The sequence below is a fragment of the Pseudomyrmex gracilis genome, unplaced genomic scaffold, assembly GCF_002006095.1.
Source record: "Pseudomyrmex gracilis isolate BER0280 unplaced genomic scaffold, ASM200609v1 scaffold_21, whole genome shotgun sequence".
Lineage (NCBI taxonomy): Eukaryota > Metazoa > Arthropoda > Insecta > Hymenoptera > Formicidae > Pseudomyrmex > Pseudomyrmex gracilis.
This window is the reverse complement of record NW_018020605.1, coordinates 837,830-982,008: the sequence shown is the minus strand read 5'-3', so window position 1 is coordinate 982,008 and position 144,179 is coordinate 837,830. Positions and strand designations below refer to the sequence as shown.

The 144,179-nt window shown below is 36.6% G+C and overlaps 8 protein-coding genes and 1 long non-coding RNA gene across 20 annotated transcripts in view; 7 read left to right on the top strand and 2 right to left on the bottom strand.

Annotated features, from left to right (window-relative positions):
- The window catches only part of LOC109851841 (alpha-mannosidase 2), a 115,717-nt gene extending 107,113 nt beyond the window's left edge, over window positions 1–8,604 (top strand). For all 4 annotated transcript variants that reach the window (XM_020422320.1, XM_020422321.1, XM_020422325.1 and 1 more), the window contains 2 exons: window positions 4,791–5,259; window positions 5,569–8,604. In XM_020422320.1, coding sequence (XP_020277909.1) covers window positions 4,791–5,259; window positions 5,569–7,717 — 2,618 coding nt within the window. In that variant the 3' untranslated portion in view covers window positions 7,718–8,604. The remainder of the gene's footprint in view (window positions 1–4,790; window positions 5,260–5,568) is intronic.
- A 13,095-nt stretch (window positions 8,605–21,699) lies between these two features.
- LOC109851836 (sterol regulatory element-binding protein cleavage-activating protein) lies at window positions 21,700–28,322 on the top strand. The gene is made up of 13 exons (XM_020422313.1): window positions 21,700–22,651; window positions 22,863–23,092; window positions 23,187–23,420; window positions 23,493–23,673; window positions 23,871–24,016; window positions 24,090–25,185; window positions 25,280–25,550; window positions 25,628–26,703; window positions 26,786–26,945; window positions 27,036–27,219; window positions 27,289–27,428; window positions 27,524–27,735; window positions 27,848–28,322. Exons 2-13 carry the CDS (start codon window positions 22,977–22,979, stop codon window positions 28,025–28,027), a joined length of 3,996 nt encoding a protein of 1,331 aa, XP_020277902.1. The 5' UTR covers window positions 21,700–22,651; window positions 22,863–22,976; the 3' UTR covers window positions 28,028–28,322.
- A 4,552-nt stretch (window positions 28,323–32,874) lies between these two features.
- LOC109851825 (aminopeptidase N-like) lies at window positions 32,875–37,960 on the top strand. Its single transcript, XM_020422299.1, has 12 exons — window positions 32,875–32,937; window positions 33,638–34,105; window positions 34,394–34,574; window positions 34,777–34,930; window positions 35,141–35,219; window positions 35,367–35,761; window positions 35,889–36,166; window positions 36,318–36,502; window positions 36,873–37,187; window positions 37,309–37,378; window positions 37,620–37,712; window positions 37,820–37,960. The coding sequence occupies exons 2-12, from the start codon at window positions 33,804–33,806 to the stop codon at window positions 37,958–37,960; spliced, it is 2,193 nt and encodes a 730-aa protein (XP_020277888.1). The 5' UTR covers window positions 32,875–32,937; window positions 33,638–33,803.
- A 3,040-nt stretch (window positions 37,961–41,000) lies between these two features.
- Window positions 41,001–50,778, top strand: LOC109851811 (facilitated trehalose transporter Tret1-like). 3 transcript variants are annotated; one of them, XM_020422270.1, is made up of 6 exons: window positions 41,001–41,029; window positions 41,966–42,072; window positions 48,235–48,440; window positions 48,624–48,998; window positions 49,125–49,702; window positions 49,944–50,778. In XM_020422270.1, exons 2-6 carry the CDS (start codon window positions 42,038–42,040, stop codon window positions 50,268–50,270), a joined length of 1,521 nt encoding a protein of 506 aa, XP_020277859.1. In that variant the 5' UTR covers window positions 41,001–41,029; window positions 41,966–42,037; the 3' UTR covers window positions 50,271–50,778. The 3 variants fall into 3 exon arrangements, with proteins under 3 accessions (XP_020277859.1, XP_020277857.1, XP_020277858.1); XM_020422268.1 differs by having other exon boundaries at window positions 48,585–48,998; XM_020422269.1 differs by lacking the exon at window positions 41,001–41,029 and adding an exon at window positions 41,045–41,176 and having other exon boundaries at window positions 48,585–48,998.
- A 1,241-nt stretch (window positions 50,779–52,019) lies between these two features.
- LOC109851810 (ras-related protein Rab-3) lies at window positions 52,020–61,842 on the top strand. Of its 5 annotated transcripts, none has more exons than XM_020422263.1 (5): window positions 56,487–56,921; window positions 57,084–57,341; window positions 58,631–58,843; window positions 59,109–59,399; window positions 59,660–61,842. In XM_020422263.1, the coding sequence occupies exons 2-5, from the start codon at window positions 57,222–57,224 to the stop codon at window positions 59,813–59,815; spliced, it is 780 nt and encodes a 259-aa protein (XP_020277852.1). In that variant the 5' UTR covers window positions 56,487–56,921; window positions 57,084–57,221; the 3' UTR covers window positions 59,816–61,842. The 5 variants fall into 5 exon arrangements, with proteins under 5 accessions (XP_020277856.1, XP_020277854.1, XP_020277852.1 ...); XM_020422264.1 differs by lacking the exon at window positions 56,487–56,921 and adding an exon at window positions 56,935–57,000; XM_020422267.1 differs by lacking the exons at window positions 56,487–56,921; window positions 57,084–57,341 and adding an exon at window positions 52,020–52,475.
- A 7,832-nt stretch (window positions 61,843–69,674) lies between these two features.
- Window positions 69,675–85,304, top strand: LOC109851828. The gene is made up of 3 exons (XR_002249937.1): window positions 69,675–70,107; window positions 84,715–84,816; window positions 85,069–85,304. It is a non-coding gene; the product is annotated as an uncharacterized LOC109851828 (long non-coding RNA).
- Window positions 85,305–85,307: 3 nt separating this feature from the next.
- LOC109851827 lies at window positions 85,308–115,438 on the top strand. Of its 2 annotated transcripts, XM_020422301.1 has the most exons (13): window positions 85,308–85,908; window positions 98,014–98,270; window positions 98,758–99,156; window positions 100,371–100,624; window positions 101,230–101,341; window positions 103,698–103,852; window positions 105,745–106,019; window positions 107,228–107,386; window positions 112,974–113,150; window positions 113,503–113,532; window positions 113,823–114,075; window positions 114,358–114,541; window positions 115,274–115,438. In XM_020422301.1, exons 1-13 carry the CDS (start codon window positions 85,419–85,421, stop codon window positions 115,418–115,420), a joined length of 2,892 nt encoding a protein of 963 aa, XP_020277890.1. In that variant the 5' UTR covers window positions 85,308–85,418; the 3' UTR covers window positions 115,421–115,438. The 2 variants fall into 2 exon arrangements, with proteins under 2 accessions (XP_020277890.1, XP_020277891.1); XM_020422302.1 differs by lacking the exon at window positions 113,503–113,532.
- Window positions 115,439–118,439: 3,001 nt separating this feature from the next.
- Window positions 118,440–121,952, bottom strand: LOC109851835 (chitinase-like protein Idgf4). 2 transcript variants are annotated; one of them, XM_020422311.1, is made up of 7 exons: window positions 121,850–121,952; window positions 121,324–121,461; window positions 120,858–121,108; window positions 120,412–120,715; window positions 120,171–120,333; window positions 120,015–120,056; window positions 118,440–119,730 (listed from the first exon to the last, which is right to left on the bottom strand). In XM_020422311.1, exons 2-7 carry the CDS (start codon window positions 121,442–121,444, stop codon window positions 119,268–119,270), a joined length of 1,344 nt encoding a protein of 447 aa, XP_020277900.1. In that variant the 5' UTR covers window positions 121,445–121,461; window positions 121,850–121,952; the 3' UTR covers window positions 118,440–119,267. The 2 variants fall into 2 exon arrangements, with proteins under 2 accessions (XP_020277900.1, XP_020277901.1); XM_020422312.1 differs by lacking the exon at window positions 120,015–120,056.
- A 2,781-nt stretch (window positions 121,953–124,733) lies between these two features.
- Window positions 124,734–133,812, bottom strand: LOC109851837 (Golgi integral membrane protein 4-like). Its single transcript, XM_020422315.1, has 7 exons — window positions 133,794–133,812; window positions 131,481–131,663; window positions 130,673–131,157; window positions 130,430–130,540; window positions 126,121–126,590; window positions 125,894–126,009; window positions 124,734–125,827 (listed from the first exon to the last, which is right to left on the bottom strand). Exons 2-7 carry the CDS (start codon window positions 131,659–131,661, stop codon window positions 125,775–125,777), a joined length of 1,416 nt encoding a protein of 471 aa, XP_020277904.1. The 5' UTR covers window positions 131,662–131,663; window positions 133,794–133,812; the 3' UTR covers window positions 124,734–125,774.
- Window positions 133,813–144,179: the final 10,367 nt, after the last annotated feature.

Below are 144,179 nucleotides of genomic sequence, written 5' to 3'. Positions count from 1 at the left end.
TTTCATAATACGAATTTTACAGACGACAAATTTTTGAAATAGATAATTGGCAAAGTAATTAAAAAAAGATTTTGTCTATAAAAAAACAAGCACTACAATGCAACAGATTTAAAAAGATTTTGGATCTGCCTGTTATACATTCATCGATAGAACGAGTAATTAATATTTGAAACTTCGTGTCATACTTATTGCTCGGATGGAAAAACGACTCTACGGAATAAAAATAAATAATAAAAGATATCTCGAGATTAGATACGACGTATTTAAAAATTCGCGTACACGCTTTACAATTCATAATAGTGTTCTTTGTTATTGCTATACGCGTATCAAATTACCTATTACGTCATTAGGATTTCATGCGCGAGCAAAAATCGATCTGATTAGATTCTGCGCAGCGCTAAATTTAGATTCGGTTTTATCGGTCTGTAACTTGCACCCACCCTTCCCAGTTATTATGAACAAATCTCCGCGCGTAGAATTACCTATGCATTCGGCCACAACTGCATCCCGCAACAAATCGCAGATGTCACGCATGGCAAACAGATCGGCATAATTTACGAGCCCGAATGTGAACGCCGCATCTCATTCCGATCGCACCTGTTCGATCAGAATGGCCGACTAATATACGGCCTCGTCCGACCTGATTCGACGTAAGGACAATAGAACGATCGTATCATAATGGCGAGGTGTTTGCGATGGAAATCCGTCTCGCATGAATCATAAACACGACAAATTAATTATCCGCTTGTCTGTCTCATTTCGAAATGCGAATATTGTACCGTCGTTGTTGTGCCTTCTCGTGCTTCCCGATTTTAATTTATACGTATGCGCTTCATTTAAATATACACATATCGAAAAACATTATCTAAAATAACAGTGTCGATACTTTGAAATTAAAAATTTACATGCAGAATTGTTTTATTAAAGAATTACAACAAATATATCATTTTTTTAATGTTTGAAATGCTGTGTGCGTATCCGCTCGACAAAAACTGTCGCTGCGGCGATTTATCTGCTTTGAATATTTAATCTTTCCACACAAAACCATTAGAGAAAATTCATATTAAAGAATTCCTATGTGCGTCAAGCGAACGAAGAAAATTTTGAACGCTTTCTCAACTAAACGTCTTTTTTTCAATCACCTATACTCCGTAAAATCTATTCGCGATGTCTGTTTGTCGAACGTGCAGCGTAGCAAAAAATGTTTTGCCGCATTCGGAATTTGCATATTCGACAACAACAGAAACAATAGCCTCAGAGCTATGTTGCGACGTCGTCGGTTCGGAGAATCGCCAGAGATCGAGATAAACGCTATTCCCTCTCGGACTCACCTGTAACATGCCGGAGGAATGATAATAACCGGAAGCGCATCGAGACGAGTCCATTACCGAGCTGTCGCGGAATATCTCGTTTTCGTTCGACGATGTCGTACCCGGCGTTGGAAATTAGCTGCAATTAGCGCCGTGCATGACACCAATGCACACGGGATGGCTCCGTAAATACCACTTGACGGGAGAATCTGTTAGTTTCCTCGTGTTGCGGCAAAACTCGGGAAAGCGGATATAAACGTTAAATTTATCTTGTGTGACATAAATTCCTGTTTTATCTGCAGTATCAAAAACTATCATTCAAATTCTTTCTTTATCCAAGAAATTATTTACGTATGTGAAGAATTGTATAAACCAAGCGACAACACTTCGGTGATTCGGATTCGAAATGAAAGCAACAAGTAGCACATGATGTCTTTTATTATCTTCTATATTTATAAATAGACTTTTCTGTCTGATGAGTGTCTGTTGTAATTGTTGCTAAAAGTATAGTAATTAATTAATTAAATATAATTACAGATCCTCCACTCGAACACGTGTTCATATATGCAGTGCAATCTGTGATAATTCTATTAATGCATACATGTCGCGCAGCTCTAACGAGTTATAATCAGTCAAGTACTGAGTGTAATTTAATGGTTTGTTCCCCTTACCTCTTCCATGGACATCCTTCTAGTTTCTCTTTCTCACCTTGTCTTCTATCCATGCGTTTTCTCTTTTCTCTAACGTGTGTCTCTTTTTGTCTGTCTACATTCTGTCTGCATGTGTCTCTCTCTTTCTCTTCTTCCCCCATTTTCCTTTTCTCTCTCTTCCTCTTTCTCTCTCTCAAATTCTATCTCCAGGTTTCCACAATAATACGAGCTTCATCGGCGAGCTAGTACGACGAACGCGCAATTTGCGGCCGAGCTCCGGCTTTCTCAAATAATTGATGCAATTTCCGGGTTGCGAGCGAGCTGCGAATGACCCCGAGAATTTGGATTCTAGGTGGATTCACGAGATGTTCACGTCACAAGGTGAACATTAATTTCCGTACGCTCTCGGTATTATATAAATCGCGAATTTTTAAAATATAAATTCATATTTTCGCACAATTGTTGAATAGCCACGCCTAACTTTGCGAAAATTTTTTCCACATTTGTTTTACGAAGTTCCGCCGTACATCCACGAGAAATACACATCTAATACTCAATAAAGTTTTATAATAATAAATACGATAAATAAAATTTAAACATTTACTTAACATTATTTATATTTTTTGCGTATAAAAGTGTATAAAAACCTTGTAAGCAACAAATATAATGAGCTTACTTTTCAGACTAAATTCTTTGCGTGTCTGACAAATATTAATTCCGTCATAGTGACTCGAACACGCGTAACGATCATTCATGAGATTATGCTAAAAACCACGACGCGGACGATAGCATAACGTTGATAGCGTGCACGATATCCGATGTGCTCTGTTGTCGCAACTACACATAAAACGATACACCTAAACTACTGTTGACTTCAAACTAATTCTATTAGTTGCTTACGTTGAGCGCTTAACCCGCATTCTCTCTCTCTCTTCTCTCTCTCTCTCCCTCTCTCCCTCTCTTCTCGTATTCTTATGGAATTAATTTCGCGGTTTTGTTCGCTGCAAGTTTCTCCCCGTCGGCGTCGTCTGATCCTTTTCCCGGGCATGATCGACGACAACAACGACTCTCTTCCTAACCGCGGCGGCGGCGGCGACGGCAGCGTCATTAACTTTTTCGACGAGCCAGATATTTCCTACTCCGCTAATGACGTATCTCTTTAATCGCATTTACCGTAACTTTATACGCGCTGACTTTTGGTTATATTAACTACTTTGTTTTAACTTGAGAACACTCGTGTTGTACTATTTCATTATTTTTATAATAATAAAACGTGTTTTCATACGTATCATAATAATTTAAAGCGTTTCTATATATATATATATATATATATATCATAGTAAGGAAAAGCATATCTGTTAATTGCATAATATAAATTTTATATAAAAACACATTTTATAAAAAGACTATTTTATATATTATAAACTAGTAATAAATATTGTGATAAATAAAGTAAACAAATATATTAAGTTAAAAGATCTTTTAAACATAAGTTTTTTTGAAAATGGCTCAATTTTTACAAAATAAAGTATAAAAAAAGTAAAGAATAAATTGTTAATTTTAAAAATTTTACTTTTCTTTACGAGTATACAATCGGCAAGTAAATCGCGTTCTTTCAAGAGTTTAGAAGCACTGGAAGAAAATACCGAGAATAGAGATATTGCTTTTTATCCTGTCTACAAGATCTTATACGTTCTCGCACAAAAGAAAACAAGAAAACTGGTGATATGGGCTGGTGATACAGGCAGACTAAAGATATTACTGCCATCTTCTGTCAGGCCAAGTTTATCGAATAAATAATATAAATGTTATATTGAATATTTCACTTGTTACAACATGTTGATTGTTTAAAATAATTGTGTTAAAAGCACTCAAAATAATATTCCATTTCTAAATGACATACACAAAGTGTTAAATTATGAAGTTGACATAAATGTAACACCTGAAAATTTACAGAAATAATAGCGTATCAGTTATGTGATAATTTTACATTGAAGTAATAAAACACAAGAAAATTGTAACATATATGAGCACACGATGTTTTACTGTGTATATATATATATATAAATCATGCGGATTTTGAACACACGATTTTTATGTGTTCACACAATAAAAATTTTCTCGTGTTACTACATTTTTATTATTATTTCTATGTAAAATTAACGCACGAGTTTTTCTCTTGTATACACAGTAAAAACAATTTTTGCAAAAACTGAATTTTTGCATGAAACTGTGTATATATATATATATGTATATACACAATAAAAAAATCGTATTGACAAAACTAGAGTTTAGCAAAATTTTAATTTCAAAAAGCGCGCGTTATTTTACGAATGTTTCATTTTTTTAATTAAAATTATATCGGACAATATTTTTTTATTTGTTATTGATTTTATTACAAAAGAATCGGAATATTCAGAGCATGAAAACAGCTGATTAATTCGCATTATAAATATTTGATCGCGCAGCGCAGAACGCTGGCTGAATGAACTTTAAAAGGCTTCGGCGGATGCAAATTAATGCGCGCCATAAAAAAAAAGCCGGCAAGCGTACCGGCAGACGGCTTTTGCGATACGCGATCCATAATTAAGTTGTAGATTAGTTTTAGTAGATTAAACGAGAAAATAAACTGTGAACTAAACTCCCGCGAGAGTTATACGCCGTATCTTTCTCTGTAGCGTCACGATGTAGTAAATCAAATGATAAAATTAAAGTCAAAAATGACATTTATAAATGTCTTGCTGTCAAACGACGTTTCTGTAAAAAAAAAAAAACCGCCACGTGTTTGAAAGCTATTTAGTTATAAGAAGAACTTTTTTGGGAACTTCAGGTCACCAGTGGCTGAAGACGAATCTCGACGTGATCCCCGAGTCGGGCTGGTCCGTCGATCCGTTCGGCCACGGCGGCACCATACCGTATTTCCTCAAGGCGTCGGGCGCGTCCGGCACAGTGATCCAGCGAATACACTATGCCTGGAAACAATGGTTCGCCAAGAAACAGTACGGTGACTTTGTCTGGCGGCAGCCATGGGATCGCGCGGGCACCGCCGACATGCTCACCCACAATCAGCCGTTCGACATTTACAACATCAAACATTCGTGCGGTCCGCATCCGCATGTATGCCTGAACTTCGATTTTCGCAAGATACGCGGCGAATACACCGAGTACTCGGTGCGCGCCGTCGAGATCACACCCAACAACGTCAAGCAGATGGCCGAGCTGCTGCTGGAGCAATACGCGAGAACCGGCTCCTTGTTCACTCACAACGTCGTATTGATGCCTCTTGGCGACGATTTCAGGTTTGCATAATTTTATCTCATAAAAAGAAAGGACTTTATATCTTCAATCCTATTTGCGTTTACATTTTTCCGTTTGTTGCACAAGTTTGTTGCGTTGAAAGTTCAATTATGTATATTTTCGGATGCATTATATGGCTTCAGTTTTTATATTACACACACATTACACTTTTTCATATTATAAAGATAATTACTTTTGTGTAATAAAAATAACAAATGATACTTTTTTATTGTATATTGCATTTATACAACATCGGTATATGCATTTAACGGAACGAAATTGCGTTCCCCCTTCCTATTGTTTTATTTCAGATACGATCACGCGATCGAGTGGGACCAACAGTACACCAACTACAAGATCCTGATGGACTACATAAATAGTCGCAGGGACGAGTACAACGCCGAGGTGGTGTTCGGCACGCCGAAGGATTATTTCCGTGAGATACAAAAACGAGTGGACAAGTTCCCGTCGCTAACGGGTGATTTCTTTGTGTACTCGGACATCTTCAGCGAAGGCAGACCGGCTTACTGGAGCGGCTATTTCACCACCAGGCCGTACATGAAAATTTTGGACCGCGAGCTCGAGGCGAATCTCAGATCCGCTGAAATTCTCTACACGATCGCGCTGAATCTTGCCAAGCAATCTGGCAAAGATATCAAAATTTACGAGACGTACTTCGAGAAGCTCGTGAAGGCTCGTCGTAATCTCGGTCTGTTTCAGCATCATGACGCGATCACTGGCACATCCAAATCCTTCGTCATGAAGGATTATGCGCTGAAGCTGTTTGAGTCGATCTCCGATACCACAGGTTTACAAAGCTTTGCCATTCAATCGCTGGCAGCTGTCACTAACAACGGCAAATCGAATTCCGTTTATGTGTTAGCCGAGTCGGACAGAGACAGTTACGAGAAATTACCGAAAAAGATACCGATCAGCGCGAACGGCCGCGAAACCAAGAAGATCGTTCTCTTCAATCCGCTTGCGCAAGCCAGACAGGAGGTGATCACTCTCAAGATCACTTCGCACAAGATCAAAGTCTTAGATCCTCAGAGAAATCCCATAGCTTATCAAATTGCGCCGGTGATGAACGCCACGAGTATCACGCACGATGTGTACGTGCTGCTCTTTGTGGCAGAGCTAAAACCTCTATCGATCGCCACGTATCATCTACAGCAAGTCGATAAGGTACCCGTCGAGGCTATCTCAACAGTATACTGCAGCCGTTGCGGCAAGGATAACGTTTTTCCTATCAAGCCCATGCAAGTGGGCGACGTGCAGCTAGAGAATCAGCGAATGAAGCTGCTGTTCGACGGACAGACGGGCTTCTTGAAACGCGTGACGAAGAAATCCACCGGCAAGATCATGCAGTGCGCGATACAGTTTGCCGCGTACCCCTCGGCTCAATTTCACAGCGGTGCCTATCTCTTCATGCCGGATCCGAATCTCCGGGACACCGACAAGGATGTCTTGGAAGCATACACGCCGCATCAGAAGATCTACATCGTGAGCGGCAGCCTAAGCTCCCGGCTCACCGTCGAGTACGGCAAACTGTTGACGCATCACGTGGCCATCTACCATCACGAGGGTGGTCTCAGCGAGGCCATCTATTTGCGCAATATTGTGGACTTCGAGACACCGCCCAAGAACCGCGAGACGGAGATGTTTATGCGTCTACAGACCGACATCTCCAATGGCGACACGCCCGAATTCTACACCGATTTGAATGGACATCAAATAATCAAGCGTACGAAGATCGAGCGTATCGGAATCGAAGGCAACTACTTCCCCATCACGACCATGGCCTATATTGAGGACACGAGTCACAGGCTGACCTTACTGGTGAACCATGGCCAGGGCGCGGCCAGCTACCAGCCAGGTTGGTTGGAGGTAATGTTGGACCGCAGGACTCTATACGACGACTCGCGCGGTATGGGCGAGGGTTTACTTGACAACCGACGAACAGTAATCAAGCACTGGTTGCTGCTGGAGGACATTAACGGCGAGAAGGATAAATACTCGAGACCGTCGCTGTTTGCCAATCATTTGAGCAACGCTCTCAACTATCCGGTAAACATCTTCGTGGTGGATGGCAGTGAACAAGAAGTCACAATGACGCCGGAAGTGCGATTATTGAGTCAGAGCTTTCCGTGCGACCTCCATCTGCTCAATCTGCGCACCAATCATGATCAAAAGCTGCCGCACTTTCCAGTGAATAGCGCACTTATGGTGCTACACCGACAAGGCTACAGCTGTTCCGTAGGCATCGACGTGAAGCAAAAACACTGTCCACTTATCGAGAGAATTGCACAAGGTACCGCGTTCTATAAGCTTGATAACGTCAACATCACGAAGACGTCGCTGACCGGCACGAGACCGGGCGGTCGTCTCAAGAACGGTCTTCAGGATATTGGTCTGCAACCGATGCAAGTCGAGACGTACAACGTGAACTTCGTGCAATGATCCTAAGCCAAGTTAATTGTAGATTCTCTCGCGTTTGTGTTGATCGGACGATGAAATTCCATAAGTGCGCGATTACGCCTTCTGAATAGCACTGCCGATATAATCGTACTAAATACTACCTCTTTGACTCTTCGTATAACGCGTGACTTTATCCGCGCAACAAAGGATAAAAGCAAAAGCGTAGATAAATAATTTGCAGGAATTAATAAAATATCGTGCAATGGAATGCGACAGAAAAAAAACTAAATATTTTCCACATCGAGGATAATTTATAGGCAAATCTCGATCCAAATATTTCGCGTCGATTGTATTGTCTTTTATTGGGAAAATTTTATGGAATGAAAGGTAGAATGAATGTGTATTTGTAAATGTTTGAACTAATATACATATATATATATATGACATAATTAATCATTAAGTATAAATGATAAACGTATAACACGTGTGTGCGTGCATTATAATTGTACATATTGCTCCCCTAAGTGTATAATATACATTTTATTATTAAATAAAACTGGGAGGAGAGGAAAAGGGAAGGGAAGAGGAAGATATAAAAATATATATATATAACATATACATAGACACATTAATAATTTACTCCACATACTCTTGGAGTGTGAGAAAACTAATTAATATAGATGTGTATATTCACTTGAAAGAATTGTGAATACATTTCACAAGTGTAAGTTTTTTTTTTTCACGGAAGAAAGAAAGAAAATCCGCACGCATGGTGATAAAGATACGAAAAAGGGGCCAGAGAAAGGTTTAGGCCTATATATAATATATTATATATATATATATACATATACACACAAAAAAGATTAAAATTTTATTATAGTAGTATAAACGAACAGAGACTGAGATCCAGTTGCGATTTTCTTTTATATATATCTGTACACAAATATATGTAGATACAATGTACATTATATAATATAATATATATTATATGTATGCAATGTAATATATATTATATGCATATGTGTATATTCTTCTATATATATATATATATATTATATATTGTACATAATATATACGTATATAAAAACATGCATACGTTGTGTATATATATATTATATTGTACATATCAAATTATAATGTGCTCTAATTATTGCAGGATAGTAGATAATCTTTGTGATAGCAAAATGATGTAAAGAAAATCTCTTATGCGTCTATTTTCGTATGTCGAATATTTTGCTATCGACCCTCCTTCTCCTCTTTTCTCCTCTTGCGAATGTTGGCAATTAGTGTCTTCTTACAGACGGAGTGAGACAGGGATAATTCAAAAGTGTTCTCCGTGTATATCGTACGTGTGAGTTGAAGATAATAATGGTTGACTGCGCGTAATGAACATTGCGTATCAGATGACGAAGTTAACTACGAGGATAATCTAAAAGAAAAAATTCTTAAAAAGGTGTGCAAAGAGATAATTTTTATTAAATTGTATATATATACATATAAATGCATATAAGAGTATTTAGACGATCATCTCTCATATTATTTATAATTGACGCGAAATTGTTGATCACTGATAAATTGCCGGAATTGCGAAATTTATTTTTTTTTTTTTTTTTTTTATCCTCTAAAGTACTTGTACTACGTACTTGTACGAGAAAGCCTCAGATTATTAGCAAAGTACCATATTTCCGAAGTGTTCCGTGTATAACGTTTTACGATTATGAGAGACAACGGCAGATACATGTCGAATCTTGTGCACGAGGAATATTGCGAGGATATACGTATGTTCATAATATCGTAGCGCGATGTTTCCAGTGATCTTCCGCTTCCATTGAGAATCTCGAAATGTCCCTTTTTGTGGGACATGTACGTTTCTCTGTATGTACATATTAGATTAATTAATAAAAACGTTGTGCAGCTTACGTGCGACTAAATCGTCACGTTCCTTTTTTTTTATTACAGTAAAAAAGAGGAACAAGATGGAAAAAATTAGTTTTCTTGAGAAATAAGTATTATAAAATGTGTGATTGCTACTTTTGTGTAAAAACGAAAATTAAATTCTTACGTGCGGACGATGTAATTATTATGTCAACGGTTTAAGTGGCATAAAAGATTGATATATTACGCAAAATTTTTTCTGTGCAAAATTTTCTTTCAGAATACGCATATAGGATAAGTTCAGCAAATATAGACGGCGACATTTATTTTTGCAAACGAAAAATCTTATATTTTTTCATTATATATTTAGTTAAATATTTAATATAGATTTATCGCTCTACTAAGTATTTGTCTAATCTTTTTTGCCTATATTTGCTCAACGTTTTACTTATCCTATATATGTACGTCGAACATTTATAATACATATGATATATATTGTATATATTCCTGTGATTTTACATTTTAATGATATTGACAAAAAATTAACACGGAAAATGTATAAGATTATCGCAGTTTTATTTTTAACGGTGTTTCAATTATTTTGTAAATAACAACAAGTGTAACTTGAGAGATGTAACAGGTTTCGTTGCTCTTTGGCGCTATATAAATGTTGATACACATCAATTTATTGATACACAGTTAAACATATATTTATTGAAAATTCATTGAAGGGATAATTGTTTTCTCAATCATTATCAAATTTTGTTGTTTTGTATAAAGAATTTTAATCTCATTAAATCCTCTATTTCATGAAGGATATCGACAATTCTTAATGCTCATCTCGATGTAATATACGTCACAATTTCGTGAGTTGCAAAATTGAAAAATTACAAGCGACAGAGATATCTGTCGCTCTCGTCATACATAATTATCGAGTAATTTAAGCACTTTATTGGTCGTTAAAATTTTTTCAATCAAACTTATGTGCAACGATAAAAAAAGTTCCGCGAATAAGCATTTTACATAAGCTTGACGATGTCGTGCACATAGAGGATCGTCGAGATGAAATCGTCAAAACTGATAGATTGTAAAGAATAATAAATAAAAAAAAAATAACAGACAAAACGAATGATGTAAGCAAGTAAAGTGTAATCGGTTGTCTCTTTCGTAACAAAATAAGCTGTTATTGCCTTTAATTGTTGTCGCGTTTAACCTTCGAGTTGAAGAAGTAGAATTGTCAAAATATAAGTTTCCATATATATGTTTATTAGATTGCATAACCAGTTTTGTTTGCGCAATCGAATGCGTAATCTAAATTTATCGTTTTGTGAATTCTGTTTTTTTGAGTCGAGCCTCGAGCACATTTAATTAGATGTCTTATTGAGTATACAATCTTATCGTATGTGTTATGACACACGTTATCGTAAAATATACTTACACACCATTCTGCTGTTCGATACATTCAGCGGTATCGCTCGCTTGAGTGAATCAAAAGAAAGAGTTTTGAGAAATAAGAAGCGATAACTCGCCGTGAGTGTTTTCAAGAATATATATATATATATATATACATATGAATCCCAAGTTACACGAATAATATTTTTCACGGATCATGAAAGTATGTTCGAGCAAGTGGTGTATGTACCTATAGAATGCTTGCGTATCGACATTGTTGCGAACGTCGATACGAAATGCCCGAAACTGAGTTGAGCGACGAGCTGTCGCCGCTCGAAAAATCACAATGACTGTCTCTGTAACGATATATTGTAATATATTATATGTTTTTGCTGTCGTTAGAGAAAGAAAAAAGTTCTATATCAAAGAATTTAAAGTTATACATATTCTATGTTTGTGCGCCATCGCTCGTGCGATTCGTGCAGAGAGATTACGTTCGGAATCGCTCGGGCGCCGTTTGCGTGTGAACACGACGATGATTACGATACAATACGATATTCCTTATGTTACGATGTAATATTATATTTATTGAATAAAACTAGTAACTTTGACGTACAATTTTGATCAATCGTGTTGTGTTTCTCACAATCTGAAATACGCACACACACACAGATTTTTTACATATCTTTGGGATTAGAAATAGACAGAAATAATTAGAAGAAGTTGATTAAACACTTTACCCTTCACAAAATTCTTATCTTTTTCAGATGTGACAGCACAAAAAATGAGTTTCAATCCGGAAAACTTTGTATATATTACAAACATTTATTTTCTATCTAAATGTTTATTTTTGTTTCATTTTTGTTCTTTGTTGCATGTGTGTAGTATTTCAGAAATTTTTAACAAAAATATTTATACTAAACAGAATACGAGATATAATCAAATCGAAATCGAAGGGGAGAACATTCAAACTTCCTCTCTCTAAACGTTAATGGATATAATTAGTTATCTATGTCACTAATGACAACAGCGCGCGCGCCGTATTCCTCCTGATTATATAAGTATCTACTTATACCAATATCGCTTACTGACCGTGTAATTGAATCTGTAATATAAGATAAGGACTGCAAACGTAGAATCAGGAAAATTGCGAAGAAGGCCTTTATTGCGAACTAATTTACATATTCCACCCTCGACGGTACTTAAGTCCGTTCTCAAGTCTAACGTCTTTTGTATATATATATATATTGCCACCGTGAAAAAATCTTGAATCTTCTTATCAAAATTGTATTATCGTCAAACATTGTGCGATACAAAAGATTTATACGTAATTTACAAATTTGCTCAAGTCGCAATGTACACGGTATAATATTTAGGATTGTTTTTACAAGTTTTACGTGTGTAGATATATGTCAAATAACAACTTAGTCCCAAAACTCAGCTTAGAATTTTGGGACTGTCGCTTCACGCATAATTTGCATTATTTGTACTTGATTCAGATTACATTTCAATTCCGAAAAAAGATTTAAATGATTTTACGGAGAAAACGAAGTGAACGATAACTGAAGAGTATATATATATATATATATGTATTTGTACAGATCAGGATTTCGAGTAAAATCGCGAGTAAAATTAAAAGCTGTGCTAATTTACAAAACACACGTTTGTCTTTTCACATGATCGGTTCGACGTACATAGGCGGCCGGTGTAGGCGGAAAAATGGGATTTCCGGCCGTGTTCCGACAACTGAAATGAACTCCGTGCCTTCGTTATACAAGTTTTAATTACAATCGATCCAATTTCCTTTTTCAGTGACGACGACGGAGTTTCCATTCGCCCGCCCGCCGGGACACTTCGTCAGCTTGTTCGTGAACCTGACACTCGTAATGGTGCTCCGTTTACTACCTCCATAAGATCGCGGCCTTTTCACTGTTCCTCTTCCCCTTCCTCCTTGCTCTCTCCTCCAATTGGAAGCACGCGATTAAAAAGTCTGTTTCCTTTTTCCTTCTCTCTTAGAAATATTCGTCTCTGCCGCGAGATACATATAAGTCTTGATAATTTCTTGTTTTTTTTTTTTTTGTATATTAATCTAAAAGACTTTACTCATTCTCGCAATTTCACAAGTAACTGTAGAAACCTGCTAACTTTTACGTCAAATTGTGTTGTTTTTTAAAGATCCACAGAAGAATCAGAGAACATTATATTATTATGTTAAAATATAATAATTGTTATTTTCATAATTGTAAAATTTTTCTTGGAAAAATTATAGTTTTCGAATTAATGTTTCCAGACGAAGACAGTGCTTTTAAGCACTTTCTTTTGAAAAAGTTTTATTTCGTCAAAAGTTAGAGAGAGAGAGAGAGAGACAGAGATTCTCTGAAACTTAATGAATAATTTGCATTTTCTTCTCACAAAATTACACGCTTACCGCAGCTGGTATTGCATTCTATCGCGTGAATCGGAAAAGATCGCAGAATTTATTCAAAGATATTCAAAAGAAAACGCCAGCGATTTTCCTTGCCGAGATTGACGGTGGCAAGAAGAGCTCGACGAAACGCGAGCGTCCGTCGCTTCTATATATATATGTACGTATATATATAATTGTTGGGGGTGATGAATATTTATATAAATCTTAAAATCTGCCGTTACACAAATCAAGCGCGAGTCGATCGGAACTTTTCGCAAAGATATAATTTTGCGATAAAAAGAGAAAAAGTGTTTCACACAAATAAGTGTAATTAATTACCTAAATTCGTTATCCTATTGTTTGAATGTTTTTGACAATATAACATTAACTATAGTAATAGAACAATGCACATTTATTTATAACGTACACGAATAACAACATAGATATACATTGTCTCTTTTCACACGCCGCCGATGCATTTACAGCAAGTAATTAGCGCGAGGACAATTGCTCGCGAAACGCACGGCAGTTAATCGAGGATCTCGTTAGAAATTACGAAGAAAGAGAGAAGCGATGGCGCTTTAACGCATCCATAAACGACATTTATAAACGTCGCGTCGTCTGAAAGAATAAACGAAAAAAAAAAAAATGCATAGTCCTTTCCATATCGCAAGAAGGATGCTGATATCGCGAGCACAAAGTCGCGCGCGCAAGCGTCGTAAAAGACGGGGATTTCGTTAGTCGCCGTTTGTATGGCATTTCATTAATTTATATGGAAATATAAGCAGTCACGTGGATTATAAGACGTGACTGCTTCTTATTGCACGGCGTCTTGCAGCAAATTATTCCGAGCGTCGCCCGTCGAGACAACCGGGGGTGAGATTATTCGCTGACGTCGCGCGCGCGCGTCTCCGCTGTAATATCATTAATAATTAGCGGTATTACGGACGATTTAAGCGATCAGCAAACATCGTTTCGCGCTCTCTATGTTACCTGTGTACAAAGATAATTTGACACAAAAGACCGTAAGTATCACATATAATTGTTTAAGTGTACACATATATGTATGCGTGATTCTAGAAAGCGCCGTATGTTGCATGTGTAGATAATGTTGCGCTTCTCTGTCGTGTAAAAAAAAATTTTCAAATTCACAAAACTTAAATTAAAAAAAAAAAAACACGAAAACGTAAAAAAATATAAATATAAAGCGTTTGAAGAGAAAATTTTTTTCTCTCAAATTTCTTTCTTCCGAGTGCATTTGCAAATATTTACTTTTTGATTTTTTTTTGTTTATTTACCAATGTGTTTTTTTATGCGAAAGGTACGGTTGGAGTTCTTTGAACATATCGCGCGAGAATGCGGAAGTTAATTAACGTATGCCCCGGTGTGCACACACACACACACATATATATATGAGACGCTTGTATGCACGCGCTGCAAAAATGAGTCTTTGATTCGACGTCAAAGCCAAGATGTTATTAATATCAGCCGGTTGTTGTGTGTACACGACAATGCGAGAGTGGGAAGAGCGAAAAAAGGATATAGTTTTAATAAACGTGCATCTCGAAAGAAACTTTTCTCGTACAAGTGCACCGTCTTCCGTGAGCGCGCGCGGAAGGATATCGCTTTTCTTCCTATCCGACTCGCGCGCGCGACACTAGATGAGAAAATCCGTCTCTCTTCGCTGTTGTGCGCGACTCGGATTTCATCAATTAGGAAAACGTCGACAAGAGAGAGAGAGAGAGAGAGAGAGGTAGACTGGGCGCGCTCGCTTTTGTGCGCGTCCGTGAAAACTCGAGGTATAGTCGAGATATATCGCGGTGCGACGGAGAACAATTTGTTCGGGAGGAGAGGATACGAAGTTTGTAAATCACAAATTTTTTTTCTTCCGCAGCATAGGCGCGAACTTAAAACGATGAGTCGGCCGATTTGCTAACTACGAAGCGACGAAGTCTCTCTTCCTAAACACGAGCGAGAAAGTTATATTGAAAAAGTTCGCCGTTGGCGCTCGTTCAAGTATTCCGCTCAAGAAGCGAGCATTATTTCGCGCCTGAGGCACGTTAATGAAATCGATAGCGTTCAATAGAAATTCCTTTTTCATTCATTACTCTGTGTTTGGTTTATATGTGTGTATATGTTATACACATATATATATATATATAATAATATATATAATAATAATAATATATATATATACACATATAAGGATGTATACATGTATAAGGATATAAAATTTCGGAAACTTGTTTATACGTACATACATAGGTTTGACGATATGGAAAATTTATGTTTGATATTTTTCTCGAACATTTCTCCGTAAAATTTTGTTTGAAATTTAATTCTAATTAGTTTCGCGCAGCGCGTTGCACGCTTAATCGCGCACGCGTCGGAATTATATCTCTAATTTACATTAATCCACAGTTTGCAGGATCGATCGTTTTGAAATTAATTAATAGTTAATTAAGTTGTTCATATATACGAGCACACACATCGGCGCGAAGATAAACTACGCGTAGTGCGCGCATTTATTAATAGCTTAGAACATGCGGGAATTTTAGTAATATCCGCTCTAATCAGCCATCTCTCTCGACGTGCGCTTTAATCCCGAAATTCCCGAATACACTCATCCGGGGAATGAGAGTCCAGGAGCGTTTTGTAGGTGGGTGAAGGTAAAGACGAAAAGGGAGAAAAGTGAAGCTTGTTTGCCAATAATAAAGTTCAAGCGCGCGGAAAGGAAGATGAAACGCCTTTTCTCGCAAGCTGGAGACGCGAGAACTCCGCAAACGCCGGCGCCATCCGTATACAAGACATATTACTGTGATCGCGGTATTAGACGTTGGATAAATAAATAAAGTGGAATATGAAAGCAGAGGTTACTTTTGAAATTCACTTTGTCGTCGAATTTTCTTCGCAACGTCACGTCGCGCAGACTCTGTTTTTGCAACATTGTTGATCTCGACGTCTTTACGACAGTCATTTTTTTCCATTAAATTAAAAAAATTATATACGTAAACTACGCATCTTCATACATGATACACGTTAAATGATTCGATATTTAGAGTTTCTTTTATAAAAGCAGAAGTAAGTTAAATAAAAGTAATCGATGCGAACGACGCAGGCAAATCCCGCGCGTAATTTGTCTCGTTTCTGACGTCAAAGATCTGAGAAATACGAAGTCTTTAAGATATCGTAAGAAATTGAGAATGTACTTTAGACATCATAATCCGAGGAGAGAAGCTCGCGGGGCCTTTAATATACGGGAAATTGAAAATGTACTCTGGTGCGACGTCGTTTACATGGAGACGGCAGATTCTTTCTCCGTTTCTGCCGCGAGTCCTCCCGTAGAATCCCGAAGAAGATCTTTCGCGAGGAGCAGCGTCATTTATATCCGAAGGACTGGTACCTTCGGTCCGTCTTGTCGGTAAGATAAATTGCCATTCTGGCCGCACGATAAACGAACCACCACCATCCACACATACACACGCACTCACACATAAATTTTCTCTCTCTCTCTCTCTCTCTTTTCTTTCTTTACTTATTCTCGGTTTCGTTTCTGTCTCGAGAAGCGAATAGAGACATACGCGCTGTTTCGTTTGGCGGATCGTTTCCCCGTGCAAAACGCCGAAGACGTATAAGTCCACTCCATCAAGCGTCGGGAGCTCCGGGAGCTTATCAAACTTCTCTGAAGGCGGTTTCGTAATATCGCGGCCCTCTTCCTCTCCTCCTCGCGTACATCGCGTACCGCGCATCGATCTTCGGCGAGTCGATTCACGTGCCGGAAATTAAGCTCGCCACGAGGCATTTTTTTCGACAAAGTTCGCGCGCCGCGTTTATCAGCACACGTATTTTTAGCGTCAAGCAACCTTTCCGTAAATATTGGCTACAGTTTAAGCTCGAGGGTTAAATTGGTTTTCCGACGAGTTTTTTTCTTCGGAGAATCTATTAGAGAGTTTAAAACTGGTGGTGTGGTGTTATAAAACTAAATGTCGAAAATATTGCAACCTGTGTTAAAGCGTCTCTTTTATCTTTTCACAGCTCGGAAAACAAAGATATATACGAATTAAAAACAACTCTGGAGTAAAAGTTTCAACTGGTCTAACTTTTCTCCCACTCTCTGGGCTTCGTCGAAGCCAGAAAAATAATTTGCAAGAACGTCCGGCTTCTCGAATCTCCGCTCTTCGTCGACACCGCCATCCATCATCTCGCGGAGACGCCGTTGCATCAATTTCGATTAGAAGGACGTGCGAGCGAGGGACGCGAGTCGAATATACACACCAAGGGTAGGGAAAAGGTTTTGGGGCGAAAGTCGTCGGAGAAAATCACGGGGAAGACAGATGTGTCCGCGTCACCGGAGAAGGCGAGTTTCTACGGAGAAATGCACGGACCGTACTTTGAAATTAATATAAGATTAATGCCACTCACTCTCTCTCTCCCTCTCTCGTATTCCCTCAGTTGGGATATTCTAGCGGAACATCCTGCGCCCCAGAAGCTCCGATTTAATACCCGAGTATTTAAGATTTAATATAGGTGTGTACATAGCGTATTTGCACTCGTGATAAGTATGCTTTTCCGAGAAAAACATAAGAGCTATTAGCACATGTATCTTGGATGACGCTATTTTTATTCTCACATGTGTTTTCCAGTACGTACGTACGTATTAAAAAGTCAAATATCCAATATTCTTGGCAGACTGTCAAAAGCGATTGGTTGCGATCATCGAATCGATTAAAATAGAAACGGTAACGCAACGGAATATATATACAAGAAGACGCGAATAACTTTCTTTTATGTTTTGCTGTAGAGATTTATTATTGTAATTTAGCTAGCAATTATGACTTGATGAGAAATCGATTATGTGAAAAAAAGAAGAAGACTATAAACGTCCGGCAAACTTCGCAGACGAAGATTAAATTCGCGTTTATAGTTTAACCCGAACCCCTCTGTCTCTCGATTTCATCAACGGAGTTAGACAAGCGAATAACTATATAGTGGCGCTTAACTAACAGCAGCCGGCGCAACACGATATCATTAATATTTATCGGAGCAATTTTATTATAAGCTTCATTTGCTTCATATATAGCTCTCATATTATATGTGTATATATACGTATATAAAAGCGCACTTGTGCCTGCGCGAATATCGTCTCCGTTATCTGAGGACGGGACCGGGCGCTGAGAAAGCAGTATAAAATTTTACTGGTTTACCGTTATAATGAAAGCCGCCAACGAGATCCCTCGAAGACTTTAACGATAAATGTAACGTTATGACGTTACGACTTTACGTAACGATCACTTAACATAATTGCACAATATGGTCTTAATGTACGAGTGTAATTAATTACCGCAGGCTTCGACGTAATTTAAGTGCAATGGCTAAAATCCTTTTGCAGAAAAAGTCTCTATTAAAGAAAAAAGAACGGTATATAAAGCGCACAGATTTTTCCAAAGACATTTGAGCGTTTGAACGGTGACAACACGAGTTTTCACAAATTTTCTAATAAAAAACGCGTGTTAATGCTCCTGGATATTTTCGCAGCTACGTTCGAGTTATGATGTCAGAAGCGAGAAATAAATATGATAATATGTATGAGAAATGAATTGGAGCAAAATCTTATCTTCGCCTAAGATAGCAACAAATTTTTATCACTGAGGGCATTAGTACAAAAAAATAAGAATCGGTCATCGGTCATGTTTGTAAAAATTTCAGTATCGATATGTGAACTGCGCTTAACTGTGGTGACAACAGAAATCTGGGAACGTATATGTACATATGTATAGTTCTCATATCTTTACTACTATGTGTGAATATTCAATGGTCAAGGTCGTTCTGTGAAAGAAGCGTCGTTAGTTTCTCAATGTACAACACTGACGTACATACAAATGTGCATGACTCCGTTTGTCTTATCAACCATCTCCTTGGCATGTATATATAATTATCCTATTACAGATTATCTATAGTTTTGGAAAGTTTATGTAAAATATGCAAATAAAGATTTTAAAAACGCGCGTGTTTTTCGCCTTACGTTTTACTCGACGTGTTAAAAATCAGTAGAATTTACGAATTGTGCGAAAATCGTGCGAGTACAAAAACAGATATCCAACAACTCTTTTTTTTTTTTTTTTATTTCGACAGATTAGATAAAATAATTTTAAAAAATATATATTTAAAAAATATGTAATTATTTGATTATTGAATAGATCATATAAGATGTTTGTACACATCAATGTTCAACTTAGATATTTTTTAAATTCTTATTATTAGCAATTTTCTTTCTTTCTCTCTCTTTTTCTATTTCTCTCTCTCTCTCTTTCATAAGAGAAACATGTTTCACGTGTGCAGACGCACGCTCAAAAATCGTGTGCACGTTTGCAGACGATTGACCTCTGAGCGATACTGGCCATTTACAGCAGCCTAATTTCTATTTATTACGCAATTGATGCAATTAGACACGTCAATCGCGAGATCTTGCGCGCGAGATTGACGATTGACCGTAACTAGTGACTAGAAGTAAAGGAAGGGACATACCTAGATAGGGGTCAAAAAACTATCTCTCGAAGTCTACATTCGCGAATTTTTTGCGAAAAAACGACAAAGGAATATTGAAGTTGTTTGTTTCATTTCGAAGATCGTAGTTTCTTTTATTTGAAAATAAAATTTTATTAAATTACGAAATGACAGTCAAAGACTTTGCCACGTCAAACGTACCAGTTTTCCGTTTGACTGAAATCAAGCGACGACATGGACGACTACAGACAGGTGTATATACTGTTTTTTTTTAATTAATTCACCAGTCGAAACCTGATCCAACTAAACTTGTAGAGGTTCACTTCTATATCCGATTTGTTTCACTTCAAAAAACAAAGAATGGCGTATGATATTAATGGCTCGCCAGCCGTTATAAAACCAAAAAGAAACGTGGAGCTCTCTCGAGGATGTCGTAAAGTGGCGGGAAAAAAGCGCCTCTTCTACGTGTCATGAAAGAGATTTTGCCGGAGAATTCCTCGCTGCGAATTAAACATCAGAAATTTATATTACGAAATGGTGGAGTTACATATAATGTTTAATTATGTTTTTGAAAACGACATTTTGCGGTGACCACCGCTACTCCTACAATGACGCGTCGAAAATAAAATGAGACAAGCTTTAAATAAAAACTTGAAATATAAATCTAATCCTTGAATATCTTTTTTTTTTCAAATTATTGCGTTTAAATAATGTTTATAACAGTTTTTGTTTGTTTTTTTTTTTCATAATAAATCATGCTCATTTTTTGCCGCTAGCAAAACACAACGTGTGAAATAAAAACTTAATGTCAAGAACAGGTTTTTGACGTCTTGAAAAAGTATTCAAATTTGCAACTTGTAACTTCGCAAAAACACATTCTTTAAATATCATTTCATAAAAAAAAGAAACTAACAAACAATATTGTATATTAAATAAGATAAGTAGCCGGATAAAAGTAACATACTCTTTTACATATTTAAGATTTTTTTCTAGATAGGTATTGTGTGTGCGTGTGTGCACGTGGAATATATTACTGAAAATTGATGTTCTTTCTTGGAATGAAATCATTTACGTAATGTCTCTTGTCAAAATTAATTTCTTTCGTTTGTATTATATCGTAATGTAACTTTATTCACGCTTTTCAGCATTCTTAAACTTTTCAAGCGTATTATATAATATTATAATAGATAAATAATACAGCAGATAAGATTTAGCAATTCTAAAGAGAAAAAATGTGTAAATGTGCAGCAGTGTCTGACTTGTTTTTACATACATTCAAATGATACAAAACAGAGTGCAGCAAACAGTTTGTGCAGAGCTTGAGAATAAATTTTTTATTTAATTTTTTTTTTTTTAATACAAGCAATAAATTCTAAAGTCTATATCAGAACATATATCAGTGTCATCATTCTTTTACCGCACGTCATGAAAATTGCAATTTTACTTTATTCGACGTTTTCATTTCTCATTAGAAATTCATTGTTCATATATTTTATCAAAATGGAGAAAAGTTGTTTTACAAATGGTTGTTTTACTAGGACCAACATTTTCGCGCGACATGGATTTTTCGACGTACTTTCAAATCCGGCGTCTTATTTTGCAAGTATAAAACGTCAGACTCTCAATCTTTAAAATATAGTTTGTGAGGTCTCTTTTATTATGTAAAAAAGTAAACTTTTTCCCGACATTCGTACGCTCTCGATTATGCATGCGACCGAATCGCGGATTAGCTAACTGCACACACACACACATATCGGCGTGCAGTCACGGTTGGTCGCGGGAAATAAAACTTCTTTTGAAGAGCGATATTTTTTTTTCTTCGCGTGCGTCACGTAATATGTTTATTACGGTGTGTGTCTTACATCTGTGCGGTTTCCGGTTTTTTCGGCCACGTGCATTTCGTCGATTCGGCAACGTGCTCTATTACCCAATTTGCAAATTTATGCACCTGTGATTGGTCGCCTGGCGAGGGCTCGACGACGACGGCTCTCTCCTGCCGTTTAAAAATAAATTAATGATTCGTCTCTCTGTGTGCACGGAGAGAGACGGAGCGCGCTGAGTTAAATTGAATCGGCCAGTGCACTCTCTAGAATAGGAGCCGGACCGAAGTGTCGGCGACTGTGTGAAGTGTGTCTGACGATTTATCGCGTGTCACGTTTTAGAATATTATGGAATGCATATATAACGCGCGCGAACTGAAATAGCGAGATAAAGTCCAAAGTGTTTCCTCATCGTTATTTAAAACAAGTATATCTTCGCCGCGTATTCGCTCGTACGTTTGTTCGTTCGAGCCGCGAGATTGATGACGAACCGGTCTGACAACACATCACATGGGAGCGCGATTCGTCCAAGTGCGTCGTGAAATCGATCACTATTCTACGCGTGTAACCTCAACAACAAACTCCGACAAGTTTTAAGTGCGAGTCAAGAGAAGAACGAACGACGAACATAACCTCCGACAACCTTCAAGGCTTAATGTGTGTGCCTCGCGTTATTACGTATACCTATGTATGTACGTAACGAGCTTTTTTTTTTACTCCGATCTGTTTGGACTCTACGCTTCGTGCCGCGATCACACGTTCTCGCAAAATCGAAGGGGACCAATAAAGATGCGTATCGTCGGCGGGTGAGATCATTTGCGATCTAGGAAATTTTAATGCGCCATAGAACGCACGTCAGATCGATATTTGGTCAGAGACAGATCGTCATCGTCAACCTTCGGTTCTTTTTTTCGGATCAGCACATCGAGAAGAATATTGATGATGTAGTTGTCGGTGTATATTGCGAGTGAAATACAGGTACGCCTATATAAAATGATGAAGTATTTTTTATTGTTTTGCTGCGTTAGTAAAACCGGCTTGTCGTCAATGTTTTGATGGTCGCACAACAACTAGTTAAATCTGCATGATATACGCCAGTTGCGTAATGACAGTGATAAACTTGAAAAAAACAAAAAAAAAAAGTGTCGCCTTTTTGTCTTGTTTTTCCTAACCTATCTCGTTTTTACAGTGTCGTACGTCACGTATTATTGACGATATGAGCGCTATTGGATGTTGCTAGGTCATTTGCGAATATGGTTATCCATAATCAAAGGATGTCGCGCAGAAGGCAAAGGTAAACGAAATGTCTCGCAGCTTGCCGGACAGAGTGGCTGGGCTCTATTATGCCCACGGCCTATTCTGTTCCTCACATCCAGTTATTGTAACCTCCCTAGCAATTGCAGTTTTGCTAGTATGTTGGTGAGTCATGTATCTCACTTGGAACAGTACAAATATATTTAATAAATCTTTTTCAAATATCTAGTGAAAAATTAAATATTTTCTATGTTTGCAGCTGTCCGCTTGTTAACTTACCTATGCCTGGAAATACTCCAAAAACTACAATAAACAACACTATTCTACCTGTAAATGGCACAGAAACTTCAGTATTGTATGTACAACAAGTGGTACTAAGAAGTGGAGTAATGCCATGGATGGAGGATCTGTCATTGATGGATGCCTTCAGGGGGCCTTTATATGAAGTGTTCAATCTCTTGGAAATTATACAGAACTATCAACATCCAGAAACGTAAGTATATACATATACTGGTTGTACAATGCACAAAATAGCCAAGAAAAACTATATATTTCTGATTTTTAGATCAAAAACACTTGGTCAAGTATGTTTGCATATAGAAGCAGTGAAAAAAAGAAATGGCAAGAAACCAGAGATTTTGCCGGAATATAATTGTCTGGTTCTATCACCGGCAAATCTGTGGCAACAAAGCATGGAATTGTTTGCTCAAGATACAAATCTGATAAATACAATATTTTCGTATCAGGTAAATATGGATGATTTCAAAAAGATAATTCTGTGTATAAACAGGAATTTTTTATAAACTATTTTAAATAACTAACTTAATTATTGCATATATGTAATGCGATAATAAAAAATTTTATATAGTTTATTTATTTTATACGTTGTTTTATGATACCAATTTTATAAAAGTTGTTAATTTGTTCTTCTTTGCTACTACAGAACCTACAAAGGAGTAAAATAAGTCTTGCGGAAGTGATGTTTGGTATGAGTTTAAAGGAAACTGGAGTAAAGAGATATCCCATTCGTGTTCGTCAAAGAGTTCTGCAATATGCCGTAACCATTTTCTTGAAGGAATATGATCGGAAGTAAATATTTATGCTCTATGTGATATTGTATCTCAAATTAATATCAATATGAATACTCTTTTCTTTTTTCTAGATTTATAAAAGGACTTCAACATCGATTAAGGACCTATTATCATCTGCATCAAAATATTGACAATACTACAGACCTAGAAGAACAAGACGAAATGCTAAATGTGTTTTATCCCGGTGAATTCAATTACAGTGAATTCTTTCCCCTTATGATGACGTTTTTGGCCTTATTTTTTTATGAATACTTTCAAGTGCGAAAAATAGAGTTAGTCAAATCTAAACTCGGCATTGCATTTAGTGCTACTGTGACGGTGATGGGTTCGCTATCTATGACCGTTGGTATATGTTTTTTCTTCGGTTTAACTCTTAGTATGAATGCCAAAGAAGTGTTTCCGTATTTAGTGATTGTTTTCGGCCTCGAGAACGTTCAAGTTTTGACCAAGAGTGTTGTCAGCACACCCGCGCAATTAGATGTGAAAATACGCGTCGCACAAGCCTTATCGAAAGAGGGATGGTCCATAACAAAAAATCTGCTTATGCAAGTAACGATTTTAACCATAGGTTTATTCACTTTTGTCCCCGCCATTCAAGAATTTTGTATATTCGCCATTGTTGGCTTGCTGAGTGACTTCTTTCTGCAAATGGTATTTTTCTCGACAATTCTGGCGATCGACATCAGACGAACGGAACTGTCCAGCGAAAATTCGAAGTTCCACTTGTCGCACATTCCCACATCACGCAGACAACAATTCACCACTACCATTACCAACAGAAAACCGCAAATATTCCGTTCTAAGTCCCATCCGCGATTGAACGGTTTGTCAGCCGGTCCGACGAACGTTATCGCTCCGAATACGCAAAATACTCATACGCTGGAAAAAATCCCCAAACGTTTGAGATTGGTATATTTATGGGCGCAAACACGGATCTTTCAACGTGCATTTATGATATTTATGCTCTTATGGATCAGCATGACCATCAACAATTCCGGCATTATCGAGCATGTTATACATCTCAGCGAAACACTAAAATCGGAAGCTGATATTGATGGATACACAATAGAGAAACCTCAATCGATGAGCAACTATGTCGAATTGAATACGGTCACACCTATATCCGTGACACCCGCAACTCTGGCTCCAGACAATTCGAATGACCAAGTAAATTGTTTATTTCTTCTTCTCTAGATAAAGAAAAAAACTGTTTCTTTTAATTGTTCTTTTAATGTATTTGAAACAACCAATGTCTTTTCAGGATCTATCTAATAATACTACGGATGAATTGAATAAATTAAGATCCGTGAATTTTCCACCTTGGAATAGCTTGTCGCTGTATCATTGGTCTTCGATTCTCTCGATGTACAACGTGTCGATTGCTGGTGGACGGGTGACTATACTTCCGACAATAAAACTATCATATGCTGTGAGTCCGCAGTTAGCAAAACGAATCAGCAATCCGAATGATGTTCAACATTTCCAGTGGCATAGTCTCGCTACCGCTGCGCTCGATCCCTTAGATTTCTCAGGTTTGTAAAAAAAGTCACATAAAATCAGTTAATATTTGACGTTAGTTATCGATTTTTATGCTTGTCGGTATTTTTAGATATGGAAGTGCCGTCTAGATCAGAAGGACGCGTGTTTAATACAAACGCGCCTTTTGTACCGTCTAGTCCAATGGAGATATTTTTGGCTACTGTGCTGTGTCTTATTAGTGTGATAGTAGTTGCTTACACAATGGTTGTGCTCTACCGTTGTATCTGCTCTAGGAATTACGCGGAGTGGCGAGCCAGCTGGTATCAAAAAGAGAAAACGCACGATTCTGTTACTCAGTTAATGCTCGAAGCAGTGCCTTTAGTTTTGGAAGGTCACACGCAAGACGTAGAATGTATCGCGACGGATGGTAACACCATTGCCAGCACGTGTCTAGCGGGACACATCAGAATCTGGGACTCGACGTCCGGTGAACAGTTGGCGCATATCGACAGGCGGCAATTTTTCAGCGGTCCGCAGAAACATTTGAGCCAAACGTCACCGGATGCGGACGAGCTGATGTCGGACTACGAGAGCGGCTCGCCACCTTCCAGAGGAGAAATGGAAGCGGCACAATCGTTGGGATTTTACTCGCCAACCTCGGTGGCATATCAGGGAAAATCGTCGTCCTCTGTCTACAATGTGCAGAGAATCAATACTAACAACAACAACAATAACCATAAAAAACGTATTTCTATAGGAAATACTTTGGATTATGATTATCAAATCCATGAATTCGGCGGCGACAATAAGCAAAAGTTATTACGTCGAAGTTTAGGCAATGCTTATGATCTTCCCGACCTGAAACCGGCGATTAACATTAAATTCTCGTCTTTGAAGTATACGCCTTCGCAAACGAATTACGATCAAGGTTTCGATTTTGGGGAACGTTACAGAACTTTATTAAGAGAACATAATAAATCGATCGAGGAAATGCAGAAGTGCGAAATCAGAGAACATTTAAGTGTTCCTCCTGGAAAACTAAACAAATTAGGCGGTAGTGTGTCCTCTATAAATACGGATCGTACGGTACAAACGTCGCATGGTATATCGGCGATTTGGTGTATGGATTACCAGGAAAATCTTGTGGTAGTAGGATGCGCTAACGGTAGTCTAGAATTCTGGGAGGGTACTACGAGTAGATTTAAGGTGAGACACGAATAATTCGAGAAGATGAATTATAAAGGAAAATTATGTGAATAAATTATTTAATATTTTGTTTTTAATTCAGTGTCTGTTTGATGATGGATCGGGACTTGGAATTTCTGCTATCAGACTCATTGGTAGTAGAGTAGTTGCAGCTAAATTAAACGGAACTATAGACTTTTTGCAACTAGAAAGTTACAGCGAAGGTCAGCAGATTGATTGGGGCTTTACTTCCTATAGAAGAAGTAAGTACTTACGTGAGTGATTACAGATGAGATAATCGTGTGCGTGTTAGTAATATTTATTTAAATATTAAATTGTGTGTTTTATGTCAGCACATGTACGAACGGGAAGTGCTGGTTCGCCTATGGACCTAAATAACAGTACGCAGTCGGAAGAAGATTTGCGCTGCATGAAAATCGGTTCTCACAGAGCACATCAGCAAGCGATTACCGTTTTAGATAGCGAAGGTGGTCGTGTGTTAACCGGCAGCCAAGATCATACTTTGAAAGTATATAGGTATGCGCATCGCAATGCAAACTTTGCGTTTTCTTGATAGCACAGAATTATTTGTATACTTTTATTCAGGTTAGAGGATCAGTTGCCTTTATATACACTTCATGGACATTGCGGTCCAATATCGTGCCTGTTCATTGATAGAATAAGTCCGATGACATCCGGAAGTGGGTCTCAAGACGGACTACTGTGTGTGTGGGATCTTTTGACGGGTAAGAATTTTATTAATTTTACAATAAAAATACAATTCGTAATTTATCGCAGTTATTACAAAAAATACAACTCTTCGAAAAATGGTTTTTTGCAGGAACATGTATGTATAGTATTCAGGCCCATGATGGTGCTGTGGCTGCTATCACTTGTTCGGTGTCTTATGTGATAAGTATTGGCACAGATGAAAGATTGTGCGTCTGGGAACGTTTTCAGGGACACATATTACACACTTTGCCAGCGCATAAAATAGCTTACAGTTTACAACTAGTGATGCTGACTCATCACCTTCTCATAACTAGCAATCAGGTATTATGATCGATAGTCTTTTATATGCTTGGCTCAATTTCAAAAGTATATCTGAAAATAACGCTGTACATCTGTAAAATCTACATAAATATTTCTTTTATCAATGTTTCAGGGATCATTAGTAGTTTGGGACGTAAGAACAGGTGAAGCTGTGCGAGAAGTAAGATTGGGACATAAAGACAGTTGCATTTTTATAAAACAGATGTTGGCGTTAAGAGACAGTGTCGTTTGCGACTACGGTCGGCAGTTGAGAATCATTAGATTCCCATTGGTCTCCGATAAACTGGATTAAGTTTTATATGTATTCGCGTATATGTATATAGTCATTTTTCTTTATTTCATCGTTCAAACCAACGTGGCTTAGTTGTCTGTAGTCTTTTTAGAAGCTATAAATTTTTATACATATATATCGCGTGCACGCATCTAAAAAATGATAGATATTTTCGAGCGAGATATTCTTTCACCACACTGATTATTTCACATTTTCGTACAGTTGTAACATAGTTCTTTACAGGAATATATTTTTTATCTGACGAAAATATATATTAAATTACAAACATATTCTTCGAGATTTGTGTTTTATTACGTCTCGCGATGATATTAATTATTTTCAGCAACGTAAAGCAGAGATTCAATAAAAAATATGAGTATAAGAAATAATAGTTAATAATATATATTTGATTCTATCTTGATTGTAAGATGTAGCGTTTCGCTTGCTGTACGCACTAAGAAAACTCATGGCCTCGCATCACGACAATCGTTATGGTAGTGAAAATTACGCGAGAATTACGGCGTGATGACGTCCTATAAACGCGATTTTTGTTTTCTACTCTTATTTTGTAGTCTTTTAATAAATGCGTTACAAGCATGTGAGTTGCGAATCTTCGTTGAATTAAGAATCTTTGCGCAAAAAAAAAATAGTTGCACAATGATAACAAAATTGTCGCTATAAGTTACAGAATACGGAGGATTATGTCTTTTCTCTTAGATGATTCTAGAGAAGTGTGAGCAGCGAGACGCTCGATAATGTAACAGAATTATGTAATCCAGCCACAAACTTTGCAGGAATTGACTTGCAAGAAGAAAGGACTGCTTTTCTTTGAAGAGAAGAACACAAAATTATCAATAATAAAAAAATTCTAATATAATTTCTTTGTTTCTTATATATTTTATTAGTTATATAATGATTTTATACATATTGATTCTTGATTTATTTAAATTTCTAATATTTAATGTAAAAATTCTTAGTTACACAATATAAAAGCACATATCGCGCTTTAAAATCAATCTTTATGTTTTTTATTTAACGTTTTTGTAAGTAAATATTGTGATAAAATATATCGTTGAATTGATATGTACGTGCATTTGTTGGTCTCTTTAGAGATGTTAGGCTTCTTGACATCTCGCGGTGTTATTTTTGATTTTATAACGTTAGAAACGAAAAAAATTAAGAAAAATAGTTAAAAGTTTCGTGCACTTTTTTAAAATATAAATAAACAAGTATTTTCGTACAAACATACATAGAATCGATAAAGTAAAATATATCGTATAGTTTTAATTCAAAACTCTGTCAGCAAATTCGAATCAAAGAATATAAAGCTTTTGCAGCGTTTTTACACGTTGATGTGGTTTCTTATTAAATAAAAAAAGTGCTGTTAAATAAAAAGAGTACGCTCAATTGATTTCATGTGCATTTATGCAAACATATTTTTTTTATTTTCACAAAGAACACAAAACTTTGACGATTTTCTTTGTTTCTGATTTTATAAAATCTAAGATGGCCAAGATATCGAGAAGTTTTAAATGTTCAATTTATGCCAAATTTACAACAATACAATATTTTATTACAATAATAATGTAATAAATATTTTATCTATGACATAAGTAATTGTGTAAGTTTCTGTGTGTATAACATTTATTCAAAAACTATTTATACCTAAATACTTATATCTGTATGTATGTGTGTATATGTGAGATTATTTGAAAATTTAGCAAAGAACAGATTTTTAAAAATTACATTTTATAAAAAGTATCTGATTTTTTATATGTGATGAAAGTGAGTCTTATTGTTTGGTTTTTAGTTATTTCGTAACTTTATTTTCAACTTTCATACAAAATAAGTGATAAACTTAATTTTTCGAATTATTTAACTATTTTTTTGGGCAGCTTTAATATAATTACTGGCATATATATATATATGTATAATATTACAAATTTATAGAATATATTTGTTTCCAAAGGTGTTATTATTTATAAATATATGAATATATATTATCGTACAGAGATGGAATGACATATGAAAAATTTACGTAGTGCAAGTGCCTTTATTCCATCTGTCATTTCATCTTTATAGTAACAAAAAGAGCAAATTAACAGACTATGAAAAGGTATGATTGAAAAAAATAAATCTCTGTTCCTTATATATTATTATTGTTTTCGCGTACGTACGTGTTAAGAAACAATAAAATGTTAAGTTAAAATATCTATTTATAAATAGAATTTTATACTATATAAGTATATATATTACACTTATTTATTTCGAATGATGTATAACGGTGAACCATAACATAATTATTTTCAAATATATGAATATTTGTCGCCGATATTATTTATGCTTGAACAAAATATAAGGTTTTCTTTTACTGTAGGTATATAAATTGTTTTAAATATTTAAGGGAAAAATCTTTTAAATACTATATCGGTCGATATGCGTATAATATGTATTTTATATATGTAAAAAAAAGCTATGCTTTTTTCTTGCTTTTTTTAACGTGGCTGCTTCACTGAAATAAAAAAGAGCATGTAATATTATACATCAAAATACATTAATTTTTGTATAATACACTTTTATGTGCATTTGTTTTATTTGTATTATATCTTATTTTCTTGCGAATTTATTGGCAGTTTAGAAGAATACAATTATAAATGTTTGTGGTTTAGCATATATGTATATATATATAAACGAACAAATAACTTCGAATTCAGAAATATGGGTATGTGTTGTGATCTTCCTTCTTGTGCAAACAATCGAACATCGTATAATGTATGTAATGAAAATTAGCTTGATCGAATATTTTTTTTATATTAGATACCAATATCAACAATTATATATTGTAAAAGCATTTATACACACAACAGAAAAAAGTAAAACAGAGAGAAAGAATTTTTTAATATTATTTTTGTCAAAAATGTTTGTAAAAAATAAACTATTTTCTTCTGTATAATAAGAGACAAACTATCTATATAGATGTAGAAGATTCATTGTATTTTTACTGAACATAGTCTGTGTATGTGTATATGTGTATATGTATATATACGTAGCAATTGTGATCAAAATATTTTTTATTTTTTACGACTTTATATTAGAATTAAATAAATATTCGAGAGTATTGATTATGTCGCATCATCGACAAAACAAAAAGAAAGACACGTCTATTTTTTCAACTCTACACGCGTATGTCATAAGGAATACTGTGTAATCTAAAAATTTCATTGAATGGATGAAAAAGACTATGAAAAGAGACAAGGAAAATGTATCACAAAATAGGGACACATATATTATTAATGAAATAATCATACTGATAACTACAGTTTAGCAATCTGTGTAAGAAATGTTATGTATTTATTTAATAAATTTAATACAGATGTACACAATTGCAATCATACAACATGTACGCAGTTTATAGCAGAATTTATATTCTTGCGGGAAAAAGGTTCCTTCATACGTGGACAAATTCTATATCCAGTTTTACATATAATTATATATATATATATAAAATCATATACGCAATTTAGACGATCTCAATTTCTTATAAGTTTTGCGTGATATTTCATTTTTTTAATTGAGGAATTTAAAGTAACTTAATAACGTATTGTGTTGTAATATATTACCATTTTCGTGAGAGATATCATAAAAATAAAACTAACATCTTTGTGGATAAACAATCGTGTACAAATTATACAAGGAAAAATATTTAAGAAACTATGTAAACTTTAGAAAAGAGAGAGTATGTATTCTACTTCGCTACATATGACATTTGATTAGTTTGTAGCGTGATTTGTCAGATATTCTTAGAGGACAGTCGCGTACACAAATTTCAAGGTATTGTTGTGTACTTTATCGATTGTATCCTCAGTTTTCGCCGATCTTTCGGAGAGATAATTTCAGTATACTTACACGTACAAAGACCATTTCAGGCGACAAAGTCTATCAATGTTTAAAGTAAGTACACTCAAAATATATTTATTTATTAGCTTTTTCTCATATAGAAAAGACAGAAAAAAATCTAAATCGTCACTATATTGTTATAAATTTTGTATGTCGAAGTTAAATATATTCTGATTTATGTTTCTAGTAAATTCAATTTCCAATCTTTCTTTTTTTATGAAATATGACTTCAGCGTAAATATTTTACTTTTTGTATCTTGTCTTATTTGCTCTTAAAAAATAGGTACTGTTTGAAGAATCAGGATGACGATTGATATGGTTTTCCTAAAACTGTTATTATACATTGGCATACTATATATCACGGTTCAAGAAACTGCTAAAGCTTCATATATATTAAAGACAAGAAATAATAACAAGAAATATATATTGTCTACATCGAATAATATATTGTCTACATCGAATAATATATTGTCTACATCGAATAATATATTGTCTACATCGAATAATATATTGTCTNCTACATCGAATAATATATTGTCTACATCGAATAATATATTGTCTACATCGAATAATATATTGTCTACATCGAATAATATATTGTCTACATCGAATCATATATTGTCTACATCGAATGATACATATAGTTCGCAAGATATAAAACCGCATCATTTTACCATTAAATTTGCACCGGCTACAGAATATGATGTTTTTGTCGGAGAATGCGATGTTTTCATCGAGATTCTCAAACCGACACGAAATATAACATTAAACTCGGAAAATCTAATTTTAAAGAATGCTACATTAATTAAAAAACAACCGCAAGTAACTGAAAAAAATCTACAAAAATCTGAAGATATTGTTTATGAAACAGAATCGCATGAATACAATATTACAACGGGAATTCTTATTTTATATTTCAACAGTGATTTATTACGTGGAAATTATATCTTGAAATTACAGTTTTTCGGAAACATAAATGATAAGAGCAAAGGTCTTTTTAGAATTCCTTTCACGGACTATGAGGGAAATGAATTGTAAGTAACAAAAATAATAGGTATCGTGAAAAAATAAATTTTAAATGTCACAAAACTAAACTTACGGCATGTTCACGCAATTGCATAATGATGTCATTTAACTAGTTTTTTTTTACGCATAACGTCTATCACATTACGTTATTTACTCAGCTAACAATGTGCAATAAATTGATTACAAGTTCGAGCAGAATATGTTTCGTAATAGATCGAGGGTCACCCGTAAGATAATTTTGTGTTTTGTCAACAAATTTGATGATAAACATTATCAACGACAGCAAATATGGCATCAAATCCCGAGCAAATCACACTTCGTTAAGCTGCAAGATGTCATTAAGTTTTACATACTCGGTTTCTACCGCCAATCTGCCGTCAAATCTGCGTTCAATAAAAAATTATGATTTTCGTATCACGAATATTTGACAAAATTTGATTTTAGATAGATTTAACTCTAGCAGAGCTATATTTACAATATACTATTGATATAAATGCAAAGATATATACAAGTAACATAAAAAAAATTCCGTAAATAAATTTAATAAAAAATGAATTTTTATTATAATGATTGCTTTCTCAGCAACCATTTGAAGTCTTCCTCAAAACTGACGCTTTATTTTTATTACAGATTAATTTTTTGTTAATAATATTATCGTGTTAAACAATTATGCTAACACTTTATTGTTCTTGTTTATTATTTAAATAGATGGATTCTTGCAACAGACACTCTGATAACTGGAGCTCGTGGATTGTTTCCATATTGGGACGATCTGGCATTAAAGATCACTTTTAACATCTCCATAAGACATCGCAAAACTCAGATAGCTCTCTCGAATGTGCCGAAACGAAATTCCGAAAAAGATGACATTGGCATGGTGTGGACGCACTTCGACATTACTCCTCCCATATCTATTCACGACATAGCTGTCGTTGTAATTCCCAAAGTCTTCAAACCTTACCCCGAACATGATCAGAGTGATAATTTCGTAACATGGTACAGCACTTTGTCGACAAAAGAATATGCAGAGCAAGCACATCGTGTTGCTCTACGTGTCATGTCGTTTTTGAGATCAGAAAACGTATTGGGTGAATTGAAAGTTCCGCGAGTTAATTACATTGCAGTCCCTGGTTTCCAATACGAAACTATTGCGATATCAGGCATTATTCTTCACAGGTATTGCATATAATAAAGATATAATAGAGATTATTACTTTTTTATTCCGAATTAAACAACAATAAGATAAAATACTTTAAGAAGTTTTGTTTCTGGCAAAGTAAACGGTATAAAAGAAAATTTCGTTCAGTGAAAAACCAAAATTGTTTTTTCACTACGCGAATGGGTACGTGTTTGTCTTTGCCAGGCAACGCAGAAGCGTTGAAACACATCGTGCTTTATGTTTGAAGATAATATTTGTTATATGTGAAAAAAATACTTGTCATCGGTGCATCTCCAATTTTTTAGACAAGAAGATATTGTGTACGACAAAACATTATCTTTTGTTGCACGAAAAATAAATATAGATCGCTTTGTAGCACGACAAATGGCATTGCAATGGTTTATTGGATCAATGAAACCATCGTTGTGGTCTCATCAGTGGTTAAATGGAGTAGCTGAATTTTTTGGCATTTACGCACTTGATAAGGTCGGTTGTATTGTAATTATTAGTTTGTTATGAGACATATTATACAGAAACTTCATGCGATAATAGTCTGTAAACATTCAGAACAATATGTTTCTATGTACTAAAAATGTGTAGAAATACAGAAAATGACAGTCCCTTTAAAATTCCGAGACTGATAATGCACATTTACATACGATAATACTATCAAAAGCTTTTTTTTTAGGTATACGAAACCTCCAAGATAATGAATTGGTTTGTGGTTCACACAGTACACAATTCTCTTCACTTGGACGTTGATAATCTTATGGAACCAATTACAGAACAAAGAAATACTTTGTTAAATGCTACGCATTTTCGTGTACCGCCCTTCATTAAAGGTATAACTATTAAAAATATTATAACAATTGTATATGTAACATTTTCAATATGAAGATAAAAAAAGGTAAAAAAAAGCTTGCTTCTCAGAAAATGTGTTAACTAACAAACAATAAAATTTGCATTTTATTGATAAAATACAAATTAATAAAAAACATTAATAAAAAATTAATAAATAAAATGTTAATGACTTTTATAATAAAATATTGCAGTACCCGTTGTATTGCGCTTGCTGGAAAATATATTGGGACACGTATTTTGGTGTGACACAAGGGAATATTTAAGAAAAAAGTAAGTAATAATATATTTCTTTTTTTAATGATAAGTGAATAAATACTTTTATATATACTCATAATATATAAATATATATCTGTAGATAATGGTTTAGAATGTGATTATTGTTTAGATGTAAAATTATACTTGAGATTTTTTTCTTAGGTCTATAAACGACTTAAATTTCTGGGCCTGTTTGCCAGTTCTTGCACCAAGTGTTTCATTATATGAGAGTACCTTTAGAGATCGCATCTGTAAAATACCATCAACAGAAAATTACCCTTTGTTAAGCGTGAAACAAGAAAAAGATGAAGATATACAATATTTATATTTCACATTACATATAGACGAGTCTTTTGTCATAAGAGAAAAATATCCAAAAATTCAAATTCCTGTTTCTTACATTGTCACTGTTAATCTTTTAGATGAGCTCCGGGATAAGCCACAAGTGTATAATTTTCAGTGGATAGAACAAGAAATTCCTCTGAAATTGGCAGTGCGTCGTGTGTGTGACAGCCACTTCAAACCTAGTTGTCTTATAGTGAATGTAAACCAAACTGGTGAGTAACATTAAGAGATAGAACTGTGTACGTGTGCGTGTTTATTTGTACTATTTTATTATTCAGAACGCAATAATATATTACAATTAGTCTTGGCGATATAATATTTTATTTTGCTTGTCCCTAGGATATTATCGTGTCAATTACTCAGACACTTGGGACAATATCGGAGAGTTTCTAAACTCGTCATTATACACAAAAATACCTGTTCTTAACCGCGCTCAAATTATCGATGATGCGTATCACTTTGTTGTTAAAAAAACTATTTCATCTTCCACATGGTTTAAACTCATATCATACCTGAAGAAAGAAGAGGAGTATGAAGCCTGGTACCCAATGATCCGATTATTTGAAGACATCTCAGGTTTTCTTCCATTTGAAGATCAGATAATCGTTATTGTCAAGGTGAAGATTGCATAACGTTAGATAGAATGCTTAGCGATAATCAGATAAATTTATATGTACATATAGTTGATAAGAAACAAAAGTATATAGGTATATTTGTAATTAAGCACAACATAAAAACACACATTAATATATTAATATTTCAACTTAGGAACAAATGGCGCATCTAATAGATACACTTTTTCCAAAAATTGGATTTATCAACAAAGATGACGAAGATTTATTTAAAATATGTTTAAGATACGAAGCAATTAAATGGTCGTGTCTTTTTAGTAGCGTTACATGTGCACATGAGGCCGCTACAACACTGCAATTAATTCTCAATAATTTAACAGAGTAAGAATAAATATTATAATCATTATTTTTTATATTAACTGTGTTTGTTGTATTTTTCGCAAGATTCTTTATATTACATTTTCGTGTTTTGTATTAGAAATAAGTATTAAATATCTGTAGAGAAAGAAAACATTTATTCTGGAAAATTATCGGATATAAAAAAATACTCTTTCATTAATAAAGAGAAAGAGAAGCAATGTACATATCTTTAAAGAAATGATACTTAATTATACAATAAAGTACCGTTTCTGTCTTCCTCTGACTAATACGACACCGAAACGTATTGTCAGTGACTTCATACAGAAGAATAAATATTGTAATCCTTACGTTATTCTGTGACTGTTTGTTGCATTTTTGTATTTTGCATAAGGGATAAAAGTCAAATGTTGCTGTGGAAAGAATGGATTTATTGCGACGGATTGAGAAATGTCGAAGGAAGCATGCATACATTGAATAAAATACTACTCAATTACAAGCTGAAGAACAAATTTAGAGATGCATTTTTGAAATTCGCTCTTTGTTTTCGATATGATACACTGTCTACTTTTTTCAATGACACAACATACGAAACTGTTCTACCGTTACAAGATTCCGAGCGTGCAATTCTGTTTCAATCTCTCGTTGCGAGACACGCAAATAGTCATATCGAAGACATATTAAAAAATTTATTTCTCACAAAACCGAGGTAATGACTAGATTCTCTTTTTAGTAGTAACAATAACAACAATTGTATATTTGTAATGAAAAATTATTATATGTTATGTATGACTAAAATTGTATAAATTTTATTATTCTCTTCTTTATAGGGCCATGAAACCGAGTACGGCATTATGTATTATTATTAATCACGTGTACTCTCACGTTCAACTTTTGAAGGTAAATTACGTGCTTCCAGAAATCGTACTAACATAGTAAACATACTTTGTTATTAAATTTATTAACTTTTTAAATTTATTAACTTTTTAATTATACACTTCATATGCGTGATATATAGAATTATAAATCTCGGTATTACGGTATAAAAATTTTATATTGCATATCATAAAAACTCGTATATAGTTAACATATTCATAATTAAAGTAACAACAAATATGCTGATATATATGTATTGTTTTAGATTCAGAACTTTTTGAATGAAGTGTTGTATTACTATATAGCTCCTAATGATCTGAATCAATTTTTCGAGGAATTTAAAGAATATGTTGATAAGGTTATTATTATATAATTTGGTGTTAAATTGAGTTTTAAATTTTTAACATTAATTTTAAGCTTCGATTATTTCTTGAGATAATGACTGTCACGCATATAATGTTTTAGGATATTCCACTAAACTTTGGAAAGATAAACATATTTCAAAAAAGAATTTCGATGTTGCTTGAAAAGATAAAATTACGTTTATCTCAAATCAATAAGCATATAAACAGTATTCAGGAACTCAAGGTATTGATTGGATTATAAACTTGTTCTATAAAATATACTTAGTTCACACGTTCATATTTAATTCAATCGTCGTTTAACTCTACTAATTTTAATCAACTATTTTAATGTGTAAACGTTAGTTTTACGTGCACTATTGAGTTACTATAGAGATTTTGATTGATCGATCGAGCACGGAACGAAACAATTGTTTTAAATTATTGTATATTTTAATAATTCACACTATATTGTCGATGTTTTCAAATGTGAACATATCTGTGTTACAATAATTGCATAAAATTATATTTTATTCATGTAATTTATTATCTCGATTTGTCTATGTATGAAGGATTTTTTTTGTATTAGCATTTTTAGTGATATCTTATTTATTTAAAATGTATTAAAATTGCTGTTTGTGAAATTTTATATTTTATACATGTCTATATAGTTGAAGTGTAATTTGTTTTATTTATGCTTTAGAAACACAATTAGAAAGACTTTTTATTACTATTACTAGTTATCACTGTAATTTACTTTTCAAAACTTCAACGTTTATATAAAAAATTTATTGTGCATCTTTTTACTATAGTATACAATTTTTTTGGCTAAATGACTGAAGTTTGAAAAGCGTATAGTGCATGCAAGTGTACATTATATTTAAATTGTAATTTGTAGAAAATAAATAAGTAAATAATTGTGGCGGTATATATGATTGCAATTACTGATTGTGTCTATAATATAAAATGTCAAAATAAATGTTATCTTAAAAAATCAATTGTGAAATTAGCATTATCTTGTATTCTTAATTTTCTTCTCGAGATAATCACATCCGCCAGAGCAAATTTTATCACATATCTGCTAAACATCTTTGCTACGAAAATATACGTCATATCGCATGTGCGATATATGAAAATAACTGGATAAAATAAAAATGAAACTTTACATCAAAGAACTTTATATAGTATTTGTCAATTTTTAGATACATTATTCATTTAAAACTTGTTTAAAAATATTATTTTTTACTACATGGCGTTTATCACGGTGTACTTTCTATTGCATTTTGCAACAAAAATGATCATTGATCGACATTATATTTATCCATTGGCATAAAACTTTAGATCCAGACAAGAGTTTTTCACAAAACCAATACTTATATTTTGATATTCATTTGAACGAGTGTGTATATGTATATATATATTTTTTTTTTATGATCATGTATCTCTTTTTTAAAAAATTATAAAAAAATTACGACACTATGTGTTAATATTAACCACGCAAAAAGAAAATAAAGTTGCTTCGACGTCACAAACTTCCACAAAAATAAATAATTGATTCAATTGCATATACGATTAATTTAATGTCTAGATTCTCAAAGTAACTATCTGCTGTGTGTAGTATAATAATATTGATGTTGCATTAAAAAAATATATTTTAATTGAACTGATGCTGTAAGTTGATTCAACATCATTTTATTTTCCGTGTATATGTAATTTAAACGTTTTACTTTCCTGACTTATTCTGACTATTCTTTAATATTAATATTTGGAAGATTTTAGCATTTTGTAAAACTTCGAAAAAAATTTTGCATATTTATATTATGTAGATTTAAACTGGTTTTTATTCGGTCGAATCGATATCAGTCAAAACAATGACGTAAAAGAGACACTTTTTCAAACACTGTTTTTTTTTTTCTAATTAATTTAATGCCGATTAGAGTGTGCGTCATTCTCTTTTAAGAAATCGAAGTCTAGTAACAGGCTGTTTTTTTATAGGTTTTAAAGTTATAGGTTTTTGAATTGCCAAAATTATCTTGTTTATGTAAATCGTACTTGTAAAGAATTTCTGTTTTATTTCGCAAGAAATATAAAAAACTGTTCGTGTGTGTTTGTTTGTAAAAAAAATATATAAGAAAATAAGTTTAGAGACGTTTGACACACACAATATTTAGCTGCGTAAGTTTCAAATCGAGAAGCATAAACAATTTTCTAAAACTCTGGAGCTTAGAAAGTAATTAAAAAAATATACTCAATATATTACATATATATATATATATATATATATATTTATACATATATAAATAAAGTTATAAAATTACTAGGTTTTTTTTATACTTATTTGTTTTTTTCTAATAGTTACGTTTGGCAAAGCAAGTTATATCAAGCACTTATTGTACATTTTTGGCAGTAAAACATACAGATACGGAACTAGTTAGAATCTGTTACTACATACACACTATATGTATGTTGTTTTATATAATATTGTTTTTAAAAAAGTTTGTGTACTGTTTCGTACGCGACGCTTTGTTAGTGTCACATACGTAGACAAGAAGAAATAGTGGCACAACAATGCAATAAGAAGATTATTCATATTTGTACAAAGAATTAATGAATTATATCAGTCTTAAAGTAATCTTAGCGTAATCCGCGATCAGACAACATGCATATTAATAATGATGAGAGCAATCAACGTAATTCTTAATCTTTTTCTTTAGTATTGAGGCACAGTTAGAATTTTTTATTTTTCATCAATTGCAATAAAAACGTTTACATCGTAAGTTGTGTGATTACTAATGTAATTGTAGAAAATAATATCTTTGATTACGTTAACAACAATATGTGTGTGTTTGAAAACAGATAAAACCGTCGTGTAGAAAAAAAAATACATATACAGTGTAAAATACAACGTACAGTTGTAAAAAAAATACTGCACTTGTACTATTTTATAAAACTTTGTACTATTTTACAAAAAGTGTGTATTATTTTATAAAAAGTGAAAAAATTCCACAATTTTAAATAGTATTTTACGAGAGAACATTGATCGATCTTTTGATCTCACTGTTTTGCTCTGCTTCGTCAAACTGACAGTTGCTGGTTGCTGGTTGCTGGTCAAGTGTAATTGCAATAACATGAACGAAGAATGAGAAGAGAGGGAGAGAAAGAGATCACATGTATGCTCACATACGAATATGCGATTTGTCTCTAACCTCCGATAGGGGGAGGGTAGATGTTGAAGGAGGGAGTTTAAAATCGAAAGTACAGCTTGGTCATAGCTTTCGCGCCGCGCGGCATTTAGTCTGCTGTAGTGTTCGGTCTGCTGTAAACCTTTCAACCTGTTAGTACTACTTTCTACGTGTTCCACTTTCGAGCGTGATTTGTTTTTGAATCTTCGATTTCGCTGCATTTTAAAGTGCAAAGTTTGTTCTGCGTTCAAACGCGTTTTTGTTTGTTTTTGTTTTTTAATTTTAGCGATTAGCTACAGGTACAAACAAAAGCAAAAGAAAAACTGCGTTCGTGAAAAAATTCAGAACAAAAAATTAAAAAATATGTATGCAATGAAAGAAGTTTAATGAAATTTCTGGTTTGTGTGATTGATTTCTCCGCAAGTTTGTGATGAATATAAAAGAACAATTTTTGGTATTTAATGAACGAAATTATCTTATCGCAATTTTATGAAATTAACTCAACAAAAATCAATTCTTCGACAGCTTTTTTTAATTGACAGAATTCAAATCAGAAAACGCTGTATGAGATTTTTGTTTCGTTTTCACACTTTTTAACGAGATAAACTACATAAGAGATATATAGCGAAAATATTTATTTTTTTCAAATATTGCTACGTTTTTTACGACACATAAAAAAATTTATTATTGAATTAAAAGTATTAGAGAGTAATTAATTGATTAAGTCTTGATTAAGACTTCTTAAGTCTTGAAATAAAAGTAATATTTTTTTTATTCCGAAAAGCCAGTCTTACATAATCTCTAATAGTCTTCTTTTCACATACACATTTGTCATTTAATCTTATCTTTGGCTATATCTTTTGCTGCAATTAAGAATGAAAACTGCTACACTTAAAAGTATTAAACAGCAATTAAGTCGTGAGATAAAAGTAATAATTTTTTTTGTTTTGAGTAAAGCCGGGCTTAAACAAAGTCTCTGCTAATCTTCTCTTCATGTACACATTCTTATCTTTTGCAACACAACTGATTCTGCATCTTTCAAAGAAGGTCATCTTCTCATTGCACGTGTGTCCTTTGCTATGCTACAGAGAACCTGGTGAAACCGCATCGTGTCCTCAAAGTTAAAGAGAAACTGAAAAAATCAAACTATACTTAAGAAGATGGCAGTTTCCGAGTGTGTGAAAAACGGAAAAAGGTTTGTCAAGTTTAAACGTGCATTTGACACTTTTTGCAATTTAAATGATTCACAGAAATTCTTGTATGTATAAAAAAGAAATATTTCCTCTTAAAGTCGCAAAATACGTTTCTAAGAAACAGTTATTCGAATCATATTTCGATATTTGCACAGTCTTTTCGTAAAACTAGTGTAAATGTTTAAATTGCAATGCATCATCGAATAATCATCTGAGATATTATATCATTTGTGACATATTTACATTGCGTGAAAATTGTAATGTAAATGTGCAGAATGTTTATAAAAAGCTCAGTTTTAATGTTAACGAAAACAAATCATAATTTCTAACTCATAATAATGACATAAATTCTTATTATAAGTCAAGGCATGTCATTATGATTTTTTTTTGAGCATAAAACGCGAGAATAATTACTCTTATAATGACGGAGATCTAAAGAATTACAAGTAATAAAATTCAAGGTTTTTGGTACCACATCTAATTGTTTCTTAAGAGGAAGAAGGAAGAAGAAGGAAAAAACCAACAACTTTGTTACTGGCATAATTTTACAAATTTTATAAAAATCGATCTGACGATATATTCGGTTTTTTTTATATTCTTGCAGATAATTAACTAAGGTAAGTGAGTACCAACGATACGAGAAATGACTTTTCTGATCTTAGAGTTTGCTTAAAGCATTGCGTAACGTTTTAATATATCTTTTTTATGAAAAGAGAGAGAAAGAGAGAGACAATCGTAAATAGTACAAACATGTTTCGCGAATAAGTTTATTTTCTGAAACCGTGAGTGTCGAGGCAGTGCATTAGGAAAATTGCAGGAAGTGAGATATCATTGAGTTTCCTCAACTGTTTCATTGTTTTTAATACTTATAATTTTCTTGTCCTCGTAACGACGCCTACATTATTTTGATAACGCATTTTGTAAATAAATTATGATTAATAAATAGAAATATAATTTAAATAATCTCTTCCAGAAATATTAAAAACAAGACTATGAGAAATATTATTTGAATTGTATAAATTTTATTGAGTTTTTCTATCAAAATTTTTTGACAAAGCATTTTGCAAAATTGCAGACATTTTCTTCATTAACTGAGTTGTTACAATACATCAAGTTTGATCAATTTTTATAATATTTATACACGTTGTTGCGTTAATATGTATTTATTTTGAACATAGAATTGATAGAAAACACGATTTTGGCATAAAAAAAGAGAAACACATAGAAACTTAGTTTTTACTTCTCTTTTATTAGAGCAATATAAATTCAAACATTAACCGTTTTCTTTTGACTCACATGTAACTTTTTGTTTGACGTTCTGAGGAAAACATTATTTATAGTGAGTTATCTTGAAGGTTATTAAAGTTTAGTTTACTTTGAAGTTCTATGTTGTGTAGTTGATCTTCCGTTGTCACCAGTATGTGACAACGGAATTATGTATTTCGACCAAGATAATTTTATTTTTTGACTAAGTATGCATTTATTTATTTATTTATTTATTTATTTATTTATTTATTTATTTATTTATTTATTTATTATTTTGACTTTAATTGTGTCTGCGTTTTTTTAAATATTTAATGTATATTTAATGTAAGTATATTTATGTTTTCTGACTTAGAGTTGATGATCGTTTTACACACTACACATAATATTTACTGTCGTCAACTTGTACAGTTATGTTCTAATTTATTTAATTACGGTAAGACAGTTTATTTTTTTTTTTAAATAATTCTGTGATTTTACGTAATTTATTATATGCTAGTGTTTTTTTTCTTTGTCTTTATTCAGTTTACTGATAAAGATCTAAAAATTGATAAAATAATTATAAAAAACTCGTGATATTGTTTGAATAAAAATAATAGTTTATGTACACGAGCGCTTATGCATATTGGTTCGCACTGATCTTTCAATTTTCTGTTTTTAAATTTTTGTTTTATTTAAATTTTTATCAACTGTTATTAACTTACGAAAATAAACAGTATAGTAACGATTGCTGTTCGTAAGTAGGTCACTGACCGTCAATCTCATTGCATTAATGCCGCCTTCGCGCGTTACAAGTAATTAATACTTTTTGCGTCAATCAGAGCTGCGGGACAAAGCTAGCTGTTTTATATTCGACAGATCAGGTGTCGACAAATCTTTTTATTAATAAATACTCGGCTCAACAACGTTATATCAGAAGATTTAAAAATGATTCAGCGTGACAAGTTGAAAATTCTTAATATACAGTTAGTCTCAAAGATATCCAGTCACTTAAAAAATAGATAAAACTTCGTATACTTAAATTAATGAACAGAAAAAAACTCTAAATGTGTTTTTTTTTTTTTTAACAAACTTTACAATTAAAAACCTTTACAATTACATGTAATGTGATTTTAAAAGAAGACAGAATATATTTAAATATATTTTAAATATATTTTAAATGTATTTAACTTGTAAACTTGTTAAAGTCGCATGTAATGACCGCATATCTTTGTCAGTACTGTTTTGTATTAATTATCCAAATTTTTCGAACTTTCTTTAATTATATTTTTAAATGTATTTAAAATATATTTTAATAATAATATTTTTAAATGTATTTAAAATATATTTTAATACATTTAAAAATATAATTAAAGAAAGTTCGAAAAATTTGGATAATTAATACAAAACAGTACTGACAAAGATATGCGGTCATTACATGCAACTTTAACAAGTTTACAAGTCAATTGCAATGTTTTTAAAGTCATTACCGTCGTCTTGTTTTGCATAGATGCAGTTTTTAGTGTAGTTTAAGAATTCTCTCGTTAAAAGAAAATAACTATTACATGTACTTGGAGAAAGCACAAACTAACTAACAAATCTTTGTTAAAAATATATTTTGAGTTTTTTTTCAATCTATAAATATTTATACTTTTTACACAAAGAGTACTAACTACTTGAATAGCCAGATACTTTAAATAACCAAATCTGAGATCAACTGTGTGAAGAGAAATTTAGAGAGAAATTTAGAAATAAACTCGCTTCTGTGCAGATGTAACTTGATTGTTGTGTGATACATAACGACAACGTGAGAATGTACAAGAATATAACTTTCAATCATAAGACCACATCTCTCTAAGTGCAGCACATCCATCTTCGCGTTTAAGAGTTAAATGTGTGGCTGTTAAACTATAATTGCTGGAAATAAAAACGGGAAAAAACGCTTACGTGTATATGTAAACTTAAAAAAAAAAAAACCGTCAGGCGAGATTACATATTTTCCGCATGTTCTGTATTTTTTCTACGTTGATCAACGATTTCCGTGTATTTTCTCTGCACAAGCTATTATAATAATTAATCTCAAATATTTTCTCTCACAGAATGATGTCATTTTGCGATCATACAGACTGTGCGAAATGTATAAAGCGTGACAAGTGGAATACGCAACAAAAGGTGAAATGTAATAGAAAGTGTAATTTTCTGGTGTAGCACTTTCTGGCGAAACAAAATAGAATTTTGAAATAATGGCGCGATTGTACGTCAATCTCAGATCTGAACAACTTGCGGCGATCGTTTCTCTGGTTTCTTGATAACATCTTATTTCCTTTAACGGCAATTAATGCCATAGAACAATTAATTTCTCATAGCAACGGAGCGGCATTGAAAAGTTGTTGCACATTACGCGCGTACGAAGGACATGTAATTGGCGTGTTTTAAACGTAATTAAAATCTCACATCAGAGTTCGATTAGACTCTCGTAAACTAAAAAAATCAAAAGTATCAATTAGAACACGTTCTACAGGTGCGCATAATAATTAAATAATTTAATTAGAAGTTTGATAATCATTTAATTTTTAGACTCATTCAAAACTGCTTATTTTTATTTTTTGGAAGCGGATAATGCAGCTATTTTACACAAAATAGTAAATAATAATAATAACGCAAATGGCAATAAATTTAGTTTTCTTTTCCGACATATGTACAATAAACAACATTTTGGATACAAACTTATCCATTTGTACGGTTTGTGATAATACGGTCTATGTAAAAATAAGTTTCGCGACGATAAATGCAAAAACATAAATCACACGCGAGAATGCACGCGTGAAAGAGCAACGAACACATTTATATGCTCGAGCACGAGGAAAATGAGACTGCGTTACATGACTGAATGTATGTTATGTCATTGCCGGGTTCGTTTTGTTCGAGACGCGGCGCAAGAACGATTGATATTTGCAAACAATCGTGACAGGTTGCGAAATATATTAATATTGCGAATCGATTACTTTATTATCGCATGAGATGAATGATATTTTATCGTATTTGCAACATCATCGGAAAAACATAAAAAAAAATAATTTTAATAGTAAGAGAAATCTATTCTCACCGTAACCTTGCGTAAATATCCATTCAAGTTAATCGTCACATTGTGCTTTGTGCAACGTTCGCAGCAGTGATTTTACGGCACAATTCAGTACAAAAGGTACCTCGACCGTCAGTGCGCTTATGTAATTGCGCGCGTTCTTGAACGTTCGTGGCCGGTATAAATCGCAAACCGGTTCGCGATGTTTTTACAAACGTCTTGTCTTACGGGATCGTCGAATTACTTTAATTCTTGCCTCATTCAAGGTGAATTTTACGGTGAATGTACTCTTCTTTTGCACAACTGTGATATGTTTATTTTTAACATTCGTACGTGAGATTTACCATGACTTAGCATAAATTAAAGATATCGGCATAAAATTATACACATACCGGTTTCTTACGTCTATCAAATTAAATTATCGTTAGGTTGTTTATAATTTTGTATGACACTTCAAAACTTAAAACAGAATAGAAACATATAAAACATAGAGTGATACACGAAATAACTGAATATTTCAGTATCGCTGTAGAGATTGTCGCTGAAAGCAAAGTGATTACGTCAAGTGAAAGGCTCTGTAAAAGGATCGTCAATTATGCTTCAATAACCTACTAAAATTGCGTTTCATTGAACTTGCGTATTTTCTTCAATATTAGATAAAAATATTAGATAAAAAGTAAAAATGTTAAAATACTTCGATTTTGTTCCAATATATTTTTGTGTTGTACACACATGTACACATGTAATTATATCTTTATCCATTTATATTAAAAAAAAAAAAAAAAAAAAAAAACAAATTATACGTTCTGAAATAATAGATTGTACATGTACACGTGTACAATTAGCGATATACAAATTGACAGTTTTTATATTTTTGCACCATTTTAACTGCACGCAAATGTTTACCTGTCTTGAGAATATTCATTCATCGTCGTACATCTACATGAAATTTCTTTTCACTATGATGTATAGTTGTCTAAGATTTATTCGAGACCGTTTATTTGACTCATTGACAGCTCAATGTACGTAGATCTCTAAAGATGTATCTAGCGTGTTTAACTTCCAAAGCCTGCTAATTCTAGAGAAAAAAGAACGTTGATAAAAAAAATGTCTACTTTCAAGTTATGCAAATCCAGCTTACGCAAACTTACAATTCAAATTTCTACTTTTTTAGAACTTATTATGAAAGAAATGTTATTCTCTTCGAAATTCAAGATGAAGAAATATATGAGATACTTGCCACTTGCCAACGCAAGTGAAAGCTAAATCTTTACTGTTAGATGAGAAGGTGTTCTGTGACGAAAAGCCGATCATCTTGATTCAAGTCTGCAAATCTAACACACACAATCTCGTACACAATCTTCAACAAGATAATTTTGTTATATTATTAAAAAGTTGATATTTACTAGAAACCGATGAAAGAATAGTTCGAACGTATGATGTTGATATTCTAAAGACTATCCAAGAATTTATTTCAACGTGGTGATAAATTATTTTTTCTATTTATTTCATCGAATAATAAATCCATTTTGTTTGAATTTAAAACAAAAATAAACTCAAAAAATTTCTTAATACGATGTGATAAAAATGTTCATCTTTTAATGATGTTATTAAACGTTTATCTTTTTCCTTAAACATTGAACATAACGCGCCAAATTTGCAGACTTAATGTGGGATTATTCGATTATTTGTACTTAGCTAAATATTTTGACAACAAAAATTTACTCAATTTGACAACGAAGATCCAACTTTTTCTTGTGCTCTGATATATCTTTTCGTTGTGTTGTATTGTACAGTTTATTTATCTTTTATCGTTAATTTCTCAATTGTTTGTTTTCAGAAGTGACGATAAGTCGTCATTTACGATCGATGAGGTGTGCGTCTCAAAATTTCGACAAGCATTACCGCAGTGTTGCGCAGTTGGTGCGAAAAATTTGCTCATGCTTACCTTTGGATCAACTTTAGGATTTTCCACTATCTTAATACCAGCGTTGCAGAAAGAAGATGCAGATATTAAAGTTACTATGGAGGAACTGACGTGGATCAGTACGAACTCTCATTTACAAATTGTTATTCATTTTTTACTATTGTTGTATATATATATATATATTTCTGTGTATTATTTATTTATCTCTAATATATTGTTAATATAACATAAATTTTTAATATAATAATCATGTATCTTTTTAGGTAGTCTAAATTTATTCCTCGTACCGATCGGTTGTTTAGTGAGTGGACCACTGTCGCAGTATCTGGGCAGGAAACGAATGATGATGCTGACAAACATACCGTTCATGATGGCCTGGCTAATGTATCACTACTCGAGCAATTCCGCGATGTTGTTTACGGCGTTGGCGATGACAGGTCTGACAGGCGGTCTTCTTGAAGCGCCAGTCATGACTTATGTCGCCGAAGTAACGCAGCCTTATCTGCGCGGAATGCTTTCCGCGACCTCCACGATGGCTGTCATCTTGGGTATCTTCACGCAAATGTTAAGCGGCAGCTTGACCGACTGGAAAACGGTGGCAATGATCAATTTGGCTTATCCGATTCTATGTTTTCTCGCTCTATGCTTGGTGCCTGAGAGTCCGCACTGGCTCGCCGGTAAGTCATTAATTAAGCCCCTTATATTGATCAGAATAATTATGCAACAAAATTTAATATCTTATTTTATTTATTTACTTGTACTGTTATAATTATATACTTGAAGACAAACCGATTCTCTTTTAGCTAAGGGTCGTTTCGCGGAATCGGAACGCGCTCTTTGCTGGTTGCGAGGCTGGTGCAATCCGTCGCAGGTGCAAACTGAATTTCAGGCGCTCTGCGAGGCGGTTCAGAAGCCAGTCGATAGCACCGATTCCAATAAGAACGAGGTCTGGCGGGCCTACACCAAACGTACGTTCTACATGCCTTTTATTCTAGTCAGTGTCACTTTCTTTATCGGTGCCTTCAACGGCACATCGACTCTACAGACTTACGCCGTTGTGATATTCGCGAAGTTGAAAGCGCCGATCGACAATTACACGGCGGCGGTGTTTCTGGGTATTGCTCAGTTAGTCGGGACCATAATCAGCGTGCTGACGATTCACTTTATGGGAAAACGTAAGTTGTCTTTTCTGTCTCTCATCGGCACTGGCTTGTGTCTTCTCGTTATCGCCATCTACGGTTATCTGAGCGACGTGAATTATCTGGACGGTACCAAGTACACCTGGTTACCGACTACTCTTATCATAAGCGCCGCTTTCATGGCGAACATAGGCATCAGAACGCTGCCTTGGATTCTGGCGGGCGAAGTGTTTCCGGCGAAGGTTCGTACATGTTTGCAACGAGAGATATATATTTTCACGCAATCTATTTTATCTTAATTCGTTTAAATTTCTGTTTGCAAACTTATGTGTGTTAAATCAGCATTATCAGCATTATCAGTTCGAATTGACATGTTAATTTTTATATTCTTAAAAAACTCTTTTTATGTATTTATATTCTTAAAACCTGCGTTCTTCTTTTTCGACCTTTTTATTATTTCATTTTTTTTACATTGGCCACCAGGTACGTAGCAGTGCAACTGGTACAGCCGGTATGACAAATTACATCTTAACATCGATCTCCAATAAAATCTTCTTCTACATGATAAATGGCATGACGCTGTCTGGCACGTTTTTCTTCTACTCGCTGATTAGTTTTGCCGGTCTGTGCTATCTTTATTTCATGCTACCCGAGACCGAAGGCAGAACTCTGAGAGAGATCGAGGAGCATTACGCCGGCATACAAAATTTAAAGAACCGACCTAGGCGAGAGAAACATGCCATCAAGGAAAAATGGGCCGCCACGAATCCGACAATCGTGCATGATGAGAATGTTGAAAGTAAATTATAGGACTTCGAAAAAGTCACTGTATGTCGTTTGCTCGTTGTGATACAAATTGCGTTAACAAATTCTAGAATACTGAAAAGTTATAGATTTTGAAAATTTGTAATTCTCACTTAAAATCGCGAATAGTTTTGTAAGTGCCTTAAAACAATTGCTCATAAAAATCGATAAGTTGAGGAACGGATGTGCTCGGAATCAAATTATCACGTAAATCAAATTATTTTTATATTTTTAAAAACTTCTTCAGAGAATAAGAGTTTTCAGAGAACTAGCTATATATTAAAATATATTGAGAAAGCGAGAGGGAGAGAGGGAAAGAGTGAAAGTTTTTATTTATTTTTTTGTATTATTTTTATAATAATACAGCTGCCATAAAGCACTTATTTATGTAGTTATGATTTGACATATCATTGCTCTGTAATGAGTTAATGATTATTACACGCGCAATAAGTTAAAACAATTTTAAACAAGTATTGTATATACTTCATGTTTTTTTATTGTCTGATGTGATAGAAAGAAAAAGCTTATAAGTAATTTATATACATATAAATATACATAAAAAGATTATTATACAAATTAACATATATATATACATGTGTATTTATCATTATTTTTTGCAACACACAACGGAATATTGACTCGCGATTCGGAGTCAGTAAGATTCTTAGCCGGGAAATCTTGGATTTACCGTAAGTCCGGCTTGCGACATCGGATTACTGTGAACTTTTACAGGTTGTTTTCTCACAAACCGCCAACAAGTCTTTGAGATACAATTTTCCGCGAAAATATCTCTAAACAAAAGTGTCTTCAAACACTTTTGGAAGTTTGGAATTCAACCACAAAAAAATCATAGTATGCCTTTACATGCATAGTAGGTTCGCAAGCACGGTGAAAAAAAGAAATGTAAAAAAGAGAAATTATTTTATTCCCATTATACAAATTATCGTTACATACGCGTCATTGAATATATTACACACTATATTTAATTTCATTTGTTGATACTTTATAAATATTAAAACCTGTTGGTTATTTGTATATAAAAGAGAGATAAAATAATTATACTTAAAAAAATAAAAAAAAGCCAATGTGAGAGAAATCGAGCATAAATACTTGACTCTCTTTTCGCACAAAAAAAAGTTCTTTATTGTTTGATAAAATATAATAATAGTTTGCAAATTGTGTTGCGCTTAATAAAACGTTGTTAATGTTGAACAATTCACAAAAATGTATTATTTTTACGTGTTTGTTTTCATGGCGCTATTGTACGTAAAATAAAATGAAACTGTATGATAAAAATAAAAATAAAAATAACATAAAATATTTTGTATATATGTGACATTTGTTTTGTGCGAAAGTAATATAAGACGTTACATTGAATCAATATCGATGACCATGAAACTACGAGTGCCGACAGAATGGAAAGAAATTCGTGTTGGTTCTTCAGGTTTGGTGTAGATGGAAGACGTGGTCTTTTCACGTCCTGATCAAAGCGTTTCGCGCAAGATCCGAGCCGGAGCGGCAAATCGAAAGTCTCGCAGAAGTCGTTCGGAGCGAGATATCCACGGGACATCCTCCGGATCAACAAGTGTTCTCTCTCTCCCCCGAAGAAGTGAGCGTGCTTTCGTTCACGATTATATTGATGTCAGTCAAGGGTTGCTTGGTGGCGCAGGCGCGAATTCATCCCCCAGTATTGGACCCGACGACGGGCGGGGGTCGTGCGAGAAATGGTCGATATTTTAGCTATAGCCAGCGAGCGAATGGTCTACGCGGTGCGCGAGACACTTCCACCGAGAGCGGGCTGTCCCAGTCGCCTTGTAATCGCTCTTACGAAATAAAACCCCTGCGTGCTCGCGTCTCGTCATTGTGTTTTGTCGCTCGCTTGGTGCGATCGCGAGGAAAGAGAGCGCCGGTTCACATCGAAACATCCCCAACATCACCCTTGTGTGCTGACCGCCCCTCCCCGCTATCGCTACCCACCCCCCTCGCGCCTTTCCTGCGTGCGTTAAATATTAATTGATCGACGACCGAGCGCAGCGCAACGCGTGGTGCATCCGTCGTCGCATCTAACGTCGCATCGACAACTGCGCTGACGACGAATCCGTGCAGGATTTCCGCTCGTCGACGATTATAGGAAGAGAGAGCGATCCCGTCTCGTCCGCTCAAGAAAGAGAAACCACCACCTACCCCACCTTCAGGGAGTGACTCTTCCAGGTGACACTTGGGCAATCTCTTCACGAGAGATTCGGTAGCAATTGAGTGTAGAGAGCGAGAAGTTTTCCTCGGGAAAGTAAACTCGTCGATAGCCTGCTTATTGATTTCTCACTCTCTCTCTTCCTCTCACTCTAATTCTCTTTTTCTCTCTCTTTCTCTTTCTATCTTTCTCTGTTTCTCTTGGTACTTGTCTATTTCTGTCCTTTGAATATTTCTATTTTTATATTCGTCTTATTTTATCATCGTCATCATTATCTTTCTCTCTCTCTCTCTCTCTGGTTTTCTTTATTTTATAACGTGTATATTTTGAGAGAAAAGAGAGAGAAACGTTTCATCCATATTTTGTCCCGTTTATTTCTTCCTTTCAAATATACATGTATACTTTATCTATATTTATCATAAATATCTTTCAGTTTATTATTATAGCTTCTTCAACATGTCATCTCGCGTTAAAAAAGCGTTTAAAAAACTTAATTCACTACGGCAGTAAAAATTTCTCTCTTTCTCTGTCTTTCCTGTTTTCTTCTATCAGTTGTAAAAGCTGCGGGCACGATCGTCTGACTTTCCATTCATCCGGGCTCACACTTTCTGCGTTTCATGCGACATCATGAGGTGTCGGTGTGACGTAGGTGACCACGCTTTGACCAACTTTTAATCAATTTTTTACATGACTTTATTTTATTTGTCCCACACACAACACCTTTCTCTGTGATTTCTATCGATTCGAGATTTTGCGAGTAAATTGCGCAATGTCACAAATTGTTTTGCGCATTTTTCAAAAATTAACGAAATAAAAAAGCCGAGATAATGGAATAAATACGTCGATAAATTAGCTTTCTGCCGTCCAACACTCAGCTGAGTGTCGGCCTTTGTAATCGAGCGCGTTTATTATAACAATTTTTTTTTTTTCGAGTTTTCGAAAAGTTCTTGTTTGTTCGGAATAACAATTGTGTTCATTTTAAATCACAAATATTATCTTTATTATTAAAAACAAATTAATAAGTAATAAATATTGATATAACACAAAATATATAATATATGACACGTATAAACATCATATAAATATAAAACAATAATGAACAGAGTATAATAATATTTATTTGCCATGTGTGTGTGATATCACAAAAAATCTTGTATTTTATTATACTTTACTCTTTTTTAATTAGCGTAACGTTACATCTCAATCAGTGTTTGTATGATCAATTTTTCTCTTCTACTTCCCAACTCTGACATTTTTCAAGGTTGCTCTGTATACTTCACTGTCTATTAACTGACAAATAACCGCACTAATTTTACAGGCTAAAAACCCATCGCGACGTAATCAGCTGGACGTCAACGAGGAGTTAGTTGATTATCGTATTTAGTTTTTCTACGTAGGCGTTGGAGGGCCATTTAAAGACCGATGTCTTCTACGCTAACGCGCGTGTCTCTGACGTAAACGGAGGCTCCATCTTTCGCCGCCGTTCATTCTACTAACTCCCCGATGCACTGAAATCGAAACTACGTAACTACGGGTGGCGCGAGAAACGCGAACAAACGTGGGCGGGCACGGGGTATAACAATCGATTTGCCTCCGAAAATATTTGCTCCTCTTGCCGTTCGTTCTTGTTCTGTCGTCAGGGAATCTAACGTAGAGAGAGCGTGACTACGAATACGAATCAGATGATTATGCATCCGGTGCAAGTAATTGCGCCTTCTGACGAAAGACAACTCGAATCGAGTTACTGCAAGTCAAACGGTTGAGACAGTACGAAGAAATTTTTTTCTTCTCACATTTTTTTTATTCTCTTGAGATATCAGGTCGATTTTTGTGTTCACATTCGCATTAATTTTCTCGGAAGACGGGAATTATATATATATATATATATATATATATATATATATGTATATATTATGCGCGATGCAATTAAAAAATTGAACTTATTTCACAAGTTATGCATATACATAAGAGAGATTTCTTCGACAAATTTTCTTTACTCCGATACAAAATGTTTAATTACATTTCGACTTAAATGCGAATTTGCATTTTAACGGAATTTCAGACGATGATAAGCGTGGATTTTTTTGAAATCTTTAAATAAGAATCACACCGTGCTATCACCCTCCGCGAGATAAAATATCGAATGATATAATATTTGCAACGAGAGCGCAGCGTAATATTACCACCAACTGTGCAATATTCCCGCAAAATAATCGCAAACTTAATAATCGTAATCTCGTGAAACTGTAATTTTCGGACGAACGAAGTTTCTTAAGCGAGAAAAAAAAATGGACTTGTCCTCATCGCCGTCACACCATCGATTTCCGTATCTACTTGACCTCCGCAGAACGTCCGCTCCGTCATTATCTTTCTCTTTAAACGCTGGACCGCTCAATTACCCTTCTCTCATTTTCATGAAAGACGTCATACTTATAATATGTGTACAGGTGACAATGCGTACAGGTGACGTCGCGCATGCTCGCGCCTTTTTTTCGCGAGAATCGTCCGGCGTTAACGTTGATATGACATATAGCGCCGATATTGTTATCGCACACGGAAAACCTTGTCCTACTTTTCCTTGACCGTACAACACATAATGCGTGTACACACAATATATATATATGAGGCTTGTGTATACAAGTGCGTGACGCAACTTTCCGGATAAGATTTTATCCTCTCTCCCTTTTATCGCACGCCTCGTAAAATAATTATATGCAGTGCTCTTCGCGCGATTGTCGCAGTCATATTGTTCTCCTGATTACATCCGTATAATTCATTAACGTAGTTGTAAACAGTGATAAACGCGCATTGTGCAGATTTAAAAAAAAAAAAACTACAAAGCGTACTTTTGCAGTTCCGCAGGTGTTTTTGTTGTTTTGTTTTCTCGCGAAGTCCATTTGTCAAGAATATGTTAATAATGTTTCAGTCGTATGTAAGTGCAGACAAACAAAAGAAGTTATAAATAATAATTTTTAAAAACTGCGATGTGTCAGTATGTTAAGATTTTTCAAATTTAGAAAATATTAATTTTTGACAGTTCAAAGAAACGTCAAGAATATAATCGCGGTTAAGCAATTTTTGGCCGACATGTTCTGGTTCTAAATAAGAAACTAGGAAAAGGATAAAAATATCATGCCAAACGTTTTTTTTTCACAAAATGCACATGATAGACAGTATAAGTATAGATTAAAGAGAAGAGATCGATACAGTTCCTATTTTTACATTTCTATATTCCTCTATTTCTATATTTCTTATTTTTACATTCTATATTTTTTCCGTTGTTTTCTCGTATATATATATTTTTTTTTTCTTGTATATTTTGTCCAAAGAGTAAATTGTACAAATCGAGTGTGAAATCGAGAGATTGTGCCCGCTGTAGAATCTAAAAACTTTCCACAACCGCAACTTTACATGTATATTCGCATAGATATTGATTACATTCAGAAAACACAATAGTTGCACAACAGTTGAGAGATTATCACTTGTGATTGGATTCTACTTTTAGAACTGTGATGGGTTTTTAGGAATACCCATAATCTCTCTCAACCATTGTGTAACTGTGTGTGTGTGTGTTGAGTTTTTCGAACGTAACCATTTATAGCTCTCTCTTGATCCACCGATTGATTTCCAATCACGAATACGGCATGTTACTTGTGACGAATCGGTAATCAATGAGCTTGGAAACTTCTGCTTTTACATTTTATCGACTTTTGTGTCGGAAGAAAAGCGGAAAGTAATACTTTTGTCATGTTTTTTGTCGCTCTAGAATAGTTCAAAGTGCGCCGTTTTTCGTCGCGAAGAAAATTCAGTTTTTGTTAAAAACTGGATCGGAAAAATACACGTAAATAAGAGTCGCAAAAAAAAACTGTTCATTAACGAGATAAAAAGAATAAATGGAAAGTTTGCATTAAGTGTGCGACGTGAACACGATCGTATGTATACGCACCTGCGCAAACCGCACGCTATCGCTCGGCAGCAGCAGGTTTCGATTATCGTTGTCGGCAACACGAAGAAACATGGTATGTATGTACACATACGGAAGAAAGAACCGCGAAATCGGCCACGTCGTTGCTCGTTTGTCGCTCGGACAGCTCATCTATTCAAACCGACCTAAATAATTTCGCGTTAACATAATGGTCATTTGCCACGAACGCGGATACAGTGCCTGATACAGTAATTTGTCTTTTTGTTACCGTTTAATTAGTCAGAGATTTAATTACATCATTTAATTACTTAATCATATCGAGCGGGACTATTTTGCGCTGTGCGTCAAAGAATAGCGAAGTGATAAGTAAACAGTGAACGTCAAAAAAAGTGATCAATAATTATATCGAAGTAAAAGCATCGTCGTCTCGGTTGAAGAAGAAATTAAAGGAGAACAAACCAACGAAGCACGGACGTCGTTAATTAATACAATCTGCTGGAACAAGCGCGGTTATTTAATGCCACCGCAACCTAATGAAACGGTGAATAAACCAAGACTAGGGACGTTTAAGCATAAAGCGGTTAATTAATTAATAAAACAAGAGATAGTTTAACAAGACGGTAAATAAATTACAATGAAAAAAAGAAAAACAAAGATAATTGGATAGGCGATGAAAATATAAAAAGCGGTTAATAAATTGCAGTTAATAAAAGACGGGGACTAGATGGGACATTGAGAGAAATCGCTCCCGTTAAAGTGATCGAAGCGCTGTAAAAGAAGGGAACAGAGAAAGGGAGACACAAAAAGATCGATTGGGTGTCACATCAATGTGACGCGTGAGATGGCGAAGAGGTGCGAGAACGCGTCCCGCACGCATGTTAAGGACTCTGTTTTCGAGCTGCGCACAAGGATGGCCCGGATGCTGTCCATCGTCGAGATTATCCCGCAGGAGAATAATCCGGTACCGGAGAATATCGATTCGATTAAAGTAACTGTGTTGCAAAAATCTCTCTCTCTTTTTTTTTTCTCGTGGAAATCGAAGAGAAAAACTTTGACAGAGGAAAAATGCGCGAGAAAATTCATTGGAATTCAATTAAGTCTTACACGCGTGATAACATTGACGATTTATAAATTACACGAGCAAAGTGGAATATTTGAATTCAATTGAATTTTCCGCTTGTCACTTATTGTGTGTATAATTGAGATCTTTGTGACAATGAGTCGCAAAGAATCTAAAAAACAATGATGAACATAAAGAAGCTGAAAATTGCGCTGAAGCAATTTAGCTTTTTTTTTTTTTTTTAATTACTATTCTACCGTATATTTATATTACCTCATATTATATTTTTTTATATTTTTTTATATTACCATTTTACTTTGTGTTTATTTAACAGCTTGCAATCCGACAATATCAATAAAAAGATGTTATAAAGATAAAAATATTTTCATTTATAAAAACTCTGACAGTAACGTCAGAACGAGAGAGGTATCAAAGTTTTTATTTTTGCAGAATTTTGGGTTTATTAAAAAAATATTTTGTTTTTATTTCATTCAATAAATAAAGATCTTGTTTTTACAATTTGACACACACACACACACAAGTTACAATACATAGAAAGTGGAGTTGAATTGATTTTCTAAAACTCGAGAGTCTCTGCGAACTGAGAAGAAACCTTTATAAAATCTCTCTCTCGTGTGTCTTTTTACATGTTTACGGCCTCAAGCTTTTCGATATTTTTATCCGACGTTCTTCTGAACATGGCCGAGCGGTTCCGATAAACTACGACGAGTTTTGCATCGCTAGGAAATTCATCTGTTGCATCGCACGGTCGTCTCTTGTTCATCTCGTTCCTCTCTCATGAAAGTGATGCAGCTTTTACAACGTGCCCACGTGAAACACCAAATTATAATGCCCACACAAGTCTTTTATATCTATATATATCTCCAAATCTAAATAAATAAGTTTTTTGCAAAATTTGAAGATAATGTTACTTCCGTAATTCTTATTTTTATATTAATAACACGTACTTTCTCTGAATTATTGCACTTATCATCATTTGTGAAACTAATTTCTACGCTAGAATCTAATTTTATATGTATAAGTAAAGATTCTCTCTTTTTTTTTAGAGATGCTAATCATTTCGTGCTTGAATTGTGCAATTAAAACGCGCCGTATTCTTAAGAGTAAATTTTAATTCTGCACGAGATACAATTTTTCAAGATTAATCCGAACAATTTTGTTCTTCACAGATGGCGCGCCAAGATGGCAGAGATGCCGCAGATCAAAACTTCGACTACATGTTCAAGTTGCTGATAATCGGCAACTCGTCCGTCGGAAAAACTTCCTTTCTCTTTCGCTATGCGGACGACTCGTTCACCTCGGCTTTCGTGTCGACTGTAGGGATCGACTTTAAAGTGAAAACCGTCTTCAGACACGACAAAAGAGTCAAGCTACAGATCTGGGTCAGTACGTCTCTAAAGTAGTTCACTTATCCCTACGATCCCGTCGGGAGAAAAAAAACTTGCACGAGTTACCAGAAAACCCAAAAATTCACGACGAAAAATATTTTCGCGTCAATAATATACGTTTTATTGTGTGAATAGATATTTATTTGCAAATTACAATTATCTTAATTAAAAAATTACAATTATCTCCGACCAAAAAATTATGGCGCAATATATATTCTCTTTAATAATAAAATGTATCATTTGCTATTTAATCTCACAGGATACAGCGGGACAGGAGAGATACAGAACAATTACGACGGCCTATTACAGAGGCGCGATGGGCTTTATCCTAATGTACGACATCACAAACGAAGAGTCATTCAATTCGGTACAAGACTGGGTCACGCAAATAAAGAACTACTCGTGGGACAACGCCCAAGTGATTCTCGTGGGCAACAAGTGCGATATGGAGGAGGAGAGAGTGATTAGTACCGAGAGGGGTAAACAATTGGCGGAGCAATTAGGAGTACGGTTTTTCGAGACATCAGCTAAGGAGAACATCAATGTCAAGGTAATTGTTTCTTCGCACGTGAATTCTTCGGCATATTTATCTTGAAAAAAAAGCAGATACACGATTTTTATATAGTTATTTTATTTTTCTGTAATTTACGACACGTTTCTTAGGCGCCGCCGATCCGATGCGTTATCTAATACGCGATCTTATCTTATTGCGCCCCAAAATAAACGCAAACAAGCGCGGTGTATCGATCCATGCGGCGGTCGCGAGGTCACGCGCGATTGATCGATTCTCTTTGTTTTTCGTTTCGACAGGCGGTGTTCGAACAGCTGGTGGATATAATATGCGACAAGATGAGCGAATCCCTGGACAACGATCCGACCCTGATGGCGGGTGGTGCCGGCCAGAATAAGGGCCAGAGACTCACCGATCAGCCGACAAATCCAGCGAACACCAATTGTAATTGCTAAAAAGAAATGCGGCGATACGCTGAAAGAAGAAAAGAAGAGATCGTATACGTGTGTTTGCGCGCATGTGTGCTGCACGTGTGTGTTGCGTATGTTTAGAGAAAGATAAAAAGAAAAGAGGAAAGAAAGAAAGAGAGAGAGTGAGAGAGAGAGAGAGAAAGAGAGAGAAGAATAAAAATGTCATGTGCGACATTGGCGTGTTAACTAGTCTACTTACTTCGTCGTTTCTCTCGTTGCGTTATTTATTTCAGAGATCGTCTTTCGTTCTCACCTATATTTCCTTTCATCCTTCGGTGCGAGATGGTATATATAAATAATACATGCTATTATAAAAAAAAAAAGTATATATATAACGATTGTGATTATCAAGGTGCGACCGAGCTGCTGTAATACGATCGGATAGAAAGAAAAAACGGTCCTCCTTTCGGTTAATCCGAAAAACTTGACAAAGCAGTCAAGAGTGTACTCGGCATAATTTTGATGAATTCAAATCTCCATGTTGTGCAAACACGCGACAATTGTAGATAATAGCAGGAAAAAATCCACACACACACACACACACATACACATCAATCATTTATGTTTTTAATATCGGGAATAAAAAATGTGTGACACATTTCTCTACAGTTTTTCGCGACAAAAAAAAAAAAAACAAACAAACAAACAAACGAGGGGACAAAAATCTAGTCGCGCATATATACGAATAAGAATAAATAACTCTGCAACAGTTAAGAATTTATAAAAGTGTCCAAACGCCATATTTTGTATAATAATGTTTGTTTTTAAATCTATATTTCTACGATCTCAAGTACAAAATCTTGAATTCTGACATAATATGTACGTTATTAAGATAGTTACGCGCACACATAATCGATATATGTATTGTACCTCTAATGTTTATCAATGTGTAACGTTTCAGCTAATGACAGCACGCGTATAATACAAACAAATAAAAACAAAAATACTCTCTTTCTACGTGTTTCTGGAGATCTGAACTCAATGAAATAATGTCGGTTAATTTCTATTTAGAAAAAAAAGGAGAGGAACTAGCGAAAATTGCAAGAAGACGGAGATTAGATTAAATGCGTGTTGTTTCGAAGTTGATCACAATTAATGACGATGAATCGTTAATAGTAGGGACGATGTTGCTCACTCGATGTTTGGCACTGTAGATTCGTCGCACGACCGAAGGGAGTGACTTCCAGAGTATCTCAACGTCTCTATCACACGTTAAGCACAACACGTGCCCCCGATGAAAAATCCGACAATAAACGTCAATAATTTTAACAAAAACTACAAGAAAGTGCAGAATATATCGATTAAATCATATTAAAACGTATTAAATCTCGCGAAGATGTGCGCGATGTTAAAATGCAATGTTGACACATGGGTTGCGTTTATAATTTATTGTCAGTACTTACAAATTTGTACTTAAATTTTTTTCTTCAACGATTTTATTATTCAACAATCGGAGATACTTTTACGTCTCGCTGAGAAATAAAGTGACATTTGTTAGATATGCGTTAATTGATGTAAAATACACAAGATTTGTTGCAAAAAAATTGCATATTTTATGTAATGTAATTAATTAATAATTAATATCTTAATTATACTTCGTCGATCGAAACTTTTCAAAGAAGATCACTGGGAGACAAAAATGTTTTCGATAAAAAAAATCGTGAAGAAATAAACATTCGGTCGAGCTTCGAGGAGAGCGTCAAGATGACACAACCGTGAGACGCGAGTCGCTATGTTACGTAATGTTAAATAAATTAAATCGTTCGATATAATTATATCGACTTTAAATGACACAACACTCTGCACACGATAACTAAATTCGACTCAAAGTAGCGCGCAGAGAAAAACTGTGAGCATCGATCTGGCGTCAATTATCGAGGGGTATCGGCGTCCCGGCGCGCTTAACATTACTTCAGTTGTCATCCGGCGTTAAAACTCTACCTATACTATAGACAAGCTGCCCTCTGTACATAACTGAGATAATAAAAACAAGATCTATTATGTATCATTGAATCTCTTGTAATGAGGTGTAATGTACGCGTTAATAACTTATATAACCCGTGCGCGGATTTTTCGCGACGAGCACGCACGAGATCGCGCGGCCCCGCGACACCGGGCGTCATTGACTCATTGTAAAATCATCGTTTTAATTGGCTGTCAAAATTGTGGATCGTTATAAGTTATATAGCGAATTGTTAGTCGGATTCCTCGTGTACTTCGGAGAAAATCCGGAAGAGAAAAATATGAACGGAAATAACGAGCGTAAAAAAACGCTCGAATAAAATGTGCCATTAGCAGAAATCGAATAGAATATGTGAGTGCAGACAGTGCAGGCAAAAAAAAAAGAGGAACACTCAATCTACCAATGTAATCCGAAAATGTTAAATTATGCGAGTAAAGTAAAAAGAAAAACCGTAGATTTTTCCGGTTGTCGCGGGAATCTTGTACGTATGTATTGTACGGTGTGTAAAACTGTACTATATATATACGCCTAATATTAATAATAATAACTACGTTAAAACGAGATAAAAAACTTAAAAAAAAAAAAAAACAATAATCTTTCAGTACACTCCAAACACACAGAAAGAATGCTCTGTATACACACCACGTGATATATCACGTGGAGATATATAAAAACTCACATCACCAGGCGTTTACGTTAACCATTTGTAACAGAACAATTGTACTTTAAAATAAGCTGTATAATTGTAGCAGAAGTCAATCACACACATGAATGTTCTCAACGACCGTCGTATATGTTACTTGTACGTGTATATGTGCACAATTCGTTAAACGCAAAAATTCCCAGAGAGAAAGAAAGAAAGAGAGAAAGACCGAGTGCGTGAAAGACAGCGAGTGAAAGATAGCGAGAAAGAAAGAGAGAATGAGAGAACACGGGAAGTAATTTGCAATGAAAAGATCAGAAGACATAGGAACAAATGTAAACGATATATATATATATATATACATATATATTTAAAAACAAGAAAATGACAGAAAAGTTAATTGTGAATTGCGTGCGTTGCATGCGCAGCGTATGCGTGTGCGTGCCTGTGTAAAGCACGTGAGAGAGAAGAAGAAAAGAATTGAAATGAGCAGTGGAGTAAATCTATAATTTGCAATACGTGTACAAATCATTAACGAACAATTCGGAGGACCAATTGGTAGATAGTTTGGCGATCGCGCTTATCGCGATCCCACCGAACCGTAAGAGAGTCGTATTGACTCTCGATTAGTCTTCTCACCTTCCCCAATTGCAATTTTGCCATTAACTTACATTGTGGAAAAATTGACGAATTAACATTGATTGAAAAGACTTCACGAAAGAATTTTGTTTATTTATTTTTAAATAAGCAGAGCCTTTAATAGTCTTTCGCTACTGACACAGACAGACAAAATATAAATCACTCTTGAGATCAATTGAGCGACAATAGCAAAGTCCGCCAAATATGATTTTTTTTATATCGACTTTTATTAATTCGTCTATTTTCCGCAGAGCGTTCTCGTGCACTATCGTATCAACCACCGAATCCTCCGGCAAACTCGTAGATTATTTTTTGCGCGATAACGCGTTCTTCATCTCACGGCTCGAAAGAATTCACCGAGTGTTTCGTTAATAAACGCGATGACGAGCGAAGTGTCTACATCCCGAAGAGTTCGATCTTACGTCGAGAGCGAACGGTTGCACCGTTTAAAACTTTGCGCGAGTTTCCGACCGTATCGCCTGTCGTTCCTTGCCTTGCATAGCGCATATCGTTAAAAGAAAAAAAAAAAAAAAGAGATTCTGTCGCGTCGATCGAATTTTCCGGCAATGACCGGCTTGCGATTTATTATCGCGATGACTTTCCCTATAGAATTGGCGCGACACATGAAGCTTCATTGTACGCCAATGTATCAGGCATCGATCGTATAGACAGAGCTTAATTGTATAGAAACAAATATACAGTCAGCGATCGATTTTCTCCACGGGAGTAACACGTTGTGCCGCTTCTTGCGTTTCTTCCTCCAACGAACCTGCTCGATTGAACGCGCTCCTCGATTACAGAAAAGGTAAGAATAGCGCGAAGAGAAATACGCACTTAAACTACTATCGAACTACTTTATTAGAGATATTCATTCAAATGCGCGTCAAATAATACGAATAAAATATTCAATAAATTCTTTTGTTCTCGTCTTTCGAAGACACACATTTTTTTTTTTTTTTTTTTTTTTTAATAAAGTTTTTTCAATATTTGCTCTTTGTCGAGAGATTTTAACGTTAGATCGTTGCGTTATTGATTCGAGCGCGAGCTTTCAATTTGTATAACTGTTAAGTGTGTTATTCACGGCTGCAATTGTACAATTGAAAAAAAAAACGCCCAGAGTTCGAAAACTTGGATTTTACTTCTTTCGATGCTCGACATAGAAATAGAAGTGCGTCATTGAAAAGTATTACGTCCCTCTAAAATTACGTGCGAATACAAAATTAGCTCTCAGAATCCGAGCAGAGGTGATTGCATCCAATCTCACGATACTACATCCCGGTGCTGAAAGGACTGCGCCGAGGTCTTGCGAGATCAGCAAAAAAAAAAAAAAAAAAAGAAGTAATCAGAGGGAAAAAAGAAGATTCTCGTTGGGCCAGCTACGTGCTATCTCGTACCTTGATATTTCCCGATGTCCGTAATTATTATCACTAAAAAAAAGTCTTCTTGATTTATCACCAATTTTGACTTGTACATCGTAATCTCGCATTTTTTTTCAAATATGTTGCCTTACTTGATCATTTCATCAATAAATTTTAATATCTTTCTGTTATACTTTCGATAAATTTTAATATCTTCTTGTTATATTTTTGATAAATTTTAATATCTTCCTGATATACTTCCTTTGCGATCAAACTTTCTTGTACAACAAATATTGCGGTGTCGATAAATCAGAGCGCTCGCTATTTACACAAAGCAATCGTCGAACCGCAATTCGAAATATTTATGAGGAACGCAGGTGTCATTGTAAAAATAAATCCTCAAGAAACTGGCTCTTGAAATTGGCAATTGTCCATAAACTTTCAATACTTTGATCGTTATTAAAACGCTAATTAAGCGAAGCTCGAAGTCACGATGTTGAAATAACGAGAGACTAAATTTTATAATGAGACCTAATTTGTGTAAACACTACTTCTAAAATCGTACTAAAATCGTGCGCGAACATTTGAAAATTAATTTAACTTCCCACGATTGTCGTTTAAAAAAATTTCAAACTTTTTTACAAAAACTTCTTTATCTGGTAAGTTTCATTTTTTCCTTAATCCAAACATCAAAAAAAAAAAAAAAAAAAAACATTACTGTAAACCGCGCAGGATACGTCTATGTAATACTAGTATTTCAAAAAATCAGAAGAAAGAAATACAATACTATTGCGCACAAAAGTCGATCGATCGCTTTAAGGGTAATGAAGGGGAATGAAAGATAAATAAGAGAGTTGTTAGCCACTGGCCTTGGACGTCCAAAAGCATGGTGACGTTGCCGTAAATAGATCTTCTTGGCAGCGGGCGGACGACGCGGAAAGCTCGTTCCTCGCGCTCATGTCCAGGAAAAATTCTGGCGACATGCGCTCGCGTTGTTGGCCCTGCGCGGATATCCCCGTCATCTTGTCGGTTGCACAGTCCCGATCGCTGCTGCATCAGCGAGCACTCGAGGCATTCGCCTCGTTGGATCTTAACCCTCACCGTCTCTCCTTCTCTCTGTGCTCTTTACCTTTTTTCTCTCTCTCTCTTCTCTCTCTCAGAAGTAGTCGACAACAAATTCTTACCGCGGAATCGCGCGACGTGATGCACTCTGGGAAATCGTTGGCAGCTCACTGCAACCTGATTCCGTCTCGGCAGAAATCAGCGGGTCTAAGCGTTTTCTCACGGATCTCAAACATCCGGGTAGTTTTCTCCGACATATTTTTTACACATCTTCTAGCAAACTAAAATAACTGAAGAAATGGAACATGCGGGAAAGATGAGGAATTTTGTATCTTTTCTCTGCTTGGATAATTAAAAGAAGGTTTTATCTATCCTCTCTTTGAAGAGAACCTTCCTTGTCTTTCAATAAGGTAAAAATAGAGTCGATAGGCATTGACCCACAGAGAGGAGGGCCGTCGATGCCTACCTGGTGAAACGTCGGCAAATCCATCTAGAGCAGATGAATCGGCTGTTTTGTTCGGTCGCCGCATAGATTTTTTAGATAGAAAATGAGTAATAAAAACCATCCAAGTCATATATTCTAATTTTGTTTATAAAATAGATATTTAAATATATACATTATATTTGCAGAAAAATCATATTTCAAATGTCCGATCTGAAATGTCTAAAGTTTCTCGACTTTTCTCTGTTTCTCTCAAATCTCTGATTTCTTCTTACTTTATACACACAAAAGAGAGATATACATATTAAATTATTTGAAATTCTCGAATTATTACGAAATAGTAGAATCGTTAACAAGTTAATAATCATAGTTACAGTTGATGAATAAATTTTATCTCTTATGAATCTTCTTGCAAAGTAACGAGTAAATTTTACACTTGCTTCTGAATAAATTTTGAAGTTTATATATTCTCTATAGAAATTTTCCACGAGAACATAAAGTCAGAAGACATAAAACCCGAATTTTTTTTTATGATTCCTTTTAGTCGGAAATTATCGGTACACTTACAATGTTTAATAGAAAATTGACAGCAAGTCGATCAAACAGTCTATAGATAAGAGACGCGATGGAGATCAATATGTAAATATATAGCGCGAGGTAATCTCGTTAGACCATCACACGCTAAGACGTGTCATGAATTTTAAAAAATCTGCGAGTCTTCCTGGACACTCCATTAACTTTGAGTCTTTGTGGCGGATGATTAGTTTTTCCATTGCTGTGTCGTTGTAGACGACGACGACGACGACGACGGCGGCGGCTTAACGAGATTGTCTGCGGAGTGTAGCACACGAAGACCCGGTCGAAAACGAAGTCGTTATACCGGATTCGCGATAAATTGGGTCGTGCTCTGTGTAACACTTTAACATCACGAACCGTAAATATCGAGTTACATAGGGAAACTTGTGTAGCAGAGAGGAAGAAAGGGGTGGAGAAAAAGACAAGAGAGGAGAAGAGAAATTTGGAGGAGAAATCTCCTCCAGGATAAGAAACGCGCGTGAAATATATATATATATATATATATATATAGATGGAATATTTATTAGATTTGCTCAAAGTGACGAACGATTTTCGTCCATTCAAAAATAAGCCTTGGAATTCCCCGTAGAATAGATCCCAGAATAAAACGTTAGCGTCTAACGTGTGATATCGCGTGTGACGGTGTTTTCTCGTTCGCCACGGCGATACGGTATTTAATATATAATAAGCTATATCACACTGAACGGTCTTTTGTTTTTTCTTTTTTGCATAATCAAAGAATAGTTAATGAAAGTCAGACATGCAAGAAACAAAATGGCAGTAAACAATGAAAGTTTCTCAAGCGACGATAAGAACTCGCGTAAAGTGTCCACAAATGAGTTTTGAACGTTTGAAAAAAACCAATATACACAAAGAAAATTTTACAAAAACATTTTATATTCGGTGACTTGAATTATCTCGATGTAAATATAACATGCAATATAATGTTTGCTTAATATTGTAGGCATTGCAATATTGCACAAGAGAAAAGAAATATTTCCCAATTCATCAGGCTTAGTCCCAACAGGGAATAACCTAACGTTGGAAATTTGTTCTCTCCTCCTGAACGTGTGAGATACCTTTCATAACTTTGTATCGTGTATAAATTTTTATCATTACACAAAGTGTAATATAAATTTTGTAAAACCGTGCCGAACACGTGGGATCGATATTTCAGCAAGCGCGTTCTTCACATTTTGTCACGTCGACCGTGGGTTTTGCACGTTATTTTGATTAAAACAAACAATACGTAATCTCTGATTATTGCGACACGCTCACTTGGGAATAATTTACAATACTCATTTACAATGTGATTTGCGAGCATTGTGTTAACAACACACTCGAGAGAATAAAGATTATTTCAGCCAGAAAGACAATAAATGAACTCTTATTTCAAGACACTCCGAGATATGAGCAAATGTAAAATTGCAATCAAACGTTGTTCTTTACGTCTTAATCTCCAGAAAAATGCGATAATTACTTTTATCTCGATCTAAATTTTAATCTGCGCGCTTTTTACCTGCTGAAGTATTATTCAAATCAATTTCTCTCCGCTAAAAGTAACACATTTTGGTAAAATAGAATAAATGATCAATCAAATAAAATATAACAAATAAATAAATTAAGTTTTTAAAATGAAAGAAGAGAGAAGAGAAAGAGAGAGAAAGAAGAAGCTAACACGAATGTTGATGATATATGGGTGATATTTTGTTCGATGTAAATTTACACAAATTAAAATGTTTCAAATTGAAGCTAAATAAGTTTTAAATATCTCACTCTCTATTGTGTATATTTTACACCTCGCAGATATTGTTACAGTGCCGATACTTGCACGCGCCGCGCGTTTGCAATACGTGTGTCGAGTGCGCTTGAGGTTAACTATTCGTTGTCAAAGGTCAAAACAGTGACAGATTTTTGTTTTTTTATACACGCGCGAAACAAGACAAATAGGACGATTCGTTCTTCTCGCTGAAGTAGAATCTGCGTATCGAATGCTTTCAACAATTTATCCTCTGCAAAAAGATGAAAATAGATCATCGTATCGCAGACTCGCTTCGAAGTGAGACACTAATCTCTCGTTCCGCATAAATTAGGTCCTTGGCACTCGACGAACCATCTCTCGTTCGACAAGCAGATGGGCGCGAATGTAACAAATTGCGTGGCAACACGTGTTCAACACATGTAAGAGGATATTGTATTCTCACATAACGCAATGAATATCCTTTAAGTAAAGTTTGATTAAATTAAATGGAGTAACGAAAATCTGTTTGTATTATTCTTTTGCATGTTAATTTGTAATCTTATCATCATTTCGTTTCACGAACCGAGCTTGAGAATGTATCCCTTCATTAGCTTCAGATCCGATGCCTTTGCGGAAGCTTTGCCGAGCAAGTGAGCAAGTAAAGAGATTCCTTGAATCAGGCATGAGGGTGGCCGTGGCGGAGCGAGCAAGAGCGAACAGAGAGCTTCGTCTGACCTTTCGAAATTCTGTTCGAGTGTAACTTATTTGATTACGGATAATCGATCGATCGATCTTGGGGCACGTTGTCCTCGAACGTGGCCGCCAATGAAAGCGATCAGTAATTATGGGAGCGCGACGGAAGTCGCTCGTTAATCGTGGACATCGCTTTTTGATTACGACCGATTGTTTAGAGTTTCCTAGCCACAACGACTCTCTCTCTCTCTCTCTCTCAGTTAACGAGAAATTCTACCGCGCTCAAACGAATCGATAAACCAAAATTTCGCCTTGTTGCGCGAAACTCTTCTTTTTTGTTGTTGAAAGAATTGAATTTACAAAAAAAAAGTATATACAACAATTATTCTTATTGGCCTTATATACTTAGAACAATTATTCTGATCGTCGTAGAAAAACTCGGAGTTTTTCTTGGCAACAATATACTTATAGTGAGGTTTGTTACTGCCGTCTTATTGCAAATGACACGGCATTATATCCGCATTCTATTCGTTTTTCGGCTCATTGAGTATTTATTAATCCGTACCAGTCCTAATTTTCAGTTCATTCCGCTCGTGGGTGTATATAGAGGTGCGCACACATCTCTTTGCTCCGATCTCTCCTCTCTCTCTCTCTGTCTCTCGCAGCGTATCGGCGAGAGCTACGGCAGAGAGGACGGCCAGTAGAAAGAGTCAGTGCTGCGCGGGCCTCTGTGGCGCGAGGACGTGCTTCGACAGCACCTTGCACGTGTGTCGTGGCGGACACTTGGTGCGTATACGTGCGTGCCACATCGCCTTGGGTTGACTTTCGTGTTCGCACGTCGTTGGCCTTCTGGTTTTTTTTTCTTTTCTATTACTTTTCTTTTCTTGTCATTTGTACTCCGCTTTTCCCGCGCGTTATTGCTATCGATTTTTCGCGCACCTTGTGAGGTAAACGTGCGTGTCTTTTTCGCTATACATTGCACAAAACTTGAGAAAACTTTTGCGGACACTCGACTGTTTCTTTCTGTCGCGCCGCGGGCGCGAACGAACGAACGTTTTGTGTGTTTAGTTTGTTTCGTTTGTACTTTTTCGTCTTGCTAACGCTTTATTTGCGCTCGTCGGATAATCGGCCGGATAATGTACTCCGTTATCGAGCGCCCGGTAAGTTGGAAAAAATATATAGATGTAAAAAGAGTGTGAGAGAGAGTGAGAAAGAGAGAGAGAGAGAGAGAGAGAGAGAGAAAGAAAGAAAGAGAAAGAGAAATACGGATTATTGATGAGGGGTATAGCACGAATGTTATTCCGGACATGCCTCATTAACACACTTTTTAATGTTCTTCAAAAGTAACGTCATGTACACATGTACATATTTATTTTGCTTTATGAAACGGAATGCGTGTAATCATTTTTCCTTCCAAGCGATAAAATAAATTTACTCTTTATAAATATTGTTTTTGTGATATTATCGTATGTTTTTTTTTTTTTTTACATTTATAACTTGCTTTGCTATGCAATTTATTTATAGCGTATACCTACGTAAAACTATATAGATCATTTTGTTAGTTTATAACAAAGAAAAGAGTTCACTCCTCTTGTTTCTGAAGAAGTTAGGAAACTGTTTGCTGTAATTCCGAGAACAATATGAACTACGGAAATAACGAAGAAAAGCGCAAACAGAAAAAAAAAAAAACGTGACGTAGTGCATGGGGACAAAATAACGTAACGCGGAAAGTGTAAGTAACGGTGTTTCTGATATCCCCATATCTCACTTCGTGGGATTCATGCGGTTTCCAAGGAAACCATTTTCAAAGCAGAAAACCTTTCGATATCGTTGATATTGATGTCGTGAATCATAAGTTCAACTTCAGACTTTGTGTTTGCGCGCAACGGGTATCATATAAATTAATATTTCAAAAGTAGAACGAGAGAGAAGACTTACCGATGCCGCGCACGTAACGCGAGCACGCGTATAACGCGGACACATCGTGGTTTTCCCATCCTTAATCAAATGGACAAACAAAATGCACCGAAGAATCTCTCCCCGTTTGCTCGTTCTTCTCAAATTCTCGCTCAAATAATAGAGATTTTTATTGACTCGATCTATGCAAAACGCGATCCGGAGAAACGGATAATTATTGTAACATTATTGCGCTTCGCACATATTGTTTTATTTATTATAACGATATAATGTTATCCGCGCGCGCGCGAGCATAGATTTGTTCGTTTTTATGAAACTACGAGGAAACTGTGCATGCTTATGAGTGAAACACAATTTCATTTGGATGGCACGAATGATACCTTGCTTGCAATTTATGTGTTAAAATATCCTCTGGCGAATCATCAAAATGAATAGAAACAGAGCTCATTGGAGACAAACAAATAATGCACGCCGTGTTACATGACGTAACAAATAACGTATTATTATGTTGTGCTCGTCTCGGGATATTGTTATATATTTTCGTACAACGATAAAAACATTGTTAAATTTTGCGTTTATGTGTGCGCACACACGTACACGTATTTTATTTTAGTTAATTTTAGTTTACAACAAAAATAGTGTGTCGTAAAAGAGAGTTATACTATCTTAGATGTCTTGTTTGTCATCTATTCGCTTGTTGATTATTAATTAATTTTTGACTTTTGTTGTCCCATTGCAGCGTTTGTCTTAAACGGTCTTAAGGGAAATTACAAATTCATTGGATAAATTTTCTCTCTTTCTCTATGAATAATAAAATAAAGTCTCACTTTAATCTATACTTGGTATTTGTAGTATATCAACGTAGGATATTTTTCTTATTCTTCTTCCCTTGGAATATCCCTCATTATTGGCGATATTAGAAAAAGGCGATGGAAGAAAAACTCAAATGTGTAGAAAAATATAATATTCAAAATTTTTTCGCATTATACTTCGTTGAAAAGAAATAAAGCGACAGAAATAAAGTAGCAGAAATATATTGCTTTTTTTAAGTGATAAGATCAAGCAAACAAAGAGACCATGTAAAAAGCATGTAAAGCCACTGTTGTGTGGGGAGTTGAGAATAAACTATTGAATATGTCTGTTTAGTGAGACGTTTCAATCTTTATTTATTTTTTTTTTTTTTTTTTTTTTATCATCGGTCTGCGCAAACAAAATAACAAAGTACGGAATAACATCTCTGAAAGAGTAAAAATATGTGTTTTTATCTAAGTGTGTTGTACTGACCTTGAGCATGCTATGGCTATTTGTCACAATAACGTATCAGCTAAGCTATCGTGTAGGCGCTTTTTTAATCATTGTGAAAATGCACTTTAAGATAATTTATTTGCCGATAGAATTAAATTATACTATAAAAGTCAGAAATACACACGCACACAATATAAAATAATTTTTTGGCTTGTAGTTAAAATTAATTATATTGTATATGTATAAAAAACAATATTTACAAAAATTATACTCAAGAGTTAAAATTAGTTTTAAAAAAGTATATTTAGTCAAAGATATATTTAGTTTAAAAAGTATAATATTTTCGCAAGGAACTCGCCAGAATATTGAACCTTGCGTGGTTTAGCCGTTACACACGTCATTTAAAACAGACAAGACAAACAACATGAGCGAGAGTAATTACTGCTCTCCTCGAAAATTCAATGTGTGAAAATGAGGAGAAAAGCGCAATCAGAGGAGAAGATAAGGAGCTAAGCGAGATAGTGAGAAGAGAAGGAGAGAAACCGCAACCGTAATAACGTATTATATACCTGTATGAATTTATTGATAAATATATAATTTTTTTATTCAATAATTTATTTTCAGCTCATGTAACAACGGTGGCCTTACATGGTCTCTTTGTTTTGTTAGAAATATAAAAATAGTAATTGAAAATTGACTCAACAGTTGAAGCACAAGTGGATGCTATTTATAAAATATTAAAATCGATTTTATTTTTAAACACAAAATACTATATTTTTATTCCTGGACGGAGACGCTGTTGAAACAATTTCGTTATTTATTAAAGTGTAAATTGAATAGGAAAGAAAATTTCTAATTTTTGAATTCTTTTTTTTTTACACAATAATCTTTTGTGTAATAAAATTGTACGTAAGAAAAGCTTTGTGTAGAAAAGGAAACTTCATATTTTTATATTTCGATTTATATATTTTTTCGCAGTATCTTTTTCTTCATATCAATGACTTGTGCATCTTATAAAAGTTCGCGGCTCTTGGATAGAACGCGGACTATCATTTTATCTTTTCCTTACATTTTCAATACGCTTACAAGTCCTGCCACGTGTTCAAACATTTTCAATACACTCAGAAGTCCTGCCACGTGTCCAAACATTTTTATGCCCGTCGAGTATTTCCAGCAAGATGCAATAAATTTTATACATCTTTAACGAGCTGCCTTCATAAGTGACGTTTACTCTCATAATGTAATTCAATACTTCATCAACCTGTCTTGGGTAAGATACGGAGCACACAGTATACATCTAATAGCTATGTGAATTATCTATCGCGCGAAAATTATTATTTAATTTGAAGTATATAATTTTTATCACGTTACAAATGGGAATTTAATGAAACATTTCATATATCAAATATCGTTACGTCAAACTCGGCTGTCAAAAGTTTCGATTACGCGTGCGACGAAATGGTAGTTAAATGAGTAAAAGTCAAACTGTGGTAGATATACGTCAAAATTCTCGCGCGATTATCGCGCACGTCGCAAATTGACAAATTGACCTCGGAAAATCCTCCGAAAAAAGCGCACAATGGAACAACCGTGTTTTTTTTTTTTTTTTACACATAAAACGGTTTTAAAAATCGCTTTCTCTCGAAAAAAAAGTGGTTGGCAGAGAGAAAGGAATGTGTCTCACGTCGCTATTCCATACTCGTGAATTTAAACGGAGAGACGGAAGTTTCCCCTCGCGCGAGAGAAATCATCCCTCTAAGGAATATATCCGGAGCTAAAAGTAATTCAAGCTCCACTCGTAGGTACGTTCTTCTTTTGCCACGGAAGCGGAGCATGTTTCTCGAGAAAGCAATTCCGTTCTTTATAAGAGCCCTCCGTCTTTACGTGGCGCGATGTGTGAAAGGCAAAGCCTCTCTCTTTTACCCCACTGTCTACCTATACACTACCATCCTCTCGATGAGCAGCACATCGGTAAAGTGGTTCTCACGGGCCGACGGCCCGCACTTTCGGATTTCGTTCCATTTCCCCGAATCCCTTCTGAGGGGAGACCAACGTCATGGGGACATTACACCCATTAAAATAGTCTTTCCGTGTTTTGTGCGTGAGTTGTTGTTTATTCTCGGTTCACGTGCCGAGATTCTTTGTATTATCGCTAGTAAATCCTCCGTAATGCACGCAGGTAATTTCGCGAAGATGAAGGTAGAGCGGGCGCGACCCGCTCTTCCGCAAGAGCTCGTTCCGGAAGGACTATTACGCAAACGCCTCCTTATTTGCAACGTATGTTCGTCGGCAAAACCGCGCAACGTGTTTACGAGTTTTATACATGCACACACATACCGACGATAAATTTTACACTCGAGAGACTCCCTGTTGACTTTTTGCGAGCACATTCGCGCGAAAACTTCTCGTCTCAACAAATACCTATGGTCCATCGTATTTCTGCGCGTTGTTTTTCTTCTTCTTCAAGATTAATTAAAGCTAACTGACGGTGAAACAAAAGCAATCCGTAAAACGGACGTTCTCAGAAGAGAACTCGGAGAGAGTAGTCGCGTATTTATATTTATTTTTACATAACGCGAATTTTTCCCTCTCTCTTTCTCTCTCTTTTTTTTCTTCAAAAAGCAACGTAACGCGAAACCTGCAAGAGTCGCCGCCGTTCGACGTTCCGATATTGATGAGTAATTCCGCGCGAACAGATTAGAAGAAGTAATAACTCGGCGGAACTCTCTGAAATCGTCACCAAGGCGGTTTCAAAACGCGATTACGAATCCTCTTGCCTGTGTTCGCGCAAAGAGAAGACGCGCGTGTCTTACCTTTTTCCTCTCTCGCAAATCAAATTACATTCGATTGCAAATGGCTTCTCGCAGCAATCTCTCTTTCTCTCTCTCTCTCTCTCTCTCTCTTAAGTGGAATATTTCACCATTATTCTTGAAACGCGCTTGCAGATTTCATAGAACATTGTCCAATGGAGTACTCTTTTCAGTATCTAACTACTTTTGATTACTTCTCGTTGCGTTAGACGGCGGCAGAACATTACGAGATTGCCCGCCGGTGGAGAGAGAGGATCGAGCAAAGATGACGAGCAATCAATATCAAATAAATTTTCTTTTCGCATTTTCTTTATTTTATTTAATATAACACGCGATCGCGGAATCAGATATCAAACTATCTGCGATTAACTGACGCGGTTAACACTGAAATGGGGCCAAAGAGACTGTTTTAATAACGAAGTGCCGCTCAATCAGCTGTGAAGCCTGTATTTTCGCAAAATTTTAATTGAAAGTACTGACACGCAAATAAGCCGGCGCAATATAAATAGCACTTACGAAACTGATGAGAATTCAATTTATCCGATGTTGAAAGTATTGTGGATGTCATTTCCAAACATACGCACTAACAAATATTTGTTCTAAATACAGCAGAAAATACATTTCTAGATTATTTTAAGTGTATTTAATTTCATTCGCTCGAATTCGCAAACACACAGTCGCGTGAAAGCTTGAGAAAGAATTTTTGACGTGTTGATTTATACCTGTCCTACTAATTATACGGGTCATAACGCTCGTGTATAATTTTCAAGACGCGGTAACTGATTCGCAAGGGCGATTTGTAGCGCATACGTTATACGGGAAACACGGTCGAACGGAGAATTTATGATCGTTTTATGCGCGAGGTTCCGTGTCTGCTGCGGCACGCGCGCCGCACAACACAAAGAAGAAATCTTCAAGTTTCTTACGACCGCGCGCGGTTAGTTAGGCGCGAATAGTTGGTGATGCAGTCGCAACCACCGGTGAGAATCCCAGAGAGATGCAAATGCGATACAAATTGGAACGACGCGACAGCAAACGAGTAACATACCTTGTCGAGACACGTCTCAGAGGGACGTGACATTTTAAATATTTCTCTGAATCGCTTCCAAGCCGCGCTTCTTTCTGGCATTGGGAAGCGCTTTTTCCGCGCACGTTTATTCCTGCCAACGCGAACTGGCCCCGTGCTAGCTTAAGACACGCTAGCTCGATCGCGCGATCAGCTGCGTCAGATCCATCAAGATCCCCGGATAACGATGCGCGATGCTCGTTTTGTGCGTCATACGTCGAGTAATATCGTTTTATTTTCACAGCAAATCGTCATCCCTTGAGCTAACAAACTCGCTCGGAATTGTTCTACTTTCCGAGGATTTTGTCGCAAACACCGCGAAGGTTTTACACGTAAGCTACAAATTTGTTAAATTGGTCAGGTGTGAAATACACACACACACACACACACACACACACACGTAATGAAAACTTAAAGAAACAGGAAAAATAATTTTTATTCATGTTTACTCTCTTTGCGACGTAAGTGTAAAGCTCTTCATTGAGAGCGGCTTATCATTACCGACAGTATTTTTCTCCTCGTGATCCGATTGACGATCGAAGATGTATTTTGCGCTTGTTAGATAGCACGCGAGGAACATGTTTTATTTATAATAACACATCATTTGAATTTGCGGTGATATTTATAAACAATATTTACATTTTTAATAATATTTTCCTCGTTGTATTTGTACAATGCACGTTTGAGTTCTCTGTTTGTAAAGTGATAATGCCTGTTTGCAGATTGTCTCTTTAAACGACCTTTTTATTTCAACAAGCGGTAACCTCCGTTTTACAATGCGCGAGCACATCTCGTGCCGATACTCGCTATATCTCGGAACGTTCCCGGCAAACAACGAGACGAGGGAATTACCATCGATATGCGTGATATGTGACCGAGATATACATAATGCAGAAAGTAGACTATAGAATCGGCCCGACATTCTTGGTGTGTTTCTGCCGCTTATAATTGCAAATAGCGACGGAGATTATCATTGCAAAGAATCCCCTCTTCGCCCCCATCGCTCTTCTGTATCCTTTTATTGAAAGTAGCATCCAAAACACGTTCTTAATATCAGACTGTACACAAACGTATACTACGAAGTACAGCCTCTTTCCATTTTCCGAAAAATATATCATAAAATATTCATGAACTTTTTAAATTTTTGTGGGGATATGTTAGTTCGGTACCGAGACTGTAAATTTCCGGGGAAGAATCATTGTGAATCCATCTCTCCCGAATCATCTGATTACTTCAATCCGGATGTCAAGATATTATCCGGATAATCCGGCACGGGAGATCCGGGAGCTTGAATTTATCCGAATCTCTCCGCGAACTTGTTGTTAATTGAGATTTGAATCATTCACTGTAACTGTGCGAATGCAAATGTGAAAATGTAAATAAATCGGAATTAATTAAAGTTAAATCACAATAGGAAATGCAATTGAAANAANAAAAAAAAAAAAAAAAAAAAAAACTGTCATTTTTTGCGCGTAATCGTATAGAGAAAATAAACGTATTTATTAATGAAATAGTAGTTTTTTTTCCGCAATTGTGTGTATATGTGTTGTACTATGCAAAGACATCGTTTTTTTTATATCTGAATATTATAAAATCCTTTGTGTAATTCATATTAGAATATATTTTCTATTCACAAACAGAGATTTTCACGGATTTATTTTCATGCAAATAAAAAATGCGACGGTATAAAATATTTTTTCTTTACAAGCATCCGATTTTATAAGTCACAAAAATAGACATTTCCGGCAAAATTTAATATTTTAGAGTCGAAAACACGCACACACAATGTCTTGGTATATTTTTATAACTTTTTCATCTAAGCTATGGCAAACGAGTGCGCTCTTAGCGTGTCGAATCATTTGCATTTACAATACCATCTATACACGAACATTTCTACTAGAGAGAACTTTGCGTCTCGAAATCTTTAGTACGAAAAGTTCACCGTCGAGCATGTAATTCAGCCCCGACACACTTTTGACGTCGGTGGCAACGACATTTCCGCCTCCTTTCGCCGAAGAGGCAAGCTTCACTGGTCGGTTACGGTAATTTCATGCATATCGGAAATGAGTCTTTCTTTCTCTCTCTCATTCACTCTCTCTCTCTCTCTCTCTCTTCTCATTTTGAAGCAGAGAGACGAGAATAATTCTCGAGAACATATTTCGGGGTGCGACGCGCGAGAGATTCGCGAAATTTTGCTACAATGTGAATGAAAGCCACCGTTTGGAACAGACGGCCTACTACTCTAAGAAAGCTAAGTATAGTGATAAAAGTAAGTCGAACTGTATATGTGTAGTTCGCCGCTCGTTTCTACCGCGCTTTTAAAGTGCACCACTCGCGTATTCTGTGTCTAATTGAGCATAAAGAGTAAACTGTCTGATTTTGCGTCATGAAAGTATAACGTGCGTGTTTCTTCAGCAAAATCAGAGCCAGACAGAGAGAGAGAGAGAGAGAGAGATAGAGAGAGAGAAAGAGACAACTCAATTTGACTCATTTTACAACCGAGAAATTTGTTAAGCTTCATCAGAGAAAATACGAGGCCATTTATATCAACGGTTTTTACTTTAACAGTTTTAAATCAACAAGCTCGGAAAAAATAAATGTATATATTAAATTAAAAAATAAGTGTATACACATTAAATTTTCTCTATGTATAATATAAACATAATAAAAATCCATTAATAAAATAGACCTTCAATAGCACTCTAACAAATGTGGATATATGGTGAAGCTTCTAAATATATTGTAACGCCGATAAATGAATAACAATGTGAATACAAATGCACGGTCAAAAATCACGCTCGAGTCAATTTTCCTCGCCGCAAAATATCTCACTTCGCGAAAAAGCGCAATTTTTATATTCCGCAAACGCAATACGTGTACATCAAATATCCCATAAACTGCGTGACTTATCACTTCTGGCTTTTCTACCGCTTATTCTCTCGGCTCGACTCCAAACCGGAGTTATTTTTCCTGTGCAACAATATTGTCTGTTTGTTTATCGGCGGTATGCCCGAGCTGGTATAAATTTCGCCAGAAGATTCTACCGTCGGAAACTTGTACGTCCGTCCGTCGCGTGTGTATACGTACGCTTTATAGGCGGCGGTTCCTTACCGACCAGTTGGCAATGTCCCGCAGTCGCACTCGTGCAGAAATATCGCACCACCCGATATACGAAGCTAGAAAGCTTTTCTTAGCCGTCGGTCACTGACAAGAGGGGCCGCGGCGGCGATCGCACGCGCGCGCGCGTTTTCACACGCGCGGCGGCGAACGGCCCGACTCTAGCTGACGATAGCGTCTGGCGCGATGTCGCACGCGCGCGCGATCGAACGACAGTTTATTTCAGTTTGATTTGCGAATCGAAGATTTTCACCTTTGACCCCGTGATGAGAGAACGCGCGAGCATGTATTTTCGGAACAGCGATTGTGTCGCGTGGCGCCAACATCGGAGCGCGCGTGGTAGATACATAATGCATATTCCAGTGAGGATAAATAATGCATATTCCGTCGCGCGCAATAACGTTCTCTGCTTCCGTTACTGCTGTGTGCTCCACCGTCCGAACGACGCCGTGGCGTCTCGTGAAGATGCCAAGTGTCGATGCAGTAAAAAATTTGCGCTTGCATAAAATAAACGCGCAAACGGGAATCGCGCGCGGATGAGACGCGCGCGCCTCGAGAGTCTTCTACCTCTCTGTGGCGTACGTTTTATTTCAGACACGCTAACCGAGATATTTTTGTCGATCGCACTCTTGTTCTCTTTCTCTGTCTCTCAGAGAAGAAACCTTTGCCCACCTTGAGATACGCGAGAATAGTTGGTACCGAGCGCCCGCGATTTTATTACGAAAGGATTACGTATTTCCCAGTTGGGCAAGTTTCTCGTAGAAATTTAATCGGAGCGCCGTCAATTTTGCAAAAAGTCATAAATTTTCTATAATAATATACGAAAAGACACAAATTAGACAATAAAACAAACCGTTACGCGAGAAAATCAATTTGTGTTAATAGGATAGGATAGGAAACGAACTTTTGTTGTTATATTTTGTTTAACGATGATCAAATGACGACTGTGATATTGTGAAGAGAACTCGCGGTAATATGCAGAAGTTATATATTTTGTAAATATAAACTGCCGAGACTGAGTCTTTTTTTCCAGGTTTTCATTTTTATATTTGTATAATTGCTACGGCAAAAAGATGCGCAAAGATGCCAGTTTGATCATTGTAAGTTCGATTCAATAATGAACATCTAGCGAATCTAATCAGATTTTCTCTCGAGATATCGGAATTATTGGAAATCCTAGAGTGGAGTCAGAAGCAAAACGAGGTGCCAGTCGAAGATGATGTTCAATTAATTGGGTTCGCGGCCGTAGTTATATCGGCAACGATCTTGCCTGCTTCACGCCCGATAAAAGAAACTATAAAAGCTCGAGAAAAAGCTCGGTCCGGTTTTCTCTCTCTTTCTCTCTCGTTTTTCGCATCTTGCAGATGTGACTCCATTCAAATGCGCCGCGCCGTTTATTTAGAACATGGCAGGTGCGAATAATTAAGGCCGGCTCGTAGGGCAACATTTATTTATAATTACTTGGGAAATACAACTTCACGGGAATGACGTTTAAATGTCGCGATACTGTTGTAAAGCGCGGCACGTAACATGAAATCCGATTTAAAATATTAACTGTGAAAACAACTGCAGAAAATGTGCGCGAGTGTGTTACTTGAGACAGAAAGGCGCTTTTGCAATCATCGCATTGTCGAATCGCCGGCGCTTCTCAGTACGTATTGATTTGGTAAAGCTAATTAATACACGGGTATAAATATCGCATGTATTATTTGACGCACACACGGCAAAATGAATTATTTAAAGGTCTAATGTCTCCCATCTCGTACACGTTTTATTTACAAAATCTTCAATCTCATGACATTAATGTGCTGAATATTTTAATATTCTCTAGATTTTCTATTTTTATATATATATATATATTACACGGGTTTTATTTATTGTAGTTACTTATTTATTTCGAGTGTTTTTATGTTAAATTGATACACAACGCACACAATATTTGAAACGCTGCTACTTTTTAAATAAATTTATCAAAAACAAAACTTCTTTTTTAGATTGATGAATGCAAATCGGAAAACAAAAAAAAAATTGTCGCCGTAAATCGGGAGCAAAACGTGAACGTACCGAAAGAATGGTACTTAATAATTTCACGCGAAATCTTCGCGCTCGCGAATTGACGCGACTATTTTGAAAGCTGAGAGATTGAAAGCCGTTTTGAAAGCCTAAAAACGTAACGGCAAAAGATGGTTATTGAAACGCCGGTGTTCTCTGGCAACACTCCAATTCCACAGGAAGCATCGGGACGCTTCCTGTACGTGTATACATCGTTTCACACTCCACTCGACCTAGTAATTACGTCGAGTTCGTGGATCCGACGTCCAACTGTCCCCTCTCTCTGTTTCTCGTCACGCAATGGAAACTCGCGGGATAGCTGTTGCTTCGATTCCGCGCGCTCTCTCGACGACGACGTTTCGAAACGATCGATGACGTTTGTATGTATGTATGTACTCGGCATTCGCGCTAGTAAGCCCTTTTTGTTCCCTCTTTCCTCTCTCTCTCTCTCTCTCTCTCTCTCTCTCTCTCTCTCTCTCTCTCTCTCTCTCTTTCTTTTTTTCTCTGTCTTGCTTGCCCCGAAGCGATCCCTCTCGAAATTACATTTGAGCAGTAGAAGAGAACAATGGTATAAGTGATATTCTTCTCATTTCGAGAAAACAAAAGGGTTCGCAAAAGCACTCAATGTAATCCAACTATATTCTCTTCTATAATCCTTCTTATTCTTAGGTAACAAAAAAAAAACAAGAAAAGTAAGACCTGTTTTTTCTTCGGAACAATTAATACGCGATAAAACTGTGCGAGGAATGGTTAATGTGTATAATTTTCGATATGGATACAATTCGCACAAATTATGCCGATTTATTTATCTGATTGTCTTTCGTGCTCTTTGTGCTCGAATGTATGTGTGTAGGCGAGCGGAATTATATAGCATGCGTCAATAAAATTTCGCTCTCTCGCTCTTTCTCTCCGTTAATGAAACTATCTGCGAACGTTCAAAGGGCTTTCTCCAATGTGAGTACAACGTCATAAATGTAATATTCGAGCGGAGAAGCGCCTGAGCGTAAATAATCACGCAAAATGTATGTACGTACGTATGTATTCGAAGAAATGCAACGAGTTCCGGAAGACATGTTTGCTCCTCTCATAACGAGCGCCGTTTAGTACCAGTCAATTTTGATCTTTGAATTTCTCTTATTTGTTTAACATTTCCAAAACGTTTCTACATGCGTCTCTTTGCGCGACGTTTCGCAGAAACTTCGATAAAATCTATTATTATCGAGAAAATTTAAACTCAACCAATTAAATGCTATACATGTATATGGGGAGTGAGGTTGATCAATTTCGCGACAGAAAAATGAACCAAGTAATTTTATTAAAAACTATTTAAGCATCTATTTTTTACCAAGCGAAAAATAATAGAAAACAACGGAGATTGAATGAATAAATCGTTTTTAATAAATTACTATGGTTAATTTTTCTATCACGAAATCCATCAAAACTTTCGCGCTCAACCAATATTTTTTAACATCGCGTATTTATGTGTAAGAAGCGGTGATAAGAATCTTCTAGAAGAAATACTGATAATTTCAAAAATTGTTTCAAAAAGCATTTCGGCAATTTAAGCAAAATATGCACAATGCGAAAGAAACAAAAAAGAGACATGACGGGATTGCGTAAAGGAATTTCCGCGCTTTTAACGCGGTCAAAAAAAGATGATTTAGTCTGCAAGCGCTTAAACGGGTCATGCATTATGACAGAAAAATATAATTACCGTTATCCTCGTGCGCGCAGTCCTTAAAAAGAAAGAAGATATATTAATTTATACAGTGCCAAGAGTGATTTTAAAGTGTCATTAGCACGACCGGGCCATTATAACGAAATTGTAATTATTCTGTGTCCCTTTCTTCCGCACAACACATACATACAGACACACACACATACGTACTCTCTATTCGTTTCCCGGGAAAAGCACGAGCTCGATTTTCCTCGCTCGTCTGCATCGATGATCGATACAGAATTAAAATACACAAGCTTTGAGCATATTTGCTCTCAAAAATCAGAGCGGTCGCGCCGTGAGCTAAATTCTAATTTGAATTGGATACACATATGGTGTTCGCTCGCACTTCCGTTCTAAAGTCAATTTCTCCGTAATGGAAAAAAATTGGGTTAGGCATTTACTTTTTTTTTTTTATTTTTTTTTTTTCTATTGTTGTTTAGTTCTCCAGAGTGTGGCGTGTTCGTTCGTAACAAATCTACAAAAAATTCCGTGCGATAAAATGAGATTAAATAACTAAACAAAACAAATGCGAAACACAACACGACTGAATCGCTATGGAAACACGGAAATGTAATGGTGATTTATAGTCTCGAGAATCACACGGACGTCACGCAACAACGTGATCCGACTGCGATCTGAAAATACATTATAATTTTACGCGCGGTTCGCTTTGTAATGCGTTAAGTACATTATATATATTTCTACGAACCTGACGAAGTTATCTGGTACGTGACTATCGACTCGGATAGATTTCTGAATGTTATCACGATTGATTGATATGTTTTCTTAGCGGCATGTGTGCCGGTTCTCACGTTGAAAAGTGCACGTAAACTTCCGCCTGATTTTGCGTAGCACGCGACAACCGCGCGTGAATCACGCGAGAACTTTTATGCGCATTTATACATATATCGAGGCACTACTCGCGACACAATTGTCCGCGAAAAAAATTTATAAAAGTGACTTTCATGGACTTTTGAACGGCGAATGTAAAATAGGCGGGATATATATGCGTGTGTCAGGTTAGATTCTGAAGTGCTCTGTGTTACCATTTATTTTTAGCACATCTCGAATTCCGGGGCTATGTTAATACGACACATAGCTCTTGTGCATTGTCGTATACCGACGATTTATATCTCATATACGATATTCCAGATTGGAGTAGAAGAATATTGGAGTGTATTTTGAGAGGACGTCGACAAGAAAAAAACGAGAGAGAAATGTGCGTGTTTTGCACATATTTTTCAAACTTCGGTTCGTTAAAGCAATGAAATAAATTATTTGTTTATCCTTTTCGAATATTTTTCTACTTTTCTTCACCTTTTTACAAAAGAGAAAAACAAAAAGAATTACTAGTATTGCATCCACGATTTAATGGTATTTATATTAAAATCGTATTTAAGCGCGCAACAGCATGTTTCAAAATAAATACATATGTATATATATATATATATATTGTACATGTAACAGAGGGAGAATTAAATGTTTCTGCTACATCACAGAGCAATGAGGAAGAATTCTGAATTAAACACTCCGTTGTGAATTATACACATTCCTACACAAGCAAAAACTTCGCTAGACGAACTCAACATGCGTATTTCTTTAAAAGTGAAATACTTAGAGCGTTAATTTTTACGTTATAACTTAAACAAAATTTACGAGAATCTCCGAAATAAAATAAATTCGTAAATTAAATAAATTCGTTTATTTTGAAAACTTATACCGAGTAATATGCTTAATAAGTAAAAATAAAAGTTACGGTTAGATAACGCCAAAAACACTCGCATAAAAACTAATGGATCTAATCTGTTATCTCTTATCACTGCGAATTCTTTTGTTTCAGCTCGAGAGGGCGACGGGAACCACTGACAACATAAGTTTAATCCCCAGGAATCTCTGTTGAATTACGAGACTCATCGAGATCGACCACTAGTAAAAATATATCGTAAGAATAACTCCAACTCCTGTCACACAAAAATAATGGATTTGGCACAGACTAAAATAAAAACTCAATAATATTCTATTTTTTCTCCATTAGTTTTACGCAAGAGATAATAAATCAATGATTTAATTCTTTTACAAAATCAAATATTTTTCATTTTTTTAATTTCTATCTTTTTTAAATATCACACTAGTTATTGGATCCAGATATTTAAATTTGATGTAATAAAAACGGAAAAAATATTTCATTCAAAAGACGCGAAGAGGAGCAAAAGGAGAAAGTAGGCGTTGCGTCGCGCTGCACATATCGCGGCGGCGGCGGCCTCTAATCGCTCACAGAATAAAAATCATGCGTCTCCTGACGCATACCGATATCGATCCCGCACGCAGCATCGAGGATGTATCGCTGGACAGCGATGTTGGCTCGCGCGGATTCGAGAATTGCGGCGGCAGCAGCAGCGGGTGCAGCAGCGGCAGCAACGGAATCCGCGACGACGTCGATCGCGCCAACAGCGGCCACGACCGCGGCCACGACAGTAGCAGCAGCAGTAACAGCAGCAACGATTACAGCAGCAGCGATTACAACGCCAGGAACGATTTCTGGGCATGTACGTCTTCTATCCGGCGGACGAGCTCCTGCGTATCTATGAAAATCCGATTCGGGAGTCCGTGTCGTCACTGACCGTCAATAACGACGCAGCAGTGAACAACGCAGTCAATTGCATTGAAACAAAACAGCAGCAGCAACATAATAAACTACAGCAGCAGCAGCAGCAGTTGCAACAGCAGCAACAGCAACGAAACGTCGTCGCGAACGACGTTCGTAATAAGCGCAGAAAGGAGAAAAAGCGCGAGACTAGTCAGACGGCGGCTGGCAGGAAACAAACCCACGTGCGTAACGTCGGTAGTGACGTAGTCGGTAAAAAAGAAGGACGACAGAGCGAGGAGCAGCACGCAACCGGGACTATGCAAAATAATCGTGCCTCCGGCTCCGAAGAGGCCGCCGCCAATCATCCCTTCAAAGACCTCACGCAGCCGGCCCTCAACGAGCCGCTCAAGCAGCACAATGGCATCGCGCTCAAGCTCGTGCAAACGGGTAAGGAAGAAGCATTTTCATCGCGTTTTTATACACACAATAGTCCGGCAATTACGTTCGCCGATGAAGTTTATTCAAATTTGTCTAAATTAAGTTTACTCTCCGCGACTCAAAGCGAAATCTTTTTCTCTGCGCTCATTCCCGACGATGTTTCCGCGTTATTTCCGTCCAGAAGCACTTTGAAAGTCGTTCAATTGAAATGTGGACACACTCACACACACACACACACACAGAAAGAACTTCGATCGAAACTTCTTGAATACTTCTTTTCTTTAAATCCGATATTCCATCGTTTAGAAATGCAACATTACGTGCATATACCGTTGCTCCTTTTTTTTGTTTTTTTTTTTTTTACTCTGAAAAATACGAAGGATTTTTTTTGCGATCTTTTAATACGTTTCTCGTCGTTCTTATAGTTTTTCCTTCAATGAGAAATTCAATATTAATTTTCCCGTCAAAATATAATCTCTGTTATTCCCCCACGCCGAAACAAACAGACGTCTCATTAAATAAGCAATTATTATTTACGTAACGACGGAAGAAGTAAGTACACAGGTCAGAAAAGTATAATAAGAAATCAAATTTGCAACGAATGTGCGCTTTGTAAGACCCTTTTCAGTTCTTCAGGGATAACAAGAAAGAAATACGTCCGCGAACTTAGTTTTCGGGCCACGTACGCAAGGAAGTACCCGCCTCTCGAGGGGATTATCCATCTTTTAGTTCCCTCTTTAGAGACACCAACATATCCGCCGCGTATCGTCGTGACAATGGTCATCGTCGCGCAATAATCGCCATCGAAATGGCCACCGAGAAGTCACGAAAGATGAAAAATTCTAACTTGTGGTTGACGGACGATAGCAAATGATCCATATACTTGACTTATCTTAGATCTTATAATCATATACAAGTTATATATATGCTGACAATCTCTAACTTTCTCTGCGTGAATTAGTGTGTTACGTGTCTCGACTTGGCGGAAGTTTAATAGCCGTTGAGCAAAGCTCGACGGGAGGGCGACGGGAGGAAGGAAAGCTTAAAGCTGTATCAGTGAACCAAACAAGAGAGATGACATAATGATGTATCTCTCATTACAGGAATAACGCGCCAGAGACAATCCAAGTTACGTGCGTTATCGCGTTTCGACATCTATTGTACGACAATAGCGTAAAGAAAGAGAAAAAAATATTAATTCCCGGAAATCTAATTTGTTTTTCTTATTATTAAGTAAATTGTACTTTTTTTTTTTTTAATTTTTTTGTTGTTGAGTTGATTACCAATGGCGCGATAATATCTCCCGAAACACGATGTTTCTTTTGCGAAAAAAACATTGTCGAAAAATGTAATTGCGACTTCTCGAGTGTTGTGTGTTTTGACGTTAAAGAACTTCGCAACTGGCAACTAATTATAAAATTTTGTTAATATAAAAGTTACTCTTTATTAAGCACGAAGGAATTAAGCACGAGGAATGAAGTTTTATTATCAACTTGTTTCCGAGAGAGAGAGAGAGAGAGAGAGAGAGAGAGAGAGAGAAGAGAAAGATAGAAAGAAAAAGAGGGAAACTGCTCGCCAGATATAATTTATTCTCAATCGCTTTACTAAGCACAAACGCTATTAAATTCTCGGCATTTTGTCGCGATAAGTTCGCTCAAGAAATCCATCATTAGCGGTTAAGGGGCGGTTTGTGCTTTATAATACGCGCAGGATGAAGATACGCTTTAGGATCCTCTTAATGTATCACAGATGTCCGTGTTGCTCCTGACATTGGATTAATTGAGTTTCTTGTTCTCGTTATCCACATCCGTCTGCGGAACACCTTTTCGTCTTCCAAAATAATTCGTCACAGCTGATCCTTTTTTTTTTTTTTCGTTCGACGTTTCCACTCTCGTTGACAACCGGTGCGGGATAAGAATGAAGATTAATTAGTACTTGGAGTAAGCTGTGAGAGAGAAAAAAGGGTAAGCTCAGGTCGAGCCTATTACGTCCGTCGGGCTCGAAGCTATCGGTCTTTGTCACTTGCTATCCACCTATCTGTGACCTATCGACCTCGATCTTCTCCCCCGGCCTCCCACTTGGTCGCAAAGAAACAAGTCTCTTACTCGTTCGAGGCATAAGATTCTGATAAAATCAGATTACTAGGAAGCACATCTTCGAACTTGTGAATACACAAGTACTCGAGAAAACCGCGAATCTCTCTCTCTCCGAGCGAGTCTTTATCGGGACGTAATTTATTCGTTATCGCGTGCTTTATTCACCTATAAACCATAAACTATAAACGTAAAGCAATCACGAGGAAAGATAGTGAATTTTATGTTGAGTATAACGAAAAGATGTCAACCTGCATGATGTCGCTAACTCTCAATACACACACACACACACACACATTCGCACACGTGAAAAATTTGAAAGACTGCCCGAGCGCTCGAAGATAAAAAGCTAAAAACACACTCGTTGGAAAGATATCAGAAATACAAATTCTAAAGAGAGATGTAGCTATTTTTCTGAATTACAGTTGATTTATTTGTGGAAAATACGCGGAGTCATACGCATATGGAAGTGTATTTTTCTTTTCGCGTTCTGTGTTTAAGACACTGTGTATGTGTATTTTCACAAATGGCATCTACAACCTTGATCGAACGCGCTATGTATTGACTCCGAGAATTATTCCGGTGATCTGGACATATTCCTCTCTCTCTATCTCTCTCTCTCTCTTTCTCTTTCGCGGTCGCTTCGTTTCTAAGCAGATGCACAGAATGAGTCATTCGGCGTTATCTATCCGTCCGCGTCATCCGGTCGCCGTGTAAATTCGGATATCTTCTCCCGATGAACATTGCGCGTTCTCGAGGAAACAAATTTCGCGAGAAGCTCTGTGTGTTTCTCTGTGTTGCAGGATTTTAACCCTCCTCCTCCGTCCCACGCATAAGAGCTCGTTACCGCGCGAATATAAATAGATCTTCGTCTCGTAGCGAATTTAGAGTACGTATAACTGCGGCCTCGTCAAGTCTGAACGATCTCTCGAGGCTGTCACGTGTGTTGACCTGGATGTTTATTCGGTTCACCGGCGCGGCCAAATATCGCTCTTTGCCCGTGGCTGCGCCTGGTCGGTCTGGCGTAGCATTCGCGGATGAAAATGCGATGAATTCGATGAAGCGCGGTTAATCGTCGCGTAAACAAAACCTCCCGGTACCTCCGTGTTAGCATAACCGCGACTGTGCCAAGCTTCTGTTTTTAGCTGTGGTTGTTCGAGAGTTAAAAGCCAGTCCCGTCTGGTCACACGGTGAAAATAATGATGTCTTTTTTTTATGGGAAGAAGAAATTGTAAATAAAGTAATGTAAACACATTTTCGAAATAATTTTCGTCGTATAAATTGTCGACCGTCGTCTCGGTTCGGGTAAACAATTGTTTTATTCAACGTATATTCCAAGAAATTTAGAGAGTACGCGAAAGATCCGGACTTTTGCGATATTTATTGAATATTTATTCTCTTTATCATTGTTAACTTGATTAATTAGAGCGTTTCGTTATTTGTTCATATCTGCACTCAATTGTATTTTTTTTTTAATTTATTTATTTTTTTTTTATTACTCTCAGTGACAACTTAATTACGGTTTTATCATCTCGAGTCGTTGCGTCATAAAGGACTTTAATAAAACCTTCATACAAACGAATATTGTGTTCGTCATTATAAAATATTGCAGCGTGTCGCAGTCATCTGATTGAATTTGAATTGAACGCGCGCAAAATATAAAAAAAGAACGACTGTAATTTTGCGAAAAAGAAGTCTTGCTAGTTTCTCGAAACTTCAAGTTTGTATTTTACTTGACTACAGCGAGATTGTATGTAGCGTTCAACAAATTAATCATCGGTGAAAATAAATGTTTTAACAATATTGACAAGTAAGTTCAAACGTTGCTCTACAACATCTTTATAGCTTGCGTGACTCCAAGCCAAGTTCATCGAACTCGTGGAACTTCGTATCAAGGTCGCACCCTTGGAGTCACGAAGGCTGTTGCTCGATCCGCACCATCGGACAAGTCGATCGTCGACCGTGGTCGATCCGTAAAGGTGCGTTCCGTCGGTCGTTCGCGGTCACCCTCAGAGAACTCCGCATTCTCCCTTGAAATAGATCTCGCGCGTCTGATCCTTCATCTCTAATCGAATACACAGTTGTACACAGAAAACGACGGTCATATTTTAATAAAGCAAGGAGTCTGGTTGCTACGGTAACTGCTACGAAGCGAACAGAGCACGCACACAGGCAGGGATATTGATTCACCCCACCTGAATTCAGGTCAACCCCTGACTAAACGCCGTCTCTACACAGCGCGCGCCTACTCTCCATTTCCTTCGTGTTTGTGACGTCTCGTCTTTTTTCTTCTTTTTGTAACCATCACGGGAGGAGGAAAGCTCTTGTCCTCACACGTGTAGAATGCGCGTGCTAAGCCAATACCGAGAGTCGGAATCCGTTTTTTATATAGATCGGAAAAAGAGAGAGAGAGAGAGAGAGAGAGAGAGAGAGAGAGAGAGCACAGGTATAAGAGGGTCTTTCATCCATGCCTCCGTAATGCCGCCCTTTTCGCGCGCGTCTTTCCTCCCGCACTCTCGTCGAGCGAGAAAGTTTCCGCTGAATCATTAAATATCATCGATCTATCATGGTTGCTCCCGCCGGCTGACAAATTAGACCGGATTATTATGACAATAGGTAACTTATTGCTGTGTGTATTTTTCTTAACATCGATTAATTATTCTTTCTGCTTTTTTTTTTAACTTACATTATTATTAGTTGTTTCCATCATTTTCCGGACTTAATATCCAACTTGCGTCGACTTCGAAAAGAATGCGTAAAAATTTTGCAGAGTATGAAAGAATACTTCGAGAAATATCACGTATCTGTCGATACGTACCAAATCAAACGTGAAAGTAACAGTTTCTTTGGGAAATATTCCATTACTTTGAAACGCACGATTCACGCGGTATTTTATAAACGTTTCCTATTTTCTCCGGCAATTGTTTCTCTTGTTTCGTACTTTTCTCTCCTATTTTATTTTTGAAAAACTCATCGCGTGATTGTAATTGAAAAGCGCTCGTTTCCGCGCTGCAACCCCCATCCCTTATCATCGCGTGCTAGCAGCTGGAACTTATAGCGAGGCGAGCAATTTTTGAATTTTTCACGCGATGCCATTGACGTTCGTAAGCGGAGCTAGTGGCAATTTTTGCTCAGCCCGTTGGTTTTATAGCGACGTGCCAGCGCATCGGAGATAAAAATCCTTTTTGAGCAAAACGATGCAAGGTCGATGTAACGGTCCTTTTGCAAGCAGAAATGCAAATGCAGTGCGGATGATGCTCGGGCGATGTTTATCGTCGGTCTGATACTTTAATGCGAAATGGTTAAGAAAGTGTTCAGACACGGTTTTCATATCCCATGCAAAAGCGATATAAAGCGCAGATAATAAAAGCGTATATATATAAATGCTTACAATTTTTCTTGAACTTTTATTTTTCTTATCCGTCACGTTTCTCTGTTAAATCTGTTCTTTCGGTAACTTCAATTTATACGATTTGTACGACAAGTTACGGCAACAAAATGCACGTATATTGTTTGAAATACATAGATCTTTCGTCGTATAACGTTCATATCAACACACGTTATACCGCTGTGCACCTGCGCCATATTTGCCGATCTATGTACTCAGTGAGAGAATTGAAAGAGAAAGAGAGAGAGAGAGAGAGAGAGAGAGAGAGAGAGAGAGAAACAAGACTTATCCTACCTTAAATTTTTAACGAGCGCTGTGCCGAGTCTTAGTTTTTTTTTCCGTTTTTTTTTTTCAGTCGATAATCGTAGCTCGCGGTCAACGATTGTTCAAGTTTTCAATCGTTTCGCGACTGATTGCACACATAAAATATAAAACACTGAAGAAATCCGATATAAATAAAATTGTGTCATATTTTCTGGAAGTTACGTTTTCGTCGAGAAAGAATTTTATCTGTCAAGAACAATGTAGCTGCAAATGTTAGTTATAAGAATATATTATAGAAGTATACTGTTTTTAATTTATTTTTATTTTCTTCTAATATAAGTAAAAAAAAACCTACATACATAAAATGTATACTTTTAATAAGTGTATTTTACATAAGTTCTTAAACTAAGATTTAAACTTATTTTTCGTGTATTTCTCTCTCTTTTTCTCACATACATTGCTACATATATAAAACTAATAGTTTATAACGGTTTTTTTCTTTTTTTTGTAAATATAGCGCGGCGATTAAACGAAAATATCGTTTGTGCGATATGTCACTTAACGAGCTAAGGATTATCGGCTTAAGAGTCACGACGAAGAGACTGAGATGATTGGAACCATACGAATGCAGCGCACGGGGTTATTCGTCGCGCGATACGCTTGACCGAACTCGCAAATAGGCCCGGTAGACGATAATGGGCAGCCGCTATTACGGCGACTCCAATTAACTGAAATTCCTCGGGCGAGAAAGCACCGTTGGCATGTGAAGCACACCGCATGCGCATATGTGTACGTGTGTGTAAGCGCGCGCGCGTAATGCAATTTTTTTCCATGCCCGATTTTTGAACAAGATCGCGCGTTTTCATCGGAGCGCGATTCTTGGCACCGGCTGTAAAGTGGAACGCGCGCTGTGGACAATGTGACGCCAGCGTGGTAACACATTTTCCGAAACCAAGAAATTTTCCGTGAAGTCGACGCGAGGGAAGAAAATATCTCATTTCCGCGGACGGGAAAGGTGTGTTTTTCTTTTTTTTTTCTTTTTTTTTTTTACTTTGTTAAATTATTTCGCTACACGCGTGCTTGTTCCGCGTTTCGTGACGCAAAGCTATAATGCCCGGAAACTTGGAGCGCGTTGAAAACAAAGGGTCAAAGTGTGGAAACGACTTTGCGATGTTCAGACGAGCGAGAGAACTTTGCCGGTCCGCGGTAAAGCGATATCGCATTAAAGGGAAATGCCAGCGGTTCGCACGAGGCTCAATTTCCTTCGTCGGCGATATCGCACCTTTATCGACACACGCGCGCGATAATTAGCTGAGGTTAATAGTTTAATTAATAGCCAGGAACAGGCATTAAACGATGAGACTTCGATTAATCGTATAGTATTCCAATCGCCAAACGATATTACACATAACGTGTATTCACATTGTGATGTGTGTGATATTATATTCTCTCTCAATATAATCTCGAGATTGATACATATGTATGTACATATGTACAATGCTATTCCACGAAATTGCTTTTGATGAATAGTAATATTATCGCGCGTATGTATACACAATACATATTGCGTTCATTTGATATATTGCTGTATATTGCAAATAGAAAAATAGAAACTGATAGAAGTAGTAAACAATATATACATGGTGTAACGTGTCAGAGTCTCAGAATAGGGGACTTCTACAAACAGAAACGTTGTAAAAATTGTAGCTTATACGTTTGAGTATAAACTTTATATAATATATCATGTAACACTCTACGTATGTATAGGATTTCCCTAAATATAATATACAATTAAAACAACTTTTTTTCAGAAAGTTACTAATAATTGATCTCTGATTAATAAAACCACGTTACGTACGGTCTCAACTCTTGATATTAATTTTGTATATTATTAAAATTGTTATTTTGACCGAAAAAGATGGCCTTTGAAACTATGGAGAGGAAAAGAGAATTGAGAAACATTTCAGATCTTATCATCCTTATCTTGATTTTGCTCGCAATATATATATTTACTTAATGTATATTTTTATTTCATTATTTTACACAACGAGTCTCGTAATTTTATGCGAATTTAAACACATCTTCCTTGCATTAATAATTCAGCCGGCGTAATACCGCAAATATCACGCGGCAATTTCAGACTCAATTTGTCAAACAGGCTTCGACCGTTACATAGTTCGAGCTCAAAATGTTTAAATAGCCGCATTATGCATGCATCGCACAAAGTTCCTTCGTAAGGCATATCAGGCTTCCGTAAATGATGATTAAACGGTTAAGCGATCTCCAGGGCGCTAATGCAGTCCGCTAACGCCGGGGAGATCGACGAACAAATTGCGCATTATAGATACGCTGCTTGATTCACAAGCTCTGCCCCCGAAACGCTAATTCCCGAAAACGGGGGCGAAGCTTAGGCTAATGCAAATATCTTAATGAGGACAATATTGCGCGCGTAGGTTTATATAAGGTCCTTTCGCTCCGAGCCGCTTAAATCATCGGCACGACGACGACGACGACGACGACGACGGATGATCAATAGCTCGTTGGTTCACCATCATAATTCCGGATTTGTTTTCGGTGACATGGATATATGTACGCGTGACGCAACGTGATGCAACATTTACACTACCGTGTAAACCGGATAACTTCGTTTATTGACACGACGTTAATGCGCGCGCGATGTTGTTCGAAAATATAGCGTGCGCGCAAGATGACACTCCCTTACCATGATAATTTATTTATAACCGCCATCTTCCCCGCCGACCCGACAACTTCGAAAGTTTCCACGTGAACCATCCTCGTAACTAGTTGAGATTCTGTTAAAGTGAAATTAAAGTTGATATTAACTGAAAGCTCTCTCTCTCTCTCTCTCTCTCTTTCTTTCTCCCTCGCGCTCTCGGCGGTTAAAACCTTTTTAAATGAAATATTCTAGTTATCTTCCGAGGCTACAGTCAACAGAGAGCTGCCTACTTTTCAGCAGCCACTTTTCCGGAAACTGTTAAATACATATTTATAATATATATATTTATTTATTTTGATGGCTTTTTTTTGAAAGCTATTTATTTTTCGCGTAATATTTGTATACGCGTTGTTATGTACAAGTTTTCGCTTTTTTCCTTTTTTTTTTTTTTTTACTTCTTTGTGATATTTCGTATACCAGAATATTCTGATTTTAATATAAAATATTACGAGAAAGCCATTTTGTTGTTTCAATTTTCAAGAGCCAACAATCTCCGTCTCTCTCGGCTTTCACGAAGTTCTGTTTGTCCCGTGATAAACACAGTTCTTGTATATACGCGGACATCGATCTTTCCTTCGTTAGAGACAAAGAACGAGGAGCACTTAAACAACGATGTCTTGTGACGACAGCTCTCGGCAAAACGAGAAATGTTCGTAAAAAACGGGTCGAATTATTTAACGGCAGGTAAACTCGCTGACAAAATCCTTTATCCGGAGGTCGCCGTCGCGAAGCTCCCGGCCTGTCTTATTGAATACACGAGTTTTATCTCGACTCCGTTTCGAGAGATGTCATTCTATCGAGCCTCCGCTTGTTTGAATTATTTGACGAGGAAAAATGATATTTCGCCGCCAGGCTGACTGGCATAAATCCCTATCTCCGGCGCGTTCTCATTTGAAAACGAATTTATCGCGAACTTTTTACCGCAAAATTGTAACGCGCCCGGATATCGAATCAATGTTTGGTAGAACCGGAAATACGGATAAGCTGATTATTTGAGAAAACCCATTATTATGTTACTGTAACATAATGTGTTATCTTTCTCGCACCGGTTGGTCGGTCGGTCGCGTGAACGCGCGAACGTGTATTGTGTGATAAGAAATGCGAATTGTTTTTTGCTTGTGTGCATATATTTTCACTAACAATAGTTACAACATAAAACCACCCACGTGTTTTTTGTCTCTCACTTTCTCGCGATCGTCTAAGTAAACAGCGTACTGAATTGTTGGACTTTTTTTCTCTACTTATATTTCGCACATATAATATTTGACACTGGTGTAGAGTACGATATTTTTTAACACACAGACAGTCGTCGTTCGTGTTAGCGAATTTTATTTGTAATATTTCCATGTTTATTTGAGCAGAAAAAAACATAAGGGAGAAGAAACCGACACATTTGTGTCATCTGTATTTGTGAAATAATTCTCTTGCTCTAAACACTTTTTTACAAAACTACAATTTTATCGGGGATATACATTTTTACGCAAGTCTTAATGCATTTTCCCCCCGCCTCCACTACTCTACCGACACATATATTTCTTGACAGATCCGGGTTTTTCTGCCAAGATGATCGCGTATAGACGAAGATATATTGTAACCGACGACTGAATACGTTTTTATCGCCAAAATGGTTCTTCTTCAACGTGATCGCGCGAGATTTCGGTACGCTCATTTGTTACACAATAATTATCTCATAAATTTTTCCAAGAGTGTGACAATCTTCGTGAAAAACCAACGTGACTGATATATTGTTGAAAGATGTCAAAAAAGCGAATACAATTAAAAAATATAGTTTGAAAATATTTAAAATGAAAACCGTAGAAACATAAATAAAATATCTGTCTCGTTCACATATTTCAGAGTAAAACCTCAAAAAATTAGTAAAACGTTGTAAATTATTTTTTTCTAATGATATTCCGTGAGTGTCAAATCACGCGCACACGTGTGTGTGTGTGTGTATTCTATGTATTCATTACGCGTGTATACAATATAAACTTCATTATTTTTAAATATTAAGTTTGAAATAATTTCAATATTTTTATTAGAAAGAAAGATAAGAGTTGTTATTAATAATATATAATTATTGTTATTAATAGTATATAATTTATTATCGCTAATGGGCAATAATCGACAATATGGATACGAATATATTTGAATAATTAACAAATAATCTAATAATATATTAATGCACACTTGGATCTCTTTAGCGTATTATCTCGTTGTTGCAAATAAAAAACAAACATTGTATTATAAATATATATTTACCACATAGAAAATTTCTTGCTGACCCAAAATAATTGTTTTTTTTTTTTTTTTTTCATAACATCAATATCCTGACTTTTGTTTTGCATTATCTACTTTCATCCGATCGTTGTTCTGTAACGCAAATTACATTTCGCCTACATTTTCAACAAAAAAAAAAAACGTCAATTTTCTCGCGTCGATAAAGACACGGTTCACTGAAACGATGAAAATAAGCCGCCGCGCTAGGAGAAGAAATGCCACAAAGAGCCGCGCTATCACGACGATGACGACAACGATAACGATCTGCGGGAGGACCCTACACTTTGACAATCCTCTCGTTCGCGTTCCTCAATCGCGAAGGAGGCCATTCGAACGATCCATAAAAGGATATTTCAAAGTTCTCCGCTCGAGATATTGAATAAGACGGCGGGAATATTGAATTCCCGGCGCGGTCGCGCGAATGACACTCTAGATACGTCCGAAATAACATTTTACCAGGTTCGATTTCTGTATCCGTAAGAAGAGGACGCAATTTACTTTTCGACCGCCACATACAAGCCTTTCTTTTTCGCGACGTCGTTCCAATGTATCGGAAACTGCCAAACAATGCCTTTGACGAGCAAATCGAATCGACGGAAAGGAAGGTAGCGCAACCGCGTCGTAACATTTGCCAGCGTAAAAGTTAACGGTTCCGCTGGCACATCGCCAAAGCGGGATCTTTCTGTTACCGAAACAAAACTCCGAGTTCGAATTCAAAGTTTCATTTGAATAATATCCGTTTATTTCTCTCTCGGTTCTTTCTTTCCCTCAGGTCGTCCGTGAGATATTTTAAGTAGGTATTTAAGTTTTGCAGTTATATGTATAAGAAATCGTAGAAAAAAAAAAAAAAGATGATGCACATATCATAAAGAAAGAAATATTTTCTCCGTACTTTCTCTCATTTACTCTTTCATAAATGTTACGTTAAAATGTTTTTTTTTTCTGCGATTTGTTTTATAATTAACAAACAATGGATACAACTTGTGTTTGTACGCTTTCGGAAATTTTCATGAGAAACTTGATCTTACAACATACACATCGATTGATATTAATACGGTCGTTCATTTTCTCTGTACGTGTACATCGCAGCTTTGCTTGGTCAAATATATATGAATTTCGCAGAAGCTGTTGATTAACGACGACGCGGTGATCGCTCGCGCGCGCAGCAAGAGGAATATTAATTGCTATTTTCCCACGAACACAAAATCTACGTGTTGGGTCACACGCGATTCGCCATTTATCGATCAAAATTGCCAACAAAATTGTGTAACATCTACAATTATTATCCTTAAATCTACATTCAACTACAATTATTCGATTAATAATTTATCTTGTGTTTCGCGCGAGAGCAGTCTCCGAGTTTGCTCAGGAGTTGGGCGCCGCGATCGAGAGCCACTCGGCGACCGTGCGACGTTTGGTCGACGAATTTCGCAGTCGATCGAGCGATACGAGGACCGACACCGGCGGCATGCGACGAGTCTGGGAGAATTTGATGCGGCAAGTCGAGGCGGACGCGATGTCGCAGCTCGACCTGGCCGCGACTTTGCAGCAACAGCTGTCGAGGTCCACTTTAGAAGCGAGTTTCCACCGGAAGCTGCAGTCGAGAAAGGTAACCCTATAGATATATACGATATATTTGTACTATGAATTTTCTTCTCGTTACATCAATCGCATAAAGAGAGGTTTCGAGTTGCGCGAAATTTGTGCATTTACGTGTTTTGTTTATTTCGTTACAAATTCAAATGAAATCGGGGTGAGCGGACGCTGTGACATTGCTATTCCGCGCGATTGCAAATTGCCATTTCAGACAATTCAAAGACGCCTTGATCGCGATAAGACTGTTGTACCGACTGCTCAGCTACGGAGAGACAAGTTCGCCGCAGTTGGCGAAAACGGTCGGCCAAGTTTCCCGGGAAGCAACTCCAGGAGTTCTCGATTATTCGATTTCAATATTAATGCGAACGGCATTTCAATTCACGAGCGACCGCATAGCGCGCGTTGTGTTTGAAATGTTTCTGGGACACGTCGCATATATCCATCCGATCTTCTCAAGCGCTTCATATACATATCGCTCGCGTTTTCTTCCCTATATATAGGTATTCGCACATCGCGACACTTACGAGCAGATGATTAGCAAAACGGAGGAGAAGTTGCAGCGCGCCAGACTGGATTACAAACGCGCTTACGCCGCGTTGCTAACCAACGACGCCGGCGGCAGTGCAGAGCAGGAATTGAAACGAGCTTACCTGGAGTCGCACAACGCCTATGTTATGCAGCTACGCGCCACGAACGCTATCACCGAGCGATATCAGTTCCATTGTCTGCCCGGGCTATTGGGCGAGATTGCCGAGGTCTATGAGGAACTTTGCGGATTGGCTTGCAAATGCGTCGCCGGGATCTCGGAGGCGGTCAGCGAACGATACGGCGAACAAGCAAAGCGTTATCAGAGCTTGACCAAGGAAGCGCAGGCGGTTGTCCCGGCAAACGATCTACAGGTATATATTCGCACACGTACTTCTCTCTTTTCTCGCGGAGATAGTTTTCTCTCGGATTGTTTGAACGAGCGCGACATCGGTTCGGAAAATTCTTCTCTCTCGAACATTTTTCTTCTTGGAATTGAATCAAACTCCTTTGATGACTTTTTTATTGTCGTATCGAAAAGATACCTAAAGAACTTTGTTAAACAGCAGGAAAGAAAGAAATAACACGATCGTTTCTAATTTGCGTCTATCACGAGACAAAATCCTCTCAATAGCTGACAACGCGGGGTGACGACACGAGGCCTATTCCCGTCAATCTAGCGCTCGATATGTCACTCGGAACCATCGATCGATCGACACAGAGAGAGAGAGAGAGATGCGATATATCCCGCACGATGATTCGTATTCCGGACATATTGATCACGCATAGCAAATAGACGTACCGGGCATATATCCAATTTCGCGACGTCGAGGTATCTGATTGCGGATTACAATCGTTGGCATTCGGAAGAGGGAGCACAGAGTGAAAACAGAGATGGCTGATTAAAGTCGGTCATACTCGGTCACATGAGAGAAACGCGTTCGGAATATCGAGGCTTCGGGGAAATCGCGTCGTGTGTCGTTTGTATACGAGGAGTTAACTTGTTCGGCTGACCAAACACGCCGGTATTCAACTACTGACCCGCGCAAATCCCTTCTCTTGAATCTGTCGGTCGAGTCGCTCGATTTTTCACTTAAACGCGGTTGCCGTGCAGTTTCACACACGTGTGTTTCGAGAGAGTTATTTGAACACATGACAGCACACACATGGTACGAAAAGTATTTTGTCGAAGTTACATAACGTGTCGCGCGCACACACACATATACACACATTGTCTTTTTAAATATCTTTAATTACATGATATCTGTACGACAAAGAATTTACAGTTTTTTAAATTGATTTTGAATTACAAATCAAAAATATCTATTTAAGGAAAGTCTCTCTCGGCAAGCGCGATCACATAGTAGTTCGTTATTGTTTTCCGAGAAAGAGATCGACCCTGAAAGAATTTCCAGCAAATAATCGGATTTAAATCCGGAAATCTCTTGAATATTAATTTCCGTACCGACTAAGTCATCCATATATTATAGTCAATTCATATTATAATATTATATTTTTATTAATAATATTCTATAAAATATAATATTGTGTACACGTAAATTACCGGAACAATGTAATACTATTTAAGGCGTTGGTGCGAACTTTGTCCGTGAACGCGACGCCGCGGAAGCCGCCGCGACGCCTGTACGTCGCGCCGGCACCACCCGAGCAGATACCAATGGAGAAAATCAGTCAAATACCCACACTCAGGGACGAACTGGCACCAACGGGCGCAAGCACGCTCCCTCTCATGGAGAATCTTAAACACGAATACGACAATCTCACCCAGGAAATAGGTCGTCTGCAAGATGCGTTAGACACTCTCGTGCGAATGCAGCGCAAGTACGTATACAGTTATCACGTTTAATATAACCGTGATTTTTCGTTGTGTATTTTTGATTTAGTAACTTTTTTTTACTACATATATATTGTAGTACTGATATTTGCAGTACAAATATCATTCTGTGGATTTTTATAAATATTTAATTTTATATAAATTTCTTTTATAGATTTTTTTTACAGAAGTTTATTAAATTTATATAACGTATTATTATAACGTACAATTTTTTATTGCATATTTGTAAAAACAACTTTTTAACGTATATAATAAACTTGATATTTATAGTTTATAGTTTTTTTTGCAAATAAATATACTGGATCATTAAATTCAAATATAAAACTTTACAAATATATATTTGTCAATATAGATATATATGTATATTTTTTTAAGTTTTACACTTAATGACACAATATTTTGTACAGTATCTTGAATTATTTTGTGGCTTTTCTTAAGAGGTCAAGTAAAATTTACCTTTCGTTATTTTCCGCAGTCGGTGTAAGGTAATCTATAATCCTAAGCAAGGAAATATATCAGTTTTTAATCTTTTAAAACGAAGCATAGCGCGCGCGCGCGCGCAAGTAGTAATTTTATCACATCCCATTTTCAGGAGCGCTGAGAGTAATCTTTATACGAAAGTAGCCGAGCTACAAGAAGATATTTCAGTCAAACGTTTTGACCTCGGTATGGCGCAATTGCGGTTAGCCGCAGTGCAAGCACAGGTACGCTTTCTTGTGTTTGTTTTTCTTTTTTACATTATACGCGGCGTTTGTCGCAAATTTATGAATTTGTTCATCTTTAACAATCGCCCGGCGTTCATTACTTTATTGCATTTTAAATGCTCTCATTTTATAAAATGCGTATAAAAATATACACCTCCTCTCGCGTATAACTCTTGCATTTATTATCACAAAATACAAACAAGAGAAAATTTCATTGCGATTCCTGGGAAAAATAAAGTACTAAATATATATCTGCTGCAAAATGTGAAACTCCGGCAATATTCTAGAATAAACAGGTTCTATGTATTAAATGCTTCTATATTCGCGACCTAAAATTGATCAAATATCTATCCCGTTGCATTCCCTCGATTTCATCCAATTTGTCCAACCACGCATGGCTTCAAGCCACGTTATGCCTATGCATAGCGTGTACGGAATTGATGTATGATATATAGCAGTGAATGGCTGCTTAATTGTTCGAACGTTGTTGAAGCTTGAAATGAAAAAAAAAAAAGCTCTCGCCCCGTTCACAAGTAATAATAAACAAGGAAAAAACATTCAAAACAACTCGACAACATTTATAATGACCGCGCAACCCTTCGTTAAATAATTATTTTAATGAGATAATTAAAACTCAACAGAGCGCGCGCAACTTTACGTTCACGCAAATTGATTTTGTTACGTTACATCATCGTGGGAGAGAGTGTACGAGAGAAATAAAATACGAGATATTCTGTGCGAACGAAATAGAATATCACGCAAAAAAAAAAAAAAAAATAAAATGTATGAAAAACTGTTAACGTTCAATCTGGAAGACAAAATTGAAATTTATCGTCGAAACAAAATCTTTGCACGCGAATTATTATCAAGCAGACTCTCTCACACGTGGCGCGAGAACTCGCTCGGCTCGGAGCTTCGAAAGCTCCGGTAGGTATTTAAGCTTCGGACGCGTTTGTAAATAGGAACGCGTTCATTTCCGTAAAGTTTCATATACAAGTGCGGAGACTTGTCTCCCTGTGGTCATTCACTGGCGATTGGTCATTCACTGATGCGCTTTAGCCTAAACGCCGCGTACAAATACCGGGTGGCGCGCAATCGCACGACATGCGCTCTCGCAACTGGGTCATCGGCGAGCACGAGCAAGCGTCTGAAAATCCATTCCTGCCGAGAGCGAGTCCGTCTATCCAGGTCAGGCGAGCAGGATCGTCTGCTGTCTGACTACGCGCTAACTTTCGCCACTGTTTGTCGTGAATATCGCGAATTGTTTGGCCGTTAACGATGGGTTGGACTACACTGCGTACGCGAGTCGTTAGTATATACATATAGATATATTTTTTTTTTTCTAGCGTGGATATGTGTCATTTTCCGCACGCCACATCGCATGACCAAAGGTGCCGCATGATTCAGTGGACTCGCTCGACGGGTACACCGTCGTTGAAGACAAGGTCGCCCTGGTTGAAAAGTGAAAAGGCCTACAGTGCTTTCGTTATGTTTATGGTTATTAAGAATATGCGCCGAGATGACGATTGTATCTTTCGTTTTATGTGACGCCTTCAGATAAAAGCAGTGCTCTGGTTGCACTGCGAAAAAAAAAAAAGATTAATTATATTCTTATATTCTTACACTCAGAAATATTTTCTAGACGAAATATATTTACGCGTCTTTGTTCAATTTGTGTTATTGTTAAATCGCGCAAAAATTGCGATACAGAGTTTGCGTGAATATTTAATCGACCGAGGTGTTAAGAGGATAAGCAGTTGTTCATTATGAACTTCCCGAGCACAAAGAAACTAATGCCGCGACCACGAACAATGGCTGAGCTCACATTCTCAATGACTATAGACATCAATGGAAGTTGTACGTACGCGCGTACTGTCAATGAATATATTCCTGTAAGTGAAAATGAGGCCAATATTGGTTGATATCTCCATGGAAACGTTTCAACCAGGGTGGTGTATCGACGCGTCTGCTTTCAGGGTAACGCGTTGCTACGTGTGCATTGCGACAGAGATTAAACTCGTCGCAGTACAACTCTCAAGTCGCTAAATACAGTATTTTTCTGATCGCGCGGTTTCTCGTATAACGACGTTCATGTTACGAATTGTATGTAACCGTCTCCCGATTATCATTTTTATTTATTTACTAAAAGATTCAGCGAACAAATAGCGGAAATCTTTGAACAGATGCGCACAATCGTCAAATTCGCGCGCTATTTTTTCTTTATCACTCATGGCAATGTGTAATATATATATATATGACAATAAGGAATATATATATATATATATAATACCACGTGTCCGAACTGAACTCGCATTCCGAATCACGTGTCAGTAACCATATTTCCTGTGAATTGCAGAAGGAGCTGTTCGGAGGCGGAGAGGCCGCGCAACCGGATGGAGTGACCAGTCGGAAGATGTCGAACGGTTCGACCGGAAGTCCCAAGCTCAAATGGCTAAAGGCGTTCAAGAGTCTAAAGACCAGCTCGCCCACGACGCCGCCTCTGTCCGACAAGTGAGCCACTCTTATTTCCTTTCTCGCTAACAGCAATTTTTCGTCACGTGCATGCCGCGAAAAGTACCCGACGTGCGTTTCCGACGCGACGGAGATGGTCTTCCACGACTCGGCTAAATATATCGGGAAGAATGTATACCGTATTCCGCTCTATCCGATATATTTCTTTCGACGACGAAGAAACAAGAAGGGATTCTGGCTTTGTTTTTCGATTAAATCCGATGTTGATCGTCCTCGTGTTCGTATTTTTCTTTCGTCAAAATTGTTTTTCTCTTTCTTTCGTGTTTTTTTTTAATCAATATACGTACGTATATGTACATATACATATATATATATACATATATATTTAATTTATATATGTATAATATAAATAAATAAATATATAATATAAATAAATAAATATACATAGCGTGTATTCGTGGGATGCGCAAACAATTCGCGTTATTACAAATCAACTCGTAAAATCATATCTTGATATTTTTTTTCTTGATTTTTTTTTTGTAATTTATATATAAGCAAAGAACAGCAAAATTATCTTGCGAATCCTACGAGAGATGTTTGCATGAACACAATCAACATTTTTTGAAGATCATAACATCGCTTCGTCGTGCTAACGTAGATAGACGAGTCTAATACATTAGCATTCTCTTTTTCTCTCAGTTTTTAATAGAAAATTAGAAGTTTTCCGCAGACTTTTATCTCTGCGTTTACCTGAGCGCGATAATTAGTGAAACATATTTAGAAATCGTCGTAGCACATTGGTTTTATTTATTATTGAAACTTCAATTAATTAAAGTAAATGCAAAAGTTTTGCAGAAGGAAAGCTTTTGTTTGTATTTCACGAGAACCGCCTCTCCGCGAAGAGGAGAAACGCCGTCGTTTTCATCTCAGGAACAAACAGTACAGAACAAACAAAATTTTTCCTGCCGCAACTTCGCATATAGAACGATGTTGTTAAAGTCAATTTACGAAACGAGATTGTTCGACTCTCGTCTCATTCCTATTCAGTTATACACACACACATATATAGCTTTTACTTCCGTGAGCCTTTGTAAGTTTCCCAATTAGGGAAACCATAGACCTTAGACGAAAAGAAACTTTGAATAACTGTAGATACTGTTTTGCGAATGCTCGACTAATAAAGAGGGAAGCAAGCGACCATGTACCATGCAGTTTCCACCGTCGTCGCCATGTCCAGGTAAGTTTTTTTCAGTTGTTCGTGAATATCTGTTGACATTTGCACTTTTCGCCTTCTGACATATCACGTTTGTGGAGAAAAGAAAAAAACAAATATATATATGTTGTTAAAAGTGTTTTCGCACAGTTATATCGTTCGCGTAATAATTTTTCGAAATTAATCAGCGCAAATCAATATAACACATTTTCTTTAAGATTAACTTAAAATATCAATCAATTTTATTTATTTTTTTTTAATTAACAAAATACAAGATGTATGCACTTTTAATTTCGCAATGTCACTTTAACTTTATTTTGTGAGTACTCTAATTCACACGAAAAATGTACGTGTCACATTTCTATTGTTCTTTCGAAAGCACGCACACTATGTATATGCATTATTAAATAATAATAATAACACGAATGCAAAAGAGCGTCTACAAAGCACAAAGCACAAAGCACTTTGTGAGACCGAAGTGTGAAGTTGGCCACTCTCCGATCTCGCAAAAGATCTTTCGTTTCTTAAATGAACTTTCTAATAGTGCTTCTCTCGTCGAAACTCTTTACAATGCAAAACTTTCGAGCACTTCAAAAGAACGAGCTCTAACATCGCAGAATTATCGAATTTTCACGTATCTCGGCGGCAACTTCACGCTTCCTCCTTCCGAGATCGCGAGGAGAATGGATAAAAAAAAAAAACGGGTCTGGTCTTGCAGGAAGAGCCTCGAGTCCGAAGGCGGACACACCTGGCGAGAGTACACGTACCGTAAGATCACGCCGTGCGACGCGTGCGGTCAGGTTCTGCGCGGCCACAGCCGCCAGGGTGTTCGGTGCCGCGGGTGCAAGGCGAACGCGCACACAGACTGCATCAACATGGTGCAGCCGGTGATGTGTCCGAGTCTGGCCCCGAAGAAGGGCGGCGGCATACCGCTTCTGCGACGGCAAAAGACGCAAGTACCCGCCGACGAGATGCCGGCGTCTTCCGATCACAGTGAGTACAGAAAAAAAATCTCGATGCGAGAGAGAAAGTTTCTTCTTTTTTCCCCCCCATAACTCACATTGTTCCCCTCATCTACCCTTCATCGGACGGCGGACGCGACAGCTCTCTCATTGTCGAGGACATTTTCTCGATGAACGATACGCGACCCAGGCGAACACCGATCGATTCCTCGATAACTCTATTATCTTTCGAACCCGGGAGATATTTTTTTCTCCGCTTTCTGCACGCGAAAGAGAGAGAGAGAGAGAGAGAGAGAGAGAGAGAGAAAGAACGTCGAATTTCTCCTCCTCCTCACGCTTAACGAGTTGATAAAAATAGTTACAAAATTTATTCGGAAGCGGCGGGCGGGCTCTATTCTCTCGCGATTTCTCTTTGCATGCAGCGAGTAAATGGATTCTGAGGAGAGAGAGAGAGAATAGAAATAGAAATGCACGAATTATCAACCGCTGTCGACGATATCAGAGAGAGAATTCGTAAACCAATTTTATTTGTCATAATTTTATTTGTCGAGTGCTTTGAAATAAAGAGAGAGAGAGAGAGAGAGAGAGAGAGAGAGAGAGAGAGAGAACATGTATATACGAAGTTTTTTCTATAATCTAAATTTGAAAGCTTTTCAAAGCTCGCGTCGAGTTACTTTCTGCAATTCTACTCGCTCGAGTAGTATTGCACAACTTATTTGACGTAAAATGAAAAACGTAAGTCAGAGAGCAAATATGTTCAGAGCTGCAGAAAGAATCTAATACAGAGAGCGATGTTTTGCACTATAAATCTGAAAATCTCTCCTTATGAGGATTTAAGTGGACATTTATTTACAATTCACGGTAATTGCAAGCTCGAAATAACGCGATTCATTTAATAATCTTCAAATTATGTAGAAATATATATTATGTAGAAGGTAAGACTTATTTTCTTATTTCTCTCTCTCTCTCTCTCTCTCTCACACATACACTTTCGTGAAGCATCTTCTCTCTATACTGCGATTTAATTGCGCGAAGCCATTAAACGTTCTTTCCGTGCGCGCGCGCGCACCATCTCTTATCATTTATCAACGCAAAAAACGAAAAGAGGGAAGAAGAAGACAGATCAATCTGTGCAAATTGAGCACTCTGCTCGAGCGCGCGAATCGAACAATTACCTATGCAGTCTGTCGGTGCGTTTTTTTTTTTGCATTGCTGTATCTCTTTATCCCGTATGGGCAGACGTGGACGCCATATACCAGGTGCTGAAGCAGGCAGGCGAGATCCGTGGAAATTCGACAAATTCACCACCTACGCCTCCCACAGCAGAACATCCTCCCTCCAGTGCAGCACCTTCATCAGCGAGGGCTTCCTCCCATCCCTGTTCCTCGTCCACCTCTGGTAAGGCGCAACCACCACCAACAATTCCTTTCGACCTTGGAACGTTAAACGTCGAAATTTTCGCAATGACAAATATTATATCACGGAGGAAGATTATAATATTATCTAAAATGTACACTCTGTTTTTTTCTCTCTAACTGTATCATTTTACATTGTATTAAAAACGCGATAAAGATTATCGTGAAATTCGGTATTCAAAATTTTGATCAATTTTATTGTTAAACAAACAATAGCTAGTTTTAAATCGAAATTTATACATTTTTCATAACGACGTAGTACCGGAGCAAACTTGTCCTTTGAATATGTATTCTAGTTTCTGTTTTTTAAGTTCAAACGTTTGATTTTGTATTTTTTTATTGGTTTTTTTTTCTTTCTTTATTTCACAATCTCTGGTTTTTTGAAGTAAAAAAATGATAAATAATATCTTTTGTATTATCATATTTTTACCAGTATACTCCGTAGTTTATTATTTTCACCCCATAGAGATAATCATAAAAGAGAGAAGATAAAAATATAATTTTATTTCATTGGGTTGACATAATTGTTATTTCATTTTATTGTATTCGAGCAGGATCGTTATATTTGTTTAATTTTTCACTTTTATATGCAATTTTATATTTTACGCACACACGTCTTTTTAAAAAACAAATTATATTTTTTGATACATTGAATATTTTTCTGTCGTATATCCCTTTGATGATTTTATATTTGATATTTCTATCTTCTCGTGTCTGCTAGTTATTCTGCTGTGTAATTGTATAGTCACATGTTTATTCTTTTAAAGCACGTGTATATGTGTGTACGTATTTACTATGTCGCTCGTGCTCCACGGTACTGTCAAGTTCCAAGGTCCGAAGAGTCACTCTCTCTATGTGTATATGTAAAGTCGCTCGTCTTCTTCAGGGACATGACTCGTAAATTCGTATAATCTATCGATTCTTTAATACACTCTTCTCTTCTTCTTCTTCTCCTTCCACGCTTATTTTTGTTTTTTTTTTCTTCTTTTCTTCTGCTGCTTCTTTGTCTTCTTCTATTCTGCTTCTCTCATTAAAATCAATTTAAAATCGATCTTTCGAGGTAAGTCATTGATGACGTAATTTCTGATACTGTTTAACACTCTCGTACTAGCCGATAAGATCGTCTGTAGTTACCGTAAAGTATTATTATATTTACAGTTTTATCATATCGTATTGTAATTGGTACACCCATGACGATAAATGCCACCTTGTTCGATGTCATTCGTGTTCGGCGTTTTTTTTTTTTTTTTTTTTTTTTTACATTTTATATATTTTTTTCCTTTTTGCTTATTTTCGCAGCGTGATCTTTTTTGTACATTACGACTTGTTATACATGCAAATATCTCGCGCAGAAAAAAATTCATGGTTTTATCGAGATATTTTCGAGTTTAACGGATGTACGTACAGCGAGATATCGCGTTGTAAATTGTGCATGCATAAATTATTTTGTGAATATACAGGTTTATCAACCAAGTAGACAGTTTACCTGATTTACCGTCGTTATTAGGCAACAATAGAGACTGCACTTCACTATCTCTATTACTTACGAGCGTACGTCCTCAGTTTCTTCGAGCGGCTCTCGTCGAGCTCTCGACAGCCGAGAATCACGTCGATAAGTCGAACATTCTGACTTTTTTTTTTTTTTTTTTGAGCTCGAGCTTGTCGTCGTGGGTGTCTCTTTCCTCGACGACGAGAGACACTTTATCGCTTCTCGCCCTTTTGACTTTTTTATCTCGCGCTTACCACACGAAATCTAAACGTCCACCCCAAGTCACTCCTCATTAGCTTTCTCACATCTACGTTCGACTAAATATCTGACATAATAATGACGGAATATAATAATAATAATTATCATCATCATCATCACGGACACATGATATATGGCGAAATGCGGTCACCAAGTAATATCATGTAATAATAATGAAGTTAATAAAAACAGTTGTTGTTCTTAGGAATTTTTTTCTTTTTCGTTATCTGATCGTTCAATTTTATTATTTTTGCTTTAATTATTATTCGTTTGTAATTTTGTATTTATTACGAGCAAAATATGAATATTACGCGATATGCAAAATCCTGAATATATAAATACATTGTACGATTAATTGAGATAAAAAAAAAAAAAAAAGAAAAAAAAAGAAAAAAGAAGATTCGTCAAGGAGCGAATAACGAAAAGAGAACATCGCCGACTAACTCCGAAGATAACGCGATATCAGAGTTTCTTCTTTTATTCTAACGAGAACTATTAACGAGAATTGACACACACACACGAGCTTGACGATTTCTGTAACATCTCTAAAAAATCATCTTGAGAGACTGAGACACCGATTGAGAGTTCGAGTGAAGAGTGAATTCTCACAGACAACCGAAAGAAATTCCGAATATCGATTGTGAAATCTGATTGATCAGGACGCGGGAGCGGCGGATCTACTTCAGGCACGCGACCATTCGGACAGCCTCTGATGCTAATGTCCCAGGAGTTTTCACCTTCGGTATCAACCCCGCGGAGGACACCCGAGATGGATATGCCGGTTCAGCGCGGCGCCAATAAGAAACGATGACGACGCATTGTTGCGTCGCGTCGTCGTGTCTCGCGCGTTCGACAAATAATACATTCACGCGAGTGCATCCGAGTGCGCATTCAGCAGCATCGCAAGGACCGCGAATAATCTCGAGGACGGATCTAACCGGCGTCGCGCCGGTTTCTCGTCCCATTTTTCTTTCTTTCGCTCGTCGATTTATTTATCCGTTTGCGCACCCTTTATCCGAGCTTTTTTTCTTTGTGTTCCGTATATTTCACGGATATATTGTTAGATACCCGTGTCTCTCGAAACACGTGTAAATATATCGCCGCAACATCCGACGATCTTTCGAACATTTGTTTATAACTGCCGTTATTTATTCGTACATATATAGGAAAATGAATATATTTTATATATAATACTATATATACCCATCTAAGAGTACAAATGAGTGTCCCACATATATATTCAGAGTACGTGCGATAAAACGTTATCGCGGCGTTAACAGATATTAAAAAGATCGAGATATTGCCACGCTATATTTACATATGCATAGACGAGATATAAAGGATATCTCAAAGTATTAAATTTTAACATTCACGTCGCAGAAGATAACATTATCTGTCTATCCGTCTGTGTTTGCTAATTCATTATAATTCGCGACCAGTTTCGTGACGCTCAGGAGAAGGAATGTATTTCACGTTCGCTGATTAATAGTCGCTAATGGACAGCCACGGAGAGACAACGAGCGCATCAAACGGAGATACTCGCGCAAACGTCGAGTAAATGTGGGCGTCGAATTCTCACAATCAGTCGAGTGTATCGATCCGAATGTAGATATATAGGTCGCTATGGTCGCATTATATGACCGAAAGAGCGACGATCGAAAACCACGTTTTACACACACGAGGGTCGAGAACACGCTAACGCGGATCCTTAGAAATTTATTTCCCCGAGGTAATTAGCTAACTACATGAGAAAACGGAGAGAGGAAGAGGCACCACTTAGGAAAAACTCGGATTATATACCGTGAAAGCGCACGGGAAATCGTACGGGATCTACTTTAGGAGCGACATAGAAAGGGAATAAGGTGCGCAAGCATATTTTGCGATTTGAATCACTTCTCGGTTTGCGACATCGCGAAACGTCGTGTTCGCCTAATTTATCATTATCTCGTGTACACGCTTTGACATCGCCGTTATTCGCGGCAATCCATCACACTTAGGATTGTTTATTGATCGAAGAAGAAGAAGAAGAAGAACATTTCCGATGAAAAATTCATAAGATGAGAATGCATAATGCATGAAAATACACAACTTGAATAAATATTTTAATTCGACACACCTGTTCGTATATTCCGAAAATGTGTGAAAATCTAGTTAGTGTTTAGTATTTGTATGTGTGTTTTGTGCAAACGTTACGAGATTTTTAAAAAATTTGTTTTCATTTATTTTTAAACTGTTTTTTTTTTTTTGGAATTAAATTTTGATTCAGGATTTAGGATTTGATTTCTCTTGTGGATTTGTATCGCAAATAATTTGCAGATTTAACTCGCACACAAGTTAAAACAGTACGAAATAAAAAAATATTTTAACTTATTCGAAAGATATATTCTAAATAAATTGATACACGCGTCGCGTTGTGCTTGGGTTTTGACAAATATTAAACATCAAAGTGGATTTATATTACCTGAGCGTGTGGAGAGAAAAGCAATCGTGCTTTGTGGCTCGTTGCGCGTACGCAAATATATCAGGCGCGGAAACAATTTACGCTTCTCAATCGTTTTAAACCGATAGACTACCTGTTTTTTATGCCGCTCTGATAGCGAACAAGCTTATTGGTTCGGTGTTACGAACCTTTTTATTATCGCAACGAAGGAATTTTTTTTTGCTTCCTTTCAACTTCACTACACACGACTGTTGTGTTTTTTCGCTACTTCTTCGTTTTTTTCTTTTTTTTTTTTTTTTTGTTCAAATGCATGTTAAAGTTCGGAGATCATTCTAAGTAGAGAATAAACGCATAATTTTGCATAAAAAACACGCCATAAAATTCTCGAACGATATAGTTTTATGGAGTACACACAGGACGATAAGAGTGAAAACATTTTCAGTGAGGCTAAACTTACGAGCGTCGCGAAGCGCTTTTATACGATAATGCACCGAGTTTTGTTGTAAAACAAAGTGTCGTCTCTTATCGCTATAGAAGAAAAAAAAACTTATCGATAACAATTTAATTCTTCATCTCTCACGGATTTTGAAAAACAAAAACAATTACCGTATAATTTGTGCTCTTGAAATACTATCAGAAATAGAAGAAGATTAGAGAAACAGCCGATAATTTAAGTAGAGCAATACGGACCAAGTGGCTCGTTATTTGTAGAATTGTTGTTTTCCACATGCACGTTGAAAATCAATCATTTGTGAATCTTCTACGACGAGAACACATGTAAATATTGTAAATAAAAGGTCTCTTCCCGCAGGTTTGGAAAAATTTTCAATTTTATTTTGTCGCGCGAGTCGTGTCCCGTTGTAGTTTGGGTGTTTGTGAGCTTCTCATTTTTTTTTTTCAATGTATATACATTATTATTGTCGAATAATTAACACAATTTGTAAATAATTTTAAAACAATAGATAGATCAATCCCAATTCTGCTTGCTCATCAATATCATACTCGACGCTGACGGCCGATTATTTCTTTTGCGAGTCATTAAAAACTTATTATGGAACTTCAATCACTTTCACAAATTTCAATTCACGACGTGTCATTCATTATCGTGATTGTGTTTCGCAAACATGATTAACATTTTTATCGTCTCGTATTAACAAAAGAATATGTCTAATTTCATCACAAAAAGAGGTCTTATCAAATTTATCATATTCTCCTGAATGTTTTATTATTAATAAAATAATAACACACACGTACATTGGAAAAAAGCAGCAATTACGCTTCATTGTCGTCATTTTTTAAATGTTTCGATGTCAGCGTCGAATCGCACCCTTTCGTGTCACAGCTAACACACACCTTTCTAACCGTTAATTATGAAAAACCAAGCGCCGCATAGCCCGCAACGTAGACGCGAGAGATTGAATCTGAGGATGAAAAGCCTCAGCTTGGACTCACCGGAAGGCACCGCGCACGTACGGCATCGTCCGCGGGATTATTATGCCGCCGGTCCACGTGGAACCACACCGCCCCGACACTCCGATAGCGGCAGTATCAACAGACTGTGTGAGTACAGAGGCAGATTTGATAAACTAACGCGATACATATTACCAAGGTCGATGCATATAAAATGGCCAATTTGCAAAAGCTTTTCAGCAGAGGAGCTTACGAAACACTGAGCTTATACAAAAGTCCATTTAATGACGATGTAGTGACTATTATAAACATAATTTAACCGTAAATTATTCCAAAACGAGTATTTATGTGTGAATTAAATTAGCAGAAAAATTTTATATATTTACTATTTATATATATAATCGCAATCGACACGTAATGTTGTAGAGGCGATAATAAATGTTTCAATACGCAAAATCTGACGTTCGAAAAATCATATTAACATCGAAATAATAAATTTCAGTACACGGAAGTCAACATCCGGGATACGAAGGTGCGAATAAATTTATAATATTCCCTTTCCCTGAGAACTCCTGCTTTTTATCGATGTGAAAATAGTTATCCTTATTCCAAAATAAATAATCAAAGAACATTAATATAAAACGTCGAGATGTTAAGTGTTTAAAAGAGTTTTCATCGAAATCTGCACATTTTTATGTTTTTCTAAAATCGCGGATGTATATATATGTACGAAACGGCCATTTCACATGTAACAACCTAAAGAAACTGGTTTCCGGAACTGTACAAGCCGCAAATTTTTGCGCGCAAATGTCGCCCTTGCAGCACCATGTAGTCCGGGTCAGAGCCACGGTATGCACGGTAAGCACGTGAGGAGCCCTATACGGATGTCATCGATGGAACTTCAGGACGATAACGAGAAGTCGTACTCGTCGGCGAGTACGTCGCCATGTCCGTCGCCGCACACCAATAATCAGAACCACTTGAACCCGCCCGGCAAACGCGTGCTACCACCCAACAACCTCTACGTCGTTCTGTACAACTTCGAGGCACGACATCCGGACGAGCTGGATCTTAAGTAAGAATTCGCATCATGTGTACGGTAAAACCGTTATTTGTAATCATTTGTTTGCGGCAATCGGTAGTCACGTGTACAATAAAAACGCATGCGTTTCTTTCTTGTTAGTCAAAGTAAGACTATTTTAAAAAATAAATAAATAAAACAGAAAAAGTCACATTCACATTTCGGTTAGATCAAGTTGGCAAAATGTTTTTAAAGAACAATATTAATGTACTAATATATTGTAAATTTTGTTATTGTGATTGCGACTTAAAAACGCGATTTTTACGACTATTGTAGAGCCGGTTATAAGGTGACAGTGATTGATAAGTCGGAAAAAGATTGGTGGAAAGGCAAGTGTCTTGGTGGTCGCGTCGGTTATTTTCCAAGTGCGTATGTGATGCGAGTCGAATCCGGTCAGAGGACACTTCAAGTCACACGCAACTTACAATTGGCTGATCAAACCACTCTTCTGCGAGATCAGGTACTATTCCGTATAAAATTTATTATTATTTCGATAACAAAAATAATTTTGTAAAGTTTTAGTAAATTTTTACTAAAAGTTTTTATGTCGTTCATACTTTGATATATTAAAAACCGATTTGTTTCAATTATTTTATTAAAAGTAAAAAAAAATAAATTATTTTTCTTCTCGATCTCTTTATAGTTCGATTTATCTTGCGTATATTATATACAGGGTGTCCCAGAATTGGTTTAACATCTCTCGTAGACAGGTAGAAGGAATAAAACTGAGGTGAAAAGTCCTATACCATTTTGCTAGATTCGCAATAGTTACTGAGATTTTAATTAACAAAGATCCGCGAATAAGCGTGCATCAGGCTGTCTTACGCGCGGAGGACAGCCCGGCGCGCTTCACACAATTACATTTTAATATGTATATGTTATAGTATATGTTGTTATATTAGCTCCTCCCATATGTCGCTATGGGTAACACCGTTAGCGCGCGAAGCGCGGCGGGCAGTCTTACGCGCGTAAGACAGCCCGATGCACGCTTATTCGCGGATCTTTGTTAATTAAAATCTCAGTAACTATTGCGAATCTAGCAAAATGGTATAGGACTTTTCACCTCAGTTTTATTCCTTCTACCTGCCTACAAGAGATGTTAAACCAATTCTGGGACACCCTGTATATATGTATAAGACAATATAGTCTACAATTATAACAAAGAAGCTTGTTTGTTACGTCACATATGTAGATCGTGATTCAAGTAGGCGAAGAGATAGACGGTGTGGCAATGGTGAGATGCGCGTCGACGTTCGCATCCGCCGATCATACCGGCAAAGAGGGTGATGTTCTTTACAAGGAGATTCTTTGCCCTCTCAAGTACCTGCAGGAAGTGTGACAGCAACCTTATCATCATCAGAGCATACGTGGCGGGAGCAACGAGCGTCGCCGATACGTCGATCTGCGCGATCGGTTTTCGACTTCGCGTCGTCACGTCGCCGAAAAGTACTACGACTGTTTGCAGTGCGCCGAGCAGTGTCGCCACGCGGACAACGTCAATCCCAACAGCAGCAACAACAACAATTATGGCAACAACAACAACGGCAGCAGCAAGAACGACAGCGGCACTGTCGTTGTCAGTCGAAATCGTGGCAATCGTTGTTCACCCGGTCTAAACATGGAGTTGTATCCCGACAAGGAGATACCAACGTCGTCTAATCCTAACGAAATCCGGAAGATCCGAAACGGCAAAAACAATCTGGGCAAGTCTTTGGCAAGACACCAGTCCGCGCACTTAACGCCAGCCAAGAAGAGGTCCTCACTTGCCCGACCGGTTCGCGTTCACGATTCCTTCGTGCAGCCCAAACGGCTGATGGAGACCGAGGATCGTCCTCTTCAGGATCTGCAACGAAATCAGCAGCAGGCGGGATCGTCATACAAAAATCCGTGGTGGTGGGAGCATCGAGATCATCAGGAGCCTAACACGTCGAGCTACGTCTATCATCGGGACGCCGAGGACGGTGGCGCCGGTAACTGGCCTATCCGTCTGCGCCTCGAGCAGATGCTGGAGCTGACGCTGCCGCAGACCAAACGGAAGAAAAAAAAGAAGAAGAAGAAAAAGACGACGGCGGCGACGGCGACGATGATGCTGATGAAGCAGCAGCAGCACAGCAGACAGGGGTTCAAAGACACCGAGAGGCTCCTAAAGGTACTCAGCATTAACAATGTGGACCAAGATAATAGGTACAACGTCAAGCGATGTTCTGTTATGTAGAGATTTTAGATTAAAAAAAAAAAAAAAAGAGAAAAAGAGAAAGAGAAAAAGAACAAAAAAAAAGCAGCAGCGTGTAACAGATTTCTTAGGGAAAAGAAGCATGTAGGACTTTAATAAATATGCTCGTATCTGGAATTCCCCTGCTCGAATGCACTTTATGTCTGTGCAAGTATCATATATTATATACCGCGCGGAAAAATAATTAATCGTTCGTATCCGCGTGCAAAAAAAAGCGGCGAACTATTAAACAAAAAATATATATATATATTAAATATATTTACAAGAAAGAAAAAGAGAGAAAGAAAGAGAGAGAGAGGGAGAGAAAGAGAGATAAACAGAAAGTAAAAACCAATTTCATTCCACTGAACTGCCTAGGATCATCGCGGACGTTAAATTCGCGAGCTCCTCTCAGAAGTTTTGCGACATGTACCGCTTTTCGAAAAATTATTTTTTATATATCGAGAAACATCGACAGTCAGTATTTTCTGTCGATCGCGAAAATGATTCAAGAGCGACTTTGCGAATCGCTCGTTCGCGATTAAGAGCAAAACGGAGGAAGAATATCACGTATCAACATTTCTAATATTTGAAGTACCAGTTTCAGATAAAAAATAAAAAAAAAAAAGGTTTGAATGTTGTTTCATTTACTTATCGATCCAATTTTCAATCCATATGATACGAGAGAGAGAGAGAGAGAGAGAGAGAGGAGAGAGAGAGAGAGACAATAGTTTGCGTTTAAAAAAAATTTATTAGTTTCTTTGTTTTCGACTCTTCGAGTTGTTATTTATACGTCGAAAAATAGCAATTGTCCAGAAAAGAGCAACAAGTACCTACAACGGATGTACACGCGTAATCCAAGTGCCATATAGCGTCGCAATTAAAGCATTAAAGCCTATAAAAACCTAAGCATTTGAATGAACGTTCCAGTATTAAGTATATAACAAACAAGCGTGTGATTTGACGTAATTCGTGGTGTGATGATTCCGAGATGCACTCCTCCTCGTCGTTTCGTAGACAAAACATACACACATGCGCGCATATAAAGTATATAAAAGTAAAATTTTCTGCCCGCGAATAAAAAAAAAAAAAAAACGTCACGAGGAAAAAGTTCGGTTCGTGCGATTTCTCCGCGTGTTGAAACCGAAATTCAAACGTTAAAAGCGACTATCTGCACGTGTGTGAGCGATCGTGATCGCTTTTTTAAGCGATCAAAGAGAATTGTTGCAACATACGATTTTTGTAATTTTACTGAATTTTTCGTGAAACAAAAAGCGCATTGCATTTAAATTTCCCTTTCTCGGATTTAACACGCGCTGTGATCTCGTTCGAGTCGGGATACGATAATCGTAGATCTTAGTTATATATCGAACAAGAATTTAGACGAGAGAGAAATATATTGTTTTATCGTATGTTATACTGTATTCTCACGAGTGTCCTTCCGTCGTTAATATGTGTCTCTATCGAATTATTAACTATAGCGTAATATAGATGTAATGAAGAATTGTTCCGCTCCCAGTATTTTGTAAAGAGCCCGTTTAATCATAAGTTCAAAACGATTGTTTTCGGAAGCGATCTACATCAACAAGACGTTTAAGCGCGATCCAGATTCGGTGTAGATCGCGCGTTGACAATCAGATCGCATGTTTATCAGTGAGTCGCTGTGTTTCGGTGTGTATTATTATTATTATTTTTTTTTTTTAATTTCAAATTTATTTTGCGGGAGAGAAAGAGAGAAAGAAAGAGAGATAGAGAGAGAAGATTAACTCAATCAGTGTGAAAGAATGAATTATTAATTGTATCCGGTGTGATGTAAACTCTTAAATGTTGGATATGTTAACAAGTCTAGTCTAATTAAAAGAGAAACCTTTGCTATACACCCGTGCAAATGTATCGTTTGGCCGAAAAAAAAAATAGACTGCACGAAAAAAAATATATTATCTATATAAATATATATATCGTACGTATATGAAGAGCTCCTGGTATGTGTAGTTCTCCCTTCTTCTGAATTCTTTATTAGTTTTGTCTTTTTCGAAGTTGCGCGTGTCCTCGTAAGTTTTATTATAAAGAAAACCACAAAAATCAATTTAGAGACGACAAAAATTCTTCTTAAGAGAAATAACATTTTTTGTTTTCAAAATAAGAATAATACACAGTAGGTTTTTTTTATTTAACTTTTATAACTTTGCATACACAACTTTAGTAATAAAATAAAATCGAGACACCAAATGATCCGTATGTCGTAATATTCGAAGATGTTTTTTTCGGGTTCGAACCGCGTTAGTGTTATTTTTACACCAACATTTATGTTTACGAAACGTCGATATAAAAATGACTTGAACGCGATTCAAACCTGAAAAATATCTTCGAATGTTAATACAACACACCGCGAAAGCATCAAATATCAGATACGTCATAATAAGTTTTTTCTTTGTCGTGAAACAATTGCCATTCTCTGTGGCAGTTCGAGAGTATATACTTTCGGAAAATTTTTGAGTTTTAAGTGAACTTTAAACCACTCAGAAATTCTTGATGACACTTCTACTTACGAGAAGTCTCCCGGCAAAGTGTAAGACCTCGGTAATTCGCCATTGCTTTCGAGGAAAATCGACTCCAGGAAAAACTCCGATGACATAAATAGCACTTAAGGATGTTTCAGAAAAGAAAAAAAAAACGGATCAAGCGGTTTTTACCAATACGTTTACGATTCATCGTTAAACTTTCTCATGAAAATTTATCTCGTTAAAATTTGTCTCGTTAAAAGTTTTCTTTGAATCTCATTAAAAATGTTGAAGGTGTTTATTCGTTAGATAAAATATATATATGTGTATAAACTCAATTCTCTCATACAAACAATGGCCTAACTATCATCAAATAAAAACGTAAAAATCTTTTGAAGAACAAATTACGCATCTCGAAGTTTCGATGACTTTAAATACAATCCAGAATGATCATTTTTTTGCTTCATGCGTCTCTACAGCTTATACTTCGCTCCTCTGACGATGGGATATTTGTCGCCGGTGCAAACACCTCGGAAATCGTCAAGAGACAGATCCACGATTGCCACACCGCCAAGTCCTTTGGATTTTACAAACGCGGCCTTGTTACCGGCAGTATCCGGATCCTCATAACCCGCCCAGAGCCCGTCGGCTCCGGTATCAGCGTTGTAAGCCTGATAAGCATAGCTTCCGTATTTCTTGGACGGGTCTCCGACGCGTCGCAGTCTTCCCGCCGCGTGCTCAGTCAACTTGGCGCACATCTCGGCGTAGGACAATAATCCCGGGTCGTTGGTATGGGGTCCAGGGGTACCAGGACCGTCAGTCACGATGGGCGGCACACCGGAAATCTGGCTCTCGGCCGTCAATTTCCACGTGTTAGCGTACGTCGGAATCCCAACGACGATCTTGCTGCCAGGAGTGCCATTCTCCAGCCAGTATCTGTTTACAAATTATATTTATATATTATTTTGATTGAGTCATGTGTGTACAGAATATATCCAGCAGACAAACTTTCAAAAACATATGACACTCAAAACAAGAAGAAGAGAAAATGCAGATAATAAGCAAAGAACTGACAATAGTTTCTATTTTAAATAAAATTAAAATCTCTATATGTTATTGTATAAGTTTAACGGATAAGCATGCTGCATTTTATACGTTAAATAAAATAAAGATACGGAAAAATATATTGAATACATTGTGTGGGAGAAAGGCAAATTTACCTTGCCGCGGCATCAATATTGTCATCTCCCACGTGTCCGTAACTGTCATAAATTGGTTGCGTTGCATACGTTGTACATATCAAAGTACATTGTGAGAAAATAATACACGAAAAGAAAAAATAAACGAATTTATATTGTAGAAAATAACCAGTTTACCTTGACGCGGTATCGATATTGTCATCCACCACGCGTCCATAACTGCCATAAATTGGTGCTGGAAAATCGGCTTCTTTCGGACTACGTTCCGGAGTTTTCTGATCGAAGGCGAAGAGATGCACAGCCTCGATGTTGGGCGCCAACAGTCTGGCGTCGTAGTAGACTATTAAATAGAACGCAAAACTAAATATATATTTTTATACAATAATAAAATTATTGTTAACGTTATCGATGCACTAACCACTGGCGTTAACGTGAGGCAGCACTGTAATGGTCAGAGCCTTGAATCGTGGTCTGAGTTGTGTCTTGAGATCACGCACTAAGATGGTGAAACCGTCGCGATGCTCCTGTTCCTTATCGTCTTGGAATTTTCCGTAGCCCAATTTCTTTTTGAGACCGTGCCACCAAGAACCGAGAGTGCTGCGCTGTTTCTTGGGTTTAACTGGCGGGAATTGCCATGCCAGATCGATACCATCGAAATCGTAATCGTTTAACAGGCGATTCACGGAGTTAATGAATTTCGTTCTGCCTTCCGAAGTCTCAGTCTGTCAAAATATTTTGATTATTGCGTTTAACTCGTTAATAAACCGTAAAACTTTTTAAAATATTATTTCTATCATATCACACGATATAATATATCGATGCAATATATGGATGCGACAATAAGTGACAGTATTGCGCTCATACCAGCACTAGGTATTTGTGTTCCTCGTCGTAAGGATCTGAATTTCCTCCGACGCTCAGATAGATTTTCAAATCGGGAAACGATCGTTTCAGCTGAGTGGCGAGTCTGTAATACGAGTAGCCCGATCCGGTATCTAGATTCGGCGAGCCGGGAACGATCTCAAAATCGGAATTGATATGAGCGTATCCGTAAACGAGATGTGTGCAAAGAGACAAAGCGGGCTTGACGTCATCGAGTTGAAACTTTGCCGGACCTTTGAAAATACGATGAATTTATTGTTTTTTTATCGTGTTTTGTAGAATTGAGATTTAAAGAATAAAAATGCGCACACTTGTAAAACGAATCGAAGAATCGGAACGTACGTAGAAAATTCCGACATTTCGCGGAATACCGTTTGGTTTTCGACATTCACAGCGCAAAACAGATAAACACAACTTTCGATAAATACGAACGAAGAGAAAGACTTACCTTCTCTTTCGAAAGCGGTGCTATTCCAATAACAAACCACTTTGCTATGCTCATGAGGATCAGCGCTAAGCGCTGCTTGGATGCAGAGTAGCGCGAAAATGATCGAGAGTAACGTCTTCATCCTCCTCCTGTCTGGAACTACAACGCGTATATAATTAATCCGATCAATCGAACAGCATTAAATCGACTTTAGCCTGAGCTACGCTGATTAGCAGAACTAATGTAATAACACTCCGACCATGTAATTCCATTGGGGGCTTATCAAAATATCTTATGTTAGACGCGAGATAGCATTGAATATAATTACGGTTATTATACATTTTCAGCACATAAATTATAAACTATATATTCCTCTGTCCGCTATCTTTTTTATCAGTTATTTAACAATTAATTATTTAAAGTTGTATATTTCTGTTGTGTAAAGTTGTATATATTTCTGTTTAATGATTTCTCCGGAATTTATATACGTAGACGCGTCTTCTTTTTATATATCAGTATTTTAAAAGTGTTTTAATTTGCACCTTACCTTCAGCAACGAAAGAAGCGAACTGGCACGATCACGACGTTGCCTCTCGTCTCAGGGACTTTGAAACCTCGAACCGATCTTCGGTTCGAGTAGTGGGGCCCGATATTACGTCAGTGTCGTGATTACTCATAAGCGAGTTTCATCGACGTATTGTACACGTATGTACACATGTTTACAAAATAGGTACACAGACGTGTGCGTGTGTATATAACATATCGAGATTCGTCGCCTAGAAATTCGCAAGATGAAACATTCGAAACTCACACTAAGCTCCCAAGGTCGAAGGTTGCGAAAAGTACATGAAAGACGAGTCGGTACACACACACGAGAACGCTATCAATATTATTTGTAATAACATCATTTCTCGTAAATTGTAGTCGATAGATCAATAATTGTCAATACGTTTTTTTGAGAAAAACGTGACGTTTTAATTTTCCACTTTTTATAATATATAATATATTTTAATATATTATAATATATAATACATTTTATTTCATTTTTCAACATTTATTCATAAAATTTGCACAAATAAATGCAAAATTATTCGTGAAAGTAGCGATATTTTAACATATTCGACAGAATACATTAAAATCACGTGCGCGCTCGCGCTTGTAACAAATTCTATCTGCGACACCCTGTATACGTACTTTTTTTCCGTGGAGAAATACTGAATTTTGAGAACGAAATTTTATCCCTATAGGCTCTGAAAGATCGATCGCTCAAGTATACATAAATGATCTGCGGTTTTCCCAGTTTCCGTGAGAAACGCCTCGAGCATAAAAATCGCGCGCGTTTACATTGGCGATGAATTCTGATTTGCAAACGATATTAACGCGGCGCTGAACACGATCGAGCTGAGCGTACATATATCGCGATCAGCTCGAAATCACACGTTTGAAATACATTCTCTGAAATATGAATTCGCAGAAAGGATTGAATTGTATTTATTTTTCACAGTTATAATTTTCAATCTGAATTAATATATTATTAATACTACTAATATTATATATGCAATTCATATTGCAATTATATTAATTGTCGTATTTCTCCATTGGTGTGGCTTTTTGCGATTTATTCCTTTTAATATATATATTATTTTTTTTATTTCATATTTTACTTCTATCTAGAATTTCTCAAGTATTAAGAACGCGTCATATGTATACGTGTGTGTATGTAAGGTTTGTTAATTTTCCTAATTCACCTATTCTTCGCTGACAATATAACTGACTCAACGTGGTCATGCATCCTTGCGCGAAGGTCGCTGATACGTGAGCTCTTCTAATCTTCACATAGAGACTCGCAAGAGAATAATTGGACACGACTGTTAACACTCGTACACGATGATGTGAGTGCTTTTTCTGTGAGCATTGTGACACGACTGCTTTCAATAATATCTTCAATATCTCGTTACAATAAACTTATACATAAAACAATGTGTTATAATTTTGTATCGAGAATAACTTTCTCTCTCTTTCATATTTAAAATATATAAAATACATTTTTTAAATATAAAATTATCTAAATATATACAAAAATTTTCGACATATTTAAGATAAAACTAAAAATTTAATAAAACCTTTATTAAAAATTTTACGTATCTATACTTTTAATAAAAATTTTACTAAAACTTTTCATGTATCTATATAAATTACTTTATACTTTATATATGTACATATAAGTGCACACAATGTGTAATTTTTCTTTTACTAAAAAACAGAGTAATTCATATTTCAATAAAATCACTCAGGCAAATAAAAAGTATTGCGAAAAAAATGAAAAACACCATGAATGCACAATGTTTTCTCGAATATTCATTGGTCTGATAAAATTGTTCACATTCAGCGCGGGCGCTTTAGTGAAGAAACGTTTGACAGACAAGGAGAATTATCAAATTAAAAAAGATTAAAACGATCGTGCACGCGCAAATCTAAATTATGTTTGCGTTCTTGATTCTGCCTGTCTCTGAGTCTGGTTCACCGAGAATAAGGTCCGCGGTGATAACTCTCTCAGGCAAGAGGTCAAAGTGAGTAAATTCATATGTATCACGAGCGAGATATAAACGTGAAAGCGCACTTTTCTCACAAAAGAATTTTCTAGAAATAACAGATAAAATGAGCATATATGGCGACGAGGAGTGCAACGAAGATATGTTTCCTTATACGTAAATATTGCGCAATAAGCAAGAAAAATGAAAATTATGCTTGCGCGTGTAAAAAAATGAGAACTGCTTTGTGCATAGCAATATGTGTCTTACGATCATTATTGTGGTTTTTATCCAATAACGTAAGATATCAGAAGCCATTTTATAAATAGAATATAATGTATGTGTACCAAAGCGCGTTGTAAATATTAGTCACTCTTCGTTAGATAACTTACGAGAAAATAGAATTTTTTTTAATAACTTATACACATGTGCGCGTACACACATACAAAATAAGAGAATTAAAGTAAAACATTCCAAACGTCAGTTATTACAAATTTTTGAGTAGACAATATTTGCAGAAATTCTTTTAAGTGTAAACGGTGATGAAGAAGAAAAAAAACGCTCTGTATCTTGACATGTAAATGATTTCCGAGAACTGCGATAGAGATGTGAGACGATAGTTGGCTTGTGTAATGAACTGTGAAGTAGAGTAGCTAGCAAACATTAACATGATATATTTACGTTGTTATTACATTGCTAATACATAGATACACTATCTTCTAAAACAATTTAAAAATATTAACAATTCATTTTCTTGAGATAACGTGTCTGTAATATTCCCATGTTGCTTGAAGCAAACATATCCAGTTGGACGATGACTGATGCTAAAATACAAAATATTCTGAAAAAATAAGATTTATTGAGAAGTATGCAAGAAAGTAGGAATAAACACAGTAAAAATCTATTTTTCATCTGCTTTTTATTACGAAACAAACGTTATGTACAATTACACTGTGTCTCTTCTCTCTGTATATGTATATATAACTGATTCTAAGACTATAACAAAATATTTTAAACTACGCTTGTATCATATCTCCATTATTTTAAATAAGTTAAGTCGTAATTCTCGAAGTTTTTGACAAAGATAGAGTAAATGAAACATGACAGTTACTCTCTATTCTTTTAGCTTCTTGTGATCCGCTATTGGTCGATTTCACTAGTAGGCATTAATTTTTTAACAATGCCTTGTCATAAAACTTGACACGCAAGTTTAGCAAAAAATAAAACCAGCGGCACATGATGTTTTTCTTTAGCTGTCTATAAACAAGCATCACGATTTGGCAATAATTTATTAAATATATATATATATACAGTATTTAATATATTTATATATATACATATATGTATTTATATATATACATATATATATCTATTATATACATATATATATATGTTTTTATTGCACTCTTGGACAAACAAAAGCATCGTGTACCGCTTTAGAGAAATCTAACTTAACACACTTGTACTATATAGTAACAAAGTCACGAGTGTCTTAAGTAATAAGTGCAGTTAAGTCACTTTCAACGCACTCGGCTTGTGATGAGTAAGAACTAGAAAAATACAATCCGTCTCTTTTTGTTCATTCGTTCACATCGAGTCTTTTGAAATAACCAGAAGCGTCTTTAGAAGATTCTTAGCGACTGATAACATTTGTACCACGCACATACTATCATATATAGGTCTTTGTTTGACTAAACTCTTGTGTCCTCCGTATCGAAACATGAAAACAAATTTAAACATGTTCTTGGTGACAGAGGTCACATGTGTGTACGATTTGCATGGATTATAATACAAAAAATAAATAATTTTCGCTAAGTCTCCGAACGATCGGTCAGGTCAGATCAGGTCAGGTCAAGTTGACTATTTTTTTAGTCGACTTCCGTAGCACCCGATCGTTGGTCACGTTCGAAAAATCACGTTCGAACGATGATGCTTGCCTTTTCATTCCCGCTTTTCTTGCTTCAAATTATGCGGATAGTCGAGCATGTCGTCATCTGAAATTCAGATGTAAGAATAATTTCAACGTAAATCGACCGATTTATTCGATATCGTCAAATTACCTTCTCCTTCGTCTTCGCCCTCTGCCAGGTGAATATCGTTCTTTTGTTGCGGTTCCTTATCGTAATCAGCTACATCATATTGATCATCAGCGCCGTTAGCTTGTCCATCGTCCAATCTAAAATAAAAAACTTTACGTGACAATAAATTCATTGAAACAATTTTTAAAACTAAAATATAAGCTACTTTACATGTTTTACGTAATTACGATAGACAAAAACTGACTTACCCAGGAAGCCGACCCAATTGATTAAGTTCCTCGCCGACTTCTTGCACTCCGGGTCTCACACGGAACCAACCACCGTCGTTTGCTCTCCTCTCGATTTGCTCGCCGAGAGGTCGCATAGGAGCAGGATTCGCGACGAACGGTGGGTCCAAGTTGCCGGCTTCGACGATCGGCTCTTTCTCTTCTTTGTTGTTTTTCGCAGGAGCGAATCTCGGTGGCGGAGGAACATTGTTGTGAGCCGCGTCGTCTCGCTTTCGAACTTCCTCTTGATGCTTCTCGTCGTCTGCATTATTAATCTGTTGCTCGATCATTTCTGGAATCGGTAACACGCCGACCGGCAGCTTGACTTTCAACGGCTTGATCGGTGGCGGTACGACTTTGTCAGCGACCGAAGGTGATACCAAACTGTTGGCGTTGCTCGCCACGGTGATGTTTTCCGCTTTTCGTGAACTTACAAGGTCACGCGCTAAGTCCTGAAAAAACATTTTTGTATATAATTACGTACAATTTTTGTATATAATTACGTACAATACGGTGTAGTCGTACAACAGTCGCAAATATATACATCGGTAGTCCCTTTTATCATATGTTACAACACAACGATTGATTGACTGTTCGAAGAGCTCTGCGAGATAAATAACAAATATTTATACTATATTTAGATTTTCTTCGGCTATTCATTCACACACAAAACGACGGAAAACTTGTGAAAAATTCGGAAACTACACTGTCGCCTACATTTTTCGCTGATAATTTAAAGTGTACGCATTTTATATCGACGTTATTCGTTTCTAAAAAAGTTGTTATTAATATTTCTATATAAATATTTTATAAATAAATGCGTACGCGTATAAAAGGTAGTAAAAGTAGTTGTACAAAGAGAAAAGTGTTTCTTTTAAAGCGTTAAAAATAAGCAGTCTACTGAAGAAGAAAATAACGAAGAAAGCTTGAAGTACAACGCACGATGCAACAATATCTTTTTGCAATATTGTTTAAAAATAATATTAATTTGCAATCCTAAGTGCAATAGAAATAAAACTATGCTACATTACGTAAATAAAAAACAAAGTTTTCTTATGGCAAAAAATTTTTTAAGCATTCTTTAGCATGTTAAAGGATTGATTCAATTTTATGTAAAATAAATTAGCAGCAATAACACAACAAAGATATAATGCAGAAGCCAATAATAATTGGGTTAGGTTGTTGCTAATAAAACTACAAGCAGCTAATATAATAACGATTTATTATAATAATTGTAGAACACAGATTTACAGGCACATTCAGGACAACACGTGGCTTTTATATGTATTATTAACACATAAATCATCTCGTTTCCCAACAAAAGCGCATGGCTTGTAAACAAGTAAAAACTTGATCGAAAGATTACATAAACAGAGTAAAAATCAATTAAATGTATTTAATTCTTTGCCTGCAGACTTCAAAAATGACTTACAAGTAAGACAGACTGGGTCTGTCAGACCCACGAGACTTTAAAATCGAATCTCTTCTTTGTGAAAAGTCAATATTTTTTAAATTTTGCTTTTTTAAATCAAAAGTTTGAACGATTCTGCGTCAATAAAAAAAACAACAAATTAAAACAATTCCTAGTAGTAACGCTTATATCTAAAAAAAAAACCAAGTTTTTCTATAAACGCTGATGTGCAATTTTTGAGTGGGTCTGGGAGACCTATGTCTGCAGGCAAAGAGTTAATATTATAAAATATAATTTAACAATAGTTTTGTTCGTGAAAATAAAAAATAAAGGCTGTATTTATAATCTATATTAAGATTATACTTAAGATTGTCTCGGTCAAGATTAATGCTGATGATTTCAGATCAGGTATGAGATAATCGAGTCCAAATCGTATTGTCTTATATTATTTGAGTACTCGGATATATCTCGTATTTGTAGCACTTCGACATTTGTATCATTTGGATATTTGTACCAAAATAAAGAAAAGAGTGTCAAAATATGTATGTCAGCTTATAATTTAATAAATATTAGAAAAAATAGTCTCACATGTCACTTTTTATTATTAAATATTTATTTTTTATTTATTATCTATATAGAGAACGCGTTTTTTTGTAACGTAGTTTCTTTCAATTTTATCTTTTTATATTATATTCCATATTTTTTTATATTTATTAATATTACAGTATATTGTGTTTTTATTGTATAATTAATATATATATATATATATATATATATATATGTCTTAGTTTGCATTCTTTCTTATGTATAATAAAGAACCTGCCGTAAACACACACACACACACACACACACAACCAGAGTGATACTCTTACAGTACAAATATCCGAATGATAATACAAGATTATGTCGAGTAATATGAGATAATATGGTTTGAGTATTCTGATAACCAAGTATTACCCAAACAAATGAAACAAAAATGAGATACTCGAGTATCATCAGTTCTAATCAAGATCTTATTAATCCCATCTTAGTAGTTGCGTTCAACAGAGCACAACCGTTGTGCAAAGTATGATGTTTTTCAAGTAAAACTTTCTGTGGTGCAGTTAAAGTGTTCAGCAGAAAAGTACAAATAATTGCACAATGGTTGCATTATGCGGCCATTCAATCAAAACCGTTTGAAAACCGACACTCTCAATAAGTAAATTGACAGCGGTATGCTGCCAATTTTAACCCGAATAGTCACTTGAACTGTTTTTTACACCCTAGCGTCAGACAAATAAAGCTCACACAGCTGCTTAACATTTTTCTTTTGTTTGTTTTATATTTTCTTGATTTTTCCTTACTTTTTTCCGACAATATTAATTAAACCTATACTCATAATGTCAGGTAATCGTTTACGAAAAACAAAAATGGCGCGACTACTTTCGAAACAACTACGTTACAGGACTATATTTGATTTTAATGTTAATTTTACAATTTAGTGTTAATTTTACTTCAAATTAACTTCCTAATAAAATAAATGCTTGCTAAAACACACACAGTTTTCTTCGTACAAAACAAAACTCACACTTGGAATTTGTTATGCATGCGATAGTTAAAATATCCTAGAGTTAATACACATTACATGATTAGAGTAGTGTTAAGCGTACGAACAACAAATTTCGAGAATAAAAATAAAATAAAAAATAAAATAATGCAGAAAAGTCATTAAAGATAAGCCAAAATTTTTTTTGTGTATAAGTTAAAAAAAAAAAAGAGTATTTTGATAACTTATAACAGAAAATACTCGAACCTCTAAGTCACAAGCAACTTAGAAAACATACAGCATACAACACGAATAAATTCATCGCATAAATATAAAATTTATATAGCTACATCTATCATATATTTCTCAGAGCCTGTATTAGACTTCTATGCTATAGAAATTGATCATGTAAATTAGAAACTCTAATTCGAAATTCTCAATTTCTAATACGAAGTCTAATACGGCCTTATACAAATTCTATAATGCAAATGCCTATGGCGCTGCTAGCAATACTGAGAAAAGAGTGAAATAGTCGCGTTTGCCAAAACTGTACACTCAATAAGCTCGTTGTGATTACTTGTCATTGATATATACTATCACATTTGTAATAGATTTCGAGAAATAGAATCACCAATCACAGACTGAAACCACAAAGCTCTCTGCTGAATGTATATAATTAATGAAATAAATCCACTTTCTCACTCGCTGTATCCCTGTATATATATATATTTTCTCTTTTTTAATATCCATAAAATAGGATTTGTTATTTAATAAAAACATATTTTATTTTTCCAAAACTATACAGAGAGAAGTAGAACGGATCAGCGTTTGATTGCACGTACCGTAAGCTGAAAATAATTTGATCAAATGATAGCAAATTAAGAGTGAACATTCTTTACACGGTCTTTATGAAATAGAATTCCATGTATTTTTTTTTGCAGATTCTGCAACTCGTTATTCTCCGCGTGTTCTTTGACACTGATTAGACTAGATGCGACTGTGGGCATTTTTTCAATCGCAGATGGTGCTAGGGGATGCTCAGCTTGCGCTGCCGGAACATAGTCGTCCTTCAGATTGTTGTCGTCCCGATTCAAAGGCGGCGACATTACCTGTTTTTTTTGCTCTTCTTCAAAACGCTTCGCCTCTTTCTGCTGCTTGTCAGAGAAAAGCTCGGTAGTCGTTTCTTTTACTTCATTCGGACCAACTGGTACGATTATGTTGCCTTTCTTCTGAATAAATCCGATATTATTTGTCGGCTCGTTGACGTCGTTGTTCATCTCCTCCTCCGACAGAACCGCTTGTTCATCTACGCGATAGTCGCGAGATGCGTTTAACAACGGCAACGGCGGACTTACCTGTTGCTGGTGTTGCGGCGCTGGGATCGGCGGCAAATCGGGTTTCCGGGATGATAAAGGACTAACTTTCAGAACAGCTTCGGACGAAGGTGTGCTTTTAGAGAAGTTACTCTGAAAGACATGATAATAATCCTGATATTTACGCAATCATGATGCACCGCGTGCATGCATATATGTATTAGAAAAGATTTAAATTTAGATTTTATATTTTTTTTTTCACACAGTGATAGTTCAAATTTGTACCTTGCCATCGCGCAGCTCTTTTATCTCACGTTGGAGTTGAAAAACCTCTTTCTTGAGGTGTAAAATGGTCATTTCGTTATCGCTGTTACTTTTCGCAGATACGTTATACTTTTTCTCGAGCTTTTCGTGGTCAACCAGCAATGTCATGTAGTTATTCTTCAAGTTCTCCATTGTTTTTTCTTTGTCCTTTTGCAACTGCCGCAGTTGACTTCGTAGATCCTGTAGCGTCGTTTCCAGTCTCGTGGTCTCATCCAACGCTAGCTTCTCCCGCTTCTTGCACTCCTCTTTGAGATCTTCGTGCTCCGATTGAAGGATCTTATACGTCTGCTGTAGCGAATTGAATCTCTGCATCGCCTCTATGCTGTCCTTGTCGCGCAACGACTTCTCGCGAGTCGCTCGTTGTTGCAGCTCTTGCTTTATCGCAGCGTTCGAGCTCTTTTCCTCGGCCAAAGATTTCTCCAATCGTACTTTATATTCGAATATAACTGAAAAGAGCAATCACCGCGTTATAAAAAAAAAAACCTTCCTCAAGTATAAGCAACTCGAAAAGCGGAGAATTCGAAAGAAATAAAAGTTCCCCGTAAATTGCAATTGTACTGTACAGTTTCGCCGTAAATTCTACAAATAAACAGTTTTATTTTCGGCGATAAATTCTTCGATTTGCAGTTTATGAGCAATTCGCGGATCTTTGCGACACCGTTGCCACATTTTCGCCACTTAAATGATATATTAGCAACTGTGTGAATTTCATCCCGACGGTATTTTAGACGGTCACACATGCTATTATATTCAAACCGTCATCACCCACCTTGTAGTTGAGCAGCGAGAGCTTCCTGCTGATGAACGCATTGTTCTTGCAGTTCCCGCAGCCTGTCCATCTCCGATGTAGCCGCATGGTAGAGGAACACCAGAATGAAGATTAATACTGGACAACCCCCGTACACGACCAGACGGCCGCCCCGGCCTCTGCCAAGCAGCGAACCGCTCATTTCTGTCGATAACAACTGAATCTGAACTCTTTGTTATGATAAACATCGAATAACACAAACAGAAAGCGAACACGCTATGTTGACTATTATATACACGTATACATATAATGTACTTGTTACATATGTATACGTACGATACACGTATCACATACGATAACGTATTTGCAATTAAATCCCTGCTACTTGTCTTTTCTCGTAATAAACTGGAAATATCATTTTTATCACAAAAGTAGATTATGATTAGTTTAAGAAACTATGATTGACAGTAATATTTAGCGGTACGTAGGTGAAAGTTTTGCCTTTGATTTTCGTGACAAAAGTTTTCGAGTAAAGTTTTGAAGACACGTTTTTCTGACTTGAGAGAAGGAGTTTATAATGTGTTTTATCACGCAAATGAATAATCAACAATTTTGTACGTTGAAGAGATAAAGTACTAAGATTGTAGCACACAATAAAGCTACATGTCTTTTTGTATTCGAACTTTATTCTTGCGTTGTTCATTAATCACATCATATCCGAACAATTTTAAATAATATTCAAGTACGACTGAGAGACGATTTGATGTATATATAGAATGTGATTATCGAGTGTTTTCTTCTTAAATGCGACGGTAATGAAGACTGCAAGCAGAACTGCTAAACAAGATCGAGAAGAGAAAATAATAAATAATCATATATATATATCGACGTAATCTTCGAAAACAATTATCTGTAAGTCAATCTTAAAGCTATTGAGAGATTTGAACGTGTAGATTTAATCTTATGAGAAAAGACAAGTTTTTCGATGATATATTTACAAACAACATTCTTGATCTTGACATTAGCATTTTTTTCACTCAAATAATCTTTAGAGATTTTGTATCCGTGTAATAAGAAGCTGCATCGTTTTTTTACCTGTAATTTCAATAATAATGTATTTTTAAATAGAACTATTGTATTGTAAATAACAAACGAGCATTAAGGCAAATATTGCAGTACAAACGAGGTATATTTCGTCAATAAAAAAAAAAAAAAAAAAACAAAAGTACGACTCGAGAGAGAGCTATTTGAATGCTTCGTAAATCAATCGCCGATTACAAAGGTCAGATGTCGTTCCGTTTCATGTAACAAAAAAATCGGACATTTCTTTTCTCAGTCATTTCGATTTATTTTGCTCTTTTTTCGATCGAGGCGAATTTAACGATAACAACACCGAGAATGCAAAAAAGGAGAGAAAGGGGTGGAATGACCGACCTCTTAAGCAGCTGAATTCGAGTTCACTGACATTTCGGAGCACGCGCAATGCGAATTCTGTTTCGGATACATAGCCGACGACGACGACGACGATACCGACGACGACACCCTCACGTGCATTGTTCGCGCGAAAACGTGATGTTCTCGCAACGAATTCGACATCCACGTGCGTATGTATTAGCGTGACTGAACGCATTATTGAGCGCATTATTATTGCCTCGAAAAATTACAGGTAAAAAAAAGATGCAGCTTCTTATTACACGGATACAAAAACTTTCAAGATTATTCGAGTGAAAAAAAAATGCAAATGTCGATATCAAGAATGTTTTTCGTAAATATATCATCAACCAATAATAAATCTCGAGATTTATTTCTCGTGTAATTATTATTCATGAAACACACAAATGCAAATTAGACCAAAATATGTTAATATCCTCCGATTGGGGAAACATGACAAATTCAAACACGGCGAATGAGTTTGTCTGTATGCACGCAGTAAACTGATAACGTTGTTGCCATTGTTAACAATGTAATATTAGCCTAAGCAACCGAGAGACCGTGTATATTGAGAAATTACTGTGTCACGAGAAATTGTCCCATGATACAGTCAAATAACATAGTAATTGTGATCTGCATGAGATTTATTAAAGTCAACAATATTATGAGAGACAGTTTAGTTATCGTTAATTTTATATATAAAACTATATATATATATATATTATATGTGTGTGTATGCACACACATGTAATTTACACTTATTAGATATGGAGATCATTGTTTGGATAAGCTCCAAAAAAACATTGAATCTATATTTGCGATACAAACACCGATAAAAAAAATCGATCGCGCGATCGCTGCTAATTGTCTATCCGTACATTGAAGGATTAATTAGTACACAACCATTAGCGTGAAGCGACGGGACACGTAGACAGCCGCGTGCTTTCCAGTCGATCTCGAGAGTCGGCAGACCGACAATCTCAATGAAAATTCCCTACATCTCCACGAAGAAGAGTCTGCAACGTACGTGTGTATACGTGGAACCGCGTAAATGACATTTCCGCGTATTTGCGAGATCATCGTCAATTTTCCTCAATTCGAAACCACAGACGTTGCCAAACGATTTATTGTGCAGCTCGTGGAGTAAGTTTATGCGCGCGCACTTACGTTTACTGACGTTTAATAACGTAAATGCAACAAGTTGGCAAATAATTTTTAATGTTAAAAAACACGATCTTTTTAATGTTAAACATATTTATTTGTGCGCTTGTGTGTGAGATGAAATTTCTTAATGCGCATTACAAATAAAAATAGTGTGAACAAGAAATAAATAATTGCCTAAGTTTTCCTCCCCCCCCCTCTTTCTTTCTCTACGTAAGTCTGTAAAAATAGCTATAAAATCCGAAATATAAAAACACGAACTATTACAAATAATTACATATAATTATATGTAAGCGACAGAGGAAAATATGTTACACGAGTTTTCTGAAAAAATATAAAAAGCAAATAAATATTCATATAAATAGTTTCATGGAAAATATGTGCACTGATATAGATCTGAAGTAAAAAATACCAATATTTTTACCTAACGTAAACAATAGCGTGAAATAACTTCTTAAGAGAGATAAAAAAAATCTCACAAATATTTCTTGTGTGAACAAAATTAACTTTCCTATTAATAGCTGAACAACAGCTTAACACGTAAGCCATATGTGAAAAAAATTTCCTTTACAATCCACTTGATGACACTGACATAACGTGTTTTCGAGATGAGAATCTCCGAAAGTTTAAATATCAAAATTTCCGCCAACATAACCCCAAGTTTCCACGTAAAGTAAATCAACACAAGGATATTTCTTCTCGAGAAACGTTTAACGTTGCACGTTTTTTGCAATGACAATCTCCGGGATATCTTGCTAAAAAGCAATACTCTCGCCAATGTAAACAATAGCTTTCGTACATTAGTACATACACGTGTTATGAAAAATTCACAAGCAACATATGCACATCGATCCGGAAACTGTCACTTCGCGAGGAAAGTCGTGCCACTTACTTCCTCGTGTGTACTCGGCCTACGACGAGAGCCGCACTTTGAACTCAGCTCTTCTTCATCGCCAAGTGGATCCTGGTCAGCCGATGTGGCAGCGTCCCTCGTCCTCGTCGTCGTGGTGATTGCCGCGTCGGCGAAATGGCGATGAACGGTGAACGCGGTGCGCGAGCGAACGGTGGTTGTCAACAATGATTTCTCGTGGCCGCTGTTCGTCGTAATACGTCTCGCAAAATGTTTGCATAAGTGAGTAATTAAAACCGTGTGATCTCGCACACACGTTGTTGCACCTGTGCCAATGTTGTGCACTTAGCGCGCGAACACCGGCGAGCGTCCGCGAAATCCTTTACAAGAAACGGAAACGCACGCGGAACAGACATCGACGATTCTCAATTGCTATCTCGCTCCTCGGCGATGGTTTATTGTTGCTCCGAGCGAGGCGGTGTTCAGCCAATGATCGTCGAGAGTTCACAGCTGAGCGACCTATCGGCGCGCCGAGAGATCGAAACCCCGACGGAGAATTTCGCGTCACCAGTGACTCTCCCTCCGACGGAGAATTTCGTGACTTTCTAAAACACAGTTTTAAAAAAAAACTCCGAAATCTCATCGGAGTATAAGATCTCTGTTCGTCAAATGTCTCTTTGTATTATGCAGTAATCGAAGTAAAATATTATTGTAAAACACTTGTGTTTATTTAATTAGGACATATACTATGTGTATTACATTTTGCTGTACGCGCGTGTTACATTTTTATATGATGACAAAAAGACACGCGAGAACACACACTGCAAGCGCATATCCGATTGATTAAAAATCACAGAGAAAGAAACGAGATGAAAAAGAGAGAATGAGAACCCTCGCGTTGGAACGGCAGGAACTTTTGGTTGGCGCGTCGTTGACGGTTGGCGGCGCTGCGGTCTCATGGGGCAGCTTCTTCGGGCGACGGCTGCTCAGTCAGGGATCTCGGTTGCATCGTGTCGGTTCATAGGATCTTCTCCGTGCGATCGCAAGTGTACGATAGAGCAGCGCACACTATACTCGCCTCTCTCTCTCTCTTTCTCTCTTTCTCAGCCGTACATCGAGAGGCGAACTTTTATCGCGCGGATATAGTCTCTCTGAGAGACTCCACACACACACATCACAGTTGCCGACGACGAGAAAGGGGGACATCTCACACACTTTTCGCGTCGTCGTGCATTAACACACACCCACAGTGCAGTGTGTGTCGTTGATTTGGTGGTGCCGTCTTTCCTTCGAAAAACGAACGGATGCGAGAAAGTGCGTTACGAACGACCGGAAGTTAGAAAACCCGTCGACGGACGTGCGCTTTTATTCCGCGGCCTCCTACCAATCGTGTTCTCCCTGTCTCTCCCTTTGGCGCTCTCGCTCGCGCCTTCTCTCTCTCTCTCTCTCTCTCTCTCTCTCTTTCCCCACCTCTCCCTCCCCCCGCGCGCTCTCGCGCGTTCTCTCTTCTGTCTCGCGTCGGTTTTCTCGTCGACGAGCCGTCGGGGCCGTGCCGCACCGCGCCGTTTCCGAGCCAGAAGAGCCGCGCCTCCTGGACTCTCTCACACGTCGCCAAAAACGGACATCGCCGAGATACCGGTGTTTGTGCGTGTGTGTGACAGTGATGTGTGTTGCTCCAGTGTTGTGCCCGGTTGTCGTCGTGGCTAATCGTCGTCGTGTTGGAAGCGGCCCGCTGAACGCCAGTATCTGTGACCGTGACTGCTGTGCCGTTACCACGATGCATCTGGTCGACGTTGCTAACCGCCCTCGAGATGCGGTAAGTCCTGTGCTCGGTTGCGAGAACATTGGAAATTACGTTAAATTTAGGTTCTCTAGAGTCGAGAGGATTCATCGAGCTTGAGGAAGTGTCAAGACCCCGAAACGCGTTTGCGATTTAACAATTTATTTCTGCGAACGCGTGAAAAATCCCAGGTTGACAGGATTCGTTGCTTTCGTCGACGATCGCGTATATTCACGCCTTTATGCTCCGAAAGCGTGTTCGCGTTCTCGAATGTTTTTCTTCTTCCCGGAATCTGCGATTCCGATGTGATTGCAATTTCTTCTCGCGAGAAGAAATCTTTGTGTCCCTTGGTTTTTCTCTATTTTTCCTCTACCGCGCGCATTTACCTCGTACCATCGAATCACCACAGCGCGTTTCCGCGAAACGGACACGGAAAAATGACATCGCTGCGCGATCGTGTTGTACTTTTGTCGTAGGATCGTACCTCGCCCGCAGAGAACTCGGATGCCCACACATTCCGGGAAAATCGGCGGCCGCTCTTTATCTATCGATTCCTCCGACGTGGCCGCGGTTCTTCGCGGCCCGACGGTCGGCGCGCTTCGCGACGCAAACGACGCGCCGAAAGGGCGCAAACAAGTCCCCACAAAAATCCCGTCGTTTCGAAACGTCAGACAAAAATTTTACAGATCGAACGAATAAATAATCCTTTCAATGGATTGGCCGCACAGCGGGATATTGAGAGGACGAAAAGCTACCTGCAAAGATATCGATTTCGGGAAATATATTTTGTGTTTCGCTCATCGAACGTAATTTCTGTCACCGCAGTTTGTATACATGTTCATTGTGACTTCCGGATAAACACGGGACAAAACGTTCGTGACCAAAATAATCCAAATGTTCCTCTTTCGGTTCCACTTCAGTCGACACTCTATTCCTTCAAGATCGGTAGATTTTCGGTTTTTTCAAGAACGTCCATTTGTGGGGAATGACAAATTTTCACGCAGTTGAAATACTTGAAGTAGTTCGCAAGAAGTCGATTCTTTTCTGTCATATCCGAGTAAAATTCGAGATATAAAATTTTGTTCTGTTAGTCGCAAAGAGCGACACAAAGTATGCGTAACGCGGAAGAAACGCAACGAGGAATAGGCGGCCGTCGAGACGATTGATCGTATCGTAAAAGCGACAACGTGAAGATAGATGAGCCGTTGGATGGAACGCAAAGATCTATGAGTCAGTTTATATATCCTCGATATGAAGATCGGCAGTAATAAAGTAATAAAACTCTTGGAGAGTAACCTTTTTCGGAAGTCACGATAATGTTGTTTATTTTACAGAGATAATCGAAATAACATATAAGAAACATATAAGGTATATCCAAACATGTGACTACGCTGGTAGCTTCCGTAGACTCGTTGACGTAAATATTATTATCTTCCTAACTAAATCAAAACCGCTTAGGAACCGAAACCCCGGGATACTCGCTTCACGCTTTCTTTCTTCCCGGTTGGGTTTCTTGTTTTGACCTAATATGTGATAATAAATTTTTTTTTTTTCTCATTCATATCCGAGAGCACAATGTAGTGTTTTTAGATGCGATTGTTGTTAGCGAAAGTGGAGTATGCTTTTCGACAGCGTTACTGCGCAGTAGGACGGACCTGCGGCCCCCCCGAGTGGCGACGCTAACATGGTGGGTCGTTCTGTCGTGAACGCCGAAGCCGGCCTTTTCCACGATCGGTGCACGGTTACACACTCCGAAAAGAGTTTTTTTTTTTTTAACCACTTTATTATTGCGCCTAATGAAGTTGTAAAATACAAAATCACTGTATATTGCACATGTACATATTGTTATCTTGTAGTTATTAATATATCTTGCAATAATGTTTTAAAAAAGTATAAAAAAAAGCAAAGTGATGTTAGAAAAAAACTATCTTATTTTTATTTTAATATGTGTTACAATCTTAGTACATAATTACAGATCAGTACCTTTACCTAGAAAAGTTCAGAAAAACGCGACCTATAAGTAATAATAATTACACATTATCACAGAAGTATTCGGAAGAAGTATGTTCTTGTTATAAACCGCTGTGTAGTGGAACATTACCTCGATACGAGATCATAAAGGGTTAAAAAGTGAATCAGGACGCACGCGATGCGCGCTTGCTTCGTGCGAGTTCGCGTACTCGTCAACACGTTTTACACGTAATACACGACGTTACTAGGGACGGCGGTAACCAATCTTGCCGGCCGAGCAAGGCTTCTCCAAAGCCTTTCCGCTGGAAAAAAGAAAGAAAAAGTAGGTTTCAACACGGCGGCATCAAATTCACCCGAGCGATCTCTTTTTCTTTCCGCGGTTTTTTAACGTAACAAATTATCGCTGTACAGCATCCCCTTAGCGGAGCTCCGATTACGAACAACATTTTATTCTTTATTTTGAGATAATGAGATTTGAAAAAGAGATCAAACTTTTACGTCGCCGTAATCGAAATAATATCGCATTTAACGCTCTTTCTCTCTTTCTGCATGTGTTGAAATTAATTTTCATCTAACATCAAATGTGATTTTCATGTGAAAATATTCTGTGAATCGCACAGCTGCAATACATTTAGACTCTCATATCGAAAGAAAAATTATAATATTAATTATATCATATCAGTAAACGTATTCATCGAAAATTCGTTCATTGAAATGAGATTTATACATGTACATACACGTATGTGTGATTTTAAAATAAAATATGTACATACATATATGTGTTTTTTAAATATGTACATACATGTATGTGTGTTTGTAAAACATGTACATGTATGTGTGTTCTTAAAATAAATTATAAAATGCACTGACACTGTGAATTGATAATTATCTAATTTGTTAAATATATGAATAGTACAAGCTCTTGAAGTTTACGTTGTAATTTCACCGTTTACAATACACTGTACCACACGTATTGCCGTAAGTTTCGAAGCTGATACGCAAGACGAGTTCGGCAACACTATGAATACCGATATCGCGATAACGTTTGCGATCGATTTTAACGTGCTTTTCGAAAGTGCATTTACTTATACACGACTTACACCCGCGCGAACAAACCATGTATTATGATAAAAGAAAAAGAGAGAGTATGTGACGTGATTCGACGCGTGACGTCACATATGTCGCACGGGGTGTGACGTTCGAGAATCGAGAGCGAACCCGTGTACGGGATGGGATCTCTCTCCGTTTCTATGATAGAAGAGCCACGATGCTGACGATGTCGATGTCGCCGCCGCCGCCGCCGCCGCCGCCGCGCTGCAAGTAGGTCAACTGGACTCTGTGCGCGCGGCAGAAGCGTCAGGCGATGTTTGCGACCGCGAGACCGTTTCACTGTTGTTAGCGCCGACGAACAAGCGATTTCGCCCGTTAATGCGATACGGTATATACAGTGCCGCCGTTTCACCGATCTCTCGATCTGATTTCGTGGAAATTAGATCCCGCGACGAGTTTTCTTTACGTTTTTTTCATGATTAGATTAATATAATTACGTTTAATAATTACGAGTTTCTTCGAAGTGCAAACAAATTGCGGAAAAGTACGTTGTCACGATAAATAAACATGTATCAACAAGTGCGAGATTTATAACGGGAAGTAGTAGTGAGTGGCATTAATTATGCACGCTCGAATTACGTTTACATCATCGTAAAAATATGTCGATCGATTATCGATGCGACACGCCGAGAGTAAAGTTGGGAAGAATCGAGAAGAAAAAATAAGAGAAATGTGCAAGGAAGTTTATGGCTCTTCCCAATTTTTTGAAATGGGATTTCAGTCGAGATTTATCACGCGCGTCCTTCGGGAACCGCGCGCGCGTATTCTACAAGTTTGTCAAGTAAAAGGAAAATATGATGTACTTTGGATTTTCGTAAATTTTTCTGGACATGAGATCAAGGCATGAGTAAAAATCGGCGCGCGTTACTTCGCGCAAGGTACAATTAAATTCTCGCTAAAAAAAAAAAGTTTTTTGACCGATATTTTTCGGCACATTTCTAAAGGAAATGAAAGAAAGTAGCACGAGTTGCACAATGCGAAGAAAAAAAATGAATAAATATACATATATGTATATAAATTCTGTCTTCCCGCGAGTTGTTCACTTACGTAATTAAATCAAAACGCGATAATCTATTTCATTTAGTTATGCAAAATTATCGCACATGTTAAATAATATACATATAATATATAATAAATTAACATGTTCTATCAGAAGTAATTATTGTTTAACGTGTGTATGTTTTATGAAATTACAGCTTGCATAATAATCTTTGATCATCAGGTTTTGTTTATTTATTTTTTTTTTTTTTTTGGATACTTCTGAAGTTAGTATAGGTTATAAACAAAAAATAATGAAATAAATTACCGCGTCTGCTTGTGTAAATAAAACCGTGATCAAATATAAATAAAAATTTCGACAATGTCGTTATCTTTGATTTCGCAAGAGAAAGAACGAACGAACAATATGCGATACTGATGTTGATAATTTAACAAATTACATTGATATAACCGCAAGATAAGTTTTATCTCTTCAGGAGTAATATTTTCCTCGAAATTTGTTTTTTGGTCGAATAATATTGATAAAAGTTGCACGCGCGGAGAACTTCATCGATGTGACTTTTTCGAATAAATTTGAAAAGCTGGCTGCGCGTTGAAAAGAAGGTGTGTCAGAAGCAGAAATTGAAGTCGATACTATCTTATTGAAGGACGAGTTGTTTGGATATGCGATGGAAAAATCTCGCGTCACCAATATCAATTTAATTGCATAATACATACGCGTATATACACAATATCAAACATTGTTATAAATGTTATTACATTTTCTCACACATATACTCATTATGTTAATTATTTAAAAACAATCGCGATAATCAATAACGTGTTAATTACATATTCTCTGTCTGTCAATTATACGCACGATATGTGTAATATTACAATGACAATTTAATTATCGGCATTGTTTCAAAGTATATATGAAAATACCGGACCACACAGAATGTCGCGCACGATATTCGCATTCTCCTATCACGCGAAATATTACGCAATAGAGAAAATACCGCGTTAAGAAATAAATATCTGTCGTAGTAGATTTTCCTGTAGTGTTAATCTGCGATGATTAATTGCATTCCGATCATCGTCGAGAAAAGTTTCCGGGGCGAAGAAAGGAAAAAGCGCGATAAGGTTGTGCGAACGCACCCCGTTAGCTTTTCCAAGTCTGGAATGTCGCGTTTCCACATTCTTGGCGGACACGGTCGAACGTATGGAATATTCGCGATTACTGGTTAAACCTGTCAATAATAATAGAAAGAAAAATATTTCATCGTCAGAAAGCTTAAGTGCATCACCGATAAACTCGTAATATTAAATGGATTTTGCGAAAATAAGAGAAGTGATATTGTATAGAAATGAGATTATTATCCGAAAGTCTAGAAACGTATCAAATATAAAATGCACTGTTTATGTTGCGTTTTAACACTAATGAGAAATCATTAGAGGAGAATGAGGGAAATCTTCTTTTCTCTCTTTCTTTCTCTCTGTCTCTCTCTTTTTCTCTATATAATTTCTATGTGCATACGGTGCAACTAACAGCATTAAACATAAATATTAAACTCTCAGATAATACGCGCGCTTAGTGTAATTCTCTTAAAAATATAGTGTATTAAATTCTATTGTATATCTAAACTTGTTACATTTGGCTTATAAAGCAATATTTACAGATCCAAGATAGAACAACGTAATGGAATTAATATTACTTTTTTTTCTCTTCGTCCGAGATATTATTAATCTTCATTACTTTTACCGTCGATACAATGTCGTTTCTGTGCAAAAAAATATTAATTTTTACCGCCTAAACTTGCCAAAATATTGATATTATCGCAACGTCGGTTATACACACAAAGAGGAGCCGCGAGATACATTACACACACACACGCACACACACAAAACCGAGAATGATTGCGCGCGGCAACATTCGCACAAGGACACCTGCGCGTGATCGTCCTTGTCGCGATACGCGCGTCGTTCCGCGATGCACGATCGGCGCGAATTGACGCGAAGAAAAGGCGGATCGTTTAGAATTATCGACGGCATAATCGATCTCTCTCGCGCGCGATTCTCTCTCGATCCAGGATGTTGAAATTTTTTTCAATTGTTGAAAATTCTGCAGCAGATCCTCTGATTATCAATGATAGAATATAGTTGGTATATAACTCCACTCTCCTTTCTCGCGCGCGTATAACTACTGTCGAGTCCAAAGTTCTATTTCCAGATGGTGCCTCGACGACGATGCCGCGTCGTCGCGACGTCGTGTTTCCCGAGCGTTTCCGGCGCCAGCGTCGATGTGCGTGACGCTCGATATTTTAAGTTTCAACCGGGACACTCTCCCTCGGCCGATTCTGTCTCAATCTTTCTTTCTTTCTCTATTTCTCTCCTTTCCTCATGTTCATCATCGTTTTTCTCTTCTGCTCTCTTTCTCGTAATGGTTCACTTTCCGCTTTGATGGTTGTCACTTAATCCCAGAAATCCGCACGCACAAGTCCGCATCTGTGTCGCCGACAGATTCTACACCAATACGTAATCTCATATTTTGCTCGAATTATCAAAAATGTATCGCGCATTATACATATATGCGTGTCGCTATTGAGAAAAATATCTTTTGAATATTTTTCAAGTAGCATGATCTTACAATCCGACGAGGAAGTATTTTTTTTCGTTTTGTAAATTGTGTAATATGCTTAGCGGAGAAAGTTTCTTTGCATTGCACACTGTAGTCTTTTTGTAGAGAGAGAACGTACATTTGGTTTTTTGTAAATCTATGTCATTCGTACAATGCCGTACATTTACAATCGTTCGCACAATGAGATCGTTCCGAAGAGAAATATTTGTCGGAGGGTATTTGTATAAAGAGCGCGCGTTCCTATATTTTTTCATATACATTCCAATTTTTGTACAGTGAAAAGATACCTTTTTTTTTTTTTTTACACTGACCGTACACACAAAATAAGGTATGTCGCTGCAAGAATCGACAACAATTCGATCCTCAGCAAAAGGACTTTTAACGCGATTATATTTTTTTCCTTATTTTTTCTCTTTCCACTTTCTTCTTTTACCTGCGATAGAAAAACTCCATTCTTGCACTCATTCGACAAAGTTTTCGCAGGTCATTATGTCCGGCTAATCGAGGCCGCGCTCAGCACGATTTCTTAAGTCATATTAAAATGCGGAATTTTGCAAGTTGCAACTTGATTCATGACCGTCACGGAATCATTGGAACGACTTGTGTTTTTTATCTCGTATATTTTATTTCTGCAACTAGTTTATATATGAATGAAGATAGAGAAAGTAAATATATGTATATAGATCTATATCTACGTATTACTTGAAGCAATAAACGAGAGAAAATAGAATTAAATAAAGTCAACGTGTAAAATAAGAAAAAGAAAAGAAAGACATTTGAATTTATATTGTGCATAAATAA

Bases quoted from the DNA above. Each gene is read 5' to 3' on its own strand.
- LOC109851836 (XM_020422313.1), top strand. From the start codon at position 22,977: ATGTCTCGCAGCTTGCCGGACAGAGTGGCTGGGCTCTATTATGCCCAC. The intron at 27,429-27,523 runs GTAAGAATTTTA...GGTTTTTTGCAG, and splicing joins TGTGTGGGATCTTTTGACGG to GAACATGTATGTATAGTATT. The intron at 27,736-27,847 runs GTATTATGATCG...TCAATGTTTCAG, and splicing joins TTCTCATAACTAGCAATCAG to GGATCATTAGTAGTTTGGGA.
- LOC109851825 (XM_020422299.1), top strand. From the start codon at position 33,804: ATGGTGTGGACGCACTTCGACATTACTCCTCCCATATCTATTCACGAC. The intron at 34,931-35,140 runs GTATAACTATTA...AAAATATTGCAG, and splicing joins TGTACCGCCCTTCATTAAAG to TACCCGTTGTATTGCGCTTG. The intron at 36,503-36,872 runs GTAAGAATAAAT...ATTTTGCATAAG, and splicing joins ATTCTCAATAATTTAACAGA to GGATAAAAGTCAAATGTTGC.
- LOC109851811 (XM_020422268.1), top strand. From the start codon at position 42,038: ATGGCAGTTTCCGAGTGTGTGAAAAACGGAAAAAG. The intron at 42,073-48,234 runs GTTTGTCAAGTT...GTTTGTTTTCAG, and splicing joins TGTGTGAAAAACGGAAAAAG to AAGTGACGATAAGTCGTCAT. The intron at 49,703-49,943 runs GTTCGTACATGT...ATTGGCCACCAG, and splicing joins GCGAAGTGTTTCCGGCGAAG to GTACGTAGCAGTGCAACTGG.
- LOC109851810 (XM_020422263.1), top strand. From the start codon at position 57,222: ATGGCGAAGAGGTGCGAGAACGCGTCCCGCACGCATGTTAAGGACTCT. The intron at 58,844-59,108 runs GTCAGTACGTCT...TTAATCTCACAG, and splicing joins GAGTCAAGCTACAGATCTGG to GATACAGCGGGACAGGAGAG. The intron at 59,400-59,659 runs GTAATTGTTTCT...TCGTTTCGACAG, and splicing joins AGGAGAACATCAATGTCAAG to GCGGTGTTCGAACAGCTGGT.
- LOC109851827 (XM_020422301.1), top strand. From the start codon at position 85,419: ATGTACGTCTTCTATCCGGCGGACGAGCTCCTGCGTATCTATGAAAAT. The intron at 99,157-100,370 runs GTATATATTCGC...ATACTATTTAAG, and splicing joins TCCCGGCAAACGATCTACAG to GCGTTGGTGCGAACTTTGTC. The intron at 101,342-103,697 runs GTACGCTTTCTT...TGTGAATTGCAG, and splicing joins TAGCCGCAGTGCAAGCACAG to AAGGAGCTGTTCGGAGGCGG.
- LOC109851835 (XM_020422311.1), bottom strand. From the start codon at position 121,444: ATGAAGACGTTACTCTCGATCATTTTCGCGCTACTCTGCATCCAAGCA. The intron at 120,716-120,857 runs GTATGAGCGCAA...ATATTTTGACAG, and splicing joins AACACAAATACCTAGTGCTG to ACTGAGACTTCGGAAGGCAG. The intron at 119,731-120,014 runs GTAAATTTGCCT...ATTTGTAAACAG, and splicing joins AATATTGATGCCGCGGCAAG to ATACTGGCTGGAGAATGGCA.
- LOC109851837 (XM_020422315.1), bottom strand. From the start codon at position 131,661: ATGAGCGGTTCGCTGCTTGGCAGAGGCCGGGGCGGCCGTCTGGTCGTG. The intron at 130,541-130,672 runs GTACAAATTTGA...CATGTCTTTCAG, and splicing joins AAGAGCTGCGCGATGGCAAG to AGTAACTTCTCTAAAAGCAC. The intron at 126,591-130,429 runs GTAAGTCCGCCG...ATGTTTTTTCAG, and splicing joins CGCCGCAACACCAGCAACAG to GACTTAGCGCGTGACCTTGT.